Source organism: Ischnura elegans, chromosome 7, assembly GCF_921293095.1.
Source record: "Ischnura elegans chromosome 7, ioIscEleg1.1, whole genome shotgun sequence".
Taxonomy (NCBI): domain Eukaryota; kingdom Metazoa; phylum Arthropoda; class Insecta; order Odonata; family Coenagrionidae; genus Ischnura; species Ischnura elegans.
In genome coordinates, this window is record NC_060252.1 from 19,490,000 (window position 1) to 19,597,099 (window position 107,100).

General features: G+C 37.8%; 1 protein-coding gene across 1 annotated transcript; it reads left to right on the plus strand.

The window, feature by feature from the left end:
• The first annotated feature begins 660 nt into the window (after positions 1-660).
• Positions 661-78,422, plus strand: LOC124162871 (transient receptor potential protein-like). Its single transcript, XM_046539562.1, has 17 exons — positions 661-1,366; positions 41,996-42,425; positions 45,269-45,413; positions 50,198-50,293; positions 51,816-51,958; positions 53,431-53,632; positions 56,669-56,839; positions 57,095-57,329; positions 58,154-58,306; positions 60,308-60,453; positions 61,146-61,252; positions 64,466-64,599; positions 66,439-66,562; positions 67,339-67,534; positions 71,914-72,066; positions 74,656-74,878; positions 76,540-78,422. Exons 2-17 carry the CDS (start codon positions 42,292-42,294, stop codon positions 77,559-77,561), a joined length of 3,384 nt encoding a protein of 1,127 aa, XP_046395518.1. The 5' UTR covers positions 661-1,366; positions 41,996-42,291; the 3' UTR covers positions 77,562-78,422.
• Positions 78,423-107,100: the final 28,678 nt, after the last annotated feature.

Consider the following 107,100-nt stretch of genomic DNA (forward strand, 5'->3'; position numbering starts at 1 on the left):
CGCCCTGTCGAATGACCAGAGACGTGACTGGTCGAGGACGAAGGTGATCCGACAGCTGACAAAAAAACACAATGTGGCATAGCTACATAATAATATAAATTATCTATCATCACATTAATTTTTTTACTAATGACTGTATTCCTTTATTTCCGTATCTATAACCTTATAAAGAGAGCCCTGGTCCAGAGGAAGAGGGGGACGGATAGTGGCCTCATCTGGGCCAGGTAAAAGAAATAAATAAAATGAAAAATAAGTGAATCGGTAATATGCAGTTCCTGCTAGGACTGCAGAGACGCCGATGCCGCGGCCGTGAACGAAGTAAAACGAGTGGAGGCGAGCAGAGAGGCCGCGTGGACAGGCGAGAGGAAAAAACAGGAGCGTGGACACAAATACGAGGACGGAGGGGGTAAAGCCTTTGCAGGCCTTGCAGCGGACGCAATAGGATTTGAACGGGAGCGGGAGAAGGGGGCGCCCCCCCTCACCACACCACACACTAACCCGCGCAAAAACACCTCTTCTGCACCACCTTCCACGGCATCCACACACGCTTCGCAGCACCCGACGGCGCGCTCTCAGCCAGCAGCGCCCCCGTCCCCTTCTTCAACTCCCCCCCCGCCCTCTCTAACACATGCGCCAATGAGGTGTTTCAACATCCATGCAAGCATCACCATTCGACAAGATGTACTCTGTACGTACGGTAACATCGCTTTCCCTTCCGATGGCACGCTAGCAAGAAACAAAAAAAACAAAAGAGAAGTCAATCCGCGAAACCGATAGCAAAACAGGAATTCCCCCACCCAAAAAATATACGTCGTTTTACCAATAGTAAAAATTCATTAACCAATAGTAATCAAACCAATTAAATCCCCACCCCCTACCCTGAGTCGCAGCCCCCATACCCCAGGTGATCCACCCCCACCCTCCGACCCCCACCTGTCTCGCAAATCCGTGTTTTTCTCGAAGCTAACCGCGGAGGCAGCGCTGGGCTGAGATAAGGCCAGATAGTCTGAATCCTACCGAGTCTATGGACGTACCTCCGAGGACACCAAAGACACTGGACTGAGCCGAACGCCTTTGATTTTCTTTTCGTCGACGTGCTTCTTCGAGTGCGGCCATTGTCGTGGAATGCGCGGGGCCGCACCCAGAGGGACGCCGTTCGTGAAGGCCGGGACGCGAGGCGCCGGGACGCCGTGGTGCAGCGGGAACCCGTCCGCGATCGAGGTGGCGCCCGGGAGCGGGTCGGCGTCGGTGGTGCTGGGTGGTGAGGAGTCGGTGCCCCGCGCGGCGACCGGGTGCGGCACCTACGGTAGCCACTGAGGAGGCCAGAAGGGAGTCACGGAAGGGAGCGAGGAATTGAAGATTGCAAGTGAGTAGATGCCATCGGCAGATATTAATTTTGATTCCTCAAAGATTTCATTGTTTTAAGCGTTACTTTGAGAAACAAATCTTCAACAACTGTACATTTTGTATTTTCCACATAATATTTATGTATCTAAGACTATGGTTTTGATGTTAGGGTGACATGCTCAGTTGTATAAACAGACAAATGTTGACTTGCATAAAAATAATAGTACAAAAACTCATTTATGTAACAAAAAGTTTTTATACATAAGAGAATCATTGCCTATGTTATGCACCGGCACTAACGCCGAAAACATGGTAGTAGAGAAAAAAAATTACGTGGAAAATACTAAAAGTTATTCAAGGTTCATTCCTGAATTTTGTGCTTTACTTTTATTTTCCCGGCTTCGATTCCTGTATTCCGGCGATACCCCATGGATTAGAGATGACGAAAATAAGTCACAGAATATGATTAATTACACACTGCTTATTGAAGTGTACACAGAAATTGCTATAAAAAATACTTGATAACTCAACCATTCTGTGACGATTAAATTGGTTTATAAGCCATTAAACCTTATTTTCATTCCTAAAGGGTGAACTTGACACCGTTCGGAATAATTCCGATCTGTGTCCATTCCGAACGGTAGATTCCGATTGGTGAGCAAAGCGGTTGAAATTTATTATGTTTGAAAATTTTTATTTCGAAGAAGATATGAGCTCTCGTAGTGAGTCGTCTACGTCCTATAGATGTAAATTTTATATGATATTGATTTAATTTGAATAAGTTAAAAAAGAAATGCTTGCTTGAAAGTTTCAGAAATATTAATTTAGCAATTACCGCAGAGGATAAGGTAAAATAATAGGCTTTAGCAAGCCAATATTTCAGATCACGACACTTTAATACCGAAATAAGAAAATATTCATGTCGGTCATTGCGTACCAATTATTGTTCACTTTTAACTGGGGAAATCGTATTCGTTTCGACATCTTCCTATCATTTGCTATAGGCCACTCTATTGAAGAGAGGAGTTGGTCGTTTCAGTGCAAATTTTAACGCACAAAAAATTACGATCGTACTGCAACCAATCGGAACCAACATTTCGGAATGAAAACCGATCGTAATAATTCTGAGCAGAGTCAGGAACACCTTCACTGCGGGTGAATTTGGCAAGCATCGAAGTTGTCAAATCTATTTTAGTAACGACGCGGCCGTCTAATATATTGGCAATGGTCATCGGAATCATACGAGTCTCGATTGATGGCTATGACGCCTCAGAAATTTAAACGAAGGACCACCTGCTTCACTGCCGGCCTCGGTGGCGGCGCGATAAAAGTACTTGCCTGCCCAACAAGAGGCCGCGGGTTCGAGTCCCACCTGTCTTCAAAGATAAAGGTACTCGTAAGTCAATTGTAAATTACTAATACACAGATATGTATAATTTGAATAGAATACGGCCGCTTTTTAAGAAATAGGAGACTTTAAAACCGTAAAATATGTATTAATCTACACTTCTTATTGCGTGAACCCTAGCAAACGATTGTTAGCTGTCGAAAACAATTTTTTTTTCAACATGGGCTCAATTATTACCTCTGTTTTCAAATTTTACCGTAGAGCAGCTGATGAATTTTACATTTTAGACATCGAATACTTCACGTGATGCAATGGTCGCAAGTAAAACGGCTGCGGTATAAATCATACGACAGATTCTTAATAACACAGATACTCAAACTGAAATTCTACACGGATACTACAAAACCCTACACACTCAGAAAATAGCTTGATCATCACGCAATCATAATGATATCAGTGCAAGTAAGGATTTGGGCTATCATTTTTATTTAGCGTAGAATTATCTAGAAGAGGCATTTATAATATTTATATATGTTTTGGCTAGGACCCATTTCATCATTTAAGGAGAAATTAAATTTCAATATAAAACTGAGCGGTACTTAGGAAACAACATGCAATTTATTGTTTTTGTAGTAGTAATGGTTAAAATAGAAATTAAATATGTAATGATCTTTTTTTATTCTAATACACTGTATATAGTTTAAACCGCCGTAACCTCGACGCTATTTCACAAGGTATATTCCCTCAATGCACTAAATATTTTTCTGATGCCTACATAATGTATATAATGTCCCACAAAGGGATTTTCTTTAGATATCAAATAAAAACATACTACATAAAGTATTCAAACATAATATATGTTTTAAAGGTTTGAAAATAACAAAGCCAAGTAGTTTATTCTTGTATACAACGTAGTACATAGCTTTTCCGTAGAAACAGACGAAAATTGATAAGCCTCAACATGTTTATCGTTGCAAGAGGAGTATATTATAAAGGAAAACACCATCTTTAGTTTAAGGATATTTGATTGCGTCAGCTAACATTTCAAAAATTTTAATCACTCTCATGTTGCCTAAAATTATCTCAATAACAGACCGACGTTGAAGTGATTTGGGAATATTTTCACTTCTCTAGTGGAAAACTTAAGATTTCAGTCAGCCATTAAAATGGGGCGGATTAAGGCCCTTTTTGGGAGGAGGGGGTTGTTCATTTTTTTCTGCAACGGTTTGGTGGTATTCATAACCTCAGTGATAATGCATCTCAGCCTGATATGCGTTCACTAGCAGCTTTGAGATATTCATAAAACGTTGTTATTATAGCTGCTGAAATAAAAACATTCATTGGAGAGTCACCTTATAGTCTGCAATCATTTCAATTAAGGGGACGGCGATCTCTGCCCCCATTTCTCGCCTCCCTCCCCCCTGAATCCACAAAGAAATAGCGATTGTAATTCTTAACGAGTCTTTCATTCTGGGAAAGACTTTACTTTAAATTTTATCATAATAACTCTTACTCCTCGGCCATATTTTTATGGAGATGGCAAGGCCACTATTAAGCTTAATCTAACTGGAACAGTATATGTTATTGCAGAAGTAAGATGGCTTTTACGAAGGTTTAATTCAGCTTTAACTCATTAAAATTGAACTATACCTTTGAATTTCTTCCACAACTGCCATAATACAACATTAGTGCTGAGATGTACGTCAATACCGATGTAATTGTCTTTCAGGCAGTAGGTAGTATCAATTCATTGCTGGCTGACAGCAGTATAAACTGTGATACAAGAATAGTGAGCTTAATAAAATATATTGCAACTAATTTTAATTCAGCAAAAAAATACAAGCATAGATAAAAATTTGGGTGATTCGTAGACAAATAGTGAAAATTTAAGATAAGCACGTCACTGAAAACGTATTGCAAACACTACATAACCTTTTTGCACTTCGGCAAAGAGTACTTTTGTACTATGCTCGGCAGTCATAAGACTGGAGTCAAGGAAACATTGCGTGAAAACATATGTGTGGGCAGTAATACTCCATGATTCAGACGCTTGGGCCAACGAAAAAGGGACCAGAAAAGAAAGGAGGCCTTCGAGATATGGTGGTGGAGAAGGATGATGCTTAAGATGAAATGGACATGTAGGGTGATAGACGAGGAGTTGTGTAGAAGAATAGGAAAATAAAGGATACTATGGATCACTTCACGACAAAGAAGAACACGGTGGATTGACCACGTGATAAGGTACAGCAGTTACTTGTGAAATAACAACGAAATGGAAATTTGATGGAAAAGTCCTCAGAAGAAGACAAAGGGATAGGTGACAAGGAGAGATCAAGAAGAATATGGGGAAGAAGAGCGTCAGGGTGCTAAAATAACTTGCATGGGAAGGATAGGGAGAAATGGCTAATTTCAGTACACCAACCTTAGGATTACAATACCAAGTGTGCCAGTTGTAGTTATGTGTTTTGGGCTCTCTTGTAAGAACACCTGAGTGAGATATAAATTATAATAGCGTACAAATCTAGCATTCCTTAGAAGTTCCACAAGATGGAGATATAATCTGAATACGGCTTGGAAAATCTAATGGATTATAAATAGCCTGCTATAATTTTAATCAACCAAACTATATATTTCGGAAGAATTTGTTCGATCAAATTATTCTATCGGGTAAAATGGCCTTAATAACACAGGTAACTGTTGTAGTTATGTGTTGTGGGCTAAACTAAATGAAAAAAAGAAAACATACAATTCCAATCATCACTCAGTCCTTAGATGACTATAAGCACTGGATCAGAAGGTATCGCTTCGCTCCACTCTCGAAATTTAAAATATAATGACATAAATGTGAATAGGTATGCATATAAGAGATTAATTTTTGCTACTCAAAATAACATCTTTATGTGCAAAAATTATTTAATAAAATCATGTTTGCAACACTCGTAACCTACAGAATTTTGAGAACACACTTCATTAACACTTAAATACAATATTCAGTAGTAATTTTCAAGGCTCACAGCTTACTCAAGAATCTTTCTCTCAAAAAAATTCACACATACCATAATAATTATAGCTAGAAATTAATAATTCAATTTAAATGAGTTGATAAAGACGACTGCATTTGGATTTTGCTTCAATTGTAGAGGAAATAAAGTACCCAACCTATAAACTCTACTTTTCCGTTTACCCATTCCGTCACTATCATAGATTCCAGCATTTTCGCGCTCAATAGATTTAATCGCCTGTTTTGTATATTTATCGGGAGCACGGTGAAAGTGCGAAGATGGCACAGAGGAAACATTTTTCAAATCGATCGAAATCATTTCCCTTGATTCCGGTATTCGAACCCGGAACTCCCGCATTCGCGTCAGGTGAACAACCATGTACTTAATTCAAGTGATATGAATCTATTCGGAATTTTCGCAGTTTTACCATGGTTATATTTAATATTCACAATGAACCGTGCTGCTGAGCAAGAGGATGCCAAAATAAAAAATAGAGATGGGAAATGGGAGAAGGAAGAGTTTTAGGTTTGATGAAAAGTTGAAGTTCTAAAATTATTCAAATTATTCTGAAAGGATGCATCTTCGTCAACTTGAACAACTGAAGTTATGAAATTCAAGCCCTTATTCCGGTGATTCTGATGCAAAAAATAGATAGAAAAAGTGTATGCTGCATGCCATAGACTTTTGAAATTACTTGCGTATCTTTAAAAATTAAAAAAAATACGCAAAACTTAAAAATTAGTTCCGATAGACAAGATACAAAAAACGATAAAGTAATTTCTCGAGAAGGTCATCCTTTTTTATAATGTGTCTTGATCGTTGCACGGATATCTGTCAACGAGATTCTTGATACCTGAACGTGCACTAAAGATTGCATGGATAGAATATTGAAGTAATTTAACGCTCACAATGGAATACATATTCATAGGCGAAGTGTACACCTTCGACCTGTTCATCGAAACAATATAAAACTTAAACAATGCCAGGAAAAAATAATAAATAAAAAACAAATTTTAAAACAACTGTACCAAACTATCAATTTTTATGACTAGGTCTTGCTATTTTTTAAAGTTTGTTGCAGAGATATTTTGAGGGTTCAGGCCTCAGAACAAGAAAGAAATATATAGCAGGAAACATAATTATCCAATGATTTTCGTACATTCCGTGTCCATTAATCTTAATAAAATCCATAGCATAGTAAATTACATTGACACTACAACTTTATACATTATAAGCATAATTTAGAACACTTATTTTTAGTTCAACATGTAATAGCCATATTCTAATACTCGCCAGCACCATTACCATCCTCTTGCTACGGCGGGTTTAAAACGTCATGACAAGACAATCGCTCATTGCAATTCCTCTACTCAAGATACTAAAGGAACAAGCGTTCTTAATTGATTACCCACTGGATACTTATTCACTGCTGCTCGTTACCAACTGCATGGAGCTTGATTACACGCTACTTTTCCTGCAAAATAGTAGTCTCATAATTACCACGAGGAATATTTTGAATGTATCGTGTTTACTAACGAAACATAAGTCACCACACTTCTTGGAAATGTAACGTATACTTTGGACTGAACAATTACTACTTTTCGGCAACAACACATTCCAATAACTTCACTATAATCAGAACTGGTGCTCTCTCCATTAGTTCCATCGTATGTACTCAATCTATTTCTGCGACATTAAGTTCATTTAACAAAGCAATCGACATGATCTGAGCTTATATGATCAATTTAGTAAGGTTCTATGGCTGAATTAGGCGACTGCTCAAATTTTCGCTAACTCTTGAAGAACATATTTTCATTTTCAATTTTTTATTTCCATATAAATAGTGCATAATTCCATTCAAATTGCTGTCATTGAAATTAATTTTTTCAATGTACCCTATCATTAAAATATTTCCTACCCATTCTCTCCTACGAAATTTTTGGGATCAAGTGTATAGGAAGATCGAGTTGCCTCATCGTGACTTGAGATTTATATTTTCCTTCTATGCAAGACGATTTGGAAATTATAGGTACTTTAAGTTTAACACTAAGTGAATATTTATGCTCACATAATACTCTACTAGGTTAAACATATTTTTGACGAAAATTTCCTGTCCACTTACAATTTTATTAACGGTTTTCTTCCAAAAATAATCATCAAATTGCCCTACGGCTGGAAATTAATAGGCAAAAATAAACTGAAATAGTGAGCAGAATAGACCAAGCAAAGAGGGCATGCCTAAAAAGTGGAGTCATCTTACTGCAGAAAATATAAGCATCTAAGTTAAGAAGAAATTTATTAGGACTTACATTTGGAGCATGCTTCATTATGTTCGTTAGGCATGGAAAATGACAGCAACGGAAAAATCAGAGCTTTTGAAATGTGGTAAGTAATATGGAATAATGATGAAGATCAAAAGGATAGATCGTGTGAGTGAGCTATGATTAACTTTTTCGTCAAATAGTCTTTGTATAGCGTGGTAGCTAGCGGGCAGTCAGTGGGTAGAGCACTTACCTGCTAATCGAAGGGTCGCAAGTTCAAATCTCGTGTGAAGGATTCGGACATCCCCAAAAAAAATCTTCAGGGTTCCAGGTGGCCCACGGAAATATATAAGCCACCCTGACTAGAATATGTGGAATACACACGCCCGTAGCTATGTATGCCTCACCTAACCAAATCAACAATCAGGTTTACTATCTGAATGAGTTTAGTACATTTAGGACAAAATTTGTGTACAGGCGAATGAGTTCTCGCACAAACTTAAGTAACTAAACCGTCACTAAAAACTTTTATGCTCAGAGTGTGAGTTGAGTTCAAACTTACAACGCAGGCACACTTTCAACTCCTCCAGATCGTAAGCCGCTAGAGAAACCAGGAAGGAAAATTTTGAAGCTTCCTTTAATAAACTCTGGTTGAAAAATTAAATTGCGATACGTTGAGCGAAGATAATTCTAATATCTCTGGAAAACAAATGTTAAAGTAAATAGTAAATGTAACACTATGGAAAAAGCAACTCTTTTATTTCATAGGTACTTCTTGGTGAAATAGGCAGTTGCGCTATATGATGGAGATTTCCTTTGCTATTGCTTGTGTCTTCACTTTCTTCCAATTATGTCGACCTCCATTGCGCAGCATAATATACAGAATGGTATTGATTTAAGTTTAACAAAACGGGAGTCTTTCGACGTTATTCCAATCATATCATAAAAACACCAAAACGGAAAAAGATGACACGCAAAATTATAAAAGCCTCAGCATCATTAACTCTAGATAACCAACCGCAAAACTCAACAAAAATGATACTTAACATGGACCATCTCACTAATAAAATTAACGAGTCATTCCCGCAAAATAAATGTAAATACTGCTACTAGGCCTTCCAAAAATACAAATCAATTCCAAACACAAAATTGGCAATAGTATGAAAATCGGGGCGTTAGAACTCAGATGTGACTTACTCGAACCAAAATACACAGGCCCTTAACAGGTAGGCACTTCAGGATTGGGTGAATGAGCATAAACGTTGATACCCTCTCGGAGATGACAACTCGATTGGTAGCCAAATCAAATTGCAGGAAATGAATTACTCAATGAAAACATATTTTCAAATTCCCTCTCCCTCATTTTCTCTGCCTTTTCAAGGTATTTACCCTTCACTCTTCTGCTCTTTCACCCAACAACCACTGCTCTAGGAGCACCACGCAAAAACTCATGCTTCTTTTCACCCCTCACATCCAGCGACGGAGTAAAAGACCTAATTCTTCCCTACCCCCCTCAAAAACCACTAGCTTGGGTATAAGCAGCGAAACTCTCGCCGGCTACACCGATATAGGAGATGAGCGAGCACAGAGAAAAAGACTGTAAAGAGATCATAACGAAGTTATATACTTCAGAATGTGGACATTATTCGTGACCTCCTTATCTTACAGCCAACCCACTCCCTCTGGTCTAACGGAAAAATCAACATTGAGCTCTCTTCTTCGTACCATTTAAATTAAAGAGAACCAAAAATAGGTTACGTGGGGTAAACAAAGCATTTATAAAGGAGCGGGACTGGAAAAAATGCCAACATCTGGGCTCACTTCGGAGCATAGGAAGGAAAGATCACAAATTCAAAATTAAGCTCGGGAAGCAGAAAACGGATAATTTGAAGGATACCCCTCTTGCATAGGGGATTAGAGGAATAAAATGACTAGCTGAAGAAATTTTTAAGATATTCCCCGCAAATATTAAAAATTTTCAGAGTAAATGCTCCTCGATTCTTGGTTGATGTCATTAAGTGGCGTTGAAGATTGAGTTATTTGGTTCAAATGTCATTTTTTTATTATGTGGTATTCTTTTTAGAGAATTGTTCGTTCACTGTAGGCATATTTTCAGTTCCTTTACTTTTCTCTTAGGTAGGGCGGCTTTTCATTTATTTAAATTCTCGTGTCACCACCAGACGATAGCATACTGGTAGCAGAATGAATTTCAAAAATAAATAAATAAACAGTTCAAAAGGAACCTTCCCCCTCCCCCCCCCCCCTACATCTATCATTCACCCATTAACCCATTCTTCTTTCCTCTGACCACTTAAAATCCAGAAAACTGAGGACACGGACACAATGGCCTCATCCTCAGACGCAACGAATATGCCATACTGAAGAATCCATCGCCACCCTTAATTTAACCTCCCTCCCTTTCTTCCCACCCCAATCCTACAATTGGGAAAGAAAAGAACTTTAAATACACATTTGAAAATGACGTGAAAGCGTCTGAACGCGTAGTGCCGAAAATTAAGTTTTTTAGTGAAACTGACAGCATCTCTTTCATTTATTACTTTTAATTTTTCATTATTATCCTCAAGGATTCTGAATTTTTTAAAGGCACAATCTCACCTCATCATGGGGTGAGATTGAGGTCTCATAGCATTAAAAACATTAAATTTCTGGGTAGGAAAACTGGTAGGACAAATGAACACTTTTTTGAGATTTTACCGCACTCTGCGGTGGAGACCAGATAAGAAGATAATCGATCATGAGGACGATTTTGTCCTATTTGAATGTATGAACATTGCATGAGATTGAGCGTCATTTGCACGTGATGTACCGGATTTGTCACATGTGGAGGCAGTCTACTTGGAAACCAATTAAAAATTAAGTTTAACTGTTATGTTGACCTAAATATCTTCGTCCTAAATATCTTCATCGCCTCCCGTGGTCTTGTCAAGGTTAGCTGCTCATTCCGTTTTATATTTTCTTTGTATATTTCTGAGGCCGTGGACTTAAATGGTTCATCAGTAGTGGGCATCATTTGTAATATCCCTAAAAACTAAAGTCAGAATAAGGTCCGTCGCAAAGGATCCGAATGGGGGCTAAGGTTGAGCCGAAGACGCATAAAGACGATTTGACCCCATGCATTCTTCGGCATCGTGAAGGGAATCTTCCAAGTATTTTTTTTCCTCGCCGTGTGAGGGCAGAGGGCGAAACGAAGCTGTGCTCTCTCCAGGGTAGGAAGATCGAAGGGGATAGGGCACTTGGCCGATCCTTGAAGGCACTCCCGTTAGATGTTGCAAGAGTGTACGGCTTCCCGAAGGAGCTAATGCGATTTTCTCGCTCTTCCCACGCCCGTGCAACAATCCTCAACCCCACCCCTCCCCTCCGACTGCGAATTACCGTGGAAGCGGGCGACTCGCCACCCCTCTGCGCACGCCCCCTTCACGTGGAATTCTGCACGCCCTCGCTCCACCCCCTTCACTTGTTCCTCTTGGAATATATTTACCTCTATGATGCACACATATCAACAAATAAACACACGTGGATACCACCTCCCCGTGTCCTGGTTTACATATTATAGGGGGCGGACTGAGCCTTGGTGCACACTGGTGGCGACTTTAAAAAAAGAAAACATCGAGAAAGGAGAAGAAGAAGGCGGTCAGTAGTTTTCAACGCGAGGCTGGTTTCGTTTGGGGATTATGTGTATATTTAAATGGCGAAACCTCAAAATCGTCGTGGATTGGTCGAGCGAGGAAAGCGATCCTCCGAAATTGGTGACGGAATAATTTCGGTGAACGGACAACAGTATAGCTGTGTAACATTCGACTGGGAAGCCCTTGGGGTACAAAATTCGGAGAGAAAACAGCTTAATGGTTTTTAAATTATCCTATACCTGATGTGAATATTGGGATGGCCTTGCGAGTAAATCATGTTTAATTTGCTGCAAACAGTTGTGGAAATTCTTAACACTGACAAAAGCTTAACACTGACAAAAGCAAATGTATATAGCTTCCAATATTTCAACAAAACTTCCTGCAGAAAAAATTAGTGGAAATAATATACAAAGTTAAATTGTATCAGCAAAGTGTAAATTATTTACGCTTTGGCCACCTGCAGCTTATGTATACCTTGGAGTACCTTACCTTGGAGTTCTGATTATTTCAATAAGCTCATAAGATTCATCCCAGGTGGCCTAAAATGTATTTTTGCATTGCTAGGCAATGAAAAAATAAAAATTACAAATTTGCTCGCAACCAAGGAGCTTTGGCACAAAAAACAGTTACCTTTATATCACATTTTTAGGATTTTTAAAGTTAGAAAGGGTCGCATATTTTCCTTAATCATTCTCGATAGAGTCCATACTATATTTTCATACTACATATTACCTCACTTCATGTATGTAAGGATGCAAATCATAAAAAATAAAAGGGCATATACGAATTTTAGGTAATAAATATTTAAAATCCCAATTTGAAAACAAAAAAGACAATTACTATCTTGGAGCTATTGGAGGGTCTTTACTTCGAGTTCTAGGCTACTTGAAGTCATTCCATTTTTTTAACACATTTTAAAAAGAAGTTATTGTAACTATAGATAAGAGTTATAGTAACTAGCTATAACAATTAAATTCACCAATCTCTTCATGTTTATTGTCTAAAGTTAATTTCCATGGAACATGAGTTTCGTCACTCAATCGACGTTTCCCAATTTAAAACTAAACCGCGTGAAGTTTATTACAGAAATGGACTACTATTTAAAGCATTGTATCTCAAGTACAAAAAAACTAAAGACTAAAGCCACAAGCCATTTTTTCTACGGAGAACACAGTCCATCACGTTCTAGGAATACTATGCATGAGGTACTTTGATTTGGCCATCTGAGAAACAAAAATAAAGCCTTTTCCCCATATTTTAAATTTCTTATTTTAATTACAACATACTACTCATGTTACAAAATACAACTCATGTTGTTAATTTTATTAACAACATAAGTTTTAAAAGGCTAACTTAAGGGATAGCAAATTCCTGGACATTTTCGCCATTTCAGTTTCTTCCCTTTCCTCTGTAGTTGCCTTCGTTATCCTCTCATACGCATGGTAGGTAACGGTTAACGACACCTGCTTGAGGGTGCGATTGTTGCTGCAAGCACAGGATTAGGTTAAAGGTACAAGGCACAGAAGTGATGCTAATTTCTCTGTTACAAAGGAAATATGCTACAGTCAACAAATAAGTGAATTCGGATGAATTTTCATGAGAAAAAATGACCCCAGGACGGGGAATTGAACGACAAACCTTTGGCATTCCGGGCCACTGCGTTGAACACTACGTCACCCAAGTTCCAGATTCCCCATGGCAATTGAGCAGAGGCTCATGGTTCTATATGATAGGCCCTAGCGGTCAATCCAAGATGGCAACGCGAGGGAGAAAGGATTTCAATGAAGCCACAACCACTTCACTCAATAACCTAATTTACGCTATTTTGTCCTTCGATTCCAGTGTCTTCTCCACGGGAGTACATCGGGTGACAACGCAACATTTTAATGTTTTCTGGATTAATGAATTCTGGAGATTTTCTCCGAATTACCGGTGACGAAAAATTTTAAGGCATGTGCATTGACCGCGTGGTCTTGGTAATTAATGGCGTTTTCCATTGTAGGTTTGTAGGACTGTAGGTTTTCTTTCCTCTACTTTGGCCCGTTTCTGCTATCTCCATAGCTACAGCGGCGTACGCTAACTATTCAAGTTGAAAGATAATAAATTCCTCAAGGATCTACTGAAGGAGCAAAACCCTAAGGACTTTTAAAACTCTAAAACTTTGCTCTAAGTAGCAAAATTCAAAGGAATTTTATTCCTTAGAGCAAATCTGGTTGGCGAGTGAGCGAAAATGTGCGATTTTTTGTTTCACTGAGTTTCTGCTTAATTTTTCTGTATCACCCCAATGTCATCCTTCTCACTTCCTACACGCCACCTTCAAATATTTTACCCAGCAAAGAGTATGGCCATGGGGATTATATTTTCTTTCAACTGTTAAACGGCCGTAGCTCGTTCAATCACCGATTTGTTACTATTAAATGCGAGGACGGGGAAAAAAGGGAGAGCAGAACCTTATACTTAAAGGAGCCAGAATAATCACTGGTGACACTGTTCTCTACGGCAAATCTGGACAGTGAGTAACCCGAAAGATGAAGTACCACCAGTCAGTCCGCGGATATCTGAGAAGCTAAGATGATTGTAAGGGTTTGGTCACAAGAATATGCGATTATTTCTTAGTAAACTAATATCATTGCAAATCGGTCAAATATTACTATTATGATTTGTAACCAAGATTATACGGAAACAAACTTGAATAATCGTTTAATGAAGCTGATTTAAAGTGGTCCTCCAGTAACACTGCCCTCAGAGAATGTGGCAAAAGCCTAAATTCGCCCATTCATGCTTACAGAACGCGAACTTCACTGGGGCAAAAAGGTTTCAGCTTTCGCAATTTTCCGATTTTCCGGCAGCTAACTCTGCTAAGCTTCAGTTGCGATTCCAAGAAGGCAATCAATGAGGATATGGGTTTCCGGTAAAATTGGCTTGAAAGACAAAACGAAGAGGAAGAATTGAGGTGAATGGCCTCATATCAATCGATCTCGAAGTATTCGTTTCGTCAGGTAAAGAAATTTCGTAAATTTCCAGAAAGGGCATCGCCTGTTGAAACATGAGACCAAAGTGAAGACTTATAAGCCACGCAAATATTCAGCGCTTCATAAAGGAAGAAAATTCGCCTAATGTGTTGAACACCACGGTTTTTTCGCCTCACACCGAAGCGCAGAGCTCTTGCCTCTATTTCACAAGTGATTATCATTTTTATGTCCATGTCACTATGTTTTTTTACTGAGGGAGGCAATTTTAAAAATTCTGAAAGATTTTTTTTTAGTCCCCTATATGTAATTCAGCCGGAACTAAAGCACTGCTTTTTATGCTTTCATTCAAAAGTTCTCCTTTGTCGTCATACGTCCCATTTTCCTGTTCAAAAACTATTTTCACTCAGGCAAATGACGCATCAGTTGATCGTTGATTTCTAAGTCATCTGATAATTGTGGCTTTATCGAAAGCCTTCCTCTCATCAAAATTATACTAATCTCTTTTGTAGTAATTAGGAAATAATTTATATTTTACAATGAATTTTTTATTATTTTTCGCGTGACCATTGCATTACACTGCGTCTTTTCCTCTTCCTTAGCTCTTCATATTTGATATTTCTTCCAAATTCGTCCATGATTTTTACTTTTACCTTTAAAATTTTGCGTTCACTCATTTCATTGTATCCTTTTTCTTTTTCCGTTTACTCGTATTTTTCAGTCCTTTTTGTGATAAAACATAATGAATCTCTGTCAACCCATGAAAATAACAAAACACGATTCACTTATCTGCGGATAAAAAAATAAAACTACTTGTCAGGATCTTTCCGGAGGGTCAGCAGCTACCTGGTTGCTGAGAATGTTTATAGCCCGGTCAAACAGCCCAAAAAATAGGGGTGCCCTTACACAAATTCCCAACAAGCTGAAATTTTACAGGAACGTTACTAATACAACTCTTACGATATCCTGAAAAGTCCCCATCGATCCCGTGAGTGCAAAACTTTTATTCAAGGTCAAAGGTCACAAAAAAGAAAAATGGGGTTTTTCCTATTTTTTGCTAAACGGTTAGTTTTACGAAAAAAAGTTAGTTTTAAAAAGTGTTCAGATCAAAATTGTATATCAAGAAATTATCTACAAAACTGTCATTCTACTTTTTTCTCTAAGATTTACCATTTCTGAGAAAAAGGCATTCGAAAGTTAGCTGTATTCTCCGCATTGTGCATGACTATTATAATATAATATACATAATATGACTATATTCTTGCGCTCTCCGAACATTATTGGAGAGCTCCAGCTAACTTTCGAATGGTTTTTTTTTCTCAGAAATGGTAGATCTAAGAGAAAAAGGAGAATGAGAGTTTTGTAAAAAAATTTCCTCATCTAAAATTTTAGCCGAAGCAATTTTCATCGTAAAACTCACCGCTAGGCCATAAAATGCAATATAAACCCATTTTCGTGACCTTCGACAACTAATAAAAGTTTTTGCGCCCACGGGGACTTTTAAGGATATCGTAAGAGTGGTATTCCTATCGTTCCTGTAAATTGTTGGGAATTTATGCAGGGGTCAATGCCCATTTTGCCCGGGCTATAACAGTTACAACTCAACATTAATTGTTCATTAAAAATTATTCTTTCACCCTGATGACGATGAACAAGTTGTCCGCTGAAACGTCGGTGATAACAAAGATTCAAACCGGTGAAAATCCCGAGAAGACATTCCGCAAATACTTCGCCGGGAAGGAACTGCACCATATTTTATTTTTGATTCTTTACGAATTGCTATCAAAAATACGAATACACAAGTTTCCAGCAAGAATCAGGAGAGTTTCCACAACTTTCGTCTGACACTTCTTGCAGAATGGAGCTTGCACAAAATTTCCACGGGCTATGAATAAGAATAGAAGAAAAAATTTGATGGCTACGCGATGAAACAATCTCTTACGCAAATTATGAAAAGCAGCCACTCCCGATTTTTAATAAAGGTGGGTGATTATCTTCTTTAGGAATCCTTGGGCACTTATTCTTTGCTCTTCCATCAACCAAGAATGTCATTTACAGCCTCTCCATCGATCTAAGTAGCAATATCGTAAACTAATACTTGGTTTTCAAAACCGAAACCGCAGAGGCATTTAGTATGTTAGATTTTACAATAATAGTAGCTATATTTGCTTGATTTCAGGGCATCAGTAATAAAGAACTAACATTACAGCGAATGGGGAAGAGAAAATAAAATTTCACGAATTTCTCTCATCCATTCTAAATTTTCAGTTTCGCCATATCTTAGAAACCATATCCGCAAAAAAGTACTATAAGGGCTTCTATTATTCCAGTCTTAAACCCAATACTTCACGCTTTAAATGCAAGAAAAAAATATTCAGCACAGAAATTTCACCCGATAAAAATTATATCTCATTAAATTTATTGGCAGCCTTCTTCAATGAGAATGGCGGGGTTTTTAATATTTGCCTATCTCTCTAAGCAATATTTCGGTAAAAATCAATTTTATAACTCAGTGGATCGATAAATATGACTAGTTCATTTTTGAATGAATGCATCATGGAGTCAGTTTCGTAATTTTACGCCGAATGAAAGAACTACTTCAAATTTGAGGCAAAAATGAGCATGTAAGAGATAAAAGAAGTGCTCAGAAATGGCGGGAACTAATTTTTAAATTTCTCGCAAGTTTGGGGAGTTCAACTACCGAAATTTATTTTATTATGCTGGTATACGTGTTCCTGAAGTACAATGAAAATTTCAGTTGCTTTCATAGTTTACTTTGTCTGTGGGAGCCGCTGAGGTTAGACGTGTTTTTCATGAGTTCGGCGACTTTCGGCTCACATTTCATTGCTTGCTCGTGAAGTTTTGGCCAAAAACAATACTGTAACGATGCCACAGTCTTCACATTTGCCCGACATGGCTCCGTGTGACTTTTTCCTATCTCTCCAAATAAAGGGAACCGTAAATTGCCGTCGTTTTACACAAGAAATTGCCGACAGAGCTGACGGCTATCCCAGAGTATGAGAAGTGTTTCGATGACTGGAAGAAGCGGTGGCACAATGACCTAATATCTAATAAGGACTATTCTGAAGGCGACAACATTTATGTAGACGAATAGATAAATATATTTTTTAGAAAACTAAAAAACCACTGCCTATTGCCGCCCTTGCATCAGCATGGCGGGGTTAGATACGTTTTCTTCGGAGGCGTTGCCGGTAAATAAGTAGTATCAAAATGCCGAAGCTGGGACAAGGTCAAATTAAGCGTCCCCTTTCACTCCCAGTGCATTCCAGACACGTGCCGAGCCCATAGCTTCTCCCACTCGAGTTGGATATGTTCCCATTGGCAGTTAGCAAGATCTCCTCATCCGTGGAGGTAACGTGAATCGTATTTCCCCGTCTCGGCATAGTAAATAACTGAAATAATACCTCTAACTACTTTGCTATTGAACATTTTTTGAAAATAAATCCTTTTAAGTAAAAGAGCAAGTAATTATCAGTAAAAAAGGTCTCTTGCCATTTTTCGATACAAGTCATAGTTATGGAGATAAATAGTATCTTGTCTTATAAACAATTGTTGATTATTAAAAATCGCAATAACTTTGTTAATATTTATGCTATGATCACCATTCAAATTCCTATCATCATCAAATTCAATCTAGAATACTTTAGCATTTCCAAAAATTCGTCACCACAGCGGTAAATACTCATTTTCAGAACCCTCCTCAAAAACTGCATATATTGTCTATGGGATGAGGCAAGGCTATAAGTGAAAGGCGTTTCCAAGCGATCTAAGTGGGATGGGTAGGTTACGCCTAGATTTGCCCCTTCCACGGTACCTTCAAAGCAGTATATAAGGCCGTGAAGTCTCTGAGAAAATCGTCAGCGGGCTCAGAACTAGTCTGAGCCCATCGACCCAACAGTAAACAACGCGTAGGTCTTCAAGAAGTGAATTCTGCTTGAATTCTGTATGAATTCTGCATGAATTCCAGAAGAATCATCAGAGACCCGGACACCGAAGGAGTTTGCCGCTTTAAGGTAAATATGATCCGTAAAACTGAGTTTTTCGGATTTTTTCCTATTTTTTCTATTGCTTCTGGAACCGAGAAAATTCATGAGCATGTTATGCTCAATACCCCCCTTCGACTCCCGGTCAAAAAACAGGATGAAATTTTTTAAGTATCCTAGGATACTAAGGGTATGGTAGAAATCCTGGTCCTAGTACTCTCGTTTTCTCCTCTAAAATTCGGGGAGATTAGTAAAGGAACAACCCCGTTTAAAAAATTTTGATAGAGCAAATAGTTTAGATTCGGTGGGCCAATATATGAATGATGGTATTAGGAGAATATAGGTTAGTAGCAGGTATCTTTGTAAGAAAATCTTTAATAACTCCCTTATTTGAACAAATAGGACCATAGTTTAAATTTGAATGTTGATGAGTAAGTGACCACTCATCTTTTGCGTGTAAAAGAAATCACCTCACTCCAAGGGCGTGGCCCCTACACTCTGGAGATACTTCCTGCGATGGTCTATAACTCCCTCATTTGAACAAATAGGACCATAGTTTAAATTTGAATGTTGATGAGTAAGTGACCACTCATCTTTTGTGTGTAAAAGAAATCATCTCACTCCAAGGGCGTGGCCCCTATACTCTGGAGATAATTCCTGCGATGGTCTATAACTCCCTTATTTGAACAAATAGGACCATAGTTTAAATTTGAATGTTGATGAGTAGGTGACCACTCATCTTTTGCGTGTTAAAAAAATAACCTCACTCCAAGGGCGTGGCCCCTATACTCTAGAGATACTTCCTGCGATTGTCTATAACTCCCTTATTTGAACAAATAGGACCATAGTTTAAATTTAAATGTTGATGAGTAAGTGACCACTAATCTTTTGTGTGTAAAAGAAATCACCTCACTCCAAGGGTGTGGCCCCTATACTCTGGAGATAATTCCTGCGATAGTCTATAATTCCCTTATTTGAACAAATAGGAGAAAAGATCTATTCAGGTTTGATGGACCTTAAAGCTAAGGAATAAATAAACAAATCGAAAGCATTTTTTAATTTATTTTATTTTAATTAATTTATTTCTTATATAAATTTCAAGTTTATCATCCCCATAATTATAACACATCACCTCCGCTCCACTCATTTTAAATATTTGGGGGAGGAATATTTGCCTATTCCTCCCCCTAAACACAATAGTCCCCACCAAACCCTCACCGTACCGGGTGGTCACCTTCTCCAAACGCTCCACCCGATACAAATGTCCCTCCTCCAACTCCTCTTTCTTCAAATAATCGCGATCTTCTTGCGCGCGGCGCAGCCTGTCACGCAGTTTATCCTGTAAGAATAAATATAAATTATAAATAAATACATAAATTAAAATTTAGATATAAATGCACCTTTGATTAATAAAGAAACATAACGAAAAATAAGTTTACCAAAGAAAACGAAGAGGAGGAGCTGGCAGTTACATCGCTTGAAGTAGTGGAAGCATTGATAGGAGTGGTGGTGGTGGTGGTGGTAGCATTGACAGGAGCGGTGGTGGTGGTGGTGGTGGTTTCCATCCTATAATTTCAAATAAATATAAATATATGTATATATGTGTATAAATTGCGAAAAAAGTAAGTTAAACTGCACTTACATAATTGAAGATTGGAACTACCAAAACCACCCTCCCCTCGGTCAGTGTTACCAAGGGCTTCTTCCGTTATTATAAAAGATACGTCCGTTCCAATTTTTTCAAATATTATTTGGCATATTCTCATGCCTCTTCGTATCAAGAAATCTTGATCACCGTGATTATAGAGGAGTACTTTTAATTCGCCTCTATAATCCGGGTCAATTACACCCGCTCCCACTTCTATCCCATGCTTAACCGATAGGCTAGAGCGGGATGCGAGTCTCCCGTAAAATCCTTTGGGGATTTCAAGGGAGAAACCGCAAGGTATTAGAGCCCGCCCTCGCTTAGGAATTATGTCCCACTGAACAGCACTGATATCATATCCAGCGGGACAAGTGTAGCTAGGTGAGGGAACGACTGCGAACGGGTGTAATTTCTTGAACGTGATGTACATTCTAGGTTAGAATTCCACATGAAACAATAAGGAAAAGAATATATTGTAGCGGTATTTAGGACCTTACACTAAAGTTTAAAGGCTAGTATCAGAGTATACTCACTTTCAGTGGATGAGTGTTCAGGAGCGACTACTGGAAAGAACTTGAAATTCTCACTGGTGACAGTCTCACTGGTAGACGTTTAATGATGGAGATTGTCCCAAAGCTAAGCCTTTATATACAGGAGCGCTTTTGCAGAGCTTCATGCAACATGCGGAGACTGGGAAGGGGATTTTTTCTATTCCGAAAGGACTTTGCATTAAGCAAGATGCCTAGGCGAATGGGTTTTTTTTCATCCTGGTGACCTCACCTAGTTGCTAGCGCAGCGCACTCCCTACCTTATTTGAGGTGAAAGGAAATATGGAACGACTTTGCAATATACCCGGGAGAATTGAGCTAGATTTTTCCACGCTGCTGATGTCCTTCAGAAACTCTGTACACTCCTTTGAGGTGAAAGGAAATATGGAACGACTTCGCAATACTCCCGGGGAGAATCGAGCTAGGTGTTTTCCACACTGCTGGCGTCATTCAGTCGCAAGCTTGACGCATTTCTTACCTTATTTGGGGTGAAAGGAAATAGGCAGTGACTTTGCAATATACCCGGGAGAATTGAGCCAGATTTTTCCACGCTGCTGATGTCCTTCAGAAACTTACTCTGTACACTCCTTTGAGGTGAAAGGAAATAGGGAACGACTTCGCAATATTCCCGGGGAGAATCGAGCTAGGCGTTTTCCACACTGCTGACGTTATTCGCATGCAAGCTTGGTGCATTTCTTACCTTATTTGGGGTGAAAGGAAATATGCAGTGACTTTGCAATCCACCCAGGGAGAATTGAGCTAGATTTTTTCCGCGCTGCTGCTGTCCTTCAGAAACTTACTCTGAACACTCCTTTGAGGTGAAAGGAAATATGGAACGACTTTGCAATATTCCCGGGGAGAATCGAGCTGGGTGTTTCCCACACTGCTGGCGTCATTCAGTTGCAAGCTTGGTGCATTTCTTACCTTATTTGGGGTGAAAGGAAATATGGAACGACTTTGCAATACTCCCGGGGAGAATCGAGCTAGGTTTTTTCCACTTAGTTGGAGTACCTCTGCAGCTGACATCATGCACAGTCTTCTCAACCCACTTGGCAGCCATCCGTTGAGGAGTAGGAGGAGATTTTCCATTATAAATACAGAACGAAGACGGAAACATTCATTGCAATCTCGTCATTAGGGCCGAGAACTTACTCTTCGAGACAACTCCTCAAAGAAGGCATCATCTACTCTTTACAACATCATCACCATCTACATCTTGGTAAGTCCAACTTTTTAACCATGTTTAAAGTACCTACCTTAAAATCTTTAACGTTAACAGCACTATTGTCTATGTATCAGCCACACTATGCTCCTCTGAATACTTGGATGACTGCAAAAAAGAATATAACTCCACCTATACGTGATCTTTTAAAGTTTCTCTCACGGCTAGGGATAAGTAAACGTGAATTTTTTACTGTTGGCTTGATTCCTCCCATCGATAAGCATACAGAATACAAAGCCAATGAAGCTCTTGCGTTATTTATTATCCGTGACGTAAGGAAAAATGTAAATGAATATGATTTTATTCTATTAATGACTCGTGGCCTGCAGGATTTCACCAATAGGGAACTGTGGGATAACTTAAATATTAGGGCTCCTTTTACAGTTAGGAAAAGTTATTATGAAGTGACAATTCCTGGTGGTACTCAATATTTCCTTTGCTTTGATTGTTATAGTGCATTTTTGATTTCAATAAAAGATGTGGATGATTATAACATGAGATTTTCTAATTACAACATATCACAGGAATATCATAGATACATTGTGACTAGTATAGATTTTCTAATTAGAGACTTTATACAAAATTTCAATTGCTGGTGCTCAAGATGCATCACAAACCCTCTTGTAATTGTTGATGACAGCTCTAGATTGAATATTCCTGCTATATTTAACAGGTTAGGATCGGTGAATATCAGAGTGAAGTCTACTAGAAAGCCCCTTAATATTAAAGACCTATTGTTTAGCAAAGTAAAATCATAATTTTGATTTTTCTAATTGGGATTATAATTCTTTTTATTTCAGTCATACAAAGACACGAAAATGAACACCCTATATCAAATTTGTTTGGTTGCTGTTAGGGAAAAAATTTACGATATGGCGGGTAAACTTTTGAAAGAAGACACTGATTCAAATTACCATTCCAAAAGGAATATTTGGCGTTTTTTGAATTACTACGTTGATATAGTGCTGTGCGAAAAAGAATTCCAAAATTTACCTTTAGAAATTTATGAAGATATTGAAAATATATCAAAATTTTGATTTTTCAAACATTTCCAGGTACAGTAAACCATAAAACGCGAGCTGAATCATTTAGATTTCAATTAAGCACCACCACATTTCTCCCCCAATCACAACATATTATTAATCCAAAACTTAAAATGAATTCTCTTTTTCAACTTTGTTTAAAAACGATTACCAACAATATATTTTCTGTAGCAAAAGAACGACTACGTATTGAGGGATACATAAGTATACCAATGAATCAACAACACTACTATGATTTGTTGGAATATGAAGTAAGACAGATTTTATATGACAATGAATATATTAATCTACCTCGTGAAATATTTGTTAATCTTGAAAACACCGCACTAGAAATTTTTCGATGGTTTCATTAAAGGATTAATTGGTTTTTTTATTATTACAGATTACAAATCAATCATGTCATCCATTAGAGACATCATTTTTAACTTTAAAAACAATGCATACACAACTAAAGAGTATCTTGAACAAGCGTTAGCGTGCATTTACAGAAAAGTAGCTTTTGAAAACGATAGTATTGATGAAATGGAAACTTATCATGAAATGAAAGATGCATTAGATAAGGCATATGGTAGAAAATTTTGCTCTTACTGCGAAATCTTCTATAACATTGATGATGCTATGCCTCATGAGAATACCAATGCACACCGGATGAAAATTAACGAGCAAATAGGGAGAGGGTTCAATGAAATTGAATCAGCAATTAGATCCAGGCTTAAAACCTTTTGGATAACTCCCGAGGGGGATGCTCAGGACGTCGTAACTTTTCTCGATGGAATAAAAAATCTATTGATTGAGAAAATTAGAGAGCAAATAAGGACGAACAGAAGTATAAAGTTCAACCTTGTATTAATTTGCAAATTTCGAAAAGGAGAACACGAGGAGCTAGATACTTCATTTAAAACTAGTAATCACCGTGTCCTACTTGTTGATCAGTTAAATGAGATTGTGGACGAGAAATTTTCTAAACTTTTAAAAGAAAAGTCAGAGTTTCAAGCAAAGGGGTCAGGATGGACTCTAGCTGAAGTTATAGGTTTAGAGCTACGTATTAACAAGTACACCCATCTTCGAGGTTCTACATTCATCGAGTTACCTACAAAAATTAGGCATACAAAATCCGTTATCAATGTCAAAAATGATGATCAATACTGCTTTAAGTATGCTATATGGGCAAAATATATAGCCAATCATCCCGAACGAGTTTCAAAATACGATTGTGAGGAATTTCGGGAGACCTATACTTGGAACTGCATTGATTACCCAGTAGATCTGAAGGATATCCCTAAATTCGAGCGTGAAAATAACATTTCAATTAATGTGTTTGGACTAGATGATAAAAACAATGTGTATCCTATAAAAATTGTAGATTATGAGCTCGAGGATCATCGCGACCTCCTCTACATTACCAATGAAACCACTGCTCACTATTGCTGGATAAAGAATTTTGAAAAACTCGTAGGCTCTCAAATAACAAAACACCAACACAAAATATTTATTTGCAAACGGTGTCTAACTTATTACCATGACGTAGAAAATCTCGAATCTCACAAAGACTTATGCAGAGGAACGGGGACACCAAGTAAAATAGTGCTACCAGACGAGGACAATAAATTCTTAAAATTTACCAACATTAATCGCACTTTCCGTGTACCTTACGTGATATATGCCGATTTTGAATGTCTACTTAATAATGTAAGCACATGCGAACCGTGTTCTAATACTTCGTTCACTAACATCATACAGAAGCATGAACCATTCAGCTTTTGTTATATCATGATGACTCCAAACGGATGCGAGGAGCCAGTATTGTATCGAGGGCCTAATGCAGCACGTGTTTTTATTGAAAGTATAAAAGATGAAGCCCAGAAGGTTTTCAAGTTGTACAAAAATACTATTCCTATAACACCACTCACAGAGGAAAAAGAGAGCGCTTTCCAAAACGCATCGACGTGCCACATTTGTGGGAATGAGTTGAACGAGGATAGGGTTAGGGATCACGATCACCTGACGGGACAGTATCGAGGTCCAGCTCATTCCTTTTGCAATGTGCAGTATAAGATGCCTCAATTTCTTCCAATTTTTATTCATAACCTGTCCGCGTATGATGGTCATTTCATTGTACGAGAGCTAGACTATGATGAGAGGGAAATATTCATTATTCCAAATTCTGAAGAAAAATATATCACTTTTTCCAAGTCTATAGAGGATAATTTCAAAATTCGTTTTGTCGATACCTTTCGATTTATGCCCGCTTCTCTTGCTTCTCTAGTCTCGAACCTGACTGAATTTAAAAATACCTCAGAAATTTTTGGTGACAAGACGCGACTAGTTACACGAAAGGGGGTTTATCCCTATGATTACACTGATTCGTTGAATAAGCTCGATGAGACCTTGCTCCCGGATAAGGATAATTTTTACAACAGATTGAACGACGAGCATGTGTCAGACGAAGATTACGGTCACGCTTTGAACGTATGGTCTTCATTTGGATGTGAGACACTCGGTGATTATAGTGATGTGTATTTGAAAAGTGACGTCACTCTTCTCGCTGATGTTTTTGAGAACTTTCGCGACGTGTGCTACGGAGCCTACAAGTTAGATCCGGCGTGGTATTACACTGCACCAGGTTTAACATTTGATGCAATGCTAAAATATACCGAAATAGAGCTAGAGCTTTTGACTGATTACGATATGGTACTCATGATCGAAAACGGAATTCGCGGAGGAATTTCACAGTGTTGTAAAAGATACTGTGAATCGAACAATAAGTACATGTCAGGTTATGACCCAGGTAAAGATTCTATATATTTAACCTATCTTGACGCGAATAATCTCTACGGATGGGCACTCTCCAGACCCCTTCCTTACGGTGAATTTCGGTGGTTAACTCAGGAGGAAATTGACGATTTTAGCGTGGAAAATGTTCCCGATGACAGTGAAACTGGATACATTCTCGAAGTTGATCTTGAGTACCCAAATCGGCTGCACGACACGCATTCAGATTTCCCTCTTTGCCCGGAAAACAAGACACCACCTAACGGTAAACATAAAAAACTTTTGACCACCCTCGAAAATAAAAGTAAATATGTAATTCATTACATGAACCTGAAACAGGCATTAGAATTAGGCATCATACTCAAAAAAGTGCACAGAGTTATCGAGTTCAAACAGTCTTCGTGGTTAAGGACCTATATTGACCTAAATACAGATCGTCGAAAAGTTGCTAAAAATGAGTTTGAGAAGGACTTTTACAAGCTCATGAATAATGCCGTATTTGGCAAGACAATGGAGAATGTAAGGAAACGGATGAATATGCAATTAGTGACAAGCGAAAAAAGACTTCAAAAATTAATCAATAAATCGACATTTTTGGATAGGACAATTTTCAACGAGTCTTTAGTAGCCGTTCACATGCGGAAAGCCACCATCAAAATGGTTAAGCCAATATACATTGGTTTCTGCGTTCTCGATCTCAGCAAAACTCTAATGTACGACTTTCATTACCGTACCATGCTACCCAAGTACCAAAATAAATTGTCACTCGCCTACACAGACACTGACAGCTTCATTTATGAGATTAGAACGGATGATGTATACAGAGATATGCTAGAATACCTAGATGCATTCGACACCTCGAATTATCCAAAAGAACATCCGTGTTATTCTGAGACGAATAAAAAAATTATTGGAAAGTTCAAAGACGAGTGCGATGGTCTCATTATGACGGCTTTCGTTGGATTAAGAAGCAAATTGTACTCATTCAAGATGGAATCGGGTAAAGAAAAAAAGAAGGCAAAGGGGATAACGAAATCTGTGAAGGAAAAATGCCTAAAATTTGGTGATTATATTAATTGTTTAAGAGAGAACTCGACGCAATTTCGAAAGATGAACGTAATCCGTAGCAAAATGCACGAGTTATACACTGTTAAAATAAATAAGGTGACACTAAATGCATCCGATGATAAACGGTATATTTGCGAGGATGGAATTAATACGCTTGCTTGGGGACATTACAAAATTCCACGGAAACGTACACATGATCAGGCATTTGGTAATGATTGAAATTGATAAAAACTAGTTTCATCGTAATCATAATTCCAGTGTTAATCATGACGTTGGCCTGGAAACATCCTTTCACATGCATCTGCGCGGGTCCGTCAGGTTGTGGAAAAACCACATTTGTCACGCAGTTTTTGGAAAAATTGGATTATATGATAGATAGTCCAATAGAGCAAGTGGTTTGGTGCTGTGCCCCAGGGAGTGAGCCTAACATACGAATACCAGTTGAATTTTACTCTGAAATACCTCCTTTCGAAGAATTTGGTGGTGTTCCTACTTTGTACGTTATAGATGATTTAATGAGTGAGGGAGCCTACAGCAAAGATGTGTGTAGATTATTCACCAGAGGTAGCCATCATTTTAACATTTCGGTGTTTTTGATCACGCAGAATATTTTCTATCAAAGCCAGCAATCGAGAAACATATCATTGAATTCAAAGTATATTGTAGCGTTCAAAAATCCCAGAGATAAGTTACAATTTGGTCATTTAGCTAGGCAGGTCTATCCGGAAAAATCGGGGGAATTGGAGAGGGTATATAAACAGGTTACGCAAGAACCATTCGGTTATTTGGTTCTAGATCTTGGTCAGGACACGGACGAGAGATTCCGCTTTAGAACCAAAATTTTTCCCCAAGACGGGGCCACTGTCATTTACATGCCCCAACGCGATGAAAAGGTTGAAGAACAATAAACACTTGCTCCACGTCCTAAAATCTGCAAAGCCTAAATTACGTACTGCCATATTGAATAGCTCGGACGAGGAGTTAATTAAAACAATTTGCGATTGTTGCCTCAATACTCTAAACGGAAATCATAAGATCGATAGGCGATTGAAACGAAAATTATCCAAGCATCGTAACACACTGAGAAAGTTGGCTGAACGGAGGACGAGTGTAAAAAGAAAACGAGCGCTTCTCGTACAAAAAGGTGGCTTTTTGCCATTACTACTGGGTTCGATTTTAAGCGGTGTGATCGGTAGCCTGCTGGGAAAATGAGTTTGCAGAAAATGCTCGTAGTGAGTCCCGAAGTCTTTGATCGAAGTCATGCAAAGGCTAGGTTGAGTAAATTGGATAAGGAAATGAAACTTGTGTTAGCGAGTAAAGGGCTCAAGGATATTGACAAGTGGCATTTGTATAAAAGAATACTCGATAAATATCTCGACTCAGTGTCAGACTTTAAATCTCCCGTACACGTTCCGATAGTGAAACACTCACCACCAACACGGCTATATGAGGGTAGCGATGCAATGAGAAGGCGGTTAGATGAAATTAGGAGGACAAATTCAGAGTTGGATTCGACATGGGCACGAATAAAGGAACAAATCGAAAGCGATTCTCCACCGAGAAAAATGAAGCGGATAATAGCAACTCCAAGAGAGCCAAGCACACCTCCAAGGGAGCAAAGAACATCTCCAAAGGAGCGATGGACATCTCCGAGACCAATTCCAAGGCGAAGCAAGCGAAAAAGGGTACCAAAAATGTTCGGGGCAGAGTGGGACACGACGTAATAGCTAGCGTGTACAACAATCCCGCACATCCTGCTGGTTTTTCCACAGATAAAAAATTAAATAAAGCGACTGGAATCCCTATAAAAACAATTCGCGAGTGGTTGGAATCTCAAGAAGCGTACACGCGTCACAAGCCGGTGAGAAAAAAGTTTGTTAGAAACCGTTACGAAGTAAACTATATAGATGAGTGTTGGCAATGTGATTTAAATGATTTGAGAAGTTTGAAAAAATACAACAATGGGTTCTGTTACATTTTAACCGTAATAGACATATTTTCCCGTTATGCGTGGGCTAGTCCTCTCAAGTCAAAAAGACCAGAGGAAATTATAGAAGCATTTAAGGTCATATTTCGCGAGCGCAAACCATTGAAAATTCAGAGCGATAAGGGAGGGGAATTTGTTAATAGCAAGTTTAAAAGTTTTCTCTCGAATCAAGGTGTAAAGTTTTACACTACAAATAATCCAGAAATTAAAGCTAGCCTCGTGGAACGCTTTAATCGAACTCTCAAGACAAAAATGTATAAATATTTTACAAAATACGCAACTTACAAATATATCGATGTGCTTCCAAAACTCATTAGTTCTTATAACCATAGTACGCATTCTAGCATTAGGATCGCTCCCTCTCAAGTGAATGCTAAAAATGCATTTATCATTGCTAGTCGGAGAAAAAGCTTAAAGAAGACAGATGCAAAATTTAATAAAGGTGATTATGTGAGGATTAGTAAAGAGAGGATTCCATTCACCAAAGGATACACACCAAATTATACCAAGGAAATATTTCAAGTTACAAACATTGATCGAATGAAACTAATACCAACCTATAAATTGAATGATTTGAACGGGGAGGATATAAAGGGTAGTTTCTATGCGGAAGAATTAGTCAAAGTTAACGTGTCTCCTGACACGGAGTACAGGATCGAGAAAATATTGAGACGTCGGGGGAGTGGTCCTAATTTGGAGTATTTTATCAAGTGGGACGGATACCCACCGTCTTTTAACTCGTGGATTTCAGCTTCTTCCGTGCGTAAAATATGAACGAATTTTATCTTACACTACCCAGCGATAGCTCGAGGGATTTTTTCCCAAGAAATACAATCGCTCATTATCGTACAAAGTTGAGTCATCGCATCGATTTAGAAAATAACGAGTGGTATGTCGGTCTAGCTGAGATTTCGATTCCTTCTATTGAGGTAAAAAAAGTTTCCAAAGACACACCAGCTGTTATCGAAAACTTTACTCCAGCGCCTCGCGTAGCAGACGAATTGCCTCCTAAGGATAATAGGACCCGGACTGAAGAGGGATTAGTTCGAGGGGATAAAGAAGTTATAAACGTGAAACTTTTAGATGATTCATACTTTACAATTCCCATTGGTACTTATGACAGTATTGCGGCGGCATTTGCAAAACCATATATTACCTCCAGTACACAAAAACAAACGTACATTTCAAATGAAGTAATGCGTTATATTGATAAACTGAGTGTAAGGATTAACCAGGTTGGAGTTGATGAACGCATATTACCACGGTCTGCGCAAATTTTTGCGAGCGGAGTAAAATACTCGTTGTCTCCGGGAACGTATGATTCGTTTGCTAACTTATTCAATAGAACTTTGTCAGGCTTTAGTGGAAAAGGCAAGGAAAAGATAAAAAATGACCTATCATTATTATCGGCTGTTCTTATTAGATTATCATTTAAAGATTCAACGTTGACAGATGATGAGTTAGCTGATATCATCGATGATGCCAGGGTAGAGATTAACACTAAAGAAGACAAAGGAAAAAGAGGAAAAAGAAGCATTGCAACCTCCTCAAAAAATGTTTACGTTTACACAGATATAATAAAACCGCAGTTGGTGGGTGACACTTTGAGTCGATGCATCCGCATTATAAATGTCAAAATTGGTGAATATCAAACTTTCAATCCGATTTATTACTACCCCGTCGAGAAAAACAATATCGAGAGTGTTGAAATTCTTTTTGCTGATAAACTCGGTGAAGCAATTTCTTTTCATAGTGGGGAGCAAAGCTCGATAGTTGTGCTACACTTTATAAAAAAGAATTGATTCACGTTAGTACATCATTTTACGACGAGATGGCGCCGGTGATGGATCGATATTATAGTTATTATTCAAAACAGGTGGGAGGAGAGATTGGATCCTTGTATAGAGCTTCTTATAGGGTGCAAAAGGGACGAGGTATCGGGAGTTTCCTCGCGGGATTGTGGCGATTTGCAAAACCTTTGCTATTTAGCGGGCTTAAGACTGTTGGTAAGGAGGCCGCGAGCGCTGGGGCAGCAGCTCTTGGAGACCTTGGAACAAAACCGGTTAAGGAGATACTGCGCAGTAGAATAAACGAGGCAGGTCAGAACTTGAAACGCAAGGCCGAGGAAAAGATAAAAGGCATGTCTGGGGGTGGGTTGAGGATCGCGAAACGTCCAAGGTTAAATAAAATAAAACATAGCTGCGTAAGAAAAAAGCGACAGTCGATGAGAAGTCGAAGAGGAAAGAAGGTTGTTGGAGGAGATATTTTTTCGCGATAATGGCAGAGCATATGCTGACTTCGTTGGATTTATTTCAGCCCAATCCGCCGGTGCAAACTAACATCTTGGCAAAAAGACTCGTGTCCTACAAACCCATATCTTCGCTAGATAATCGATCGGTTATAGAATTCCTGATCAAAGACTCTGGGGATGCGTATAAGGATTTGAATAGTATATATCTTAGACTTAAAGTGAAACTTTGCAAAAAAGACGGGACTGATTACAATGAATCCGCTACCAATCAACCGGGAGTAGTGAACAATATTCTGCACTCTCTGTTCGAGCAGTGTAACGTTTATTTCAATGGGACGTTGGTCACACCATCAGAGGATAATTACCATTACAGAAGCTACCTGGAAAATGTGTTAAATTATGGAACAGATGCGAGCAAAACACATTTACGAAATGTGGGGTGGGAGTTGGACACGGGAGACGATATTAACTTGACAGATACTTCAAATTCTGGTTATACAAGGCGTAAGGGTTGGTTTAAGAACAGTGCAGAGGTTGAGTTGTATGGTAAACTGCACGTAGATGTTTTTAATCAGATACAATTAATGATGGATCGAGTAGACATCGGTATAAGACTATTGCTCTCTAATCATGCTTTCCATCTTATGGGAGGGAATGATGATGGACTATTGAAAATTTTAGACGCAACTTTATACGTTCAACATTTCGATATTAACCCATCCATTTTAGTTGCACATAATAAAATCCTGGAAAACAACAATGCCAAATATCACTACAAGCGTACCGAGTTGAAAACCTTTACTGTTCCTTCTGGTGGACGAACTTTAAGCCTTGACAATGCGATCGTGGGTCGAATACCTAATGTAATTATTTTTACGATGGTGGATAATGAAGCATATGCGGGAAGTTTGAATAAGAATCCATTTGCTCTCTCTCACTATTCGCTCGAGAATTTTTCGCTCTTTGTGAACGGTGTGCAAATTCCGTCCGAGGGATTACAATGCAATTTTTCAAGTAAAAAGTATTGGGCGCGAGCGTATGACACAATATTCTCAGGAAGTGGGATAAAGCATTACAATCGGGGTAATCAAATCACTTACGATATGTTTGGACACGGTTATTTTATGCTAGTCTTCGATCTAACACCCGATGATTCGGGTAATGAGGACTATATAAGTTTAGGAGATAGAGGTGTGGTGAGAATAGAGGCGAGATTTGAAAACGAATTATCGAGAACGGTTACGTGTTTACTTTTCTCAGAGTATGATGCAACAGTGGAAATTGATAAAAACAGAAACATTATCACAAACTTTTAGTCATGGATGGAATTCAAATTAACAGGTTACTAAGACCACTCAATATATTTCGCGGAGTTTACGCATCTGATAGGTTACCAAAATCACCACGAAATGGAGTTTACATAATAAATTTAGATCCATCTAAATTACCGGGTTCACACTGGGTTGCAGTCAATTTACATAATAATTATGCAGAGTATTTTGATTCCTACGGCTTACCTCCTTTTGTTTCAAATATAAGTAATTTTTTAAAGTCATTCTCAGTTACTCGCAATCACGTTCAAATTCAAAGCTTTCGTTCGGATATTTGCGGTGAATACTGCTGCCTCTATACCGCTAGTAAATCATTAGGTCAAACACTACACAAATTCCTCGCACACTTTCATCACACCATCCCTCATCTCAACGACTGTCGAGCCCTGAAGCTGTTTCATCAGACCTTCAAGCGGGTTCGGCGGGCCAAATGTCATCCCAGAGCTCAGCGGTGCTGTTCCCGAATAAATACGATGAGCAGGAAGAGGAGGTGATTATTTGAGAAGAAACAGCCGCAGAATGCAGATCGTGGTATCTGTGACTTATAGCCAAGGCGGGGTGACGGAGCTTGCAGCCGTCGACGTGGATTCAAATCGTTTATTTTGGGGCAGTTTCAAGAAACATGGGAAGCTCATCGCTGGAGGAAAGAAGCTACGTTTCCCAGACCCCTTACAACGAGATGAGACATCCTTCAACGAAGGATTCATTTCACACACCGAACTTTCAACTACCCTGGAAGCTATGACTGAGGGTGCAAGCGCTCTCTACGCATTCAGCGAAGCAGAGTGTGAGTTCCTGACCGATCTGACGGGACGCACTTTCATCTCTCTCGAAAAAGAGTTAAACTGTCCCCCTCCCGAAAAATGTTCCTTTCTTGCCTTTTCCTGCCTCAATCCTTGTCACAAATTGCGCAACAGCACTTGCGCATTGAGAGATGCACATTCTCTCGCCCAGTGGTTCCAGTATAACCGTCTCAAAACCGAAGTTGATCCTTGCCCGGATGACTGTTCCCCCACCCCTCCTCCTACATCAACCTCTAAATAAGGACGGTTACGTCACCATACGCCAGTCGTCATGCAGTCATCGGTGGATGCAGACCATCAGTCTCCTCCGGTGAAGAGAAAGAAACCTGCTGGAAATTTTATTCCTTCTATTGGACAATCGGACAATTTACTTCTTCAAACTGTGTATTATTTGAACAAAACAAAGACAAAGAGTGTGTGTATTGGTTACGATCCTGGTAGAGACTTTGAATCAGTTGTGCAATTTAATCAAGTTGGAAAAAAAAGTGTAATTGTTTCACAAAGCGAGTGGGCAAACATCTTGAACTGTGAAAAGGATGTGGATTTGTTCTTTTACAAAGGAGAAAAGCATTTTTTAACTTCCTGTTTGGCTTATGCGAATTACTTTGGGAAGACTCATTTGGTTATTAAAAAGACCTTTAATTTAAAGCAAGAAGAGTGGTTTGCATTGGTGAAACTCTTCAAGCTGATTGATTTATTTCTCCAGAGACTTTCAGCTAGTCGTGACAAAGTGAGACATTTTCTCGCCACAAAATTAGCAAAGAATATCACAGATTGTGATTTTGAAAGACTTGAATTAGAGATGGTACTCATAGCGTATGGTTCGGCTGATGAATAGCCTGTGTGAGTGAAAGGCTTTCTAACCTCTGGCGTGAATGAAAGTTCCGTAAGTTAGAGAGTCTTGATGTAAGTTCAACCCCTGGCATTGGGTGTAAAAACCTTGTAAGTTGGACATACATCACGATGGGTGCCATTGTCGAATTTCAAGGATTTACGGGTAGCAATGGACATTTTATTGTCAAAGAATTGGCAATTATCGCTGTCCAGAATAAATGCTGTAATACGTGGTTATTTAAATCACCACAGAGATTGCTCTTTACAAAAGAGTCTTCTTGGCTGAGAAACAACTATCACGGCTTGTGCGAATACTCTGGAGATGTGGATTATTCAGAACTGGAGAGTATACTTCACAATTATACTAAAAATTTTAAATATCTATTCACAAAGGGTGCTCAAAAAGCTGCCTTCTTAACAAGTCTTCTTCCCAAGGGAATTTGTGTGGCTAATCTGGAACTTTATGGGTGTCCTTCATTCACGAAATTGACCACGAATGAGGGTTGTTTAATTGAAATTCATATGGATGGTAATCTACAATGTGCCAGAAAAAATTGTTTTAAGCTAGCTGATTGGTGTATACGAAATAAAATATGTTAGATTTTCTAGTCAAATGTATCATTTTATTGTTTTACATCATCATGTTCACTTTGATCATTTACGATGCTATACAATTGAGACAATATGATTGTATCTGGGGATATTTAATCGAATGTGGTTATTTAAACGAGAGTGCTAGAGAACTGTCTGCGCTCAGACGTGCTGTTCAATTGTTTCAAGAGGATTATAACATAAGTATGAGTGGGGAAATGAACTATGAAACCATGTATATGGTGAACAATGTAACAAACTCATCTGTGTGTGGTTGAAGAAAATAAACTTTTGTTGTTAAAATTTACCCTGGTCTTTCATTTGGAAATAAAAAAACACATAGTATAGTATTTAATTTATTTATTGTTAATAAATATACATATCAACTTCAATTTTGAGTATAAACTTTATCACTCTCAGACGGGTACCTTTAATGGCGTCTGTGGTACCATAATCCACTTTTGATTTTCTATGGTCTGTATAACAAACAGGTTTTGGTCCGTCAATACAATCACTTTGAGTCCTCGTTCCTCCTCCTTTTGCGTAGACTCGGGGCTGGTAGCACTCGTACACATCCAACCAGATGATTGGGTGCTGCTTGTCCGCGAGGCGTCGCTTTTCCGGATCGGTGATGTCATCCTGGTTCGTTATGTTAAATCTCTCCACTACACCATTCTCATTCTCGAAGCCGGAGAAAGTCACTTTATGTCCGATCACTTCAAATATCTTTCTCTGGTGTCGGAATACGCAGTAGTAAACTTCGTTAAAAAGTACCGAGAGCACAAAATCTGTGCCTCGTTGAGGGATGTACACGATGTAAGTATCCGGATCTGACTGCTTCTCCACCCGGAGATTGGTGTCCTCCAGGGAGGCTTCGGGATCTCTTCGCAGCTCAGCAACAGTTCTGGAGGTCATGTTAACGTTGAATGAGGTAATAATCACTCGGGAGTCATTTATATGCGGGAGTGGGAGGAGTCACGTTGCAACCACACGTGTTAAGACCTTGGTAACTGCTAATGGGAACATATCCAACTCGAGTGGGAGAAGCTATGGGCTCGGCACGTGTCTGGAATGCACTGGGAGTGAAAGGGGACGCTTAATTTGACCTTGTCCCAGCTTCGGCATTTTGATACTACTTAAATATACCCTCATGTGCGAGTCTTGCTCAGAAAATAACGGGAACTAAATTTTTAAATTTCTCGCTTGTTTGGAGAGTCCGATCATCAAAATGTTTTTATTATGTTGGTATACATGCCCCAGAAATATGATAAAACTTTTAGCTGTATTAATCGCTTACTTTGTCTACAGCTTCTGCTAAGGTTAGACGTGTTTTTACGAGCTCAGCGATTTTCACAAGAATATTTGGCCAAAAGTAATACTGAAGCGATATTCCAGCCTCCATATTCGCCAGACATGGCTCCGTATAATTTTTTTCCTATTTCCAAAAATAAAGAGAACTGTAACAAATCGCCATCAGAGCTAATAGCAATCCCAAAGATCGAGATTGAGAAGTGTTTCACGGATTGAAAGAAGCGCTGGCACAATTGAATGGGGATGATTTTGAAGGCGATACATAAATATAATCGAATAAATAAATATTGTTTTCAAGAAACTAAAATTCCCGATATTTTCTGAACACAACTCGAAAAAGGTACAGCCTAAAATGGAAAAAAATAACCTCAAGAAATTATTTTCTTTTTGCTGAAGCATATGAGTCAGGAAGATGGATACACGAAGGAGCATTTCATGTTCTGAGAAAGTTCTCGGGCGTTCGATAAATTAGTCGCTTATGGGATGAGGAAAGTTCCCGCACAACTGCAAGCAGTTTTTAGGTCTCCTTAGGGGCCGACCTCCACCAGCTAACGACAGGTTTCAATATCTTAAGCGAAAAAAGTATTATATGTAGCTTAAAGGAGTACACGAAGCTATTCCTTCTGACAAGTAGAGCTTGAAAAAGACAGTTTTGACTTCTCTCATGCTTTTGCGAATGAATTTTAACCTGGCTGCCACGTTTCCTTACGAAAACATATGACTTACGATTACCGTACGGGTTCAATTAAGAAATTCGTACAACATTTTTTTCGGTTGGATAAAATGAGTAGGTTATCGTAATAATGCCAGTCAATGAACGGGAGAAATAAGAACAAGTTAACATTTCACTTTCCTATTCATGTGGGAAAGTATGTAGATAGTAATGTACTTTCGATAATGATCCTTCAATAAAAGTAATTCTTGGTTACTTACGTTTTGCCAACTTAACGTCCAACATTCAGACTCGGTAATAAGGATATATCATGATAAACAACATGTTCTAAACGAATTTCCAAAATATTTATTATAAATTAGCACAATACGGATATTATGGAAAATTTGGTACACCAAACCTTCAAAACAGTCGCATGTTAGTAAATAAGTTTTTCTAAAACGACATTATGTCTGGAGAAACAATATAATTTATTGATGGAATTTTTTTAAATGGAGAAATTAATATAAAAATCTTAAGCGTGAGCAACTATGATGCAGGTAGTACTCCGATTAGGTAACATGTAGATATATTAGGTATGAAGCAAGTATCTAAGATAATATGAAGAAAATTGCCATCGTTGGTTTAGAATTATTAGCATTTCTCTACTTCTTGAATGAATGTCAATTATCAAATAAGGCCAAGAATAACGAACCCAACAACATGAAAGTTTACGAAAATTAAAGGATAAATGTTTCTCATTCACCAGTGAATTAGGAAAAACCATAATCTGGCAAAAAAATACGTCCTTCTGTCACCATTAAAATTTAAAAATAAGCTCTTTTATTGTACGCAAAAATCGCTTAAAATTAGTTCTAGCTGGCGGACATGTGGTGAAAATAAATTCTTGCGTTTCGCACGTACACTCTACGATATAGTAACCAATGATATAGCTTGTAGTGGACTGCTCGCAGAATCAGCCACCAATCCTACGCCTGTAATATCTGACTCTCACGCAAAGCGTAATGAATGTCCTGACCTCGACTTCGAGTGCAATTTACGCCAACTTTTATCCACGATTATTTCTTGAGAGGAGTGTTTGACACAGCTTTTTTCACACACGCACTGTTCCATTCGGCACGACAAATCGTTTCGGCACGGCAATCCGATAATCGATTGATTTTATTCGTTTTTGGTGGCGTCCGATACTAATGAACCCGTGCGTATCGCATATGTTCCGAGCATGATAGGAGCATGTACCGCCACCACACGAATAGGTTTCATACGGCGCGAATTCGTGTCCAGGGTACAAAATGTAAGTGTGGCGTTCACATATTCATGGTTCAGTTTCTTTTGTTGTCAGAGGTTTACCCACTTCTGCCCATTGACTGACACAAAATTTTTCTAATTGATCCGTCATCGAAATATTTTCATAGATATCTCAATTCACAATAGATGTATACATTTTCTGATACAGAATACGCATCAAATTGTAATATATTCACTGGTTAGCAACGAATGTTACGTCATACAATAAAATGAATTACGAGCCTCTCATTCTACAATGCATTCAACATACAAATATTGCAATATTGGTTACAAACTCGTACGTGGGCAATACGGACATGATATAAATCGCGTGCGAGAAAAAAAATGGATTAGTTTTCACCGGACACGGAAACCGAATCGAATGCGTACCGTTCGAAATGAAACCTAACATGCGTAAAACGAGTCTGACGATAATAATTCCAAACTGTTTTCACAACGAATAATTTATCCTCAGTGGTTGGATCGGAATGCTAGTTTGGAAATGACAAATGGCGTCCGCTCACCAATCGCCATCTATCATTACTATCATCACAAGTTTTATTTTCTATTGACCTCGAAAACCTATAACTGTGAGGCTAATTTTTCGTCAAATTACGTATTTAAATATATATCTCCATATTATGAAATAAAAGGCCTGTATCCAGGATACAGTAACAGGAAAATATCCGGTTGTGAGGCTAAATTATTGCCAAAAATTGTACTAAAATGTATCGCTATTGTTTTAATAAAAGGCCTGAAACCAGGTTAGGTACCGTTAATTTTTCATCAAATGCCGTATTTAAATTTATTTCTATTTCTTATCAAAATGGCTTTACAGTGAGAATAGTTTTCCATCAAATGCTGTATTTAAATTATTTCGATTGTTTTCAATACAATTCCCGTATCAAGGTCATGACGGAGAAATTAAAATCTTCGATTAGAAAGTTTTAGTTTTAAGAATTAGCAATGAGAGAAAGGTTACATATATCCGATCTAAATGAGCTGGCTATGAGGGTCATTTTTCGTCAAATACTGTATTTGAATTTATTTACATTTTTTAAATAGTATGACGCTATACCTGTCACGACGGAGAAATAAAAATAATCGATAAGAATCTTAGTATAATTTTCAATTACTAGCAATGGGAGAAAGGTTACGTATACATATACGATCTAAATGAGTTGGCTTTGGGGCTAATTGTTCTTCAAATGCTTTATTTAATTTTTTTTCTATTTTTTCAATAAAATGCCTGCATCTAGGTCATGACGGAGGATTGAAAATCTTCAATTAGTACGTTTTATTTTCAAGAATTAGCAATGGGAGAAAGGTTACATACATCCGATCTAAATGAATATTGGAGCGAGAGGTTAAAGAGACAGCGCTAGCGGTTCCGTTACGAGAACTCATAGAAAATGCGACAAAAACATGTCAATCTTCTCTCCCTTCCCTCCGTCTTAAGTAGGATTAAATCCGGCCCGCAACCATCATCATCATCAAAGCAGTCCCCAAGGATTTTGCGCCCTCTCTCTCTCTCTCTCTCTCTATCTCCAACGATTAATTTTTTCAGTTCGAATCTTGGCGATTCATCAATAACGGCCAATCCGCGATCGCCCCAGTTCACTCGCCAAAGAGCAGAAGGACGCAGGGAATCCCCACATCGCATTGGCCACATACCGGCTGGCTGAAGAGACGCCCCAGACGTACACAAGGGCAGGGATTACGTAACGGTCGCGAAAAACAGCAGACGGTAGCTTCAGAGGGAAGAAAAACTCACTTCACTAACTAATTGTTATATCCGAACAAAGATCCAACATGGATCGAATGCTATCCATAGTACATGGTTCATTTCACCCCAATTGAACATGGTGTTGACTTTTGGAGTCTCAAAGTTTGTTCGAAATTTGCGAGGGGACGTATAATCAACGTAAGTAAAATATCCAACGATTTTCTTACGTTTCAAATAAGAGATATGTTTGCGCCTTGATTTTTTTCATTTTTTGCAAGGAAAGCGTACCTTGAGCCATAATAATTCTTATGTCATGTTTCCTAAAGGTTTATAGGCAACGGTCGGACTTTTGCAATGAATTATTACTGAACGAACCTAAATTGACAAGGAGGTAAATCCCAGCGTAAATTTTTTAAAGCGTATTGCTATATAAGAGATTGAACATAACATTTTTCGGATTCATATTCACCTAGAAGAAATGACTTTAAATTCATAGTAATTTCATGGCTTATGCTTGATACAAAAAGCGTGACAACGACGACAATAAATGCTTAACAGGGAGATCTTTTAGCGACAATAACTTTTATGTTTGACTAAGTCTAACGTTTGAAACCGACTTCCTACAGTAAATTTCATGATAATATTAATCCAAGTGAATAAATAATGAGGCTCATACTTCAATACCATTAAGACCTGCCAGCTATTTGACTTGTACTCCAAAGACTAAAATACTCTATCTCAATCGATTTGAACAGAAATTATATTACCTATATTTCTGCTAAGAAATGTTTTTACTAAGAAAGAGGAGTCGCAATAATTAAAAATAACGATTGGATCGCAATCAGCAGTTTATTTATCACCGCAGTACTGGAGGAGTGGAGAAGTTCCGTGAATTACTATTGAGGGAAAAAAATGTTCCATCTATTTTTGTTGAAATGTTCTGATAAAGCGACATATATAGGTTGAATTTGATTTATAAAATCACCCAATGCTGCAAAAAGGGTGAATCTAGCTAATGGGTGAAAAATGTTCACTCACTTTTCATCCACTTTCCCCTGCAAATCAGAACATCTCGTGATGTTCATGAAGGGAAATTATAGCGAAATAACTTTCACTATCTTATCTTGCTGTCGGTGCAGAAACTATGTACTCTAACATTTAGATAAACGGAATTGAATGAGGAAAAGAAACACATCAAAACTAATTGCGCCATAATTTCCCTTGTTCAATTCTGCATTGTTTTTCAGGCCAGAAACTGCTTTTGATTGATTGAGGGGAAAACGAATTCCTATTCCTATAAGTTCTGAAAAATATCAAACTTATTGAATTGTTTCTATCCAACCTAGAAATATAGTGATGCACTAAGATGGTGATCTCCGTGCTGCTATGAAAGATATCTGTTCTAAATTGTTCCTCAGAGTCCAATGTATTCTGACATTCTCTTTTCAATCCTTCGAAGGTACCATTGCTTCGTTTGTTGTCCTCTCCTACCATCTAATAGCTTTAGGCCATTTGACTGCATTACTCCGTTAAAAGAAAAAGCATCGTACGGACTTAATACCATAAGAATACAACCACTTACCTGGTATTAGCTTCAATTATCTAAAATGACCTTGTCGGTTATTTTAAATTAAGTCAAGGTCCATCATATGGAAATTCGATGAATTCTGATATTCGTACGTGGTCCTGCTGTCGGCCTACCCCTCATCAGCGTTGAATTATAGTGTAATGAGATAAATCTTAATCCTCATTCGAGCTTGAAGACCAGCAAATAGTCAAATATACCTAGCGTACCTGATAAACTTAAAAGCGTGTCACGATTCCCCATCACGAAGTCCATTTCTAGGCAATTACAAAGTCATTCACTCTTAAAAGATACAGTTTTCGGTGTAATTCGATGGAAATCTTTGATATTTTACATGATATTGCCACCTTGAAAATGGCATTATGTGCCTAAACCTGATTCGGTAGAAAGGAAGAAGTGTGGAACGGGTCTAGGACTTTCATCATTGATTCCTATTATATTTTGCAGATTTTTTCGGTGTAAAATGTCAAAATATTTTGAAAAATACAACAAGAACCAATTTCACAATAACTGTCAATGTATTTTACGCATAAATCAAATTATATGTTATTTTAAATAGTATCATACAAAGATATTTTTATTGGATTAATAAGATAAATTTTCTTTCAATTGCAGTGCTTACGATTTGCTCAGATCTTCTTTTACAGAACATATTTTAAAACCAAAAGTGAGTCAAGTTCATTTACCACAAATTCCAATGTACTCTGATGTTTATTCTTTTTTTCGCCTTTTCGTCGCAGGTACCATTGCTTCGCGTGTGGTTCTGTTCTGCCAGCCTATCAGCAGCTGGGGTCACTCGGCGCGCCGCCTGGGGCTCTATCGCCGGAGGCTCGCATACCTGCTCCTCTTCGCCCACCCCCTGCCCATCATCCTGGTCGCCCTCTCAGCCATCTGCATCTTCCTCGCGGCCACTGCAGCCACCGCTCCCCCAGGCGGCGCTTCAACCAGCGCCAGACAGACACCCGAAGAGGGAGAAGAGGAAGCTGGGAGGGAAGAGGTCCGTAGGAGGTGAAGAAACGACAACAAAGCAGCCAAGATGGCGATGGTTCCAAAGCCGAGTCAGGGCGACGCCGTGTCCGAGGCGTCCATGGCCTCGGAAATGGCAAGACGCCACCAGGAGAAGAAGTTCCTGCTGTACGCGGAGAGAGGAGACTGCGCGACCGTCAGACGGTAATCAACTATGATCGATACTCTAAAGGAATTATCTCAAACAGTGTTTCCCAAACTATTTCGAGCACTGTGTTGAAACATCCATAAACCTATACTCAATATCCCCTAATCGATAACTTTAAAGTAATAATTAGAATCACAGAATAAATAACCAAACGTGTAACAATGTGATAATTAAGTTAATTACAATGGCTTATCTAATATTTATTTAGAATCCAACAGATGCATAGTTTTCATAGACATTTATGCAAAAGACTTAATACACAATAAAAGGAACATAGGCGAGAATATACTTTTAACGTAAACATAAATTGCCCCCCTTCCTCCCAATTGGCTCTTTCCGCCCCTATTGACTAGAGCAACCCCCAAGGGGGCGGAACCACTTTGGGAATCATTGCTACAATAACTTCATGGCTGTACTTTGTGGAAATTCAGAACATCCATATTGGAATAAGAAAGCATGTGTAATTCCACATGGGGTTTAAGAATGGATTAATGATTAATTCTCTGGGAAACCCATAAGAGCAAAAAACCTAAGAACATTTAACATTCTGCTCAAATGCGATCAATATGTAATAAGCAAGACATAAGAAACATGAGTAGTTGAATCAAAGAATCAAACAAAAAACAAATCAAACAACGCACAGTTTCTTACATTTTTCAAAGCAAAAGGGCTAGTTTTTTTGTTTTTAAACAATCGTACGATTTTCTCTTAAAATATCTCGTGGTGGAGAAGCATTTTATTGAGGGGGCGTTATGAATTTCAGGACTTGGATGCTACGATTATTAATCTATTTAGGTACTGGTTGGTTCGGGCTGGAGCATGTGGAGAAGGTTTATGTCTACCCGGATTCTTCTGACAGAAAAATGTATCCCTATGGGAGAATACGTTGTACAGGTATTCAGGCGTATGAGTTAATAAACAGGGAGAACAGATGAGACCCCTGGAAGCACTTCCTTCGAGAGCTAAGAGGCAGCCACTTCAAGACAAGAAAATACTCTGAAATATCATCATCTATGCAAAGATCAAATATAAATCTAGTGCACTGATGGGGTGGAGGGATTCAAGAGGGAGAAAAGGATTTGTTTTATTTCCGTTTAAAAATTCCACTTGAATCCCTCCACCTCCCTTACTCCCTCACTTATTCCCTCCGAAGGTGGGAAACATACCTGGCTTGTGTGCTGTATTTACCTTCATAATAACACAGCGAGTTGAAACCATGTTTGGTGTTTTATAAACGCTTCGTGTGGAATTTTACCAGCTTTATCATTTCAATATGTACACATCTAAATACTACCCCGCAAGCCGCCCCAATAGGCGCATGGCAGAGGGTGTTAGGATACCAGCAGTTAAGTAGTAAAAACGAAATGCTCTAACCAATTTCTGCCTAGCATTTATTTAAGTCCATTATTGCTCAGAGGAAAAGCGAATTCCCATATCTGCCAGTTCGGTAAAATACCTCTTATTAAATAAATTATTTTTTCTGCAACATAAATTGTTTTGTCTATAAGGCAGAGACGTCATGGCCAATGGCCAATAAACGCACGTTTTTCTCAACTATTGAGTGAAAATGAAACCTCTCCCCTTTGTCTCCACATAATGCCAGAGTTTTGACAAATTTCCAGTCCGACATTCACAGATTATTCCCTGATTTATAAGCCAAAATTTCTGTTTTCTCTGTGGATTTCAAGCAACAACTTTCATAGTTTTATGGGTGCCATGCAATGAATGAAGGACACGCTTTAATTATTTCTGACAAAATCTGGATCATTTCAAAGATAAAAACAATTTCTTGGTGATATAAGGAAGGAAACAGCATTTTCAAAATAATCCTTATCCTATAGCACAAATATTAATAAAATGCAACAAATCAGTCACTAGCTGCTTATAAGAAGCGTAAGTAAGAAAATTTTCGGGGAAAAAGAGAGCATAAGTTTTCACAATGTTTACTGAAATCACAAGCAACCTGAAATGACTGGGATTACTTCTGTTTTCTTGCTGAATACTCTAACATTTTTGCCTTGGGCTGTGTGATGTACTATGTGCTCAAGCAGCAACAAGGATAATTAGTTATCCATGCACTTAGTTTTCCAGAATGCAATTTGATTTTTTCATTTATTTCTTTTATTTCCCCGGGTGTTCTATTATCCCATGAGTTTTCTATAATTTCACTTGTCTCCAGGACTGTAGCAACTCTGAGTGTGCATTACCGAACGGAACTTTCCACGAATTTACCTTTCTTCTCATGTAACTAACGTTTTTCAAACGAAAAAGTTCTGTGTTGAGCATGTAAGCTTTGGAAAATCTCTAGTGGCCATTTATTGTTATACCGTGAGCAGTGGCGGATACAGGATAGGGACAAGGGGGATTAAGAGGGGTAAATATTTCCAGCAGTAGAGGGAGTCGGAAAAAATTACCATTCTATCTATTGTAATTTGGATGCCCAAGGGGGGCTATAGCCCCCAACCCCATAGATCCGCCACTGATCATGAGTAAGGTTATACTTGGATAACAATACGTCGTAAATGCCTATGGGGTATTTATTCACTAAAAAAAGCCATTTAAACGCAATAAATTTATTTAAAAGTAACAAATTAAAAACATGGATAGTTCTAAATTTTTCAAATGTAATTTATATATTTCAAATATTGTAACAAAAACCGATTCACCTAATTATAATTCGCGTCAGTATAGGTGTAATAATTTTTCACAAGATTGAAAAGTTGCAAAACTCTTAGGTGTCTGTAAATGGAAATAATCTTTTGTTTTGGACTCAAAATACAACTGGTTTTATATCGCATAACACGCGCAATATCTGTATTAATAATATTATGATTTCCAGGATGCTGGACGATGCCAAAAACAACCCGGGGACGCTAGACATTAACTGCGTTGACCCTTTGAATCGCTCAGCGCTAATCGCCGCAATTGAAAATGAGAACATAGAACTTATTCACATCCTACTGGAGTACGATATACAAGTCAAAGTAAGTCCTCATGTACCACCATTTACCAGTGAAAGTAACCAATTTAATGCTCAAGGTCTTGCAAAATTAACAGAATTGGCAATATAAACCCATTTCCGCCCAGAAAACTTTCTACGAGTGATTGTAAATATATTTCGGTGTGTTTTTCCTATGTTCGTCTTTTGTACTACATATTTTGGTGATAAATCAACTTATTTATTCACAATGACCCGTAGCCCTAAGGCTACACTGGGAGGTCTCGAGATCAAAATCTAATATTTTTCAATTTCTGTGCATGACGTTGATATGATGGATGTATCTTCAAAGGCAAGCAAATATTTAAATAATGGTAGGCTTCAAAAATATATATGTTACAATTCGACAGCAAAAAGGAGCGCAGACTTTCTTCAAGATCTTCAAACTCTCAGAATGGTATGACGCAGCTACATGGCTACGGTGGGCGAAAATATGGGTTAATCAACTTCAACACATGTGATTTTCAGATAATCGTAGTCAGGAATCATTAAAGGATGCAATCAATTTTTTATAGTTCTTTGAGGAACGTGTTTCCTTCCGGCGACTTAATTTTCAAGACTTTAAGGCACATCTACCCGTCAATATAATTCCTTAGAACTCATTATCTGCAATCCTTACCAAGTTAACATCTTCTGAAGAGAATTGTGTATGTTTACGATAATGATTTTAAAACTCTAATTGGTTTCAAGCCAAACTCATTATTTTTTAAGCAGGGTGTAAACTGTGCACAGATGATGACATATTTGAGCTAGAACTCATCTCGGTTTGTAAAATTTAAGTGTAATTTTAAGATCGAAGATACAAACTTTTTATCATGAACACAGTGATCTAGAAGCAAAAATGCAGATGTCCTATAGAAATTCATGAAAAAACTTCAATCAGGGTAAGGTTAAAGAATATGAACATATTTAACCCTCATATGGATTTACAAAATTAGTTACGTCGTTGGATTCTCGGCGCCGCAGCGGCGCCGCGTCATTTTTTGCTATTATCTTTCAAAGTTAGCCTGAATTTACAAGTTTTTTGATTGATAATGGTAAATACATCTATTATCTTTATTTCTTACCGTGTTTTGCTAGATTTAAACCCTTATTGTTGAAGTAATAACAAAAAAAATTGAACGCTGCATTCTTTTCCATTTCTTGCCGTAATGCTCTTTATTTCAGTTCCCTTTGTATGTTATTTTTGAGTGAAAGTTTTAATTACGTGAGTAATTGTTGTTTGAAATATTTTTCTGATATGCAGAGCTCGGCAAACTCCGCTTTTTAATGTTTATATTGTTTATAATTTTATGTATCTAAATGCAAAAAATGATGACCAAATAAAATTCGTTTATGCCCATATGACATAATTTTGCTTCAATGCGTCCACCCATATGTTATATCTTTGCAGTGTATATAGAAGGATAAATTATTAAACGTTAATAATGGAACAGATGTAGGTTAAGTGTGAAGAGACGAGTGTAACTTTCGTGATTTTTAAAAGATTCTGGCGATCAAGACAAATCTTACGAATATTCTGGGAGCTTATGTCCTGAAATTAAAAAAAATCAAGTCTTATGGCTTTTGAAATATAAATAATATGGGATGATAAGCGGCGTGTCAAAGAACTCAACGCTTCTTTGGAGATGGAGCTAGAAGAGTCGGTACTCTTTTCCTACCACGGAGCCCCATTCCCCCACTGGGGACGTGTAGCCCAAGCGAAAGGTTTCCTTAGATATGGACGGGTAAATGTTTTGCGTGGGAGTGCATAAGATTAGGTTTTACTCCTGGATTGGTGGGAAGTCCAAAAAAAATAAATTCTTAGAAGTATGTGTTATTGGTGGTAGAGGAGAAGGTGCAGCTGCCTTATTTCTTTCGTCCAGCCCTGCGTGAGAAACTGTTGAAAGAATGCTCTGGGGTGACAAAAATACCCTCACTTTGGAAGGACTTCCCTTACATTTTCTTTCCGTTTCCTTTCTTAGTGTTTCACTGACCCAAACATTGAGACTCTCCATACTTTCCCACTAAGCTCCCTTATTCGTCATTCACCACCTTCTTACCCCCTCCCACAAAACTTGATTGAACTTCTCACCACCCTAATGACCCACCGAGCTGGACCTTCTTGGAATGAAGGGAGGGCCACCGCGGGGCGTTTTGACAAGGCTTTTGTTCCCTGTCCTTCATGCAGCGTTAGAAGGATGAAGAAAAAGCAGGCTTTTGTATCTAATTGCCTCCTTGCACTCCCAACCTTTTTTGCGATAAGGATTTTCTACTCCTACCTGTCCTAACGATCTGGGTATTCCCCGATCCTTGGCAGTCTACACACTACCGCCCCTTCACCTCAAAACAACCTCCTGGCATTCCTTCTCCTTTCTCCTTCTCACTCATCCCTTTACGTTAGTAACACCCCCAATGCATAAAACATCTGTACATTTCAGTACACATAGAAACGAGATATATGTTTACAAATTTTCACCTCATGGTAAATTGTCTTTTCATCTATTCATAATGAAACGATTTTTACCATGTAAAGTCTAAACTCATCGTCAGGAAAGAGAAATTATTTTCTATCACGAAATTAGTTGGGTAGTTATCTTGATTTCACCTCAATGGTAAACTGTCACGTTATCAGTAGCTATATAAACGCCAGCAATTTTGTATAGACTATCGTAGCCGCAAAGGGATTTTTTTCGAATGAAAAGTACAAGACATATAACAATAACTGTGCGATGTGTTCTTCAAGGGTAGTCGGTGAAACTTCTGAATCTCTTGGTAAGTTACAGTTACTCATTCAGCGAGAAATATTCACACAACGGTGAGGAAGCATTATTCTACGAATTCGGATAATGCATTGTGTTAAATTTTTCTTAGAATTGCTGCTTGGAGTAATTCTAAACAGAGTCACTCTAGTATTTACCCAAAGCTGACTATCACCACGGCAGTAACGTGGACGCGGAGCGGAGAAGGTGCCCAAGCAAAACTAAGTCGGAAGCCATGGAAAAACAACTTTGAATAGCCATGAGTTTCTATGAATAATTCTCGAAAAAAGATGAAGTTTTGTCAATGAACATTATAACGAAGCAAACGTAATGATTCTTAGCTAAAAGAGAAAGCACAATTGGTATTGTAATATTTACCTTTTGTTAAACAATTTCACTTGGTTTATAAGTTAAAAATTAAATAATAGGATTAAAATAGATTATAGCATTTCATATGAAACATTATTGCTTTGACATTAGTGTTGAAAGTGCAGACCCTGACGTAACGATGAGGAAATTCTCGGTCCAAGCAAAACTAAGTCGGCGGCCCATGAGAAAACAACTTTGACTAGCCATAGGTTTTTATGAATAATTTTGTAAAAAGATGAAGTTTTGTCAATGAACATCATATTGAGGCAAATATTTTGATTTTTAGCTGTAATAGAAAGCAAAATTGGTATGGTAAAATTTTCCTTTTGTTTAACAATTTCATTTTGTTTATAATGTTTAAAAATATAAATAATATGATAATAAATATATTATAGCATTTTATACGAAACATAAATTATTTGACATTAACATTGGGAGTGCAGTCAATGACGTAGCGACGAGGAAATACTGAGCGCCGCAGCGGCGCCGAAAATCCAACGACGTAACTTTTTCCATTAGAGGCCAATAAAATGTAAACTATCGACACTATGCTAACAAAATTTTATACGTAGACGAAAAAGGCAGAAAAAATAGACTACTGAAATTTTCAGAATGATCCATTGGAAAGGAAAATTTTTACACCACTTTTAAAACCACGAGCGCCGCTAAGGCGCAGAGAATCCATATGAGGGTTAATGTCCGTTTTAATGAAAATTGCACTGAACCTGATTTTAAGATGCCGTTTTCTACATCTCTCCAATTTTATCGCGTATTTTGCTAAAAATTCTCACAAGCAATAACTTGTAGCAAAATAATATTTTTATTAATGGAACAATCTATATCATTAACACATTTATGTTGCAATAAGGCAATTTAACAATGCTGTGAAGAAATTTCATTGCTGCCAATAACGGTCTAGTTGCATGCTATGAATCTTCCTTCAGGCCAATCTTTTGTATTCTTCATCATTATATGGTTAAGGAAGCAGAGAAGTAAGATTCAGCCTATAAATTGTTTAAATAATTTGGCAAAGATTAGTGTAAGATCTCAACTCCTTAAAATGAAATAAATAAGAGGGTTCCGTGACAAATGAGTCATGACCCACTGGTAAAATGAGTCTCAATACACTTTCATTGTTACTATTCTTTGATTATTTCTAGTTTTCTAGAATAATAAAAGCAGCTTTAAACGCAATTAAAGTATTACAGTTTGCTGATATATACAGCCTATAATTTTCCATGCTAACTTCACAGAGAGTGTATATTATTGCTGATATTTATTTATTTTTCTTTCGTAACTAAAATAGGTTCCTAATTGCCTCTGTTGATTACAAATACTGCATATTAAAATGAAGCTTGAATCATAATTCATCTTTGGAATCGATTAAGAGTATTTATATAGGCTACCTTCACCATTAACAAAACATTTTCCGTTGAATAAAATAGAGGTAGAAGTGGAAAATTGTGAGCTATGTCGAAATCACTCGCATTTGGGACATTACTAAATTTCGCTCGGTGTAGCGAAACATATTTCTCGTTTTCATGAGAGAAAAAAGACTCGTTCGTGATTTTGAGTCACTAACTAGTCCGTAACTTTGAAAGCGGACTTCATTTCATCAAAGTAAGCCTCAACCACGAACTTTCCCTCTGTTTTCTGAAAGGATGCCTTGCTGCACGCGATCAAGGAAGAGTACGTCGAAGCCGTGGAGATTCTGCTGGAGTGGGAGGAGAAACATCACCAGCCAGGAACGCCTTACGTGAGTGAAGCCATTGCAGAGGCCAAACCCACTTAAACCAACGCTAAATTACAATCCAATAAATGTAAGATAAATAAGTGTGCCAAATTCTCTTTAAAATTTCTTGAAAATGAATGATTAATACGATTAAATGTTTTTCAGGGAATATTATAGCTGATATCTAATTATTTTTCTCCCGTAACTACAAAAAGGTTCCTAATTACCTCTGTTAATTACAAATAATGCATATTAAAATGAAGCTTGAATCATAATTCATCTTTGGAATCGATTAAGAGTATTTATAAAAAGCTTCAAAAGTTTTCAGAATCTTTGGGATAAAAGATTTGGAATTAAAACTGCAAATATTCCCAAATTTTCTGAAAATTTCAAGGGTGCAAACTAAATACATTAATTTATTCATTCCATCACTAATAAAAAATACATTCACATGGCCATAATTCATGTACCTCAGCCTAAAATAGCCACGCTAGACTCTTTACTGATATTAATTGTACACAATGCGCCCTTCCTCTGGCTTAAATCATTCCGGAGATTCGTTATCAATGTCAAACGTCCTTAAAATGCGATTTTAATTTAATTTAACGACTTCTCCACCAACTTTGATTTAAAACAAAGATATATTTCATGATATTTCCATAATTCACGATTTTTATCATAACTTAAAACTTTATCGTTATGTGATTAACTTGTCCTTAACTCTCGATAACATGCTTGATTTCAGAGCTGGGAGGCTGGATCAAAAGATTTAATTCCTTGGGATAAAAGATTTGGAATCAAAGCTACACCAATTCGCAGCTATTCTAAATATTTCACGGGTCTTATCAAAATAAATTCACTTATTATTACAATTTACCCCAGCCTTAAAAAAACACTCTGCACCCTTACTTAATATTGATTAATTGTATACAGGGTATCCCATTTATCTTGATCACCCAGAATAACTTTTTGCCCAGATGCAAATTCAAAAATGGGTCAAGCAAATGTACATTACCCGTCAGGGGGACATTAATCAGCATGATTGCCTTCCTTGCAGCCTTGTTATTTACAAAGATATGAACAGGAGGAGTTATAGGAGATGAAATTAATTGCCGAATAAAAAAAGTAGGGTGCCATTTAAAAAAGACATACCGCTGTTCATATCTTTGTAAATAACAGAGCTACAAGGAAGGACACCATGCTGATTAACTTCCCCCTGACGGCTAATGAACATTTGCTTGAAACATTTTTGAATTTGCATCTGGACAAAAAGTTATTTCGGGTGGTCAAGATAAATGGGACACCCTTTATATAATTCTTCCTCTAACGTAATAAGTAACAGTAAGTTAATAATAATAACGAAAGGATAAACGTCCACGAAAATGCGATTGTAATTTAATTCAAATACTTCTCCGCCAATATCGATTTAAAGCTAAGATGTTGTCATGAAATAGCTATAAATTACACTGTTTCTTATAACTCTGAACCATATCGCAATAAGCGTACCATTTTGTCCCTAACCTCTCAACGACGTGCTTGATTCCAGAGCTGGGAGGCTGTGGACCGCTCCGCGTCCAACTTCACTCCCGACATAACACCGCTCATCCTGGCGGCACACATGAACAACTACGAGATCCTCAAGATCCTCCTCGACAGAGGAGCAACGCTGCCCGTCCCCCATGACGTCAGGTAATGCTCTCTAACTGCATGCGGAACGTCACATAACGCTTTACACTCGGCTCATTCGAATCACGAGGTTAAGAGATTTCCTCATTGTTGATTTTTTTTTAACCTTTAACTAAGCTTAAACTAAGAAGCTGTAAAAAAAATCAGTTTCACATTAAAGCTGCAAATCAACGGTTCGCAACGCTTTATCGTGGCAATCAGAATTGATTATAATTTGTTCATAATGTGATTTTAATAAAGAGATACTTATAGAATATTTATCATTCCAAATTTCAATTTTCTTCATTCCACAATAAATATCATTCGAAATAGAGTGCTATAAAAATAGGTGCGATGAACGCAAAAGCTTAATCTCCTCTAGAGCCACTAATAAAGGCAGTGCTTCTTGAAACCAAAATGAATAGAGGTTGTGGGTTTCTTAAAGGAAAGCTTAAAAAACGTATCCTTTTGCAAACATATTAAACACCTCACCAAAATTAAGTTGATCAAATAAAGCAATGGGAATAGTAATTTCTATTCTAGAATCAACCATGACGAAATTGAATAATAATTACTTCAAATAATCTTTCATCCTTAGATAACGATCACTTGAATACCATTTAACCGTTATGGCACTAGTCAATTAGAAAATATAGTCACACCAGCTGATCTTCAACCTATTAACTCAAGTCAGCTCTCGCATTATTTTAACTAACAGTATTATATTAATTACTCAGTTTACAAATACTGCCAGCATTGATAATGTGCCACAAAATCTGTAGGCAATATATAAAAACTGAGGAGGTATTCGGAACAGTTTTGCATCAAGCCATATACATACGTAGTCACTAATATATTGCCTATACGCTCACCGATACAAACCAATCTTCGGGTTGGGTGATTCTAATAATAATTTCGCCTTTACTTACTCGCGAATTGGTATTTTTACTATCATTTACGCCCTTTCATACATTTAACTTGTTGGACAAGCCCTATTTGGCAGAAATCTCACCCAGGCAGGATTCGAACCCGCAACCTATGGGATGACAGACGGGTATATCATTCTGCTTCCACTTTGGTATGCCATATTTATCGGTACATATGTATATTTAAATTATGGTAACGGTAAATATGCTTATAAGTATTTTTAAAAAATATCCAACGATTTGATCGATTGGATTTTTCTCTTTAATAGGAAAATCCACCAAAATCGTTGGCACATTAATGGCTGGTGCCGTGTTTCGCTGTTATTGGGCCCTTTCCGCTTCTATTGCGGCGAGGTGTTTAGCCCGTCCCTACCTTCCAACCCTATCCCTATCCCAGAGGCGTCGTCGGGCTCCTATCGCGGCGGCGCCTCTTTCCTGGTTCCTTCCCATCCAAACCCCTCCCCGGGAGCGCGGGCGTTTCTGACTTGGTCCCCGGCCCCGGTGCGTTGTAACCCTCAGAGGACCCACCTAGAAGTCCAGATTCTCTGTCTCATTTTATTCGTGTTGCAGGTGCGGCTGTGACGAGTGCGTGTCTTCGAGCGAGACGGACTCCCTTCGTCATTCTCAGTCGAGGATCAACGCGTACCGCGCCCTCACCAGCCCCTCGCTCATCTCCCTCTCCTCCAGGGACCCGCTCCTCACCGCATTCGAACTCTCCTGGGAACTCAGGAGACTCAGCAAGATGGAGACCGAGTTCAGGAATGAATACATAGTGAGTACAGCAAAGACGCAGGTGCGAGTCACTCCTCAGAGTAAATATTACAGCGGTGATTACCGTCGTCTGCACCAAATGAACATCATTGAAGTGGAAAGATGAATGCAATATTGCGGGTTCTCAAGTCGCGTGTTTTTGCTTGTGAGTGACAGCGGTTTCGGAAGCCATCCTGATTTCGTCTTCAGGTGATGAGCCTTGATTATTAGTCAGACATCGCAAAACACGTTTGGAGTAGGGTACGTATTATACTGACTTTGAAGGAGCAAAGATAGCGCCGAAGAAGAGGCGCTACTATGGAAATCCACAAGACTCATAACATGAATCATGGCTAATGGTAAGATCGATTTGTTTAACGCCGACGAGGCGCCAAATAAGGGGCAAGTCGTCTCACTACGCATCCTTTTTTTACCTTCTACCATCTTCCAATTTATATTAAAAATGAACACCCTCCCAGCAGCACACGCGGGATGAATTTTGCTGTATTCGAGGCGTGGGAGGAGGAGAAGCGAGCGGGGAGGGGACGGGAGCGGCCTGCCGCTCTTGTATCCGCGACGCTGCGTGCGCGTTGGAATATTTTCTTCGCGGACGCGGACTCAAATTTGGCATTTTGTGGCTAAACGGTGACAGATACGTCGAAATGCACAACATATTTGATAAATAACAGTAACTCGGTAAAATCTATAGGGAATATTAAATCCATAAAATATTAAATTTTCTAATTTTGACCCTCCCCCCCTAAATTGCATTTGAGCGAGGGTCAGGGGTTCACCTAGAGGTCTCAAATTTTTCAGGCCTTATTTTTTATCAGTCCCACAACTTTTTTTTTACTGGGCCAGATGGATTTGAAAAAAATCGATTTTTCCAATCCGCCCTACTATCCAGGCTGTATACCTTCGGCCTGGAGACGAAATCAGGATAGCGTTCAAAACTGCTGTCACTTGAAAAGAACAAACGCGGCAGGCCTTTACAGGAATTGATATGTCAAAATCCAATACCACGTGTTTCCTGAAAGGCCCACTCGGCTGACTTATACGATAGCGCCTGCTTACTTGTCGAGGATGAGGTTCGAGCTTAAATGAACGCATTTATAAAATGATTAATAATCCAATTTGACTTTTCTCAGACGCTACATAGCCTCAGAAAGGGTATCCGCTCAGGAATAAATAGCAGCCACTTTGAGTGCACTGTTCAAAATTAACTCTGAGAAATATATCTCCTCCAACAGGGTTGCCATCAGGTCATACATTGTATTTATATCGACGAATTCAAATAGGAAAAAGGTGGCTCAAACTAAAAAAAAACATGTTTTTGCGTAAATATTTAAACCAAATTTTCAGCTTCAGGTCTTACCCAGATAAAATATCTACTCAATTAAATTATAAAATGAAAAACGCAAAGGGTGTACTTTGTTTCGACTCATAGTTCACTCATACAGCAACATTAATTGCCATAACGAAAATTCCCTGCGACCGGGAATCGAACCACGAATCTGCAGCTACTGGGCCACTGCAAAGACCAATCCACGTCCAGGACCATTAACTCCCATGGAAATCCATGTGAATTTTACCGCCGTTAACGCGGCAGGTCTGAAATAAGCGACTCATGCTAATTTCGACGTATTCATACGTCATCTTCGGGTATTACTCATGGTTCCGGGTTAAGTGAGTTTTTATACCTCCCAAAACCCGGAATGCGGGTGAATATTATTTATTTATTTACAGACCACAGATAACAGCAAACATAGGCCTTTTACTCTCCTTCTTCTTCTTCCTTCCAGTAGGCTACTAAGCCTGTACCGGCTCCGCATTACCATCTTTTTCTTGGTCTTCCTATACTTCTCCTGCCAAATGGTTGATATTCCATTGCTTGTTTTGGAACTATTACATTTGACATTCGAAGTATATGCTCCTTGCATCCGTGTTTGTTGTCTTGTAGTTTATCTGTTGTATGTCTGTCCTGGACACCCAATTCATCTGTTATTTGAGTCTTTCTTAATTTATCCAATCTTGTGTAGCCTTTCACTGATCTTAAAAATTTCATTTCCGATGATTCTATCTGCCTTGATTCATTCTTTTTAGGATACCCCACATTCTGATCCGTAGAGTACAGTAGGGACTCCCATTACTTCATAAAATTTAATTTTTGAGTTTCTTTTCTCATTTTGTTTTTTAAAGCTCTTCTAATTGTGCCACATATTCTCTGGAAAGTAATAATTTGATTTATAATATATTTGCCCTCGTCATATGTTATATCGCATCCTAAGTACTGGAAGTGCGACAATTGCTCCAGGAATTGATCCTCTATAACAATTTTTGTTCGTATCGGTTGCTTTCTAAAAATGACATAGTCTTTGTTTTGGTTTTTGATACTCTCAAGTTTTATAATTTGCTCAATTGGTATAGTCTGTGTACTGCCATCTGCAGTTTGTTCTCTTTATCTTGTGTTATAACCTTATCGTCAGCAAACAGCATTGTATTTAAGTATAGATGGTCCCAATTCTATGCCTGGTGATACATTATTCTCCTTCCATATTCTCAGAACGTCATCTATATATAGATTGAAGAATGTTGGGGATAGGCCGCAACCCTGTCTAACTCCTTGGTCAATGATAATCTCTTGAGTGATCTGTTTTCCAGTGTCAATTACAATTCTAGTGTTTCTTTTTAGACTCTGGGAAGCTTTTATCAGATGCTGAGGAAACCCTCTTTTCTTCATAATTGACCACAACATTTCTTTATTAACACTTCTCTATTTTTTAATTGGCCTTTTACATCGGGGTAATTTTAAATATTTCAACAATTACAATACCAACCATGCCCTGGATAGAGATTATTTAGCCAGACGGGACTCAAACCTCTGATCTCTTTTTTGGCAGGCCAGGACTTTACCCCACCACCACCAAGGCCGGCAAATTAAGGTGGACATATACTTCACCGTTTGTGATTCTCCCTCCCCTTGACCCCAAACCGATGATTTCAATTAAATTTTTAAAGCTAAATATTTCATTGATTTCAATGACTGAAATGGTTTTAGGAAATGCGCGCCCTCACACAAGAATTCGCCACGTCACTTCTGGACCACGCGAGGACGTCTACGGAGTTGGAGGTTATGCTGAACCACAACCCGGGCGGAGAGCCTTGGGAGCCGGGCGAAAGGCAAACGCTGGAGAGACTCAAGCTGGCCATCAAGTACAAGCAGAAACAGGTAATAAACAGGTATTCAAACCCACTGTGAAGGCTTCATAAAAAAATTTAAATATTTCAAATATTTGACAGTCAAAAACCATTTCCTTCTTTCATCATTGAAACAGAAAGTTATCCCAGCCTTTCATAAGGCTACAAGCGAAGACAAAAACAAGTTCGAATCATAAAATACTCGCGTGAGTTAGTTTATTTTCATTACAACTATCCATTAAGCAAGTCATGACTCATTTTTACTTGTTTCCATTGCACTTTATAGTTCGTGGCCCATCCAAATGTGCAACAGCTGCTGGCTAAAATTTGGTACGACGGACTTCCTGGATTTCGAAGGAAGAGCATGGTGGCACAGTTGATCGAGGTTGCGAAGCTAGGATCCATGTTCCCGGTGAACAGCACATTCGCACTCATGATGCCCGATTCGGAGAAAGGAAAGTTCATGCAAAAGCCCTTCGTCAAGTTCATCACCCACTCCTCATCTTACGCCTTCTTCTTAAGTAAGTGTGCCGAAGAAAGTTTCGTAGATACAAAGATGTTCACCGCGGATTCACTTTTGAAATATACGGTACGAGGTACCGAGACGGACTAGTAGATGAAATGGCTTAAGCCACATATTTTCAAAGTTTGTTTATTTACAAAAGTAAGATGCATTTCACTTCAAAAAATAATTGCATTGCTTTGTGGAGAAGTGTAAAAATGAGAAAACTAGGTCATAAAAAGACGCAACTGATTGCCTTAATGAGTGGTACTCGTAAAAGAGAAACCATAAATGTTATTAATAATTCTAGCAAAAACTATTCCAGGTGTATCTAGAAAATAACAGGAATTTTATTTTCTTGCAAAAAATATTTATTTATTCATTTTAGGCGTCTTCACGGCCATCTTGAAAACACTTATACCACCCTTAAATTCTTGCTTCACTCATAGCACACACAACATAGGCCTTTTTTGACATTTCACATATTTTATTACACTTTTTTTGATGATCATTATTTACTTTGCAAATATTCTATGATCCATTTCTTTCAACAAACGAAAGTCGCTGAGTTCGTTAAAATATACCTAGTCTCAGGGGTTGCCCAAGCCAAAGTAAACGATAAATACAGCTGAAAATGTTGGTAACATTCAGTTGCATATATGCCAACATAATTTTTTTAAATGTTGACGATTGGACTCTCCAAACCCGCCAAATTAAAAAATTCCCGTTATTTTCTGAACACACCGCGTACATTCCTGAGTGTGAGCAGAACATTCCCCGCTCACTTAGCCATCAATAATCTCCTATTCTATGTCCTAACTCAAATATCCTCCTGGGTTTCAGTGTTACTGGGTCTGGCTTCACAAAGAGCTGAGTATTTGGTGATCGAGTGGTTTGGTCCACAGTGGATGCAGGTCATCCTGGAGGACTGGAAGAGGAGAGAACGCGGTTCGTTGCCCGGCATCGTGGAATTCTGCGTCATGACATATGTTTTCGGTTTGTAGCCAAATGTGCATCTTAGGGTAATTAGAACTATCCGCAATCCACTTACTTGAGTAGCAAAAATTACTAGCAAGATTTTAGCAATACTTGAGTGTAAAAAGTCAGCTGTGCTTCCTTTCACTTCATTCATATTTGATTAATATATCATCTTCAAGGTGCTGACATAGGTAAAAATATATTTCATCGAATTTTTATTACTTATAGTTCGAGCAACACTTTGTAGTTCATTCCTCGAAGAATTATATCATTATGATTTTTTCAAATATCGCTTCCTTCAGTACAAAAAAGGAAGTCAAAGATATAAAAAAATTAAAAAATTCAACCAATTAATGACGAGGCTAAATATAATAATAACTGCAATTGAATATTGAGGGCCACTATGTATTTTTTGTACTTTTGTGTATTGTTTACATTTTTAGATTTTGCTTTTTATATTTTGTGGTCTGGATTACAAGCATATACCTTTTGCTGTTTTTTACCACCTGATAACATGATATCTTTGTACTTATCATATACGAGGTCTGTTCAAAAAGTACCCGGAATTTTCGTTTTTTTTCAAAAAAATATTTGTTTATTTTCTACATCAATGTGGTCCCCTTCAAAGTAGTCCCCCCCAGATATAATACACTTATGCCAGCGATTTTTCCTATCTCCGAATCAATTTTGATATTCACTTTTTGGTATGTCCTTAAGCACTCTCTGCGATTCGGCCTTTATTTCTTCAATCGAGGAAAAACACCGACCTTTCATGGGTCTCTTCAACTTTGGGAACAGGAAAAAGTCACACGGAGCCATATCTTGTAAATATGGAGGAACGGGCATGACTGCGGTATTGTTTTTGGTCAAAAAATTACGAACAAGCAACGACGAGTGAGCAGGTGCGTTATCGTGGTGCAAAAGTCATGAATTCTTTTTCCATAAATTTCCATGATTTTTTTTTCGGATTGCTTGACGCAAACGTCGCATAACTTCAAGTTAATACTTATTAATAACCGTACGATCTTGTGGAGAGAACTGTTGATGCACTATGCCATTATAATCCAAGAAAACAGTAAGCAAAACCTTGACATTTGATCGAACTTGAAGTGCTTTTTTCGCTGTTGGTGACGTTGAATGCTTCCAGGTGGACGATTGTGCTTTGGTTTCGACATCATAACCGTACCTATATGTTTCACCACCAGTTATGACCCTTTAAAGCAAACTTGGATCGTCGTTGACGTCATTTAACAGCTCCTGAGCGATTTTCATGCGATTGTTTTTTTGGTCAAAATTCAGCAGTTTTGGAATGAATTTTGCTGCCACTCGTTTCATGCCCAAAACTTTTGAAAAAATGTTATGACATGAGCCAATTGATATGCCAACTTCATCAGCAACTTCTCTAATTGTTATTCGGCGGTCCTTTATAACCATTTTTTCCACTTTTTCCACATTTTCATCGATTATTGACGTGCTTGGTTCTTCATCTTCAACGTCTTCGCGGCCATCTTGGAAACGCTTATACCACTCGTAAACACTTTTTTTTTCATAGCAGACTCACCATACGCTTTTTGTAACATTTCACACACTTCGTTACACTTTATTTCATTTTTTACGCAAAATTTAATACAAATTCCTTGACTCTTCAATTCTTCCATTGTTTAAACAAGCAAAAATCGCCGAGCTCATAAAAACACGTCGAACCTTAGCGTCTACCACAGACAAAGTAAACAGTGAATATGGCTGAAAATGTTATCATACTTTAGGGGCATGTATACCAACACAATTTTAAAAAATTTTGACAATCGGACTCTCCAGACCCGCGAAATTTAAAAATTCCGGGTACTTTTTGAACAGACCTCGTATGATTTGTATCTTGGACTATGTGTACCTTTGTACTGATTTTACCACCCGACCACATGGTCGGCTTGTAACTATTTGTTTAACTATAATTAACGTTCTATAAAGCTATCAATTACCTTACTCCCATAATATTTGAATGCACTGTTTTCTTTCAAGGTATTTTATGGGCTGAAGTGACGACGTTATGGGAAGATGGCTTGCTGGAATACATCGCTGATTTATGGAACATTGTGGACTGGATAACAAATATATTTTACACTATATGGATCATGTTGCGAGCAGTATCGTGGTTTTTATCTATTGTAAGTAATACATGCACCCTCGGCTGAAATTCTTCCTCAATATTTCAAGCGAATTAAACGAAGGGCAATTGGAAAAGAAGAGATTTTTTTACTCCATTCTATTCATTTAATTCAATTTAATTCTTTCTACTGATTCATCGTAATAGAGTTGCAAACATTTAACAAAATAAAAATTGACAGAAATTTCTGTCTTCCACAGTAAACAGCAAAGTTTCCACAGAAGTATTAAATGTATATACTTATGTATCTTTGTATTGAAAACGTAATTAAACATTCTAATGGTATCCACTGTTCGCTGCATAGGCTCTCTTAATACAGTGGTTGGGTGAGGTAGGGTAGGAAAAGCCCCTTAGAAAAGATTTTTGGTTTTATTTTTTTGTTATAACTTTGGCAAAGTTATGATAATTGACTTAATAACGAATAATGTCGCAAGGTGATGAAACCACTCAAGGCTTATATATGACCTCTGAAAATTTTATTCATAAAGTGGCCATTAATCATAATTTTAAAAAAGCCGCAACAAAAGTTCTTATCGTCTCGTCGACGATGACCCTGTTTCGTTCAGCAATTGTTATATTTTGCTACAAATGAGAAATTCAATATATTCCCACCGTATTCACAATTTCCGCTATATCATACCCGTAATAATATGTACTTTGAAATACCAATTACTGAATTTTGTGTTTCCTCAGAGAGAATACTGGCGCGGAGGCAACCCTTGGTACCCTAGAGAAGAGTGGGACCCGTTCGACCCGATGTTATTATCGGAGGGCGCGTTTGCAGCAGGCATGATCTTCAGGTAATAATACACCAAAATTCACTAACTCTTGATTAACATTGTGATATTCCATTATAAGCTTTCCTGGATATCACACAATTACTTATAACACTTATTTTTTACAGAGCGCGACCCAGTTTTCAAGGAATTATCATCATATTGATAAGATTTGCGCCTGACGATGATGATAATAGGGTAGTTTCCTGTTATTATTTATTGCCTAAATCGAAAGATTATTACTCCTGGAGTACACATTTCACGCTCTTAGATTTTCGAATGGCGATATCTATTTTTCGCGATTTTTAAATGAAAAGTGAAAAATTTCAAGCGCGCGAAAACGCGACGGCTAAGTAGGAATGACGGGAAAAGTCCGTGTGACGTATTTCTGGTTCCCGCTGCCGCCCTGTGAGGTGACCTAGAGGCGAGGCTTGAGCGCTGAAACGACGCAGGATGCTAGCGGGTAGCAGAGTACCTACTAGCAGGTAGCGCTTTGCTTAAATATGGATTATTACTACCTTATCAAGCGAAGGAAACTTTCCGAGCTTAGACAATTTTAATAAATGATTATTAAGAGATGTTTTCCCTGAGCTCTGTGACTCATGCATGCATTGGTAATCTCAGACGATGTAAAACTCCTATCTACTCGTATAGAAACTAGGTCCCTGTGACGTCACGTAGAGTGGAATCGCAAGGGCGCCGATCTGGCCTCTTTTAAATGAGGTTAAAATTGACCATTGCCATTCGTCTAAACTGGGCATTCTAAAACCAAATAATTTGTATATTATGAATATACACTAATGGTGGGTAACGAATAGCAATCAATGAATTTCGTTTTCTTTGATGAAGGAAACTACCCTATTCATTGAAACCCGTGTCACGCTCTGTAAAATGAGTGGTACAAGTAATTGCGTGATATCCGGGAAAACTAATAATATATACCACCTTCTTCTTAAATTCTTATATATATACCACTTCTAAAAACCTACTTGAAGGAGGTTATCCAACTACAAAGGTATCGTTCAAATTTAACAATTTGATATCATAACGATATTTGGCTACTGAATAGCATAAAAATTTAAATAAATGAAAATTTTTATATTTTCCCGGTGAATGAATTCTTCTCGGGTATCCAACCGGGTTAGGGTCTTCACATTGTAAGCCAACGTTTTGTTGGGAGACTTTCCTAGCATATGCAGATTGGAGATTTTTATGCCTAGGTGAAGTAGGGGGGTGTATACAGGAACACTAAAATCGGCATCAGCAGGCGTGAAGATGTTGGGAAAGTCTCTTAAGGAAACGGCAGCCAAAAAAGTTTATACCCAATGCCGGGAGGACACCCGAGATGAATTTACTAAAAACAAATAAATAAATGTTTCCTCAACATATTCTATTAAACGTAACAGAGTTTTTAATTTTATCACTAGGCTATAATTAAAGGACTCACAGAATTCCGATTTCCTATGTATATTAAATGATAACATCTATCTATCTACTAATCCTATTTTATTTATGAAACGAATTTTAAAAATTTAAGTCTAAACTTTGGCGGAAGGGCAACATAACGAGAACAGCATATTCTGTTATGCGTCAAGTTATGCATCGAGTTGCCGGGAAGAACTAGAGAAAACCGTATTGAGCTAAAGTAACATTTATGAAAAAACAAATACCACTATCAATGGAGGCGTTTTCGTGAGAAAACGAATTTCTGATTTAAAAAGTCATATTTTATAGAAATTGGCACTACTACCGAAAAAAAATGTGAAACAATTTTACCAAGTCTCATTAATTATTACATAAAATATGTTGATATATTTTTAAAATTAACCTTAGTTGGACAGGGAATTCTGCAGCCACATTTAGAAATGCATGATTTTTGCAAATGTAACGTAGAAAATAGAGGAAACTAGATCATTTCACATTCATTAAGATATTAACTCAAGGATATTCATTTCACATCGTAAACTTACATTATAATGTACATCCTAGTAATTAACTTCTCATTTTTTTTCCTCATTACTAATGCTGAATACACAGGGAGAAGTAAAAACTCTAAACTGAGCTTCATAGATATAGCTTCATAGACCGAATTTTGAACAAGATTCAAATTTCTATGGAGTAGGCCTTATCTTTAAATTATAGCCATTAACTTTTGCATACGCAAATAATCAGGGAGAAAATGCTAATGGTATCTGCTCTTCAATATTTGATCCGTTTCACATTTTGCACTCCGCTAGATGGCAACGGCTTTCAAGTGTCAAGTGTTTGATGTTAAATGCTTAAAACTGATCAGGGGTGGATCCAGGATTTCTTTCTGCGGGGGGGGGGACACAAGCAAGGCTGAATGCAGCATTCTGTTCTGGGGGGGGGGGGCACAAGGATACCTCGTAATACAAAACGAACGCAATGATAATGGGACCGTATTAAAAATCTTGCATATTTTTAAGGGTCTGGGGAGGGCACGTGCCCCCGTGTCCCCCCCCCCCCAGATCCGACTATGAGATTAATCACTCAACATAAAGGCTCCAAAATATGTCTCCAGAGCGGGAATATTTTTCACTAAAACAGAGAATCTGAGAGAAGAATGGAAAATCCCGCCAATATAACTCATATTTCCACAAAATGTTTGCTATAAAGTTCATAAGCCCGTATTTCATAATCATAGAGAAAATCAACTTAACTGAATTAAAATTTAAAAAATCAACAAATGTGAAGTAGAGAAAATACTTGGTAATATTATTAATAAATGAAATATTTCACCGTTTTTCATTCAGTTCTCAGTTTTCATTTGATACTATGTCATTTAAGCTCCCCTTATCTAAGGTATTTACGGTCCTCCTCAAAGAATACATAGACCTAACACAGTGTGACAATAGGATAGATCACTCAACTTTAAATTTAACGAGTTAGCCCTTGAAAACGATAAGTAAATGGTAAATAGCAATAAGTAAACCACGTAAAAACCACGTAAAAACTGGTATTCTCCTAATTTTTCAAGTTAAGTTGACTTTCACGCAAGAAACGAAACTATTTTCTTTCAATACTTGAGCAAATTTAAAATTAGCTATAATTCATTGGCTCCTAAATTTATTATATACTTAGGTATCTATGTATTAATTCGCTGTCTACGTACTCAGGGTTCAAATAATAATAATTTTAACAAATCTTAACGCCGGCACACGAGAAATCCCTGAACTCATCATGCTTGGTCATGACCTTGTTTACTTATTGTTACAGCTTCCTCAAGCTGGTTCATATATTCAGCGTAAATCCACATCTTGGTCCGCTGCAGATATCCCTCGGACGAATGGTGATCGATATCCTCAAGTTCTTCTTCATCTACACGCTGGTGCTGTTTGCCTTCGGATGCGGTGAGTTCCAATATTTCAGAATACTCATATCAATTCTTCATCAACCTCACGCACTCCAAGGCATAGGAGCAGCGTAATGACAATTAATGTATTTTTAAGAATAACATTATGGTCCTAAAGTAGTTACAATAAAACTTATATTGAATTATAGCTTACGTAGATACCTCTTGCAGGCAAAAATATTATGTGAAAACAAACATTCTTCAACGCTCTTCGCTAGAGGACACACAACACTATTATACAAGTCCAAGCCCACAACCCGAAAGCTATTTTGGATTGGTGAGGTCAAAACTCACCCTTGTCTTGGCTACCACTTAACTACTCGTCCTAGCTAGGGTCTGTATGTTGTCTGCATTATTCGAGGCTGAGGATATTAGTGCAGACCAGAGGATCTTTGTTTCCTTGTGTCGACAAGATAAGCACAAGCGACCAGTGGTCAAACGCACTCCTCACTAGGACACCAAGCGCCCTCTAAGAGGAGTATGTGGGAGGATAAATAAAAATAAATGTATTCAAGAGAAAATGTATTGAAGATTGTAGTAAGAGAAATCAAACCTTATCAGAATGATAGGGTTCATGAGCACTGGCAACAATTTAAGGCATAAATAATTCGAATATTCAAGGTTAGTAATACTAAAGCTTTTATGAAAAACTTGGCATAATATTATATGACCACCTCAATCCTAGAAAAATTGTTAAAGTAATTATATATTATTACCTTTCACAAAATTTATATCCAATTATGTTTTCATGACCTAGCGCTGCTGCTATAATCGGTTCCACATAGGTTTCTGATGAATTGAACTCTCTTTTCCATCCAATTCATTTTTCTGCTTGGTGAAATGATAATCTAGTGACCTGGAAATGAAAATACGTAAGGATTTATATTTTTCATACCGTTAAAAATGGACTAGACTAATTAAAGATACTTAATACTTGAAGAATACTCTTTCCTAAAGAGTGTTAAGATGATGATAATACTAATAATCCATTCTATGCGGCATCAAATTAATATGCCAGCAATCACGATAGACTGTCTGTACCTATATATGGATATGCAAAATTGTAGCATCAATAGTGTATTTTGGATTGAGTTGAATTTGAAGTGCCAGTGTTTTCTCTACAGCTATATTTGGATTGCACTGTACTAATTTTACTACCATAAATTTACTAGCGACTGATTATGATTCTAAGCAACACACAATTTTAACAATATATGAAGATATAAATCCCAAAAATAGAAATAAAAAAATGAGTTTATTTGACAAAAATTTTGCAATAAAATCTGTTGCATTCCTGGTATGAAATATGTCTCAATTTCATTAACAACCATATATGTGGTTCGCTGTGATGAATGTCTGTCGTTGTAGCGATTCATGTAGCGATGTATTTTCGTGTATCAAAGCTTCAACTCTATGCTAAGGAATGACATATAGAGAGACAAGGAATGACATATAGACACATAGAGAACTCTATAATTAACAGAATTATTCCAAGTATGGTTTTTTCATCCTGGGCATAAGGTCCACCTATTACTCAGCAGGCCACCTACTTTCTTTTTAGCACGTTTTCGCTGTCAAATAACAAGTTGAATTGACAGGTAATCGAAATTCAATAGCAGAAGAAAAGACGTGCCCAGCATTTGAGACGAGAACTCATAAAATAGCTGCATATCTCAAGATTTTCTCAACCCACTTCTCTACTCCGAATCAAGCAGCCACTTTCGCTTGCTAGAAATAGAATTGTGAAATTGAAGTTTAGGAATCATTAAAATTCTACCTCAAATAGTCGACACTCTAAGCTGTGAATAATTGCATAAAATTTTCTTCCATGCTGCAGGAATGAATCAACTGCTGTGGTACTACGCTGATTTGGAAAAGAAACGTTGCTACCACTTACCAAGCGGCCTCGCAGATTTTGATAACGAAGAATTGGCCTGTTCCATTTGGAGACGTTTCGCCAAGTAAGTACAATCAACTGCCTTTCTCTCAAAGCCAATTAGTATATATGGATATTTGAAATAATGACTGAACACTTTTACTTCAACATTTTATCGCATTATAGGCCATGGTCATCGCAACTCTATTCACCCACTGTAATATTTATATATTAAATATTACAATAATTAAATAATAAGCCAGAATAAATAAAGAAATTACGAAACTTTAAATGATGACGAGGAAAATTATAACCAGCATAAGTAACCATATCGTTATAGAGATGAAAAAATTTGTTGTCTTCCATCGATTTATTTTTAGGTACGACTAGTTTCGACACAGCTACGTCATCCTCAGGTACCTGACCGTACCAGAAGATGTCGCCGCTGCGTCGAAACTAGTCGTATACTTAAAAATAAATTGGTAAAATACAACATTTTTTTCCTTCTGTAACGAAAGCATGAACTACCACAAAGCACGGGGCTGCAGCCCACCCCCTTGGACATCCAATTTGCACTAAATAGAATAGTAATTTTTGTTCGGACCCGCAATACTTCTGGGAGTTTACCCCATACTTAGCCCAATCGTGGATCCGCTACTGCCACAAAGTTAAGAGATGATAGAGAAAATCGTTAATAATTACTAATTAGATTCAAATTCCCTACAATCGAATTAATAAAATCTGTCAAGTAAATCAACTCAATTTCTTGCCTGAAGTGCGTTCATCATAAAAAAGGGGTGTAATAACATGTTACCCACACAGTTTGATTTGTTAATTACATATATATGTTTCCTTTCGCAGCATGTTTGAAACTTCCCAGTCCCTCTTCTGGGCCAGTTTCGGCTTGGTCGACCTCACAGCCTTCGAGCTCACGGGCGTGAAGAGCTTCACGCGATTCTGGGCTCTGCTCATGTTCGGATCGTACTCCGTGATTAACGTGATCGTGCTCCTCAACATGCTCATTGCTATGATGTCCAACTCCTACCAGATCATTTCGGTGAGTACAACTCCCTTCAAGAAATGGATCTTTGTGTCTTTTTTGTCTCATGCCGGAAGGCACGAGTGGATCTAAACCATTCATACCGATGGAGACGTGTTTTTCATGTGGATTGCTGCTGAAAAATTGTCCGTTATACAGTTTTTCCTAACCCTTAACATACACACATTCGTTTTCATGTTATGAAGAAAAAATTGGGGTGAGGGTTGCATTATATCGCGTGGGTACCTCGCGCACACTTCACTGTCAAGTATGTCGAATTGACTGATTTTCGAGTGATCAAATAATAATGGACTTGTAATGACATAAAAGTATAAAGGCACAGCAGAAATTGTCTGAGAATAGATATTTTACTTCCGCATTAGTCATTTTGACGGTAAGAATAAGGGATAGCGTCCGATATTTCCGTCTACATCTGGCAAGAACACGGCCTTCATTTCTACATACTACTCCGGAATCCGCCTCTATATCCGAGTGGCTGGGGGCATTGGGACACCAGTCGTTAACAAATAAAAGGAACTGCGCATACAAAGTGCTGTTAGGACAACATTCGTTAAAAACTAAATAGAAAGATCCGCCTAACATATGTAAAAATTCTTTATTTTGGGGTAGTGTGTTGTGCCACGGAACACTTTATCAATTTTTTTAGATAAAACAAAATATATTTACTTAAGATTCAGTCTAACAATAACAATTTAATCCATCAGGATTACTTAACGTAAGTTTTAAGTTTTAGACTTGTAACTTTACCATTAATGGATCTAATTTAAACTTCTAAAAGTGTTTATAATTGTTCCTAGGCACATCATGTTCATGTGCCCAAGAACACTACCTATCGTACCAAGGAACACAAGTTAGATTGGTGGGAACAGTAATAACTAAGCTCTTATAAAAAAAAAATTTTTTTTAAACCAGCCTTTATATTTAGATTACAGGGGATGAGCAACGTTTATATATGACACAAAGCAAAAAAACTCAGTGACCCCGAAAAACCAAAAGTGACGTATTAAAAAAGTCACTATATTTATTAAATTTTCAGTGAATGGTAAGCCCCCTATGTTTCAAAATGCCACCCCTATGCTTTTAAATGCCTACCCCTATGTTAAAAATGCCACCCCCCTACGTTAAAAATGCCACCCCGTACGTTTTATGTAACGGTAAAACAATATTCAAACATTTACAAAACCTTACAATTGTTAATAAATATATGAAGATCATAATTAGCTGTTGTACAGTTTTCACAAATTAAATGTATATGTGAATAAATGAGAAAATTGTAAAGATTCGTGTAGTGTGTACAAAAATAAATATAAATGTTTTGGGGGGCTATAGGTTGACTGGGGGGTGGTTAAAGGGGGGTTGGAGAGAAAAAGCTATATTTTCATGTATTGTCATCGGAAATGAAGAAGTGTGCAGAAGCAAATTTCAGCGTTTTTGCTTCACAGGAAGTGAGTCAAATTTCAGTTACAAGATTTGTACCAGACAAACAGACAAACAAACAGACAGGTTGGTGAGTTGATATAAAGGCTGGAAAAAAACGCGAAGAACGGGAATCAATATGTAGTTTTTTATTAAATTTGAAAGTACATTAAAGTGCTATATAAAAAATAAATGAAATTTAGGTAAAAAATCAATTTTATAATAAAAATTCCTTCAAGTAAAAATAAACTTAGGTTAAACCCTACAAAATTTATAGCATTCTCAATTACGTACCTAATGAATTTAGCACAAAAAAGTAAATTTTAGAATATTAGACCATAAATTACGGCTGATTACAAAAACCACAAGTCTAGGAACATGTTCCTAGGTACACCATGGGCTTGTGTTCCTTGGTACAACGGGTAGCCATTTTTAATTTCGGCTGAATTGTCTGATTAATATTACATCTAAAATACCAAATGAGTAGCTAATACGACTCACCATTACACGCCAACGCCTGTGCTACGATACCACTGTTGATGTGATCGATTTTCGGTAAAGGACTTGAATATACGATTAAAAATATTTATTTTTCAGCGACAAGAACTTCAAATTGGCGTCCTCTTTGTAAGAAGAGCCAAAATGGACTCGTAATTGATCTGTTTTGTACTCTAGCGCATCTTTCACATAATAGCTTAAAGTCGCTAGGTCGCAGAACTTGGCGGTAGTTACACATGCTCCTAGGCACACTATGTCCTAGGTACTCCACACTCCCCTACCTACTTTGGAAAAACAAATTCCCATACGTTCGGCAAAATATCTCTCTCAAATCATAGTATTTGTCGGACATGGAAATATAGTGGGCTTTAACGTCATGATAAGGCGACGACGATCCGAAGATTTCTCACCGGTATTTACACCTGATACAAGTCCAGCTACTAGTGTGTAATTATACCACCTAGAACTGTGTCTTTCATAAATTAATTCGTTCAAAATGAACGATTCAAGGGCATGAACCGAATGAATTGAATCTACGCTTTCCCCTCGAATCGTTAAAAATGAACGATTTAAGTGGAAGATTCAAATCCGTCGAATCCAAATCGTTCAAAAAGAACGACTGCGTTGATTCTGCTACCCATGAAAGGCGGTGAATTCCCATTAGATTCTCACTAATAACCACACAGGTTAGCGATAAAAATGCTCTTTTCACCATAGTTACTATTGACTTGACTCGCAGGTGTGTGCGGTATGTGTTTTAGTGTGACGGAAGAAAATATACACTTATTAAACGTGATACTTAGGAATTGTAAAAAGTGCTATTACGCTATCGATAAATGTCAAACAGAAGTATAAAAATTGTCAGTGGCGTGTTAACCTCCATTGCTCCCCGTAGTATGACATTTCACGATCAAGATATTAACACCAAAACTTTGTGTTTATATACTACGGTTCATTCGGTTCATCACGAAGATTTTAAGAACCGATTCTTTTCCACGAATCACGTCCCTTGAACCAATTCCTCAAAACGATCCTAAATACCCACCTCTACCGCCTCTTACTGCCTCTTCCGCGAATTTGATTGGATATTAAGACGCATGATGGGTACTGAAAGCACCTACATCTGTAAGGGATTAGTATTTGCCTTCTAGCGTAAAAGGGATATGTAATGATATTCTCCACATCGTTCAGGGTGTTACTCTGAAATATATGTATTTTTAATACGTCAATCAATCTGGTGCAATATATATCTGCAATAAGCAATCTGGTGCAATATAGCAAGCGGAAAAGCAATTTTATCTATGCTCTAGACTTGTAATCTTTCAACCCTTTGTTAGCAAATGTATCTCGTGCGTGACACCTTTTGCCTTGGCCAGCATTAGAGACCTCCATGTATTTCTTTGCACCACGGGCGATGCATCTTGGACGAAACACGTGTTAAAAGAGTAATGTAAACTACCGCCACCTCTCGAAGTTTTCCCGATATTCGTCCATGCCTCATTAATTTTAACATGGCAACGATCAGATCACCACCTCGTGAATTAATGATCAGTTTTGTTCACGTAATTTATTGTTTAAGGACATGTGGAAGCACATACCATTCCATCTAATGTTTCATAATCCACTTTTGAATCTCTTTTTAACTTAATAATATTTATTTCTGCGTCCAAATTCGAATTGCATCTCAGAAGATTTAGAAGTCGACTCAGAAGTGCTTTAACTGTCTACTCATCTCAGTTACTATGCTTAAATGTAAAAGAGTATTCTCACCTCCAAATTTGAATCATTGCCCGATTGAGAGTTTTTTTTTCAGTAAACCGGGACTAGCCACGGTAATAACTTTACGGGAGTCGCCCGCAATGCACAAATTGTGCGAAAAATCCACAGGGAAAAAATTATTCGCCTTGACCGGGATTTGAACCAGGATCCACAGGGGAGAATGGTGCCACAAGGGAAGGAATTTCAGGAGAGAATGACGCCTGGCTAAAGCCCTCGGCCGGAAATCGAGGGATCTAGGTTCGAATCCTGTCAAAGCTAATGATTTTTTTCTCTGTGGATTTTTCGCAATTGAGATTTCATCATGGCTAAAATTATCATCATCAAAACAACTACCATTTAAACTAAACAAGTAAACTATACGTAAGAGAGCAACACATAACTCGCAACTGACACATAGACATAAAATGTTTAAGTGGATGGGAACGTACTAAAAGGATTTCAGGAGGTGCACCCTGGTCGCGCACTGAGACACGCGTCGCCGGGTGTAGATATTCAACCGGCAAGTGAACCGAGAATTCTTTTAACAGCCATGCGAGAATCAGAATTTTCTAGGTGCATACACTAAATTACACGACCTATCCACGAAATTACCCAATCTCATGCAAATTCCATGAATTTTCCGGGCTATCTTCCGGTCGAGTGGATTCCTTTTAAAATCATTTCTCTCAAAATTTCTTTCGCAGGAACGCTCCGACACGGAATGGAAATTCGCGAGGAGCAAACTGTGGATGAGTTACTTCGAGGAGGGCGACACCATTCCGCCGCCTTTCAACCTCATGCCCTCCCCCGCCATGTTCGGCTGCAACGAGAAAAAGAAGGCCAGCGGATCCATCATGGTGAGATAATGCTACCAAAGATTACATTAACAAAAGCTAAAACTAACAGCTAATATAATTAATAAATTTCAAGAAAAGGATTGGCCCCAGGTAAGATCCTTGAGGAACTCCAGAACCCAGTTCACACACGTGAGACAGCCGATTTAACATAGACTAATTGTTTAACGCCCAATCAAGTAACTCAGTGGCCATATCATCATCATTTTGCGAATTAAAATAAATTCTGGATCATTCTTTCCATTGGATGATATTCCTTATAGATCAGATCAACCAATATAAATATCCTATGAAGATTATCCTATGACGATAAAATTCGGTTCCGATGCAGTTAGCCCGCGTCGCGTCTTCTCCCTAATGAGGGCACGGGATTCTTCATTTTTCCCTTCTGCATCTTCCGCGCTTAAAAAATGGGGAAAATGTGCTTAGCGTTCTGCCTTTAAGATTTCATACAGAGGTATAATAATATATAAAAGTAATTAAAACAAGGTAAAAATGATCGCCATTAGTTTACATGAACATCAAAAAACTTCCTAGCTACTAGATAATTTCAGCATAATTTTGATCTATTCTCGACAAATGACTAATCTACATCTACATACTGCCTCGCAAGCCGCCTCAACAGGCGTGCGGTGGTAGGTGCTAGGACACCAACCGCGAACAAACAAAATGGAAATGGTCTAACGAAGTTCCACATAGCACTATTAAAGTCCTTAATTGTTCGGAGGAAAAACGAATTCCCATACCAATCCGTACGGAAAAAATATCTCCCTAAATTTATCGCTTCTGTTCGAACTTGCAATGAAGTGGGGTTCAAATGTGATGCTCTTTGTGTCGCTCTGAAAGATATGCATTCTCAAACGCCCAATCAATCTAATTCAAGACTATTGTGTCGAGATGAGACGTTAAAAGTTGTTATAAACCAGATGACTGTCCAAAACTTTCACCACTATAATTATGCCTGGTTACGTTGCTTTGAACAAGAATTAAAGCCTTAAATTTCACTAGCATTTTTCCGAATCCAAATTAGTTGTATTTTGGAAATGCATATTATGAAGTATTCGCTATGAGATTATGATTCTTAAAAATCACCGATTTCTTGAATAGAGCTTGATGACATCTACAATACTTTCATTCAAGTCATCATCTTAGTTTTTCAATTTTGGTGGTTTTAGAGGAGTGCGATGCTGGCCTTACAATACAGCAAGTGCGTTCTCGAAGTGCCAAAGCCCTCACGGCTCAAGCTAAACTTTGAACGTAGTTTTCCGCGGCGTTGTCTAGATGATGTCTCCATGTTCCTGGGCTTCACCGCGTGGATTTTTCTTTATGACGACAGTTTCTCCGGTATTCCAACCGGCGTCTTCAGGTCGATCGACGATCGACGACAGTTTCTCCGGTATTCCAACCGGCGTCTTCAGGTCGATCGACCAGAATCTCGTCGTCGTCGTCTCGAAACTGTCGTCATAAAGAAAAATCCACGCGGTGAAGCCCAGGAACATGGAGACATAATCTAAACTTTGAACATTTATATTGCCTAGAGAGGGATTCCTTAGAATGCAGGTCAATTCAAATTATTTTTCCCCGAGGAAATTTTGTGCTTCACGTGAACTTGCGGATGATCTTCTGAAGTTTTACCGCCGGCTATTTTGTGGTTATTTCCCAAAAAGAAATATCGGAGAGTAGGTCTTCAAACTTCGGCTTTGGCCACTGGATTCTGGCCCTATACGTACTTACACATACGTGATGAATTTTAACATTATATTTCCGCAAGGGTGTACTAAATTGTCCTCTAAAATCATCAAAGACCGGAATCGTAAGAAAGGAGCTTAATTAGGCCACTAAGGTGCTTGCTTCCCTCAAGAAAATTTTCTAGGAAACAACTGCGGACAAAAAGCAGTGAACTTTAACGGGGTCACCCTCAAGGGTACTCCAAGTGTGAAAAATTCCGGGAAAATTATTTGCACTCGTCCGGATTCTAATCACGATCCCCTGAATGAATGAGGGGTCACATCATTCCCACTCACTGGGTCAAAAATTTTTCTTTCCCATTTTGTAGTGCTTTAGCTATTTCCTTGGCCTCTGCTTCACTTGAATGTAGTCTAGTATCTTTTTTGTCTACTAGCATCTTCCACGTGAACGTCTTCCTTGCACGTGATTCTTAAAGAATGTATCGACAGCCAGGAACTCGTGTTCCGCCCCGAACTCCAGGAGTCTTTCTCCTCTTTCATTTCGGTTTTGTAATCCATATTTTCCAGTTCTACTTCCATCCTTGTCTTAGTCGATAACAGTACCCCAATCACCAAAAGTTTTTCTTCAACTCTTACCTGTTTCATAACTTCCATAATATCTGTAGAGAGGTCTTCAAATTCTCCATCCTTCCAGTCTGTCTTTTGAGTTTTTGCTTATTGATTTAAGGCATCACTTTTCTTCTGAAGACCACCACAGCTTCTCAATTCTTCTTGCAGCGTCTTTAAGGTATTTCTTCTCGGTTTCTTCCCCAGCGTACGATGAGTTCAACATACGATTGATAACTATTCTAATTTCATTCTTTTATGCGTGAGGTTTCAAGCGTCTCCTCCGTCCTCTTTACAGCGGAAGTCACGTGACGCGGCCCTCGAGCGCCACGACGGAGTGATGACGTTGCTGGTGAGACGCTACGTCACGGCCGAGCAGAGGAAGAGAGACGAGTTCGGAATCACGGAGGATGACGTCATGGAGATCCGACAGGACATCTCCACCCTCCGATACGAACTGATCGACATCTTGAAGTCGAACGGAATGAAGACGCCGGACGTGGGAGACAAAGAAACGACCCGTAAGACGAATTTTATAAAAGGTCCACATACCGTCATACATCCATACATTCTATTGCATTGCAACTTTTGGGTGACTTAAAATGGTCACTTCGGGCACCATAAGTTTCTCACAAATTCATATTCACAATTTGCAAATTGAAATCAACAAAATATCTTAAGAAAAATTGAGCAATTTTGTCCAAAACTGATACCATTATTTCGTCTTCGCCATTATGTACGAATTCGTACGTGTACCTTATATAATCATCAGTATTTATAAGTTAAACTAGAAAACCATTAGGTATTAATCACTCAAACAGTGCTTTAAATTGCAGAGTTATTCCTAACCTAAAGGTAATGATTTATTAAAACATGCACGTAAGAGGCGCCCTGTCTAAATGTACTTTAAACAATTGATCAAATCGAGGTTACGCATTTGTATGTTGAGTTAATTCAACATTACTTTCCTGTATCACTGCTACGTCATTTTGAGTTCAAACTTTTTTTAACCGTCTAATTGTTATTTTTAGCGCATTCTCATACCTGCGCTTCATGATTTAAATAACTCATGACAATAAATTATTCAATGCTCTATACTACGGTAATACTATTTTATAAACTGGATAAGTACCATTGGAAAGAGAAGTAAATATTTTTATCCTGGAAATTGTAGGTATTAGTGTTAATTTTAGTACAGATAGGCAACTAACAATCCTTAAAAATGGTAGAGTCCTCTCAAGCCATTGATTAAGGACAACTTATATCTTGTAAAACTTTCATGAATACATTCAAATATGTTCAAAATACGATTTGATTAAAAATTATGGTAGCTTTGCGAAAAAATAACTATGAGCAGATTACTAAGAAAGAGAAAGATCTAGATGCTACAATGGTATAATTTAACAATGTTCAAAAAGCTACTTACATAATTTGGCCCACAAAATTTGGAATACAATCCCGTGTTTCTGAATTACTATCAGTAACAGGGTGGAACGAAGAAAAATTATTGATGAAACTTTGGTTTTATTCATAGGAGTGATAAATAAAGTAAGTAATATCGAGGAGCGAAAGTAATGAGGGTTCATAAGTGTAACCATAGTGAAATGAAGGTAAATGTGACCATCAATACCATTTTTTAAATAAAGTCTATAGAGTTGTTTGAGTTAGTGGTAGCCGGCATAACTTTGTGGAATATACTGAAGATTTTGAATGATTAACTTAAACTTTGTTTTTCGGCAGAATATCTTAATTTTGAGTTTCTGTGGAAAAACAAAGTTTAATTTATTCGTACAAAAGTTTCAGCGAATTCCACAAAGTATCGCCGGAAATAACCAAATGAAAATATGGAAAGAATTTATGTGGAAAAGCAAAGTTTAAATAATTCATTTAAAAAAATAAAAATATGAAAAGAATTTATGTGGAAAAGCAAAGTGTAAATAATTCATTTTAAAAAACTATTAAGTTGAGCCAATTTTAAGAGTAAATTTTACCAATTTATGAAACTAAACCGAATTTCTGAGGAAAAAAAAGTTAGAGTTATTCGTTAAAAAAAACTGAGCTAATTAGCTAACCCATTCGTCAACTCCATAATTAAATTCAGCTAAGATACGAAGGACTTCCAATCATAGCACTCGCTAAAAAAAAAAGGCAAACACTTATTCGTGAATGCATTTTGTTTCAGTTGCTGGCAAGAAGGGAAGGACGATGGAGCGTCGACTTCTGAAAGACTTCCAGATCGGCTTCGTGGAGGGAGTGATCAGCGACGCCATCCAGTCGGAGAAGGAACCAAAGGACGTGTTCAGCAAGATCGCCAAGGCCATCGGCAAGAAGAAGACGAGCGGCAAGGACTGGAACGCCGAGGTGCGGAGGAGGACGTCCAAGAGGGACCTCATCGGAAGCACCAACGAGATGACCATGAGGAGATCCCAGCAGTCCCTCAGGAGACACATCATCCAGAACGAGAACACGGACCTCAAGTCCATGGACCAGGACAAGCTGGTGCAGTACAACCCGAAGCTCAACGTGGTTCCGCCCGCTGCCAGGGTTGCCTACGCCAAGTTCAAGATGCAGAAGATCAAGCAGGAGTACGAGACGACGGGTGGAGAAGAGGAGGGAGACGACCAGGTGTTCAAGGAGGGATCGGAGAAGCCGGCGGCCGGCGGGGCAGGTGCGGCGAAGCCCAGGACATCCGCAAACGCATCCATCACGTCTGTGGCCAGCGCCATCGCGAGGCCCAGGCCCCCGAGCAAGAAGGCCGAGGCGGCACCGAAGCCCCCGGCAGACAAGAAGCCGGACTCGGTCGTGGTGGACATGGAACCGAAGGCGACGGCACCTCCACCGACCGCGTCCGCTCCGCCGCCCGCCAAGAAAGACCCGCCCAAGAAGGAAGACCCACCGCCCAAGAAGGAGGAGCCCCCGAAGAAGGAGGAGCCGCCGAAGAAGGAGGAGCCTCCGGCGGAGAAGAAGGCAGAGCCCAAGTTGGAGGCGAAGAAACCGGATCCCCCGAAGAAGGAAGACAAGCCGGAGGAGAAGAAGAAAGACGCGAGTCCCCAATCGTCCCCGGAACCCAGTCCGAAGAGCTCGTCCCCGGCGGGGAGCGAGGGATCGACGATAGCGGCCAAAACTCCGGAGCCAAAGAAACCGGAACCGATAAAGCCCGGCAAGTCCAAGGTGACGGGAGAGATCCTGACGGGGTGGTTGTAGGCGAGGATTGGAGGAACGCTTTTGTACGGATTTTTCTGCAACGCGAAAGGATTTTCACTCGTCATTTGTTGGTCAGCGGAGAAATCCTGAAAGGGATGGATGTAGGGAAGGAAGCGGGAGGAATGGTTTTTTTTACGGATTTTTTCCGCGACGGGATGAGTTTTTCAATTGTTGCACTTTCCGTTGGTCGTCCAGTAGCTGGATGGGTCTGTGCCTTTCTGTCTTTTTTTGTGAGACGGTTCCTGGGAGATAGAAATGCTTCATCTATGAAGTTTTTGTTACCTGAATAATAAGAAAGTTACTCTTATTGATGGACATGAATTATAACACTACGAGTCGTGTGGTGAGTTTCGATTTCTTGTAATCTAGAGCAAAATATCTCTTCGACTGAATTAAACACTTGTGAAGGAAGCTAGTGATATCTTGGATCAACCACAGATTTTGGATAAATTTTTGCGTATATTTTACCAGCAATTAATGCTCCAATTTATTTATAAGTTTCAGAGGGCTTAGTAGAACGTTTCCAGCTGCTTTTGAAATAACACAGTTTACGAGAGCATAACATAGCACTCTACGCATGGAAGTACTCCGGTCGATAATACCTACAACAGATTTATACTTCTCTCCATGAAAATACAATACTAACTCCTGTTACTGCAAACCTGTACTTCAAAATGGGAAAAAGACATATTTCAGTTACCATACTCTTGCTTTTGTTTATTCTTAACACTTCAAAAGTTTTACGGTAGCAGTTTATGGAATGTTAATTGCAAAATTTAACTTTCCAACTTTAAAATTTATTCCACTTATGTATTTGAGCACTTTTGTATATTTTTAAGTCAACGCATAGAAAAATATTTAGTCTTATCGCCCCAAAATGATATTTTCATTCATTCATGGTTAAGAAACGTAGCCATATGTATACATATTACCAAATGTATCACTTTGTAATGTTGCACAAAACCTTATTGTTCTGACCCTGGGTTTGAACCACTATATAGTCATTATCAAGGTCCCAAGGAACCTTTATCATGACTAAATGTTAGTTTAAACCCAGGGTCGGAATAATTAATTTTTGTGGAACATTACAAACTGATTTATTTCGTACTACAGATAGGTTCCACCATGTGAAGCCTTAACAATTGATATGTAGCAAAATGTATTTAGAAAATGAGAAACATTTAAGATTAATTGAGCACTGTGAGCGACAGTATTTTACTCAATCGATCAAGTTCATTGGCATCAATCAGTTATCAGTTGTTGGTTGTCAGTTATCAGCCAATGTACGCGTTCGGCAGCCATAAATCGGTGTGAATATTCTACTGGACACTTTGGAGTTACTCACTGTTAGGTCAACGCGTTGTGATTCGAACACAAGAGAGATACAGCCTACGCTATCGGAGAACCACACTGGTCACTCACCAGGATTATCACCAGCTGAACTCAACCGACCAGAATGACCAATGACAAAATTCAAATCAAAGTTTTCATCGCCTAAATATTACTAGTACGTTATCTATGCCTAGCTTTTTACATTACAACCTCTAGTCATACGTACAAATATTTTATGAAACCTGTTTGTTGGTTAATAAAAAAAACAGCATCGTATTTTTTCAAAACATTTATAATGATAATTACCATTGCTTCCAATTGAGAGTGGTGTACTGTAATATGATGTGTACTTTACCCATGTACGGCATGTAATTTCATTCTTAATTAAACAAATTCAAAACTGGAATTGAATATTTATTGTATATGAACGGGATCAACAACATGCGGTATGCGTCCCGCATAACTAATGGTAATCTATATCTGTACTGCACTAATTGCTAGTAATTACAAGGTAATAACAATATCTTGGGAAAATACTAGAGTTGGCAACCCAGGAAGCCTTGGCGATTTCAAAATTCGGCCTGCAGATGAGTGACAATTTGAAAAAAGGAAGGACAGACGGGTTTCACGTAGATTAAGATTTTGCATGTAAAATAACTCTGTAATAACACCAGAGCATACTCTATGAAAAGAGGCCCACCAGTTATTTCACATTTCTAATCTATCGATACAGATATTTTGCCATGGCAAACAAGAAACCTGTCAAAAATAAACGACTGGTGTACTTCAAATCTCATATTTTATCACGAGTGCCTACTTAATTTAGCCTTTATATTCGATCGCAAACAACTGACACACTTCGAACTTTTCTCTATGTTTAGAGATGGTGCTCATAAGAAACACATTCAAAAATGTAGGAAAAAATCTTTTAATAGACAATTAAATTCATTTCAATGAGTATCACCGAAATAATAAAGTTACTAAACGGTAAATAGTAAAATCTGCTTCCGAATTTACCTGTTAAGGCCTTCTGTGAAAACCATTCTAAACAAATACGAGGACCGTTTTATGTCAACTTCCAATGGGTCATGGACAGATGACGAAGTGATCGATTAAAAATTATTCCATTGAATAACGCTGAGCACATTTGCAGTATACTTTTGACGTAATCTCCTCGGCGATTGAGGAATTGGTCGTGCCGGTGGACAAGCTTTACTATACCTCCTTCATAGACTATTGCCTGCCGCCAATGACTTCCTAAGAATTTTGCCTTTGCCCTGAAGCTCATCGCCCTTTTGAAAACGCTTCCCTCCTAGCCTAATCTTCATTTCAGCGTAAAAATGGAAATCAAACGGCACTTGTCGACATAGCACGGCGGGTGATCGAAAATGTTCCATTGAAATTGCTTATGGAGCAGTTGGGCTGCATCAGCGCTGATATGATGGTCGTTGTCATGGATCAAAGCACTTTTTTGCAAGAAATTTTTTTTACTGTAAGAAAAATGTTACAATTTTCGACTTACATCACAACGACTTACCACCCCCTTCCTTCCGAAATTTTTCCATTTCCTCGCAGTATTTTCCGAAAGGCCTCCCATGCCCTCTTAGTTTCACGGCGCATTTATTTATTTCTGTAAACATTTATTTGCCGCCCAAAGTGAAAGACAAAACTTCGTTTAAAAATATATTGGCTATGTCCGAAACCATAAGGTAAAACATAAAAGAAATGGATGAGTTCAGCTTTTATTTTGATTGCATCTCATCACATCACAACAATCTCATCAAAGCAGAGACATGCAGTTGTGGCTTAGTTTTGGCATCTTCATTAAGATGCATTTGCTGCTGCGCACTATGTCCGCGCAGCGCGAACTGCACAATTCAAGGTGTGCGTTACAACGAACTTTAAATATTATAAACTTGAAGCCCTGGAAAGTGTAATGGTGCAGGAGCTTCGCGAAGGAGAGCATGGCAATCGAAACCATTTCTGCGGTTGGATGGTTTACTAGCACGATCAAAACTCCATGTTCACATTTGAGTTTATTATCCTATTAATTTTGTCATTCTCTTTAATCGTCAAATTTTTATCACATGCATGATGCAATCAAAATTAAAGCTGAACTCATCCATTTCTTTTTTAAAAAATGTCAAAAGGTCAAAATTGTAAAGTATTGCTTACAGACAACAAAATTTAGGACCTTCCCCCATAAGTGTGCCAATTTTCATGAATATTGCTCGATTCCAAGTTACCAAAATTACAGATCAAAATTTACACATGACACAGTCTGTACAAATAAGAATACATTGAAATACATAAACATGTTGAGTTATAAACTACAAATTCTTTCAGAAAATTAAACGAAATACAAAAATGCATATGACTATACTCACAATTGAATTATCAGGATAAGGCTAACAATGAAAATGAAAGAAACTCGCATATAGCATCGATATTGAACTTTGAACACTTGTTGCTAAAAATTTAGTCTGATTGTAACGTGGTGCCACCTAGTGGGAGTCCTGAGGACTACAAAGGGCTTTTCAAATTTCAGTTAACAATTGGAGGGCTTTACATTTGACCCAAGATTTTCACAAATGATCTTTGAGCTGCCCAACCAAAATATTATTTGACTCTGCTACTTTAGAATTTACTGTCGAAAGTTTGAAGTGAACATTTTAAAAAGATATTCATCGATTTGAAAAATTACCATTTCTAACACAACACGCAGAAATAGCAAAGAATAATAGTTCAATTAAAAAATACATTATTTCTTCAAGCCAATCATCTTTTATTTATTAACTAGGGGCGGTCATTTATTCGTAACAATGATAATATTGAGGTTTATATGAGCTTAATAAAGTACCTATTAACCATTTTAACTAATTAAAATTAAAGAATACCATTGGGAAAGGTAAATTTTATCAGCGAAGTAATTTTCGATCATTCCTCAGTATAGCGGGTGCTAGTCAAACATTCATTACAAAATTCTGAGAAGTGGTCTCTAGGTGAAATGAAAGGTCAACCTGTGATGTTAATAATTTATTTATTTATTTATTTATTTAGTCCAAAAACAGCACGAGGCCAATTACAGAGGACTACAATAACAGGAGAAATAATTACATAACATTTAGCAACGTAACCAACAAAAACAAAAAATATTCAACAGTATTTACAAATAATAACAAAGAATAGTCATCGGGTGGTGCGAGGAATAGGGGGAAAATTACGATAGTGATGGTGCAAGTTGGGTGAGGGATGAAAAAAAGGATCAAAATTTGGAACACATGCCATTAAATGCCAATGCCATTAAACCACATAATAAAGCCAATCTCGCATGCTAAAAGGTCATTTCTCTTACTACAAAATTTATTCTGAAGACGATAAAAGCTAATAATGAACGCGAAAGTCTATAAAGACTAATTGTGACTTAATTGCAGGGAAAATTTTCTTATTTATGAGAATACTGAGGTTTAGTTGAGGGTAATTTGGCATTATTAATTTTAACCCATTCAAATTTAAGACCATCATTTGGAAAGTAACTATTTTCCACCAAAAATTGATTTTGCAACTGAAAACTGCCTTAAAAGGCTGAAAAATCCGAGGGTCTCTCCTGTTATAGAGACTATTTCGATAAAATAGGTACTACTGATATTTATGCAGGTGAACTCCACCTCCATCATATCACCAAAATATTAGCATTCCTTTTCGTGCTAATCCTTTGATTTACAAAATTTTGTATTTTTTTATTGAATTACATATAGCCACATGTATCAGAGTTCTTTGGAGTTTTCTTCATGTCAGATTGTTATAAGCCTTGTTTAACTGCATCAGCCATAAGAAGGGGAAAACATGAAAATTAGAGACGAGAGTTAGAAACCGAAAATTCTTATATGCGCTTTAACCGACAGAGAAAAATACCGGTTCACCGTGTACACGATCGAATTATCAGAATATGGCAGAGAATCAAAACGACATAAGCTCACGTGGCATCTATACTTAACTTTGAACACTTGTTGCTCGATATTTCGTCTGATTGTCACATGCTGCTACCTACTGGGATTCTTTGAACCAGCTGAGCAGTAGCGTGAAGTCCCGAGGTCTACAGAGGGGTTTTCAAATTTCGACTCAAGGAAAACATCAATCGCCCAGCATGACCCACAATATATCTCAGCTCTCTTACTTTTGAATCTATCTATTCTGACTGTCGAAATTTTGAAAGCCTGAGCCTGAGAAAATTCAGAAAAAGATGTCAATGGATTTGAAAAATAATCCAACTTAAACCATTTCTAACACAATGCTTTATTGGGGAAAATCAAAATTGAAGATTTTTCATTTAAAATATATGCGTACCTATTTTTAACTCAATCATGATTAATATGGATATGTTTCGTATTTGACCAATTTATTTCTCAGCATTAAACGACTCATACTTCCGATATATTTATTTAGAACTTATAATGAAACGTATATAACCGTTTCAGGCTTAATTTTGTGGAATAATGCTATATTCATGATTAAAGCACAAATGGTAATATCGACACTATTTCAAATGCCACCTACCTTGAAAATGACACCAAGTGTCGAAACCATGGTCGGTTAAGTAATAAATAAAATAGTGTGGATAAACACTAAACATTCATATTTTGAATACATTGTGCTTTTATAATATTAAACAATTAATTTCAAATTACATCTCTCTAAAAAATGATGACAATTAGAAAAATAAACATTATCAGTCTCTTAGAGCAATGTAGTGTACGATATTTTTAGTGAGTCCATCGTTAGCCAGCACAAACAAACTGGATGGTTTACCTGCGCAAGAGTATGTCACGTATAATTTTCCGTGTGAAAAACACGGTGAACCCATAAAATCTAAGCCGCAAACATACATCATTTGGCCTTGAGACTTATTGACTGTCACTGCGAATGTCAGTCTAATTGGAAAATGAACCCGTTTGAATTCTATTGGCGCATCTATCAGAATAATAGGGATTCGTGGAAGTAATGCATCTTCTCCTTGGAACTTGCCCTTCAAAATACTGGCTTTGACAACGTTTTTTATTATTTTTATAATGAATAATCGCGTGTCATTGCACAGCCGTGGTGGATTCAAATTACGAAGCAAAATAACTGGAGGTTCAATCTTCAGTTGTAAACGGTGCGATGATATGCCTGGCAAATCCAATGAGTTAAAAAAAACTCTGCTAGATAATTTGCAGCTTCGCTGGCATTGCAATCTGCATCGATAGAAGAGATATCAAACTGCATGAACAATACTGACGGTCGTCAAGGAGACAGTTTGCCAATAGCGCTAAAATTTCAGCTTTTTTGGATGATTTTTTCTAAATTCACCGTAAATCACGTGGAAAACGAAATTCTATTGCAAGAATAAGAATGTGAATTTTATTTTCTTTCCAATGGTATATGTGTCAACTTAATGTGACCATTATCACTAATTTAAATATGCAAGAGAAAAAAGGTCTGCAGTCATTAAAAACAAAGTTTACATGTATTTCTTATTAAATGACTCAGGGCCCATTTCAGGGCCTCATGGGCCCTGGAGAAGAATAAAAATTGGTTACAACATATTCTCGGTCGTACTAAACATACACACCAAATTTCATAGGGATCGATCCAGCCGTTTCGAAGGAGTTTGTCTACAAAAAACCGTGACACAAGAATTTTTTGTATAGAGAGTAGCAGTAAAATGACACCAATATATTAATAAAAAGTTTTGTAAATCATAACATACTCAACCCCGTTCACAATGACACGACGCACAGGTGTCTGAAATCGGAAAAAGCCGGACAAAAGTCTAAAATGGCTTTTTTTGATTCGTAAACCATGCTGATGTGAACCAAAATCTTCAAAAATCGTGAAAAATATAGCCAAAGCATCTGGTCAAAGGAATATTGTGTTTTTTATTCCATAAAAATCATACAACTGCAACACCACCTGCTTCTAAGTCCAAAGATTTTCGGAGAAAAACGAAATCGCGCGCGTTTTTTAAAAAATGGTCATGTTTGACCTGCTGTATCTCAGCAACGGATCAAATGTATGTAAAATGGCATACACATCCTTCATCAGCCATTATTTATGAGTATTTATGCTAAGTTTTAAGTCTCTATCTCAAAAAAAAGCTTTTTTGGACGTTTGTCCGGCTTTTTCCGATTTCAGACCACTGTGCGACGCGACCAGTTAAGCAAGTTTAGGGGTGCGACCATTTAAGGGTTAACACAATAGTTGGACCAGACCCGCCATTTGGACGGTTAACCTCCACTTACTTAATCATACAACCCAGAAATATTTCTGCCGTCTTAAATTTTATGGAACGTATTCCGTGAATACATAATTTAATTTGTTTCGCAGAGAAATGAAGATATAGCCACTAAATGTCAGCGCCGAAGGCGTATATACAGATGCTGTACCGGTGAGTCAAAACTAACCCCGACCAGCCAGTTTACAAATTGATAATTAAAACATTGGCGCAAGAGTATCGTTGAAAGTGTGTTAATGCCGTGTGCGTGAAAAAGGAAATTGATTGCAAATTATATCAAAAAGTGTGAGCAGTTATCTCTTTTTTTTTAATTTAATTCACAATAGAATAACTATTGTAATAACTGCTATTTCTCACCCTTTTTCACATTAAAGTGGTTACAATTATAAAATTTTAAACTGAGACGATTAAACTATAATTTGGAGAAGGTAGAGCCATACAAAAGACTCCACCTACTTACCTCATAAGGCAAAAGCCCGTCAAAATGTCAGGTAAGGCGTTTCTGTTTTATTCGTAATGGAAACGCGTGTTTTATCCAGTAAATCATTACTTTACAATACGTCAGGCAATTTTGATATTTTATTTAGCACATTTATGCATTTAACATTCTTTTTTGCATTTTGAATGGATATAAGCAGCATTACTACCATACCGATTGGCGCGAGAAGCAGGAGTGACGCTCATTTTAATTTTTTTATTGAAAAACAAAAGGTAAAAAAATACTCAGTTTTTTAATAAATAAAGATTAAATTTAACAACATTTATCAATTAATTTTAGCATAAACGAAGACGTAATAAAAATAATTACTACCCGTCATTATGACCCGGACAATGGTCCATCTAGGTAGTTAAACGGGTAAACGAATCTAAATGCTATCAAACCATCACTTTTATTTTAAATAAATTTTTGTCAAACCGACATTTACATTCGATTAGTGTCCACATTTCTTCAACGCAATTGCAAGGTTTTCCATGAGAAAACGTAGACAAATTTTCACTTAAGCAAACCCAATAGTATCAATTACATATCCATGGATTATATATACTTCGATCAGAAAAGGCATAGACGACTTCGAGCGCTAGGGCTGAAGAAGGATGCTGAAGCTTTAGGATATACAAAAGAATATGAAAAAATGTTCTCTATTAATAACACCATAATCGAGAGATAGCACGATGAGACTAGGCCATCTAAATGTTCGACCGATAGTATCGTACCCGCTGCTAGGGACCACCTCAAGGTAATGATAATTGTTTCTTCGCGTCAATGTTTATATCGTCTGAGGATGGAGTTGGATTGAGGGTATTAGTGCAACGAAGTTCCTTCAATATTTAGAAATGACTGGAAGCAAGGAGTGACTAATGGCATTGTCATTGTCCCTGTTAAAATTATTTCTGTGTTTTCTAATTTCGAGGAATGGCATCGTCTTTATTAATTAACAATAGAATAACTATTGTAATAACTGCTATTTCTCACCCTTTTCTACATTAAAGTGGTTGCAATTGTAAAATTTTAAACTGAGACAATTAAACTATAATTTGAAGAAGGTAAAGCCATACGAAAGACTCCACCTACTTACCTCATAAGGCAAAAACCCGTCAAAATTTCAGGTTAGGCGTTGCTGTTTTATTCATCGTGAATATTTCTTGGCTTAGTACTCAGTATGGACCACGCAGGACGAATGCTTTCGATCTATCACTGCTAATTTCTTTATAGCAATATTCCCCTCTCTGTAGTGGCAAAGGCTAGAAATGCCAAAGGTATTTAAATAAAATCTTCATCTTCGAGAAAAAATGTCTGTTACGTCATTTTTTGGTACATCAACATGCTGTTTTTTTAAATTTATTCTTGTTGTATTAATTTTTAACTGCATAATTATTCCTGCTTTTCATTCAAGAGTTTAATAGTTGCATAGTTATTAATTTAAAAAATGAACTACCTCAAAGCCGGTATTTCGACTCGAGGCACTTTTTGGCTGGGAAGCAAAAGACGATACATCGGTCTCTAAGAGGGTTAAACTCGATGATCACTGTCGTGTTCACTGATTGTGAGTGGGTGACCGCCATTCAAATGCCATGAGGTCGCATCATCTCCTCCTCCACTCTCTTCGCCGCCAATTGGAGATGAGGGAAGCCAGCCAGCGGTGGAATACAAACAAACATCCCCATAGTCCCGCGACAACAAGCCTCCCTTGACGACACTTCATCCTAACTTCGACCTAACTACTAACGGCGAAAAAATTATAAACTATTTCATCTCAGAGGCATTTATGAAAAATTTTCAATTTTTTGGGACAAGATAGGGACATAAAACTCCCCGCTATAAACGAGTCAATTCACAAAGCAGTAACAAAAAAAAATCTGCACAAATAGCAATTTAATTTCATCCCCGATACAGAAGGAGCCTAAGAATTAGAAAATATGAATACGTGGAAGACTGAGAACTCGCCAAAATTAAGTTTAAATGACACAGACACTCAATGATGATTGGCAACCATAATTTACGAAAGCCTACATGATCTCCAATTAAAGTACTCGCCAGTTACAAGTTACCGAGGCGTACACCCAAGTAACCAACTTGTTTCAGGAAGGTAATGGCACAGGATATATTTACTTACTCTATGACAATGACATTTTAGTCATTTATAATTTGGTGCAAATTTAACTTATTTTCAAGATGGCGCCAGGAGTAATTCCCTTTAAAAATTAAAATGGTGCATAATATCGACGTCGCCTCTTTACAGCCTTACTATTTGGCGTCATGAACCACTCCCCAGCGAAAAAAAATAGATAAAATTATCTTATGAAAATAGATAACAAAAAGTAAGAATAACAAGACAATGAAACATAACAACATAATGGCAACATAATGAAGCCATGAAATTTGGTGAACTAGATTTTATTACATTTTAATTGCTGCTAATCATAAAATGAGTTTAAAAGTGGAAAATTCGCCCAACGCTTTTCTTTGTACATGAAGAATTTACTTAACTCCTGTCAGGCTCAGAAAAAATTATTTTATTCTTTTTGGTTCGCAATAAAAATAATGTTTTTATGATAAAATTTTCTATAATAGCACATATTTTCAAATTTTCCAAGTTTTCAATTAATTTTGAAGCATCCAAATTTTTAAGCAATTTTCTAGAACTCTCCTTCCTTTAAATGATCAAAGCGCCGCCTTTATGGTGACCAAATTTTTTTTTTTAAACTAACCGCCATATTTACGTTAAAAATCTGAATAAAAATCGAGACCAAGTTAAATTCAAAATAAAAGTGTCAAAAATTACATTTTCTACTGGTTCTGAGTTATACTGAAATTTTCAGCTTGATGGTAAATCGTAAAGTGAGGTAAAACTGAGTTGCAAGATTTTTCCCGGACAAGACGACAAAGAGCAATGCGCACTTTAAAAAAAACGTGGTAAAAATGGCCACAATATTTCCTCGGACATTTCGCAAACTCCAGAGAATTAGAGCGATCTAAATATAGAACTGTAATGCTATAACTCGTCAGTTCACTCACTGCACTAGCAAGAATAGAATAATACAAGAGAGAGGAGTCACTTCAAAGGGTTCACCCTCATAGAGGGCGATTACCAGCGAATGCAATCCCTACACTCGTCCCAATTCCACAAATAAACAATCTGTACCCACGTAATTCATTTTTTCATTGCTTGTAGGTATTTTTCACATTGCACTCGTCCTTGTCCCAGAGTTTCATGGCTAAGTCGTCTTCTGTACGTCTATTTTAGGCCATACACGTGAGAGTACAGAAAGTAAGGGGCTGCTCACGAGTATTCTCAGTCATTGCGGCCATTTTACCTATTTATTTTCGCGGGAAAGTGGTTCATGACGACAACGAGTGAGGATATACAGTGGGGAGATTTTGATAATGTACCATTATAATCCTGTAATGTTAATTTTGCCTGGCGGCCATTAGTTAACTGTGCGTCAAATTATAGATAACTCTAATGTCATTGCCACAGAGTAAGTAAATATACTCTGTGTCATTGCCTTGCTTGAAACACGATGGTTCCCGGGTTGACGTTTAACAGGGAAGATCTTAGTAATGAGTAGTGAAATAAATAACGTCTAAAATGGCCGAATGGATGAAAAATATCGGGTAACAGCCAAGGGCGCACCCAGGATCATAACTACGGGGGGAGGGGCAAGCCATAGTCTAGCGGGGGCAAGCCAAGTTGTGACATTTTAGCATGGAAACGGTGAATGAAACCAACATTTTAGGAAATTATAACAGCGCTTTATTAATTTATGAGATTATTTCCTTGAAAAAATAGTTTTATTTTAGTTGCATATCTTATACTAATACATATCATTTTTCGTGCGTTTAAAGAATTTTTTTTAATACTTTCGTTTCGATTCAGTACTTAATTTGCTTAAAGACCTTTGATATTTTCTTCTAGGGGGGGCAGCTGCCCCCAGCCCCTCGCTGGGTACGTCCATGGTCACAGCAAATTTTCATACATTGGTAGAGCTAAACCTTAAACTTTAATTCTACATCTAAACCTTATTCAGAACCCACTAAAACTCCTGGCCACCATTTAAAGTGCTCTTTAAGAGCCAAAATATCCGGAAAAAGGATTTGATCTGCCGAACTAGCACTGAAGTTTTTTTTATATTTTAGTTCCCTTTTTATTCAGCGGCACAGAGTCCGCCTGAGCAAAATGATTTATTAAGCGGTACTTGTTGAAATTAAAATTTTACCTTTCAAAAGGTGCAGTATTTTCTGGAATAAATCGGAATTATAAAATAAAATTTATTATGATAAGTATCATTCGGATGCTGAACAATTTTCTATGGCAAAGGAATTTATATTCAAAATATATTCCTTGTTCCTAGTACTAATGTCAAACTCACAATTAAATTAAAATAATGAAGGAATGACTTAAACGTAAGGTATTATAATACTATTGCTAAAACCTAGATTGACTGTCACCGACCACGTTAGATAAGCCTGTTGCCTCACTGTTATTTTTATTTAGCTCATCAAATCTTTGAAATGCAAGGCGGGTTATTCTTGTCCGTCTTTGAATGTGTTAAACGCGTGTACCTGAACAGGTGACTGTCTTATCTCTCAGTGATTCAAGCCGGAGGTTTGTTAGCATAGATGAGGCCAGATCTCACCCGAACCTCAGGCATATTAAATTCACACAATGAGGGTATGGGGACCAGTTACTTACTCAGGCCCACCTAGCATTTCGAAGATTTTTTTTGGGGGTTTCCAAGGACTTCACCAGATATTTGAAACGGGGGTATTTCGATCAGCAGCCAAGTGATCAACCCGCTAAATTTAAAAGTAAGAAAAGTAAATGAAAAGTGAAAACACGTCATACATATTAAAAAGTCAAAAAAAATCAAAATAAACAATTTATAAGATAGCATTTTTTCATTATTTTCAATTTTGCTAAAAGGGAATCTTCTACCCCGTGAATTTATAACGACTTTCGAATGCTAGGCAATGTCTGCTGAAGGACGTAATTGCAAAAGATAGCATGTTCTAGCACATAACGCCATATTTCCAATGGTATGACTGCGATGCCTTACTTTTTTTAGTCCCATAAGCATTCAATAATGATTCAAAAAAGAAAATGTTACCCACAAAGTAACAAATCTTTTTCACACTAGTGCTTCGTGTAAAAATATTCTAGCCTACTGTCAACAGAGGTTATCTCGATATTGGCAAGAAATTCAACATTAGATTGCAGATCAATTACTTTACACTCAACGACTCCAAAACGTTATTTTTAAAAATTGATATTAGCAGAACAGATTTTTTCAGGAGAAGAATTTTCGTGGAAACAAGGTCAAAAGATCTGCAGTTTTTCGGCGGAAATATATCACCTACCATTAGAAGCGATAATTTTTCTATCCACATACAATAATGCAACTACTCAGTTTTACATAAATTCAACGAGGCCCGGTCCGACTTCCTAGTTGTATTGGGATTGACAAGATGGCAGTTCTTTGACCATTAATCAGAATAATCCCCCAAAATCGTACAGAGTGCTCTATCTGTCCTGGCTGTAGAAACAATGTTCAAGTTGGTATATTTAAATCGACACATAATATTGCAAGGCAATTTTCACACTGAGACACAGTGTCAATGGAATAACCAAGGAAACCTTTACGTAGTAACCACACACACTAAGTGAGAAATTTTCACAGAGGAAAAATCATTTGGTGAATTTGAAAAGGAATACCCTAAATTCGCGCTAGTAACCCTTAACTAATTACGATAGATTTTTCCCATCTATAAAGCTGATTTTTTAGTGAACTCCAATGTGAATGTATCCGCTAATTAAATGTAAAGTACGATTTATATAGCAAATGTTGCATCGTCTTTGAATCGCAAAATACAACTCCTACAAAAAAATAAAGATCCCGTTTGTTTGAAGAAAATTTCATCTTCTTCTATATATATAAAAGAAAGTCGAAAATCGTGTTAGTTAGAACACTTATAACTCGAGAACGGCTGCACCGATTTCAATGAGATTTGGTTCTTTGGATTCGTCTCAGGCGGGGTTAACATATAGGCCATTAAAAAAGGATAATTTCACCAAAAAAAATCATCTCTTTCCTACGGGCATGCTTTTAGGAGTTATAGTAACACAACAATTGATAAGTCGGTCAAAACTACAAATTAAATAATTTGTTTTGTTTTTACCACTTTAATAACTGAATTTAGTAACAATATAACATTTTAATTACTAAATATATTCAAAATATTAATTAAATTGAAATTACATTTAAAAAATTTAATTCGAGCTGATTGTAAGCCCAGCCGTGGCCCAGCTCGAGTTGACACTTCAGTACCGTGTTTGTAAACAAATCTCCAAGAAATTGTTGACAAACGGTAATGTCCGTGTTCCTGTCGAGGAATCGAGTAGTTTTAACTCATTTCCTTGGAATGATTGCAAATTAGTTTCAGCGGGAGGTGAGCTCATCAACAAAGAGTTCCAGAATATGATTGATCACCAAAAGAATCAAAGATGGTTGATTTAGCGAGCAAGAACGAAGATGTGGATGACTAAAACGAGGTAAATTCAATTAGTTCGTACTCTGCATGGATTCGAATCTTTTAAATGTGTAACAAACGAAGACGAAATCACCAACTATCTATCTGAATATTTTAAGTCCTTGGACGTACCTGGCTTACCAAGGCACGATTTACTGAGAAATGTAGTTTCTGTGCTCATGATCTTTCGAAGCCTAAACCAACCATAACTATCCAACGGAACGTGTTTGATCATAAAAAAATTGGTGATGAATGTGATTCACGCAACTTTACTCAAAGGAAAATTCAAAGGTTAGGAAGTCCTCATTCCGTAGATTCCATGATCTCAACTCATATGCCCTTTTGAGCATAAACGTATTCAATTTACAATTCGTGTTGCATTCGTGATAACGATTAAAAAATCGCATGGTCATTCTTTCAGTTTTTGTGTTGTTTGTGCTCATGTGCTAATGAAAACCCATGATTTTCTCATGGTCAATTTAGCGTGCTATGTTCACGAGTCGATAAACCATCCTCTGTATTTCTTCCTTCGCTTCAAGTGCGTAGCTAGGATAGGGGGTTTTGGGCGCAGCTAATACCACGGGTCTGTAGGGTATAGAAAACTCGCTAAGGTAAGCGGGAAGTGTGGGGGCACTTCCCCCAGACATTTTTTAAGATAAATGGCTCAAAATAGTGGGTTTTGTGGCTGTGTGAATAGTTAAATATGTTTTGTTTGTTAGTCATCCGTCCCCCAAATATTAATAACAAAATCTTTCATAAAAAAATTCTCTAAGCTCTTGGGGGGGGGGGGCTTATCCCCCAAAACCTCCCCTCGCTGCGTCACTGCTTTGCTTCGCTATATTTATTTAGCTTCATCCGCTTCATCTTGCGCCTGATAACAAAACAAAAACTGTTGTTTATCAGAAGGTGCTTGACGCAAGACATTAAACCCGAATGTGTAGGGCTCACCGTGGTGCGTTTACGCATGCAGTACGTTTACGCAGTGCATTTTTTCCAAACAGAGATACTAAAACTGGCGCGCCTTAAGTCATTTAATGCGAATGCTGCTTCATAGGGGCTTTTCTTGCACGATTTTGAGCATCAGTCAAGCGTCGGTCTGGGGTCGTGTCAACCTGCCCCCTGAATGGGCCAAGTGTATGCAACAGACTTGGACCTAAAAACATTTTTTTACAGCTAATAACGCAAACAGCCAACAACTGAATGCGTATAATTTTTATTTCATGAACTGCTTTATTAAACCACAATGCCCAAAATTTCTTAAGCTAAAACTTAAGAAAATTTGTTGAAAAAAATCCGCGTAAACGTGCTCCGATTCACCCTATGTAGATTCAATAAAGAAAATGTCTTTCTGACAAGCAATTTTGGTGCTCATTTTCGTAGTTTTATTGAATTTGTATCCTTATTTTATTATAATAAATTAAACATGATTAAAAACGATAAAGCCGCCCTTGATTTATAAATGGTGCAAGTAAACTGTAAGTTCATTGATTGTTAGGCGGTGCGAAGTTCGCCGGGTCAGCTAGTACTTTATAAGATTGATATGCTGCTACAGTTTCGCAAGAGGTCACGGTTTTCGAGTTATCCCTGAAAATATTGACGAGACTGACCTTAAGGAGTTTCACTGAACCCCGCTCACTCCCCGGGAATCAGAGATTCTAGCGAGACCTACCACTGGGTAAAAATGTTTAGCTTTCGAATGAAATGCAGTATCTGCAGCAGGACGTAATTGCAATAGATAGCAATTTCTGGCACATAACGCCATATTTCCAATGGCTAAAAATGTTGCTTTGAAATTGTAAGGAGGATTAAATTTTAATAGTTGGAGGAATATTCCGAGTTAAAATACTAAACAATTCCAACTGGGAATTTGCGCCATTCCCAGCTCGAGGAGGAGGTTGAAAGACTGACTGTTGAAAGGACTTACACACTTAATATTAGGAGGACCAGGTCCGTCATTTTGACGATTATGCAATACTTTTATTCGAAATGGTAACGCGTATTTTATTCAGGAAACCACTACTCTACATTACGAGAGAAAAAGTTTGATGTTTTAGTTAGTATATTTATGCATTTAGCATTTTTTATCACATTTTGGATGGATATAAGCAGCAAATCTACCATACCGATTGGCGTGAGGCAGGCCAGAGCAAGGGAAGCAGGAGTGACACTCATTTTAAATTTTATATTGAAAAACGATCAGTTAAAAAATCACTAAAAAAGTTTTTTGATAAATAAGGTTTATATTTAACTAAAAATATTTATTAATTTTAACATAAACGAAGAAATAATAAAAATAATTACTAAAAGTTATAATGACGGGTATTGGTCCATCTAGGTAGTCAAACGGGTAAACGAATCTACATGCTATTAAAACATCACTCTTATGTTAAATAATTTTTTGTCCAACCGGCATTAAGCATTCTTTATTACATTTTTAATGGAAATGAGCAGCATATGTTCCATATCGACTGGAGTGTGGTAGGCCAGGCGATTGAAAGAAGGAGCGACGTAAACATAGTTCATTTTAATTTTTTTTTATTGCAGAAAGATTTGTAAAAAAAATACTTAGCTGTATTGATTAGTAACGAAAAAAGATATACTTAATCAAGTTATCAATTACTTTTAAAATTAATTAAGAAATATTTTAAATAATTACTGCCTATCAAATTGTCGGGTAATTATCCTTCCAGGCGGCCATACGACACCAGTCCCTCCAGGGTTAAATTCCAAATTGTCCAAGCCCTCTGATCCGATCCTTACGCTGACGAGCATGCGAAGAAAATTTGAAAATTATTTATAAAATTCTAGACAAGGATAGGTCTAGCTTTTCTTCCGGCAAAAGGGCAAGGCAAGAGAGGTGGTCCTGTTTTCAAACTAGAACCTCAAAAAAGAAAAGGGGGAAATCAATCCCGTTCGACCGTAAGGTTTCCAACGATGCCAAACGTAGATTACCGCACTCAACAGAAATACATCAAAACACAAAATACACTTTGGACAGCGAAATATGCAGGAGTCACGTAGGCTCCCTTTCGCCTTACTCTCTTAAAATTCTGATTCCAAGGGCAACGTGTATCACACAGTACAAACACCAGCGTTGTATTCAACACATGTTTTGACAGGCCATGTTTATGGTGCAATCGGTTTTAGACATGCAACGAAATAAATTCTGAAAGCAATCCTCTTCAGAAAACTAACTGACTTAAGTGCAGAGAAGTTTCTCGGGTTTTCCGCCGGTTGATGTCGTCCATGTCTCCCAGGAAACCCCGAGAAACTTATCTGCACCTGATACGCCGGGAAAAAACCTAAGATCATAATAGATTTAAGGCATGTTTACACGGTACATTAACACTTACGAGTTAATGTGTGTCTGCAGAAACGATTTTGGTGGACCGGAACGGAGCATGTTGGAATGTATGAGCCAAATTATGACAGGTTCTATTTTATTTTCTGTCTATGCGTTCACAGAAGTTGGGTGGCTATACTGTACACTTTCGTGTACATTCACGCGTTCATAAATTCAGACATTAACTCGTACGGGTTAATTAATAGTGTAGTCAGGTCTCCACACGCATAATGCAATGCTTTCTGGAGGCAATGTGATTCTCATGTGAAATTTTCAATGAACGAAGCCTTTTATATTGAACTTATTCTTGTTGAATATATCAACTACTCAATCTATCACGGTGGATTAATAGCTCTCGTCAATAAACGAATGAAGAAATGAAAACTACATCGTGAAATCAATGAAAGATAGCGTCAAAATAAGGAACTTGAATATTATAAAATGTCAAGGTTACAATATAAAAGACTTTAAAAGTAACCTAGTACCTTAAGTGCTTTTGATAATTTCATCAAAAACTCCTCATTTTTCTGAAAGAATGCATTGAAATTTTATCTACCGTTGCTCATGAAAATTAAGCTGCGGAGGGCATGATGGTCAAGTTGATAGAACTGTTGGCTTCTAATATATGTTCAATGTCTTGGGCACCTCCAACAATCGTTCTCGAACGGCGAGGTGGTTAAGGGAAAGGAATAGGGTAGTTTCCTTCGTCAAAGAAAACGAAAGGCATTGATTGCGATTCATTACCCACCATTAGTGTATTCATAATATACAAATTATTTGTTTTTTTTTGGAATCCCAGTTTAGACTAATGGTAATGGTCAATATTAACCTCATTTGAAATAGGCCAGATTGGCGCCCATGCGATGCCACTCCACGTGGCGTCACAGGGGCCCCGATGCTATACGAGTAGTCAGGTATTTTACATCGTCTGAAATTACCAATGCATGCGTGAGGCACATAGCTCCGGGAAACATCTCTTAATAATCACCTATTAAAATTGCCTATGGTTGGAAAGTTTTCTTCGTTTGATAGAGTACCTACTAACAATCCTTATTTAAGCCAACCGCTACCTGCTCGCAGCCTGCATCGTAGCGGCGCTCATAGCCTCGCACCAAGGTGGCCTCACACAGCGGAAGGGGAACCAGGATGACGTCACACGGGCTTTTCCCAGCATTCATACTTAGCCGTCGCTTTTTCGCACGGTCGAAATTTTTCTCTTTTCATTTAATCGCGAAGAATAGATATCGCCATCCAAAAATCTAAAATAGTGGAATACATACTCCAGGAACAATAATCTTTCGATTTAGGCAATTAAAAAAAGTGGGAAACCACCCTATTGGCCACCCCAATATCCAGAATGTGTCAAAAACACGTCTGTGCCTGTTTCTGGGGTGAGCCCTACCCTCAGCTACTCAGGCCAACCATAAGGCTTCAATGACATCGTTCACTCTGTTCCGAAATTGCATTTGAATGCATAAATTTGAAATATGGGGGAGTAAGTAAAAAAACATCATCATCATCATCATTAGTCAACAATCCTAACATTGGTTTCACGCAGCTCTCCATTTCTCTCTCCTATCCGCTAAACTTTTCACACCTACGTATTTCTTCTTTTCTACATCCTTTATAACTTGTCCTATGTAACTCATTCGGGGCCGTCCCCTTCTTCCCTTCCACCTGTCCTTCAACGGTTGCTTTCATCAGGCCATCATGTCTCATTATGTGACCAACTAAGTCGTTAAGGTTTTTAAAGGCTTTTCTTTTTCCCCACTCTTCTCAGCGCTTCCTCAGCACTTGCCCAATCAATCCATTTTATCTTCATCATTCTTCGATAGCACCAAATTTCGAATACTTCCACTCTTGACTTTTCCGCTGCTCCCAACGTCCAAGGCTCGCTTCCATACAGAAACATGTGCCATTTGTAGCATCTGATGAATTGTTTCCTTACTTCTATGATTGTGACACCTGAGATGAAATCCTAGAAAATTCAAAATTCACTCCGTAAAGTCGATACCATCGGAGCTCTCTGATGCAGTGATGAATTCGCTCCCTATTTCGTGAATTTTCATGAGAAAAAATTTAGTCTGAACCGGGAGTGGAACCACGGACCTTTGGCTTTCCGGTCAAAACGATTCGCGGTGGTCCGAAAGTGGAAAAAGACGAAAAAAAAGTCCAAAATGGCTTTTTTTTGATACAATAATAATAATAATGTCGTTTATTTTCGTAGGCACTGGGGCCCATGAGAAAATAAATACAGCTTTCTACATTTCCAGCATTAGTAGATAAATAGAATAAAAGAAGTAAATAAATAGAATTACAGACAAATTCAACCAGTGCAGATCGACAAGAGCATGAAAAAAATTCAGCAAAACAATATTTTCAACAAAATAATAAATAATCGCACTTAGATATAACAGACTAATTACAAGAATTTAAGGTGATTATTCGTTATGACAATCATGTCATACAAACAATTTTTTTAAAGAAACCATGACATTCAACTAATTATAAACTTGGAACTCAGCGTAAATACTCCTAAATTATTTCCAATTATGGATTTACATGCCATTTTAGATACATGCGACCATATACAGAGATACAGTTGCCCAAACATTATCAAATTTTCAAAGCCACGCGTGATCTTGTTTTTCTTTGAATTTGAGATTTGAAAATCTTCGGCATATCCGTTTCTCAGGTGAAATTTGACATAAAGTACACATTATCTTACGTTTACGAAATATTTAACTAGGGAAATTCACATCAGAGTGTAGAGATTTTTTTAAGAATGCTAAACAAAATCTTGGAAAAAATTTGCATCTGCGGAAATGAGAGCGATTTTTGGATAGCGCGCCGGTCGAGTATTCTCTCCATTACGTAAATATTCAGTTCAAAACGTTCTCCTAACGTTTATATCATCGTGGTTACTAAGACGACCTTAAGTATTGTTGAGGGCGAATGTGTGTTGTACGCCCATTTAATCGACATTGTGAGAGTTTTTTTTCGCTGTTTAAGCAACTTATGGACCCAATACTCGAAAACACGTGACACAAATATGTTCCCACCCCCCTTCAAAACCCGCTTGATGAAATCAAGCGACCATCGACTCGCACGACAGTATTGTTGAGTTACGCGTCGCGGGACGCTGAGGGTCGGTAACTGCGGCGATTAAAAAAAAGTTAATTCTTGAAAATCGCCATTTAAAGCACGATTCACAGTCAGTATTGACTTAAACTCTTAACTGAGGATATTGCTAGGATAATGGATCCATCCACTAGACCATGTAACGAATTCCTTTAATAAAGATGGATAGGGATTGGATATTTGTCGGAACCATCCCACACATAAGAAATATGCTTCAGATATTGAGGCAGGTTTAAGATATTAAGGCGGTGTGCAACAAATAAACCGGAAAAACAATAACCGATACTCTTTGTCCCTACTCTCTATATCAATTAAAACAATTTAGACACCCTATCCCTGCCCCCCTTCACCAAAAATTAGGTGATATTCTTGTTTTCCCACACAAAGACTACTGCTATGTGGTATACTCTGACCTTAAAAACGAACTAAATCAAAAACTCCAAAGGATTCAGAACTCCAGTGTGAGGTATATCTTTGACAACAGGTACGTCTTCTGTTGTGTGGTACCTACCATATTTTGAACAACTAAGATGGCAAAAAATACACAATAATGTCTTATTTCATAAAGCAACATTCATGAACAAGTTAATATCGACTGAACTTCCCTCATATATGCATCGAAATGTGCTATATTAAGTTAGAACAAATAAACGTCGAACTTTATTGCTCGCATTGAAGAACTTTATGTACCACATTATCGAACATCTGTCTACTTGTCCTGGAAAAATAAATTTCACTTTCTATTTCTACCATTTCTTTCCAATCCTTGCCGAGGTGGATCTAGAGGAAAGAGGCGTTTTATGACAACGCACAGGTTCCGACAGTATTTAACGGGTACTTCTGAAAGGGTTTTTCCTTTTCAATTAAACAACGATTAATACCCAAGGGGAACATTTTAGGGGAATGTTCGCAAGGGTAAAAATTTTCAATTCAAGAGCACCATTTTTTATGAATGAATGAATGAAATTCATTAATTGTCCTGGAGATATACCCGTTGAGAACAAAAACAAAATAATCATTTTTTTGAGCAACATAAATAGAAAAATCAACGATTCGTAACGAAAATAGTGAAAAATTAAAAATAAATCAATAAAATTTTTACAAATAAAAAGCTTATAGCAAATTATTTTTGTAATCATTTAACGAAATTCATCTCCACACTTCTTTCAAAGTTAACAATAAAACTGCACTAAAATACTACTGTTAAATATGCAAACACAACTGATACAAGCAATTATGACAAAATGCAATATAATAACATTAATAGAGGTCATAAAGTAACATCGATACCTCCACTGCAAAAACGCTCAACAACCACCCACCGAATCAGATCCGATCATCTAGTAAGTAGCCCAACAATATGAATCCTTTCAGCTGGCAGTGTCCGGAGCATAAACGCTGATCTCCAATCTTGGAGAATTGGAGGTGAGCGTTTATGCTCCGGACACTACTAGCTGAGCGAATCCGTATTGTTGGGCTACTAGATGAGCGGATTTGATTCGGTGGGCGGTTACTGAGCGTTTTTTCATTGGAGGTATCCACATATTATAATATTTCATCTTAACACTAGCAACAGAAAAACATTTTTTGGTTTTTCAGCGGGGTATTCCAGAGATGTCACGCAGTGACCAAGAATTTATGCTACTAGTATTCCTACGTCTTCCTCTTGATCCAAGCATTATTTTTGTGGGCCTAAAAATTGTAGTATGTTTAAATTAACGATACTTTCCTTTGCTTATATTATATAAACTTTAATCAGCCACTTCCCGCACCTAACCCCACTTTGGTAAATGCAGATGCAATTGACATAACAATCCACGAATTCTTAGTAGACTCAATTAATATATTATAATAATTAATATATTATATTTCCATTGATAAATTCTCAAATACAAAATATTCATTATAAAGTAAAAGATGTCAGGAGAACAAAAAAGTTCTTTTGATTGTAGCTTTATACATTCAAACCAAATATATAGGTTATCGGGGGTAAGTACCAATATTGCCACAGTTGTGATAATTCTCCGCACGACCGAGTCACAATTGGTCGCTGCTGTCGTTCACGTTGATTATCGTCGTGAGTTATCTTCAGAATTAAGTCCCTGATTAAATATAAATGCCCTTTTAGGTAGTATAATTGGCATTAACCCTTCTTTTCTAATGCAGATGCAATTGACATCACGATGCGGCTGTGCCTTTTTTTTAATGCCGCTAGAAGCCTTAATCTGCAGGAAATGTGGGATGGCAAATAGGAGAAAATCGCCTCACTCACTCCGAATCTCATCCAACCGAGGAAACCTTTGAACACGCCGGACTCCGGTGCAACCGAATTTGCACCCTCCTCCCTTCCCATCGGCCACCGCGGCGGCATTTCCCTCTCCCTCTGCAAAGGTTGCACTCATTCGGTCGCGTGTGCATCCGTCATTTTTTCCACAGTCGGAGTAAAACGTGACCAAAGCCCTATTTTTCTGGCTTGGAAATCAAAACAAAAGCCGTTCTTTCTGACCCATTGCCCGTTGGGAAACACCCCAGGAGGCACGAGTCTTGAAGCTCACGGGACGCAAGCAATCACTCTTTCGTTTGACATTATTCGCAGAAACTTCTAAGGATGTACGCTAAACTTCACCTGCTCACCCTGCTCCTCCCGTTTTAAAGTCAACATAAATTTAAAATCCTACAAATCCCACAAACCCATGAATGTCATTAATGGTATCGGGCGTTATTTGGTGGGAATCCGTTATCGCAGGAGTTTAAGAAATAAAAACTTTACTTTGTCTACATGGTGATCTATTTTGACCAACCATTGGTTCTATTGGGTTCATTGCTGTTACGTAAGCTTGTCAATGTTACGTAGACATTTTACAACTTCCACACCTTGAAAATGTTACGCTGTAACGAAATCATGGTCTGGTAAAATAAATCACCAAGTGAATAAGTAAAATTTTTATTCTTTCAATTCCTACGAAACCCATGAATAGAAGTTACAATATGTGTAGATACAAAAATCCTGATCTCCAACTCTTTTTATTTCATCGTTATCATGTTATTTTTGACATGAGATCAATTAAAACTTTCGCTAAAACCATGCAATCCACCGAAAACGTCCCAGAAAAGTTTTATCTCTTCTTCACGTCTGATATTTATCTATTCAAATATTACACATTCTATATCACTTATTAATCAGTTATGGAAGAAAAGAATAAAAACATAAAATAAGGCTTCACATGTGTCAAAGAAAAAAAAAACAAACTAAGTTAATAGTATCTACAAATGAAATGAGCTGAGGCAAGTAAACGCTATTAAAAATACTCATAAGTTAAATTAAGTACATAAAGTTTAACCCATCAATTTAGAATATAATGTTTCACAAAACATATAATATATAACGCGAATAAGGTACTTGTAGTCATAAAAAACAGTATAGTAGTAATAATTCTTTATATTGAGACAAAAACGGCTGAAAAATATTTAATGGTTACACTTTGTTGAGATGCTAGAATTAGCAGAAATGTGATTATACCATACGGCATCGGAATCTGGTTTTGCAATTCAACTGCAATTGCACGTAAAGAACGAACTGTTCAATGAATATAATAGGCCAGAGTTCATGAAAAAGGAGAAACATCAGGTCGTACTTGAATAAACCATTCAATTCTACATGCAAGGAATCAGTTTGAATTATTGACCACGAAAGAGTTCTGTACTATGCAAAACTTCAATTCATTCCTTTTCTCATTTTAAAATTAAAAATTTGGATTTATACAGGCAATTTGAAAGCATAATAAAATAGAAAAAAAAGTATTTACCTACAAGATATAATGAATCGTTTTACTTCCTAGAAATAATTAATAAGTAATATCCTCGCCCAAAGAAAATTAGGATGCAAGGATAAGAATGCATTTACCTCTAACGTAATTAAAGTACGATAATCTTAGCAAAAGGACAAAATAATAATGTTGTAATGATAGATAACCATTTTTTATCGCAATCAGGGCAAATCTCCGATGATGTTCGATATATTCCTAGAAACGCGGGTAGAATGCAGAGTGACCAGGGGGTCAAGCCGTATAGGATTCATGTGATCCCTCGAAAAAGCACCCAGCTCATTTTCTAATCAAGCCTCCAAAGACGTATTTCTATCAAAAGAATTCCAGCCATTCCACGAAAAGTGGGCCCTGGAAGAAATTATGGAGTTTTACAATGAGCCTATATCATTCTTCTCATTAAAATCCAAAAATAATCAATTTAAACATCCCAAATAATGAAAAAATTATTTATTTTTCTACTAGAAACAGCTAACAACTTTCTGGATGTAACTCTTGTAAAATCAAGTATTTATACAGTGAAAAACATTAAGCTTGTATCCTACTGGTGGAAAAATAAAATGCAAAGATTTTTTCCAATTTCTAATCTATTTCTATCTTTCGTCATCGCTAAGAAATATTGCTCAAAAACAACAGCCATGATAACAACTACATAGACCGCACTAAAGTTTTTCTTGTCGAAAAAAACCAATAAAATCATTTTCGTCCTCCACCTCTGACACATATACTAAGCATTACAAAAATAACATTATTCCATTAATACGTGAGGTTCATTTTTATTACTGTAATTCACCTGAGAAGTCGACAGAGGATTTTGCAGTGTTTTAAAATGCGTTAGATGTATTTACTGGGCAAAATATTGATCCCAGCACAAAATTTTCATGTCATGAGGCGATTGCTCTAGACCAATAGATTCACACGCCCATTCTTGAGACGTGCTACAGATGCGCGACTTGAAACAAGTACCTGAAAACAATGCCAGGAATTGACAGTCGTCCAGTTTGACACTGGGAATAAATGTCACAAGGATAAACTTAATAACTGAGCGTATCTAATAACGCAAATGAAAGAAGTCGAGGATTGAAGTTCATCACATACGACCGCCATCAGAAGACTTCCTCTCCACATCCATTTTTCTCTTCCCCTCCCTCCGCTCAATATGGTAGTTTCCTTAATCAAAGCAAACAAAAGGCATTGATTGCGATTCGTTACCCACCATTAGTGTATTCATAATTCGTTTGATAGGGTATTAATAATCCTTATTTAAGCCAAGCGCTACCTGTTAGCAGGGTACTCTACGCTACCGCCATGCTCGGCAGCAAGCAGCCTGCATCGTAGCGGCATTCATAGCCTCGCACCCAGGTGGCCTCACACATCAGCAGCCAGACGTCACAAGGGATTTTCCCAGCATTCATACTTAGCCGTCGCGTTTTCGCGCGCTTGAAAATTTTCTCTTTTCGTTGAATCGCGAAAATAGGTATCGTCATTTAATAATCTAAAAGCGTGAAATACGTACTCCAGGAGAAATAATATTTCAAATTAGGCAATAAAAAATATAAGAAACCACCCTATTGTAAAAATAGCGGATCAGGCGGTTATGTTAGCGATATAATACGCGATATTTGAGTTTATCTAATGGCTTTTTTTTCTTTCTTTGTGCCGCTTTATCATTTAACCCTTTGTTAATCACTCTAATGCAGTAACGGAGCCATGACAGGAACAAGGGGGGCCCAGGTGGGAGGCCATGGGGTAACCTCTCCAGAAGAAGTGGGAGTCCGAGCAAAATTACCATTTTAACAAGTGTGAATTGGATACCCCAGGTATACAATATCCATTGCCCCCCTAGACCCTCTAAGTTCCGTTTTAACATTAAAAAAATAATAAGTTCAGAGACTTCGAAGGAATTTATTGCACAGAACTCTATCACTCAAGCTATTTTTTGACGTTTATCCCGTGATTCTCCAGGCATTTGTCATAGTGTGGCACAAGTTTTTGTACACCCTTCTTCGTAGAATGTTGCCGCCTGTGAAGTCATCCATGAGGTAGCGTGCCCTTTAACCTCTTCGTCGCTGTTGTACCTTTGATCGCCAAGAGATAGTGTAAAAAAAAAGGTAGAGTTTTGTGCAATAATTTCCCTAAAGTATCTGTACTTGTTCTCTTTTATATCAAAACGGAGCTTACTCTCCGAACGTATCACATATATGAGATAAATGGAGCGAAAGTTACTGGCGTTACTTTTTCTGCTGCAGCGAAATGGAACGGGAAAAAGTATCGATACCGTATACAAACAGTAATTTCTTAACATTAGCTGCCTTTGACAACTTGGCGGGAAGTTTTGAAACGGGCAATTACCACTTTCGAAGTAAATGGAATAAATAATTGCAAGCGGAATCTCTGAAATTGATGGACTGACCCCTTAAACAATGTATATTGCCATCCATTTTAATTGAGGAAGTCAAGTAAGAATTATAAACTGATAAACACTACAGTCTTAAACGGCAAAATGCTTTCCACGCAATATGGTTTTCTATGCATACACTTAACCTAGAAATTCATATAAAATCCACAACAGGCCTTAACTTCCTGGCTGTCATTATCTATGTCTAAAATCGACTTTAACGCGATATATGAATTCATGTAAATCAAGTTTCTAATTCCATGTACAGACTCAGATATATACCGTGAAACTTAAGCAGAAGATGACGTGCACACAGACACATGCATTGGTAAAATGCATACATACATTGAGAGGAAGAATCGAGATGGACCACGCTCCTAGATGTAGTTTAAATTGCTTTTCCCAACGCCTAGAACTTACTATTTTAATAGATCAATTTCACATACACATAACCACGATGTGTATTTTAATTATCTAAAGCCTTCTGATAATTACAGCTGAAACATCAATGTGACATACGACCTAATTCCTCTTAATGAGGGGATCGGGTTGGTGTGGTGGCTAGAGTGTTGGCTTCCCACCCGGTGGGCCCGGGTTCAAATCCCGGCAGCGGCAGAGAATTTTCAGAGACTGCCCGATCCCTGCTTGAATTTTGAGAGGAGGACATTTCAAGCGCAACGCTTCGTCCGTTGGGACGTTAAGCCGTGGTCCCCTTGGAGCCTTTCGTTAAGAGCAGGCTAATGCCAGGTTTCTCTCCACCCTTCCTTACCGACCCTTCCCTCATGGCGCAAATGACCTCATATGTCGGTCGCCTCCTCCAAATACCATACTACACCATACCTTCTAGTGATCGCAGCGCTACCACCGGATTTAGATGGCCCATTTTTGAACTAATCTCCATATTCAATTTTAAATTCTGAATAAAAATTTAGATACTGTACCAATTGTGAATTAACATGTTGGAATATTGCTCTGTTAAGCCTGAATCACACGATCATTTTTTTTCGTCGCGAAAGTAATCACTATCGCGATCACTTTTCCCGTCGCGAAAAGCGATCGCTCTAGTGATCATTTTTCTGAATCACACGGTCACTCCTGCCGTCGCTTTTCGCATCATTTCCGATATCACAGCTCGTTGTCATAGGACCCGCATCACGTAAATATATAGCGTGTTTGTTTATCTATGTCGTTCCCACAATTGTCAAACGTTGCGCTGCAATAGCTCCATACGGGCATGCGTTCCGATTGGCTGATGTGGGGTTTTAGGGACGGTTTTAGCGACGGAAAAAGCGACCGGACTAGTGATGAAAAATAACGATGGGAATCCTTATCACAAACGCGAAAAACAATTGCCGGCGACGATCATTTCGCCAAGTGATCGCGATAGTGATCACTTTCACTACGAAGAAAAATGAACGTGTGATTCAGGCTTTAACTAGCTATGCGTTGTCCCGAGCATTTCAGCATGATATCAATCCCGAAAGTGTGTTACATTTGAGTTGCAAGATTTTCCCCGGACAAGACGAAAATCCAACAGCAACGCGAGTTAAGAAAAACGTTGGAAAAACAAGAGAATAATGGCCTCCGTCAGTTTATTGTCGCTGCTGCAGCCGATGGTCCGCAGCAGCCGTAGTAGCTACAGCGGAACAAAACGTCATCAATTGAGGGACGTCATTGATTATTGCGCGGTGCTGCAAGGATCTTTCGAAACGCTTTGTCAGCGCTGGACAAACTTCCACGGTGAATTTCGGATTAAGCCCACAGGGAAATGATTAAAAAGGTGTACTCCAAAAATGTCAAGTTTCGAATCGAACGTCCTGCTCAGGGGTGGTCTGTGATGATTGGGCTGCCCTCGGCCGAGGCTCACGATGGGGCCCTCCTTTCAGTGGCGCAGGTAAGGTTTTGGGGGATATAACCCCCCTCCCCCCAGAGCTCAGAGAAATTTTTAAGTTTAATCCATTTTACTTAATTGGATTGTTATTACTAATAGAATAGTGTAAGGATAAATAAAATATCCCTCAGAAAGCCGTAAAACTCACCATTTTGAACTATTTATCTTTAAAATTCCGCAACTTAATAATATCGCACCATACCGCTTATCCTGGTGGGTATTCCATACCCCCACACATCCCGGTATTTGTTGCACCTAAACCCCCCCCCCCCCAGCCTTAATTCCTAGCTGCACCCCTGCCTCCTT

Excerpts from the sequence above, each read along its gene's own strand:
- LOC124162871 (XM_046539562.1), top strand. The coding sequence starts at position 42,292 with ATGGCGATGGTTCCAAAGCCGAGTCAGGGCGACGCCGTGTCCGAGGCG. Across the intron at positions 50,294-51,815 it reads ACCAGCCAGGAACGCCTTAC|AGCTGGGAGGCTGTGGACCG; the intron begins GTGAGTGAAGCC and ends GCTTGATTCCAG. Across the intron at positions 51,959-53,430 it reads CCCGTCCCCCATGACGTCAG|GTGCGGCTGTGACGAGTGCG; the intron begins GTAATGCTCTCT and ends TTCGTGTTGCAG.